The 144,179-nt window shown below is 41.3% G+C and overlaps 1 protein-coding gene across 1 annotated transcript; it reads left to right on the top strand.

Moving 5' to 3' along the window:
- The first annotated feature begins 64,113 nt into the window (after positions 1–64,113).
- On the top strand, positions 64,114–121,799 carry LOC126259410 (ankyrin repeat domain-containing protein 12-like). Its single transcript, XM_049956188.1, has 6 exons — positions 64,114–64,291; positions 72,194–72,399; positions 84,481–86,057; positions 90,280–90,492; positions 104,783–105,034; positions 121,311–121,799. The coding sequence occupies exons 3-6, from the start codon at positions 84,612–84,614 to the stop codon at positions 121,488–121,490; spliced, it is 2,091 nt and encodes a 696-aa protein (XP_049812145.1). The 5' UTR covers positions 64,114–64,291; positions 72,194–72,399; positions 84,481–84,611; the 3' UTR covers positions 121,491–121,799.
- The last annotated feature ends 22,380 nt before the right edge of the window (positions 121,800–144,179 follow it).

Here is a 144,179-nt window from a genome sequence, read left to right as displayed (position 1 = left end):
CGAACATCATTATGTTTTCCGCAAACAAAGTTGTATTTCACAAATGTTATTAATTGTCGTCATAATAAAATTATAAACAGCCGACCAGTTGCAATGGATAAAGAAATCTTTACCTAGGTTTCAACAAATTTAAATTTGTCTTCTTCAGAAGGTGGCAATTTTACATTAATATGGACTGATGTATCATCGCCACCTTCTGAAGAAGACAAATTTAAATTTGTTGAAACCTAGGTAAAGATTTCTTTATCCATTGCAACTGGTCGGCTGTTTATAATTTTATTACGTGGAACCGTTGCTGTTGTGCAGCTATGTTTAAAATACTGTCGTCATAATGTTAACCACGTATAGTTAAAGGAAGACGTAGAAACGATATTCCGAAACGAATACGTATAGCGTAAGTCAAACGTTCGAATTAGATTAGAGACCCCACGAACACAAATTCGCTGTGGCAGGTATGAAATATAAACTCCGTTACTCGCTCGTTACACTTGAAGGACAGATGTTGAATGGGCCGAAACGAGCCGCCGCATAACAGCGTAGTTGCCTGCTAACTTTGAAAGAAGGTAGATGCGGTCCCTAGCGCAACTTATAACATCGTCGGAAATCAGTGCGGACGGGAGAGCTTTGGTACACCCTGTTAAAAAAACGGAAAAATGGAGGCGGTACAATTGGAGAGCGATCCGCCTTCACCAACGTGCATAAGCAATTCATTAATAGTTTATATATATATATATATATATATATATATATATATATATATATATAATTTGAATTACAAAAAACTAATAATAAAAAAAATGCATGGCGCGAGATTCGATCCGGCGACCTTCGGATTACGAACCAGAGCGCTTACCGCTGCGCCACGACGCTGTGGAAAATCATTAATCGTAGAGAGTATTTCACCGCAACGATTTCTTTTAACTGTCGATTTTCTCGACAACGGCTGAGAAGTGCATCTTGGTGCTTTGCTACATTACACCTCTGGCCATGAGCTTTTATTATGCGCAGTATGAATCGAATCTGAATTTCACAATTGGCGGCCTCCCCTTGTAAGTACCAGTGTGTATTACGGCCTAATAGATCAACAACAGACCAGATATTTGTGTGGAGGCAAATACATGAAAAGGCATATGAGTGTAACATTGTACCTCATATACGTTGACTTCAAGCATGCCTTTGATAGTCTAGATAGGGAACAAATGGTAAATGATTTGGTGTCGCTTGGTATACCATCGAAGTATGTCTCACTTATTCAAGCAACATTGGCTGGTTCCAAGACTGCAGTGCGAATGGATGGAGGACTGGGCAACTGGTTTAGCATTAGTAAAGAAGTCAGACAAGGCGACGCACTCTCTACAATGCTTTTCAATCTGACTCACGAAGCAGCCATGCGGAAGCTTCCGATATCTGGTTACATAGGCACAAAGTCGTTTCAGATGTGCGCATATGCCGATGATGTAGCAATTATTAGTAGCAGACGGGTATCACTAGAGAGGACAATATGTGAGCTGAAAGAAGTCACAGGACCAAGAGGCCTTTCAGTAAATGAAATAACTTGGATAGATTATCAGCAAACGGTATTAGTTTTGAACATGTGCAGAACTTTGACTATTTGGGCTCTAATATTAATAGCACAAATTCCATGTAAACTGAAATAAAACTACGCACCCTAAGTGGTAATAGATGCTTCCACACGTTTGATAAATTGTTGGCCCCTAGGTTATTAAATAGGCAGGTGAAGCTGCATCTATATACGGTCATGATCGGGCCAGTTGTAACCAACGGATGCGAAACATGGACGCTAACGAGTGTTGATGAGCAACAGCTCAGGATTTTTGAACGTAGAGTGCTGAGTAAGATTTATGGGGCAGTTCAGGATAACAATGGTTTCTGGACATCTATAACGAATACTGAGCTGGACCGCCTCATACATGGAGCTGACATCGTATGTATTACAAAAAGTAGAAGAATAGCCTGGCTTGGGCATGTCCTCAGGATCGATACTGGAACAACTAAAAAGATTTTTGAATGGAGGCCAGCCGGAAGAAGACAGAGAGGAAGGCCACGAAAACGGTGGATAGATGATGTGGAAGAAGATACAAAATCTCTCAGAGTCCGAGGATGGCGGAGAACGGCGCTGGAGAGGGCAGAATGGGAGAAACTTGTCGATGGGGTTAAAACCCACACAGGGTTGCAATGCCGTGAGAAGATACAATTTACTCGCTGTGTCCGTAGAGATGTTGTGAGTAGCTGCACTACTGATTACCGTTAACTCTTACTATAAATTACATGAAGGAGAATTGGATTATATGAAATGACAAGACGACTTAAGTATAACTGTATAATAGATTTGCCCTTAACATTTAAATTACGATGTTCTTTTAACGTTACAATAGGTACGTGTGTCATTCCATTTAGAAGTTAAAAACCACAATAATGCATACAATTATTTTATAAATAGCTCAAAATAATTAGATAGAGGCAATTGTATCGCGACTATTACTGTTAACTTCGTATCAATTCTACTTCTATGTTACAAACTTCAAAACGCTAATCATTACAAAACCGGAGCGTGTACTTTGTATTATTTCTTAACACAAATCGCAACTACGCTTTCCACTTCACTTCTCACAGTAGTTCGTGGTCACTGGCCAAGTATATATTCTAACGTAAATTTCTTATCCAACAACGAAACAAAACTGCACAACCACGTTTGATAAATAAACGATTCGCTGCCATACAGCCAGACACCGCTGCTAACCAGCCAGGCGGCATAAATCGCATGCGATCCACCAGATTACCTGGGATTTCCATGCTACCAGCGATCAGCGGCCGATCGCTGCGATTTACCCACACACGTGCAATCTACGAAGCGATCGGTCCCTTAAAGGACTGCTGTTCTCAAAGACCGTCTGTAATCGAACGTTTTACCACAACGCCGCCTCTTTCGGTTCGTTCTTCCGATCGGAGCGTTTACATTCACAAGTAAATCCAGTGTGTCATGTAGGTATATTGTAGGTAGAGAAATATCTGGCTGAAACCTGAGAAGGTCACAAGTGCAGGCACGAGGAAAATTTGACGTTGCGCGGTCGTCGCTGTGGATTGTTTCCACATTCAAAGAGTAGAAATAAAATAAGTTGGTAAGTATTCTCTCCCAACGCACTATCACAAGTAAGACATTTCAAACTCATCACTTTATTCGAAAGGTCTTTCATACCAACCAGTGTACGTAATGCAGTGGACGAAAGAGCAAGTACCAGTATAAGTAATGCGACTTAGAGAAAACGATGTATGGCGATACGGGATGGCAGTGGCGGGGAAGGAGGGGATGGTAGGTAGTTCAAACAGAAGAGCCCTACTTGTAGGTCGAAAGTGAGGTGCTTAGAATATACAGTGTGCGAGAGAAATAGTGAGAATGAAGCGAGTGAATGAGAATGCAAGAAAAGCATACAAAGCGGAAAGCAAACTGCTGTCCATCCCATTGTTTGATGAACGCTTACTCCAAAACAAGATCAAAATTGTAGGAATTTTGGCCTCCTTCATTTAGTACTGTATGATACTTCTCGAAAAATACTGTGAGCTAAAACGGAAAGAAAACTGATTTTTTTGTCTTTTATGCAATTTGCTTATGCTTCTAGGGAAAATGCGAGCTGCAAAGCTGAAATTCGTAATGTGCACCCAAAAAATACATAAAAGAGAAAACTGACAGGTCGACACCAAAACTTTCCGCCGAGGTCTCTTTCAGTATTCCTTAACTTGAATCTGATTCTACGAGAGAGGGCAAAGTTTTACAATCTGGCTTGGCCCCATTGGAGAAAACTGATTCAGTGAGTTGGTTTTATGAAACAGAGATGGTGTAGCTGCCGTCTGGCGCATATAGCGTCGGAAAAGATAGCACTTCTTCGTTCATTTGGGCCTATTCTGTAATGGTTCATCTGCACTAGGCTGGACATTTATTTATTTCTTGCTTTTATAACTGACTACGCCGTCTTTTGATTCTAAGACAATACGTTCCATATTTATTTTAGTTTGACAGTGAATATATAATATTAAAATCCACAGCAACGTTTACAGAAAAGTGTAATAACGCAAGGAGGCAAGGAGAGAGAAGTAGACGTGAAAGAAAAAAATATAACAAGACCCTCTGTTTCTATTCTGTTGCCATGGTAATCATAACTCTTAGATTTGCCCAAGATTGGTGATCGTGCAGACCTCTACTTCCGTGTCCAGTAAACTACTTCCAAGTGATCATGCATTGCGTGGCAGCGCCGGAGGCTTCGCATTGCTATTTGGGTTCCTGTGTCTAAAATTTTGTGGCGTATTATTTAAATAATTTTACGTTTGAATCGAACTCTTTATAGTAGTAATTAGCCTTCTCATCAGTACCCCTTTCAGACTCATGATGATGATGATGATGATCATCATCATCATCTGAACTTATGTCTGATGATCTTTCCTCCTCATTGTTTCCTTGTACTTTTTCTTTTGGTGGTTCTGCTGCTGCTCTTCTCGTACATATGCATTCAGAACTTCTTTGATCTCTTTCCACTTGGTTACCTGGTATATTGACCCCATACTTCGGCATCAGCACCACTCAGTTCTCTATTGCGAAAATGGTGCTGCAGCGCTCCTCACACTTAATTGGCAGTAGAGTTAAGTAACGTCCTTCCTTCACTATCTTAACCAATCGTGTCTAAGTTCAAGTTATTCAGTTCGTTCCCTCATTCTGTTTGGTGTAAATTAAGTTAAACACTACGTATTCAGGCTATCTACTTCTCCTCAGTCGCAGAGTGTTATTGCCGTATGTATACTGCATATATGGACAGAGTAAGGTCCATCTGTAGTAGTGAAGTGCCCCATTCTCGTAGTCGGGGCATCTAGGAGCGATCATAGCTCTATTTGACTCATGGGAAAAAGTTATAGACACGTCTACGGCGGTCCTATCGTCCCATTCATGCTGCTGTCTATCAGTACACCAGGCTCAGAGTTGGATTTTATTATTGATGTTTACCCCTGTAATCGATTGCGTCCTCTCAAGTCTGCCTCGATTTAACCAGTAGCATGCGTTTCCGTATCGTACTTGAACATCGACGGGGCAGGAACCCAGTAATACCAGTGTAGACGTCCGCAGCTCGTGGTCGTGCGGTAGCGTTCTCGCTTCCCACGCCCGGGTTCGATTCCCGGTGGGGTCAGGGATTTTCTCTGCCTCGTGATGACTGGGTGTTGTGTGATGTCCTTAGGTTAGTTAGGTTTAAGTAGTTCTAAGTTCTAGGGGACTGATGACCATAGATGTTAAGTCCCATAGTGCTCAGAGCCATTTGAATTTGAACCAGTGTAGACTTGAGTGCTGTACCGAAGGCCTCAGTGAGCGTGCGGTGTACACTCCTCTGCACTTGTCTAAGAATGGATCCACAGGTTTCGAATCGTAATCGATACGCCCAGACAACGGCACACACAAACTTGTGCTTAATTTTAACTGCTAATTCTGTGGATAGCTTAATGTGTGTGTCATAAATTTCCTCCTCTCATTCAATTGGACACTCATGTATCTGCTGACCTTGGCCCGCCAGGAGAGCCGAGAGCGCTAATGCGCTGCTTTCTGGACTCGGGTAGACGCGCTGGCCCCGGGTCGGATCCGCCCGGCAGATTAACGACGAGGGCCAGTATGCCGGCCAGCCTGGATGTGGTTTTTAGGTGGCTTTCCACATCCCGCTAGGTGAATACCGGGCTGGTCCCCAAGTTCCGCTTCAGTTACACGACTCGCAGACATCTGAAAACGTTCGCACTATTTCATGCCTTGCACTAGATGCAGACAGCTGGGGTACACTACTTCTGTCCCGGGGAGTTCGAGGTGGCGGCAGGAAAGGCATCCGGCCACCCTCCGCAATTAACACTGCCAAATCAGTCATAACAAAGCCCACCCCGCGTCGGAGCGGGACAAAGGCCCGAGAAAGAAAGAAATATCTGCTAACCTTGCTGTGTGATACGAGTGTGTTATTGATTTTAACTGTGAAGTGACCGGTTGGTAGGGCATGTTCTGAGGCATCAAGGGATCACAAATTTAGCATTGGAGGGCAGCGTGGAGGGTAAAAATCGTAGAGGGAGACCAAGAGATGAATACACTAAGCAGATGCAGAAGGATATAGGTTGCAGTAAGTACTGGGAGATGAAGAAGACCACAACAACAACAACAACAACTGCTAGTTTATTATGTGAACACCACCGCCGTATATGTTAGAGAGCACCAACAGCTCTTTCTCCAGTTTTGCCCAAGAGTTTGCAGATATCACCACCAGGACTTCGTTTTCATCCCTCACTACCCCATAGACAGTGTTCTCCCCGTGAAAGAGAAACAGAAGGCGTTCATAATTAGGTCCCAGAAGATAGGACCCCACATAGATGCTTGCGGGCTGCCTTTTCTCATCTTAGTAACTTATTTTTGTTTCGTTTCGTGCCATTCAACAGTAACGTCAATTGCAAAAATCTGTTAAGCATATCTAGCTGAACTGCAGCATCACTAAAAGTATGTAGTAGTGCGCAGTTCCGGTGCCTTTATTATGAGTAATGCTTGGCAAAATTGATTAGTAGTTCTAAAGTCATGATCAAGTATTAGGCGTCATGAATACTGTTTCTGTAATCCACGATAAGCGCCTGGCGTTATTTTTTTTTTTCTACTTAACCGCACATTAATTCTTCCTCTCCACCATAGTGATGTCAGTTTTATTTGCTAGAGGGACTATGGGCCCAATGGTCCCTGAGACATTTGAACAATGCAAGCCATCAGACGTTGAATGCACCCTCAATGTCAATAATGATTGTCAATACTTCTGGAAGCAGACGATTTCAAGGGCCTTAATTGATTGCTTCGTCAATAGACCTGCTTTCCGGAAGTCGCGTGGGCACTGTCTTAGTTTCATGAGCTCAGTGTGGGTCTGTCACAGTATTACTTCGTTTGTCACTTTCCAACCATCGGGGATCCTTTCCTGTATGAAAGGCTCATTAATGAGATAGGTGAAATACGCCACTAAAAGCGACTCACGTCAGTCTTATTTACAGCTATGGGTCATATTCTTTACGGTCCTTTAATTTCTTTATCGCAGCAGCTACCTCCTTTTGTTATGCAAAAGGTGTTATCACATTTAGCTCGTTACAATTCTGCTCCAGTACTTCTCCGCGCCACACATGATCTTCATTGTCAGTGTTAGCGTCACGTCAGATAAAAGCGAGCCAAGCAGACACTCCGCTGAGTCCCTCCAAGTCAACATATTGCATTGTGAGGAGTACTGGCAAAAAGGATATGTCTTGGGACAGACTTCATCGTTGGGTAGTGGGAGCTGTTTGAAATTCCAGCGACTGAGGATTGATAAATGGATGTAATAGCGGAGTAGAATGTGGTGATTAGTGAATAGGATGCTGGGTACCATGATTTGCAGTTAATGTATTGGGTTCGAATGTGCTCCAAGAACACAAGAATGTGCGAGAAACGGATGAGTTGATATAGAGTGCGTGTCGGAGAAGATAGGCAGCTGCGGAAGGTGGACAGATGCCTCGGGGAAGTAGAGATCCGAGTAGTGTTAGCATATGTTAGGATGGAGCGGATGAAGAATTTACGGGTGAGGATAATGATAGATGTATGTAGATCGGAGGTGCGGCTTGTTACTAATTTTGGTCGGTTTTGGGGTTCGTGTTGGATGGGGAGGAGGTGTGTATATGCCGATAATGTTATGTCAAGGATTAGTGTGCCAATGCCTGCACTGTACATGGCGCAAATATACTTGCAGTGTGGTGAAATATGCAGGAACAGAGGTGGTTATTGTAATGGCGTACAGAACGGTGATGAAGGAAACAGACGTAAAATTTTTTTTCTCTATTTTTATTTAAGTTTTCCGCCAAGGGGTGTGCTGGCAGTGGATAAAATCGCTCTTCAGCCACAGGCTACACAACTTGGAAAGATGTTTTAAAATATATAAAAACAATAAATGATGATTTTTAAATATACGGCAGTGGACAATATTTACGACTTTTACAAAAAAAAACTGATGGCAATAAATTAAGTTCGTCAAAAAACTACACTGGTGGACAATATTGATGATTTTTATATCGCAGTTACACTGTACTCTCTCACTGTGGCTGATGCTGTTGTGTAATTGTGATGCTGGTGATGCATGAAAATGCTCTTGGACGTGACATAAGTGGGATGATGGATATGATTATAGGACCCTGTGAAAGCGAAGCTAGCGATTAAAAGTCAGCAAGGAGGAGGGAGAAAGATAAAGATGCCATGAGATTGAGCACTTAAACACACTTGCATGGTCATTTGCTTGTTATCTCTGGCAGCCTTTGAACTGTGCCATTTGATACTGTTTGACTGCTGTTTGTTGCACTTTTTTTCTCTTTCAGTATTCATTCCGGACTGATCTTGTACACTTACAATGACCTTGCGGTGTTTTAGACTCTGTTTACTACATGAACTTAGCTGTTACGAACCACTTGGAAATGCCTTTTGTTCACATGGCACCATTTCACTACATGTTGAGTGATAATGAATGTTTACTACTTATGCAGAATAGGACAGTAAAGTGATGATAAGGCCATTACTGATACTAAAACATGGTCTGCTGATGACACAGCAGTAGTCACTGAAAAAGAACATGTCTTGTGTCACTTGGCGTCATGTTTTTTATTTTGAAATTGAGATACCCAACTGCATTATTACAATGTATGACCAACCTAACTTTTGAATGTCACTCAAAAATGACCTTCTGATGGGTCATACCCCACACCTGAGAAGCTGAAACTGTGCAGTAATGAAAAAGGCATGTTGTTGTTGTCGTTGTTGTTGTGGTGGTCTTCAGTCCTGAGACTGGTTTGATGCAGCTCTCCATGCTACTCTATCCTGTGCAAGCTTCTTCATCTCCCAGTACCTACTGCAACCTACATCCTTCTGAATCTGCTTAGTGTATTGATCTCTTGGTCTCCCTCTACGATTTTTACCCTCCACGCTGCCCTCCAATGCTAAATTTGTGATCCCTTGATGCCTCAAAACATGTCCTACCAACCGATCCCTTCTTCTAGTCAAGTTGAGCCACAAACTTCTCTTCTCCCCAATCCTATTCAATACCTCCTCATTGCCGGCCGCGGTGGTCTAGCGGTTCTGGCGCTGCAGTCCGGATCCGCGGGACTGCTACGGTCGCAGGTTCGAATCCTGCTTCGGGCATGGGTGTGTGTGATGTCCTTAGGTTAGTTAGGTTTAAGTAGTTCTAAGTTCTAGGGGACTTATGACCTAAGATGTTGAGTCCCATAGTGCTCAGAGCCATTTGAATACCTCCTCATTAGTTACGTGATCTACCCACCTTATCTTCAGCATTCTTCTGTAGCACCACATTTCGAAAGCTTCTATTCTCTTCTTGTCCAAACTGTTTATCGTTCATGTTTCACTTCCATACATGGCTACACTCCATACAAATACTTTCAGAAACGACTTCCTGACACTTAAATCTATACTCGATGTTAACAAATTTCTCTTCTTCAGAAACGATTTCCTTGCCATTGCCAGTCTACATTTTATATCCTCTCTACTTCGACCATCATCAGTTATTTTGCTCCCTAAATAGCAAAACTCCTTTACTACTTTAAGTGTCTCATTTCCTAATCTAATCCCCTCAGCATCACCCGATTTAATTTGACTACATTCCATTATCCTCGTTTTGTTTTTGTTGATGTTCATCTTATATCCTCCTTTCAAGACACTGTCCATTCCGTTCAACTGCTCTTCCAAGTCCTTTGCTGTCTCTGACAGAATTACAATGTCATCGGCGAACCTCAAAGTTTTTACTTCTTCTCCATGAATTTTAATACCTACTCCGAATTTTTCTTTTGTTTCCTTTACTGCTTGTTCAATATACAGATTGAATAACATCGGGGAGAGGCTACAACCCTGTCTCACTCCCTTCCCAACCACTGCTTCCCTTTCATGCCCCTCGACTCTTATAACTGCCATCTGGTTTCTGTACAAATTGTAAATAGCCTTTCGCTCCCTGTATTTTACCCCTGCCACCTTCAGAATTTGAAAGAGAGTATTCCAGTTAACGTTGTCAAAAGCTTTCTCTAAGTCTACAAATGCTAGAAACGTAGGTTTGCCTTTCCTTAATCTTTCTTCTAAGATAAGTCGTAAGGTTAGTATTGTCTCACGTGTTCCAACATTTCTACGGAATCCAAACTGATCTTCCCCGAGGTCCGCTTCTACCAGTTTTTCCATTCGTCTGTAAAGAATTCGCGTTAGTATTTTGCAGCTGTGACTTATTAAACTGATAGTTCGGTAATTTTCACATCTGCCAACACCTGCTTTCTTTGGTATTGGAATTATTATATTCTTCTTGAAGTCTGTGGGTATTTCGCCTGTCTCATACATCTTGCTCACCAGATTGTAGAGTTTTGTCATGACTCGCTCTCCCAAGGCCATCAGTAGTTCTAATGGAATGTTGTCTACTCCCGGGGCCTTGTTTCGACTCAGGTCTTTCAGTGCTCTGTCAAACTCTTCACGCAGTATCTTATCTCCCATTTCATCTTCATCTACATCCTCTTCCATTTCCATAATACTGTCCTCAAGTACATCGCCCTTGTATAAACCCTCTATATACTCCTTCCACCTTTCTGCCTTCCCTTCTTTGCTTAGAACTGGGTTGCCATCTGAGCTCTTGATATTCATACAAGTGGTTCTCTTCTCTCGAAAGGTCTCTTTAATTTTCCTGTAGGCAGTATCTATCTTACCCCTAGTGAGACAAGCCTCTGCATCCTTACATATGTCTTCTAGCCGTGCCTGCTTAGCCATTTTGCACTTTCTGTCGATCTCATTTTTGAGACGTTTGTATTCCCTTTTGCCTGCTTCATTTACTGCATTTTTATATTTTCTCCTTTCATCAATTAAATTCAATATTTCTTCTGTTACCCAAGGATTTCTACTAGCCCTTGTCTTTTTACCTACTTGATCCTCTGCTGCCTTCACTACTTCATCCCTCAGAGCTACCCATTCTTCTTCTACTGTATTTCTTTCCCCCATTCCTGTCAATTGTTCCCTTATGCTCTCCCTGAAACTCTCTACAACCTCTGGTTTTTTCAGTTTATCCAGGTCCCATCTCCTTAAATTCCCACCTTTTTGCAGTTTCTTCAGTTTCAATCTGCAGTTCATAACCAATAGATTGTGGTCAGAATCCACATCTGCCCCTGGAAATGTCTTACAATTTAAAACCTGGTTCTTAAATCTCTGTCTTACCATTATATAATCTATCTGATACCTATTAGTATCTCCAGGATTCTTCCAGGTACACAACCTTCTTTTATGATTCTTGAACAAAGTGTTAGCTATGATTAAGTTATGCTCTGTGCAAAATTCTACAAGGCGGCTTCCTCTTTCATTTCTTCCCCCAATCCATATTCACCTACTATGTTTCCTTCTCTCCCTTTTCCTACTGACGAATTCCAGTCACCCATGACTATTAAATTTTCGTCTCCCTTCACTACCTGAATAATTTCTTTTATCTCGTCATACATTTCATCAATTTCTTCATCATCTGCAGAGCTAGTTGGCATATAAACTTGTACTACTGTAGTAGGCATGGGCTTTGTGTCTATCTTGGCCACAATAATGCGTTCACTATGCTGTTTGTAGTAGCTAACCCGCACTCCTATTTTTTTATTCATTATTAAACCTACTCCTGCATTACCCCTATTTGATTTTGTATTTATAACCCTGTAATCACCTGACCAAAAGTCTTGTTCCTCCTGCCACCGAACTTCACTAATTCCCACTATATCTAACTTTAACCTATCCATTTCCCTTTTTAAATTTTCTAACCTACCTGCCCGATTAAGGGATCTGACATTCCACGCTCCGATCCGTAGAATGCCAGTTTTCTTTCTCCTGATAACGACGTCCTCTTGAGTAGTCCCCGCCCGGAGATCCGAATGGGGGACTATTTTACCTCCGGAATATTTTACCCAAGAGGACGCCATCATCATTTAATCATACAGTAAAGCTGCATGTCCTCGGGAAAAATTACGGCTGTAGTTTCCCCTTGCTTTCAGCCGTTCGCAGTACCAGCACAGCAAGGCCGTTTTGGTTAATGTTACAAGGCCAGATCAGTCAATCATCCAGACTGTTGCCCCTGCAACTACTGAAAAGGCTGCTGCCCCTCATCAGGAACCACATGTTTGTCTGGCCTCTCAACAGATACCCCTCCGTTGTGGTTGCACCTACGGTACGGCCATCTGTATCGCTGAGGCACGCAAGCCTCCCCACCAACGGCAAGATCCATGGTTCATGGGGGAAGGAAAAAGGCATAATAAAAGAATATTTTAATCCAGACTAGTTTGGCAGATTATTGCCATTCAAAAAATTTCTGTGGACATGCTGAATGACTAAATGTTTAACTTGGATCAGAGGTGGAAAGGGGTGGAAAGCGGGGTATATCTCGGGATTGATTTTATCATTGGGGATTGAGAGTTGGTTGAAATTCCAGCGGAAGAGGGTGGATAATGAATTGAAGGTGCAGGGTAGGTGGTATATGTTTTAAACTGGAGCAGCAGTGTAACTGTATGGGTAATTAGCGGGTGGGATATTGGATGCCAGGATTGGGTTTTGTGACTAGTAAATTGGACCTGGAGGTACTCTAGAAAGAAAAAAAAAGGTGTGGGAAGTGGATGAATCGGTATAGAATTGAGCTGGTGAAGGTAGGCAGATGCGGAAGACGATGGAGTACATGTATTTCCGGAACTGCAAGGGACTTCTAGAGTTTAGGGGAAGCGGATATCAAGGCAGCGTTAGTGTAGGTGAAGATGGGGCAGATAAGCGATTTATGGGTGGGGCTAATAGTGGAAGGACGTAGATCCCATTTGCGGCCTGTTAGTAGTTTCTGTCGGTTTTGGGCTTTTTTGTTTGAAGATAAGGAGGCGAGCGTCCCATGTTAATTCTCTGTCGAGGATTAGTCCTAAATACTTTATGGTATTAGTCAGAGGGATAGGATGGTTGTAGACAGAGAGCTGGAAATGTGAACGATGGGTACGGCGAGCGGTGCGACCAAACATGATGACTTTTCTGTGGATTTTTCCACGTACTACTCCACTGGTAAAGGAGATTCGGGTGGCGTTGGTGGGAGGCATGGGGGAGTTGGAGTGTGTGGTGAGCGACTAGGTGGGTGATGTCGTCAGCATGTTGCTGGAGGGAGTGGTGGGAGAGGGGCGGCGGTTGGGAACGTCTGCAGCGTACAGGGTCAAAGAGCTTCGAGACACCATGGAGCGGTGTGAAATATGCAGGAACAGATGAGGTTGATGGTTGTAACACATGTGGGGTGATGGTGAAGGAAACAGATATAAAAGTCTTTTGACACATTTTATTTAGTGGTGGTTACAAAAGCGATAAAATACGTTGCATGTGTTACAATATTTCGTTGAAATGAGGAACATTAACGTGCTATCCAAAATTCCATTATTTCGTTATTAGACATATCATCGTTATTTCTTTTACAATTATAATATTATTCAAAATCGTAAAATATTGACGCAGAGTTGGATAATTTAGAATAGAGGGCGCTTCCTCTCCGACTGTTAGTCTGTTTACATCGTAGTCAGTCGGTCCTCGCAGGCGTCAGTAGCAGGACAGGTACACCGGAGCGACAGGCATGTTTTGCCTACCGGGTAACTTTACGTTGCAGGAGGTGACCGTATAAACTGAAATACACGTCCACGATGAATTCATTCCGTCCGTTGTGTAATTTATCCGGTTGCGTTATGTTTACTGTGTAAATTTGCAACGTCTCAGCTTTGTCCAAAATTTTTAGATTGTTATCGATGTTTGTAACGTTATGTTTTTCAGTTTGCAAGTCAAAACCCTACGTCTCTTTACTAGCAAATCTGTACACTTTGTAAACCTCAGAGTTTTTCTTATCGTTTGCCATGCATAATACTTCTCGTAGTTATCACATGTAATATTCTACACAACGGAGCTTATACATCTGTTCATAACTTTTATGCCGTATCAGTGACGAAATTTGAAATTTTATTTTAAACGGAACATTTTTTCGGGATAACCGTTCAATTTTATGTCTTGTGATTCTATTATATTTTATAGTACAGTGGCACGTTTTATCTTGTTATTAGTACTTTTGTGTTTTGTAGTTTTAGTTTATTAGTTATGTTTACTATGTGCGTATGAAAAATCATTAAAATCTGTTGAAATTTGTTTTACAGTTCGTAGCCTTTTCTCAAATTCCTTGTTGTTCAGCAGCAACCACAGAAGTTTATGTCGCATAGAGTAGATATACGCGTGTTTATAGAATTCGGGATGATTCGATGTGGCACTAATGATCGCAGTCAGACAAGTCGGCTTCTTGTATAAACTGAAAAATGTGTTCTTCGGTTCTCGAAATCGTAATGTGTAGGAAATTTTAAATTTTTCTACTTCAAAATATGCAATATAATTTATATTTGCACATTGTGCTCATGTTTTTTAACTGGTTCGTAGACTATCATCTCCTCTCTTGATAAAATACCGTGTCCCAGAAGCCTCTCCTCGATTACAAAATGCATAAGGCAGAAAAATGACACATACACACATCTTTTATCGTGAAGTACAGGTAACGTGTGTGTGTGTGTGTGTGTGTGTGTGTGTGTGTGTGTGTGTGTGTAATTTCGACGTCGTTGCCCGAAGGATATCTGGTATTGTTCCAGTTCCACCCAAGTGATGGTCAACATTCCTTGAGGGATGGATGTTGTGACGTCATAATTCTGCGCTGTAAAGCTGCGACGTTTTTCACTGGTGTTTGGTGAACCTGGTCCTTGACATAACCCTAAAAGAAGAAATCCAGTTGTGTGGTGATCGCGGAGGCCAGTTGATTGGACCATCAGGCCCGATCCATCTTCCCGGAAATGTTGTATGCAGATACACACGAACATCTAATCCTCAGTAAGGTGGTGTACCATCTTGTTGGAATATTGTCCGGAGTGTCCTGAATTTCTGACGGTGTCAAATACAGCGTGTTCTTGTACTCTCAGATCCTAGCATCGTGTCAGTTGATGACACTGTTCAAATGAAATGTGGCCGCCTTTGAAAAAGGGACACGTTTCAGATAGTCATCTTCCTCAGTCTCAACCATCATGGCAACAGCAGTCATAAGAAAGAAGTTGTTTGTATAGGACGCGGTGCACTGGTGTCTTCGCAATCTGCAACTCAGGTGTGGCTCTGCTGACTGACTTCTTTGGACTGACCACGAAGGAGTAATTTTAGTGTGATTACTGGCTTGCATTCTAAGAGGAATGGCGTACTTTTAGTTCGATTTCGAAGAGAAATGGCATAATTTTGGTGGAGTGTATTGCAGCAGATTAGAGCATGATATCCGGCCTCCGTTGGTTGGATCATCGTTTATTTCTTTTATATTATTGTGTGCATTTGGCGGTCTCCTAATCCTGTCAAAATCTAGCCCCACAATACAGTGAAACACACAGAGGGATAAAACAATATTATAAGCATTGTTGTGAAAGTTTTGGGACTGAATGGGCGATGCTGAATTATTTGACATCTAAAAATAAAGGAGACTGGAAGCGACGAGCATTTGCAAGGGGGCTTTCGGGAAATTTTATACTGGCGGAAGTATACCAGATGGCTAAGAGAGGAGATGACCATTAATGTTTCGTGTGATGGCTGCCTGCTTTGGGCGGCAGGACAGAATAGGGGGTGGGCTACAGGCGTCGGCATACGGACCGTGCTTTCGAACACCAACGCTGAGCATGTCGAGTTAAACTTGCTGCACAATGCTTACAAGGGAACCTCCCCGTCGCACCCCCCCCCCCCCCCCTCAGATTTAGTTATAGGTTGGCACAGTGGACAGGCCTTGAAAAGCTGAACACAGATCAATCGAGAAAGCAGGAAGAAGTTATGTGGAACTATGAAAAAATAAGCAAAATATACAAACTGAGTAGTCCATGCGCAAGATAGGCCACATCAAGGACAATTTGAGCTCAGGAGCGCCATCGTCCCGTGGTTAGCGTGAGCAACTGCGGAACGAGAGGTTCTTGGTTCAAGTCTTCCCTCGAATGAAAAGTTTAATTTTTTATTTTCAGTTTGTGACAAACTCTTATGTTTTAATCTCTTTTTTGGGAGTGCCACAAGAAAACCTAAATCAGGCAAGGTAGAAGAATCTTTTTGCCCATTCGCCAAGTGTACAAGTTAGGTGGGTCGACAACATATTCCTGTCATGTGACGCACATGCCGTCACTAGTGTCGTATAGAATATATCAGACGTGTATTCCTGTGGAGGAATCGGTTGACCTATGACCTTGCGATCAAATGTTTTCGGTTCCCATTGAAGAGGCACGTCCTTTCGTCTACTAATCGCACGATTTTGCGGTGCGGTCGCAAAACACAGACGCTAAACTTATTGCAGTGAACAGAGACGTCAATGAACGAACGGACAGATCATAACTTTGCGAAAATAAACAAAGTAAACTTTTCACTCGAGGGAAGACTTGAACCAAGGACCTCTCGTTCCGCAGCTGCTCACGCTAACCACGGGACCACGGCGCTTCAGAGCTCACACTGTCCTTGATGTTGCCTATCTTGCGCATAGACTACTCACTTTGTATATTTTGCTTACTTTTTTCATAGTTCCACACAACTTCTTCCTGTTTTCTCGATTGATCTGTGTTCAGTTTTTCAAGGCCCATCCACTGTGCCAACGTATAACTAAATCTGAGGGGGATGCGATGGGGAGGTTCCCTTGTTAGAAGCGATGCAACTGTGCATACGGTACGTGTAGACACGATCGCTTAAGTGTGGTGCATGGCGTGGTGTGGGTGTGTTGGCAGGTTGCAGGACAGGAGCCCATTTAGTGCTTAGTGTGACGCGTGTGTTCTGTCGGCAGGTGGTGCGGCTGCTGCTACAGCGCGGCGCTGACCCGTCGCTGCGCAACCGGCGCGGCAAGGCCGCCATGGACGTGGCCCAGCCGCACGTGCGCGCGCTGCTGCTGCAGGCCGGCCCGGCCGCAGGTAGGACGCACCTGCTGCTTACACAACTCCACGGATGTCCCACAGACGTGGTACTAAACCTCCTCTCTGCCCCCCTTCAGCTGCGCGCCCTAACCGGCCATGAAATCATCCCTCAAGAGGTGGCAACAACACACCGAGTTTCCCATTTATTTTGAGCCCCAAAAAAAGTTTATTACAGAAACAAAATTTAAAAGAATGTATAAAGCATAAGTTTAGCTATCAGAGGACATTACTCACCCAGGTTCCCTTTTGGGCAACTTACCAAGAGGGGCCACGAATTGGGATCACTCATATACTTCAAACATCGTACACTTTCAATTGTCCATTAGGACAACATAATGTGCAAGTAGTACGGGGTACCACTGGTGCGTTGCGACTCTGAACACGAGCTGACGGCGGTCATGTGGTTAGCGTTCAAGCCGCGTAATTCGGTGGATCGACTCCCGCTCATCTTTACTTTTAATTTATATTTATTTTCAACACTAGTCTTATCGACTAGGGCACTAGTCTATCGACAGGACATGTCAAATTGATTCCATACTTTTAGATTTCCAGAAGGCTTTCGACACCGTTCCTCACAAGCGTCATCTAACCAAACTGCGTGCTTAACTCAGTATCGCCTCAGTTGTGCGACTGGATTCGTGATTTCCTGTCAGAAAGGTCGCGGTTCGTAGTAATAGACGGAAAGTCATCGAGTAAGGCAGAAGTAATATCCGGCGTTGCCCAAAGAAGTGTTATAGGCCCTCTATTGTTCCTGATCTATATTAACGACATGGAAGACAATCTGAGTAGCCGTCTTAGATTGTTTGCAGATGATGCTGTCATTTACTGTCTTGTAAAGTCATCAGATGATCAAAACGACATGCAAAATGATTTAGATAAGATATCTGTATGGTGCGAAAAGTGGCAGTTGACCCTGAATAAGGAAAAGTGTGAAGTTACTCACATGAGTACTAAGAGAAATCAGCTAAATTCGATTACGCGATAAGTCACACAAATCTGAGGGCTGTAAATTCAACTAAATACTTAGGGATTACAATTAGAAATTGGAAGGATCACATAGATAATGTTGTGGGCAGAGCAAATCAAAGGCTGCGATTCATTGGAAGAACACTTAGAAGGTGCAACAGGTCTACCAAAGAGACTGCTTACACTACGCTCGTCCGCCCTATTCTAGAGTACTGCTGTGCGGTGTGGGATCCGCATCAGGTGGGCCTGACGGATGACATCGAAAAAGTACAAAGAAGGGCAGCTCGTTTTGTATTATCGCGAAATAGGGTAGATAGTGTCACAGACATGATTCGTGAATTGGAGTGGCAATTATTAAAACAAAGGCGGTTTTCGTTGCGACCGGACCTTCTCATGAAATTTCAATCACCAGTTTTCTCCTCCGATTGCGAAAACATTCTGTTGATACCCACCTACATAGGGAAAAATGATCATCACGAGAAATCAGGGCTCGCACAGAAAAATTTAAGTGCTCGTTTTCCTCGAGTGCCGTTCGAGAGTGGAACGGTAGAGAGACAGCATGAAGGTGGTTCATTGAACCCTCTGCCAGGCACTTTATTGTGAATAGCAGAGTAATCACGTAGATGTAGATCATCTCGTACATATTACATTTGTAAGGTAATATGATGAGAAGAAACGTGTATTTGCATGAACTTTTATTGAATTTCCAATGTTAATAGCTGTTTACTAATTACTATTGTTACAGCACACATTATCCAGCTTTTATTTCTAAACGGCAGTTAAAATCTTTAGAAAGCGCCTTCAAACTTGTTCATACGTGGTTGACAACGAAAGAGAAATTACTTCTCGTGAAGATGCTGTTAAAATAAATTCAAAGTCGTCCAACGCCAGTTTTCGGCAGCGATATTTTCGCAAATGTTGCGTTACGCATGCTGTGCATCCAAATTGTCGGAAGAAACAGAAATTTTTCAAAATGGCAAGGAGCCTTGATTTTCCTTCGAAACTCTGCACATTGGACGTATTAGAAGCCGTTTTAATTTATGTTCTCCGTGCCTTCGTGAAAAATATGATCCTGCAGCTTGTAATGTCGAAAGCACACCCGACTATTAATCGTACACTACCCTCATGTTCTGGCATATAGTAACTCATTGTGTTATTGAGTACAGTTACTTACACTTTTATTTATTGATGTCTGGTTTAGAGACATGTTCCTCGTCCTTGAAACCTGTGTCCGCAGAGTGAAGCGTTCAGGTGCAAATCAGTTCTACATCTACATTCATGCTCCGCAAGCCACCTGACGGTGTGTGGCGGAGGGTACCCTTAGTACCTCTATCGGTTCTCCCTTGTATTCCAGTCTCGTATCGTTCGTGGAAAGAAGGATTGTCGGTATGCTTCTGTGTGGGCTCTAATCTCTCTGATTTTATCCTCATGGTCTCTGCGCGAGATATACGTAGGAGGGAGCACTCTACTGCTTGGCTCTTCGGTGAAGGTATGATCTTTAAACTTTAACAAAAGCCCGTACCGAGTTCTCGGTACCTTACCCATTGCAGGTATAACTTATGGGTTTTCGGAAATCTGGATAGATATACAGTTTCAGTAAATCTTTATTCTTTTGGTCTTTTCCCTGTCGATAGTTATACAGTATTTTTTGTGAAAATAAAAAGTAGCAACCAACTAACATTGGAAATTCAATAACACTTCAAGCAAATACACGTGTCTTTTCATTATGTTACCTTTTAAAGGTAATGTGTCTGAAATAACAGTATTGAAAAAAATATGAACTAAAAAAAAAACATTCGCTGGACTAGATCCAGCTATCCTCCGATTACGGAGTATGAACGCTAAACACATGACCGCCGTCATCTCGTGCTCAGGGGCCGCTACGCACCTGTACGCGTGAAACTTTTCTTGTGATTTTCTCGAAATAGGTTAATCAATACGGGTTACTACTTGCACATTATGTTGTCCTAACGGACTGCTAATATCGTACAAAGTTTGACGCGGTAATGCGCTTCCTCTGGTGAAGACCTGTTCAGACACGTGCCCTAGTGTACAGTTAATGTAAACATAACATTATTAAAAACGTAACACAACATTGACTTTGACTCTCGTGCAGTAGCACAAAGTGCTGGTACTCGGGGTGACGTAACTCTTCCATTTGCTGGAGATGGAAGTAAACCAACTCATAGAAACTACTCACCGATCTTTCAGTCGAACGTCTTCACTTGAAGGTTTGCGTAAATACAATGATGCAATGAAGGGAGGTGGAAATGGTACTCATCTTTGGATAACGTGTCAGTTACCTTATTTATAATACGGATATATGTAGTACAGTACTGTAGCACTTTTAAATGATATGTCGCATACAGTGAAAGCAGTCCTTGATTAACCCTAGATTACTAAACCCTCGTAAAATTTACAATTGCAGATGGTACTAATTCGCGGTTCCCACCAGTCTAGTACTGTCTGCATGGGATGTAAAAACAGAAATTAAACAGTAATTAACTAGTGCGTAAACTATTTTGAATAAAATATAGAGTAGTAAAATTTACGATGGTTGGGTAACAATTAACATTCCCTCCCCGCTTTAGTGTTCTTGGGTTAAAAACTTCATCACCATCTTTCTTGTATTGTGGTTGAAGGTAGGCGTAAGGCTACTGAATTAGATGAATTCTAAGAGAGCGATGCCCTGATAAGAACCCGCATTCCTGGCCGATGTTTCATCGTCTTGTTGTGACGCTAAAACGAACATGACAATACGCACATTCAGCAAGTATACTGCTAGCCATTAAAATTGCAACATGATGAAGGCGACACGCAACAAACGTCAAATTAAGATGAAATGTGCTACAAGCTTGAATATACAAATGACTGGTAATTCATAGTAACTGCTCAAACTGCGAGGGGCGTTCAACGAATAATGCAACTCATTTCTTTCCGAGAGGAGTTTGGTTTTATTCAGGATTCCAATACATCTACATCATATTAGGCCTCTTCTCGGATGCCGGGCTTATGTGATGCCTTGCGTTTGAAGGAGAAGTTCGTTTGCATTTTTGTGGCGGCGTACATGCTGAATTCGTCTCTTCTATTTTCTGATGGTAGCACAGTACACTTCAGAGATGATCGTTGCACCGCGAGGAAGGACATTAAATAGAGTAACCACTTCAGACTCAGAAGCCCATCGCCACGACTTTACCGCCTGAGACTGCGGTTTTGAACTACTACTTTATAGGAGAAGTAGTAAGTAAGGATTGCCACTTTGTTTCACGTTCGAAGTAATGGACCCATGCTTCATCGGTTGTGGCGATCTACGACGAATAATTGCCACGATTAGCCTTGTAAAGCGCAAGCAGTTCCACCCCGGATGGTGTTCTGTTGCTGTTTATGGTCTTCTTCTAGGGAACTAGGAACCCATGCGGGCACACGTGTTTGAGTACAACTGGTGGACGAGTATGTGAGACCTACCAATAGAGACATCCTGCTGAGCAGCGAGGTGTTTAATTGTGATCCCTCGATCATCTCGAATCGGAAAGCACGCGGTAGATAGAACGGATTTGTGCGACCTTGTTTCCATGGTGACAGACGCCTCGCCCAACGAGTCACTGTCCTTTTGTTCACTGCCAGGTCTCCGTAGCCATCCTGCAAATGCCTGTGGATATCTGCGACGCTCTGGTTTTGCGTCAAAAGAAACTCAGTGACAGCTCTCTGCTTGGAACGCATGTCCGTTACAGATGCCATTTTGAAGGCTAAGTGTAGCGCCACCCCCTATTGAAACTTCATAAAACTATAGGGGCTGAGGCGGGATTTTTCCACTATGCCCCACAACAAATTCCACACTTTTCAACCGAAATTGGCCGAGAGAAGAAATGTTTTGCATTGCTTATTGAACGCCCCTCATAAGTGGAAGTAATGCCATCTTCATTCTGTACATAAGAAAAGATTACGCAGTGGGTTTCTGATTCAGAAATCTCGTTAGGGCGTTGTTTGTTAGTGAGAAAATCGTACAGTCCCTCGTGTAAAAATGACAAACGTTTACCAGCACAGTAACCGACTTGGAGAGCAGCAGGATCGTGCCCTATCGGGACTGCAATTTATAGTTCCGCGATATTGCTCCTCACGTTGATGGGTATCCTACGACTGACATGTTCATACGAAATCGATAGTGTCAGGAGTGAACGCCATGCAAGATTTCAACAACCCTACACCAATAGGGCCCGGAATTACACGCGTATTGCTCATTCGCCTGTGCAACATTGTACAGTCCCGTCACGTAGCCTGAGTTCGGGAATGAGCTCGTTTGCTACAAGACAGCACAGCCACAACGGACAGGTGTGCGCTGAAGCGGTGCGTCAGCTTTATGGCGCTTGTTAATGTTGCTTCCTGTAGATAAAAGTTGAACATTTGGACTCATTTGTGAGCTACACAGACGGAAATTAAAAATCGCATCACCTAAAAAATTATTAATGCAGAGAAATGAATTTTCTGGAATACATTTATCTAGGTAATATATTTAAGTGATCAACATTGCAAGATTACAGACCAATGTAAGCGCGAGGAAATCCATTGCAAATGTGCATCGCTGGTACAGTAACTACTGGTGTAAGAGCCAGAATGTTGAATGCAAGGATGCAAACGTACATGCATTGAGTTGTAGAGGTGCCGCACATCAGATTGTGGGCTGGAGTTCCTGGCCTGTTGTATTTAAAGGGACGTAATTCTGTTTGTGGGTGACCCTGGAGCTGTCGTCCGATGACGTCCCATATGTGCTCGATTGGAGACTGATCTGGTGATCGAATGGGCCAAGGCAACATGTCGACACCCCGTAGAGCCTGTTTGGTTACAACAGCGGTATGTGGGCGAACGTTGTCCTGTTGTAAAACACCCCCTGGAGTGCCGTTCGTGAATGGCAGCTCAACAGGTCGAATCAGGTGCTCCTGCTTTCATACGAAATCTCACCACAGACCACAGCTCCAGACGTGGTTCCAGTGTGACTAGGACGCAGACAGGTCGTTTGTAGACCCTTCTTTCAGGTCCTTATAACCAACACACAGCCATCGCTAGCACCGAGACAGAACCAGCTTTCCGCAGTAAACACAACAGATCTCCATCCTGCCCTCCAATGAGCTCTCGCTTGACACCATTGAAGTCCCAGGTGGCGGTCGTTTGTGGTCAGAGCAATGCACATACAGGACATCTGACTCGGTGCTGTCCTTGAAGTAACCGATTTGTAACAGTTGGTTGTGTCACTGTGGTGCCAAGTGCTGCTCAAATTGCTGCTGCAGATGCAGTACGATACGCCAGAGCCAACGCCGAATGCGTTGGTCTTCCCTCTCGGTAGTGTCAAATAGCCGTCCGGAGGGCGGTCTTCTTGCAACTGTACCTTCGCGTGTCCACCGCTGCCAGCAACCATATACGGTGGCTACACTCCTGCCAAGTCTTTCTGCAGTATCGTAGGAGGAACATCCAGCTCCTCGTAGCCCTAAATTACACGACCTCTTTCAAACTTGGTGGGATGTTGATAATAGCATATTTGTTCCCTTAAAAGCATTCTTGACTAATATGTTAATATTAGTTAACGCTTACGACCGTTACTGGATTTATTTAAAGCACATCTGATTTGCACCCTCAAAGTGACGTTACTAACGACACTCTTGTGCGACTGGCGCGAAATCAGAATAGACATCAGCTTTCAGATGTAGAAACATGCCAACCAACTTTCGTATATTTTGCACAACTCCTCCGTGGTGTTGCGATGTTTTCATCCGTCAGTGTATCTGAAAATTCAGTCGGTGGATCTCCTGACTGTGTGAACACACTGAGTCGATAATTCCCACCTAAACTGTTCTCCATCCGTTAAGCTAGCCAATTCAGTCAAGACCGTGTAATGTGTGTTAATTATTGGCTTGCATTGGATTCTTTATTGATAAGCGAGAGTGATGTAAGTTACTAAATTTGTGTAGTGGAGTGGCTTTGAGTTTCAAATCTCATTTTTTTTCAAATGAGACAAACTCTTTTTTTATTTATGTAAAATCCAATATAAATCAAGTATCGATATTTTATATCTGATACTTTGTCAGTTTCGATGCCACTCTGGGGATATGTCTAATATCGATACTTCCGAAAATTTTCTATCAGACCTATGAACCATTTTCCCCTTCACGTCAATACAATACAATTCGCTTCCCTTTCAACTCGAATCCTCCTCAAAATCCACCAGAACACACACTTTCCATCCTTGTTCCCATGAAAACCACATAAAACGGACCTACCGCCGGTCGTTGGCGATCGAGAAATTTTTGGTAATTAAGTTTCTGCAGTAATTCATCAAGAGAATGAATGCTGTTAAAATTTAAAATACGAAACAAAACTTGTGTATTCAACTCCTTACACTGCATTCACTAACACCATATACTATAGGAAAATTAGTATTGTGTGTTTAAAGAACATTGACTGATTAAATGATGTAAGTGAAGAAATTGCGGTCCTTCCTAGTTTGTTGCTTTGGGATGAGCTATCAGTCAAGAAGAAAATAGAGATATACGTAGTGTAACAATATCATTTCGCCCAGATTATGCAGCTGAGTGCAGGATAGCGCCAAGCTTTCTTGTAGTTAAAGCTGTGCGCCGAACCGGCACTACCTTTGGCGCGCTTAATTACAGTGCTCCGGGCTCCGACGCACAGTTCATCAGGTTTCATTTTCCACCCTAGCCAGTGTCACTATAGCTCTGTCCAGCAAAAATTTCTGTTACTGTGCCATCGTGATCGTTGCGAGAGATACTGTGCAATCAACCAACCCTCTTGTTGATTTGATGCAGTTCTCAGCAGTAAGATTGGTTTGATTCATTCCTGTCGTCCGCAACCTATCCTCTTCATTTCATCGTAAGTGCTGTATTTCACTCCGTCAACAATCTGCCTTATATACTCGTATATAGGTCTCCCCCAATATCTTTTTCCTTCCACCATTCAATTAGGTTTCAGCAGCTCATATCATAATACAAGGAGAGATGGCGCGGCACATTGGACTTACATTTGGTAGGCCGGCGGCTTGCGGTACCTCGTGAGTAGCGGCCGAGAAAATGCAGGATCGTTTTTTTTTTTCGTCTCTCTTCTCAGTGGTTTGCTGCTACCTGAAACGAGTTTATCTCCTGTACCAACCACGTCTCTGAGCAGCACTTGCACCCTCATGATGATGATGATGATGATGACGATGATGACGATGATGACGATGATGATGTCCCATACTCCGAGCAGCGTAGGGGACGATGCGGGAGACCCGGACCGGTGACTAGGCAAGGTCCTAGTGGAGGTGGTTTGCCATTGCCTTCCTCCGACCGTAATAGGGATGATGATGATGATGATGATGATGATGATGATGATGATGATGATGATGATGATGATGATAAAGACACAACAACACCCAGACATCTCGAGGCAGGGAAAATCCCTGACCCCGCCGGGAATCGAATCCGGGACCCCGTGCGCGGGAAGCGAGAACGCTACCGCAAGACCACGAGTTACCGACATTTTCATCCTACACCCTCAATTATCTGTTGGGTGTAATCCAACCCCTGTCTTTCCCTACGCTGTTTACATTGTCTCTAATATCATGGAGCTTATTCCCCGATGTCTTAAGATGTCCTATCACCCTGTCCCTTCTTTCTTGCCAGTGTTTCCGAATGTTTCTTGCCGATTCTGCGGAGAACCTCCTCATTCCTTCTCTTATCAGTCCTCCTAATTTTCAACATCTTTCTATACCACCATATCTCAAACGCATTGGTTCTCTTCTTTCCACTTCTCGCACAGTCCGCGATTAAGATCCTTATAATGCGTTCATTCTCAGAAATTCCTTTCTCAAATTGACTGTTTTTTGACACCAACAGAGCCCACGAAAGCCCTCTTTGTCTGTACTTCTCTGCTTTTTATATCGCCCTTGCTTTGTTCATCGTATGTCATTTTGCGCAACGTATTCGCTGATTGCGAGTTCTTTGACATCAACTGTATTAGGCAGACATTCAAGCTTATGTGATGGAACAGACATTGTAAAATAAGCTTGTAATGCTTGCCTAGACGGGCAACAATGTTGATCTCGACTCGTCGTAGTCTCATTCTCCCTATTGCGGGGATTTAAGTAATGTTGTGAGCATTGTGGCATATGGAGGTTTGGCTCGGTTCGGGGAACGTGCTCGGATAGAAGAAATGGTTATGGCGATTGCTTGCGATAAGCGGGAAATCAGAGTTCGAGTCGCGCTCTGCCACGAATATTTGTGTGTCACTAACAGTATATCTATGCGTAATACAACTGATGTCGAAGGATTCGCAGTCAGCGAATAAATTTCGTAATATTTAGTATGTCTGTGGATCGAAGTTGTCTGTTCCTTCTGACGTGCCCTGTAAAATATGCCTGTAATGTATTACTTTGTTTGCAAAGTAGCAGAATTCCTTAACTTCGTCTGCTCCCTTGTCTCCGATTTTGACAAGTTCATCACTAATAATCATTTCTGCTACTCCTCATTACATCTGTCTTTCTTCAGTTTACTCTCAATATAACGTAAGGACAATTTCCTTTGGAAAGGACACGACCAATTTCCTTCCACACTCCGACCTTGTGCACAGTCTCCAATGATCTCGTCGCCAACTTTACGTAGAACCCTAACATTTCTTCTTTATTTTCGCCTCTGGCAATATCTCCGCAACGAGAACGCGCTAAGAGGTTTTCCGCCCAATCACTTACTTAGTACTCTGTTCTGTACGCACGTAATATTTATACTACCCGAAGATAGTGTCGAGTCTTTCAAGACATCTTGAAACACAACACCAGCCTCACTATCTACTGCCCCCTACATACTGTGAACACAAAGAGCGAATTATCTGTCAAGCAAGCGATGTTATCGGAATCTAATTTCATACTAGCGGAAGAGTAGTTCGTTCGTTTCATTAAAGAGATACAGAGAGCTGTACTTAGCAAGGTCCAATTTGCAGCTATGTTTCTTGACATCTGTAAGGCTTTCCGTGCAGTTCCAAACTGCTATCCAGTGAAGAAAATATATGCTGTGGGATGTCATACGCCGGCCGGAGTGGCCGAGCGGTTCTAGGCGCTTCAGTCTGGAGCCGCGCGACCGCTACGGTCGCAGGTTCGAATCCTGCCTCGGGCATGGATGTGTGTGATGTCCTTAGGTTAGTTAGGTTTAATTAGTTCTAAGTTCTAGACGACTGATGACCTCAGAAGTTAAGTGGCATGGTGCTCAGAGCCGGCCCTCTATAGTTAGTGCTGAGCGACGCTGTAAAGAGTGACGCCAGCGGACAGTGGATGGCTGGAAACGAGTAATTTGAAGTGATGAATCACGCTATACCTAGTGGCAGTTCAGCGGAAGGGTTTGAGTTTGGCAAATGCCATCATGTGTAGTGCCAACAGTGAAGTACGGAGGAGGTTGTGTTACAATATGATTGTTTTTTTTTTTTTTTTCGTGGTTACGGAGTAGTTTTCTTATTACGCTTAAGAAAAGGCTAAATGCGGTATGACAACACAATTTACAGCATTGTATAATGTTTATAGTAGAGGAAAAGCTTGGAGACGACAGTTCTTTGTATCAGCGTGACAATGCACCCTGTTATAAAGCAGCTTTTTGTAGTGTGTGGGTAATAACGTTCCTGCAATTGGCTGACCTGCCTAGGATCCCCAACTGGCCACAACAGAACACCTTTGGGATGAGTTGGATCATCGATTTCGCTCCAGACCCATGTGTCCAACATCACTACCATCTGTGGTTTCGGCCCTGGAGGAAGAATGGGGCGCTGTTCCACCACAGGCATTCTGACACCTCACTGAGATAGTCCCCAGCAGAGTTCAAGCTGTCGTAAAGGCGGACGGCAGGTACGCCATACATTAATGTCCACTAATAGGTGTCCGGATACTTTTGTTCGGAGAGTGTATGTTATTCAAGGCAAATTATATTAACGTATGACGTCTGTCATTTCTGGTATAATAACCGAAGTTTGCCGTGAAATTCACCGCTATCTTTTGTGGTGGAATTTACTACCGATTATCAGCTTCTGTAACTGTCCGCAGAAGGCCTCTACGTGATCAGACTATGATCACGTTGATAATGGACTTTAATGATTTCCATGTAATATCCTTTGTTTATTTTTAAATTTTTTTTCTATCTCGGCTTATTTAATATCTGTGATATTGCTAGTTTTTATTTTCTTGTTAACAATAAAGCACACACTTGAATTACTTTTCAGCCATGCTCATTTGTAGTAAAATCTATGCCTTGATGTTTATTAAATTTGACTTCATTTTTTCGAACCCTGCTGTATCACATTTATTTCTCATAATATTGCTTTTCCAAATCTATTAACCTAAACGCAGATCCTACAGTTCCGCCTGTTATTAGTTAGTAAAAGATAACAGGAGCAGCTGGGACTCTAAGATCAGAGTTTTTACGTATTTAGCTAAAACTCGTGAAGCTTGGCGCGAGTGCTTCACTACGCCCGATGTTACTTTTCCCAGACTGGAATACCAACGTCCCAGGCACTCGCTCGTGGTAATGGGGTTGCGACATCCCTACCTTGCACCAAATGGCCCGCCAGGGAGAGAAGAGTTTCGCGAGAGTCGTGAATAGCGCTATATCACAGGAGAGCTCAGCAGTTTCAGGCAAAGGTATTTCTGAATCTCAGAGCCTGTCGTCAACACGAGCAGTTCGTGTGCTGATGAAGTTCCAACAGAGTCCTCAAAATGTTGTCAACATTTTGTAGTAAATCAGTCTTTGTGACACCCGTAATACATGTGGTCCAGAGGGTAGTAGACTTTTGCCCCACACACCATGCTGTCAGTAGTGTGGTTAGGTAAGCGTCCTTTCCACATTTCTTGTCCGTAAAGCGGTCTACCAAGATTCGTACAATGTGGTTGCTAACAGTTATACAACGTGAATATCTGAATTCGAGCCTGGGATTAGACTTGTCTGTTTTCTGTAAGGAGATGTAATTGAGGGTTGTATTGAGCGACGCCTAGGGCACTGAAGAATGTTCCTATAGGCCACCCAAACTGCGTGTTCTTAGTTTTCTGCGCCTTTCTTCAAGTAACTGCCAGCCGACCATTCACGTCGCTCTTATTTGTATACTTAGGTTGTCCTCCGAGAGTCCGACGTAATTTACAGATATTTTGCCGGCATTCTCTTTCGCAAAACAAAGTACAGTTTCCGAGTAGCATACGATAATTCAAGGCGTACCATTTGCATTGCCTACAATAGAATTTATGTGATCATTGCGCTTCGTTTCGCCAAGTATTTCTGCTCTTTGCAATTCTTATGACGCGACGGTCTCTAGCTGTGACTCCTAACTCGTTCATTTAAACATTTTAAGACGTACACAAGCTTTACAGGTTTCTACGTTAAGAGCGTTTTGCGACAGACGGATACTGTCTCGGAATTTAAATGGATATCTCAAATTGTATAAGATAACTCATCCTCATAAATAAACACGTCATACGCGAAAAAAGATCGAAGGCGATGGTACCAGCTCAGTTATTACTAATATAACGTGAACGACAGTAGTCTGCTACACGTACGTATGTCACAAAAGGTTTACTTTTGTGCATGACTCCCCAACCAGCCTATCAATAAACTTTTAATCCAACTACATGCCCGGTATGAACGCATTTTATTTAGTGGAAAACACTGTGAAACTGAATCAAACATTTTAGAAAGTATAGAAACAAAGAATACGAGTAGACCTGGTTACCTCTGTGCACGCCACTTAGAATAGCTTGTGTGAGGAGCACGAATTGTGTTTCGCGATATTTTCGGAATACTTGTCGGTTTTCTTGGAGACATTATCGCTGTACCTGAGGGGACGTGAGACAGAGGCGATACAGTTATCTGTAAAAGCTCCAACGCAGTTATTGTCGACCTCAACAGTATTATACCCGGGAATGAGGGTCCCTCGGTCGCCTTATCTTCACGTTTTATCGTGATATTTCACGAGGACACGCAAAACCACTTGATATTATATGCACAATTTTCTTGAAATCATAGATAATGCGATGCGTTTTCCTTAGTCGCCACTGTACTTGTTTATGTAATGTCACCGTTTGTTTTCAGTAAGGGCCGTGGAAGGGCAAGAGCAGTAATATCGGCTCGGGTAATATTATGGCTGTATGCTGCTTGGTATTGGCCGGGCATTTTTGTCATCAGCTGATTATCGGACGCTTTGCGGTTACTTACTTCTCGTCAGGCTTCTATTGGTCAGGAAGGGGAATCAAAAGTATCGGTACTCTAGTCCGGGTAATTGTATTTGCTTGTTTGTAATAGTACGACTTAGTTGTAAACACCTTTTGTTTCCCATCCAAGAACAAGAGTCAATTTTTAGGTGTGTGTGCGTGCGCGCGCAGTCGTTTTCGTGTTTCAGCATAACTTTGGATGCCCTGGAGCAACTACACTCCTGGAAATGGAAAAAAGAACACATTGACACCGGTGTGTCAGACCCACCATACTTGCTCCGGACACTGCGAGAGGGCTGTACAAGCAATCACGGCACAGCACGGCACGCACGGCACAGCGGACACACCAGGAACCGCGGTGTTGGCCGTCGAATGGCGCTAGCTGCGCAGCATTTGTGCACCGCCGCCGTCAGTGTCAGCCAGTTTGCCGTGGCATACGGAGCCCCATCGCAGTCTTTAACACTGGTAGCATGCCGCGACAGCGTGGACGTGAACCGTATGTGCAGTTGACGGACTTTGAGCGAGGGCGTATAGTGGGCATGCGGGAGGCCGGGTGGACGTACCGCCGAATTGCTCAACACGTGGGGCGTGAGGTCTCCACAGTACATCGATGTTGTCGCCAGTGGTCGGCGGAAGGTGCACGTGCCCGTCGACCTGGGACCGGACCGCAGCGACGCACGGATGCACGCCAAGACCGTAGGATCCTACGCAGTGCCGTAGGGGACCGCACCGCCACTTCCCAGCAAATTAGGGACACTGTTGCTCCTAGGGTATCGGCGAGGACCATTCGCAACCGTCTCCATGAAGCTGGGCTACGGTCCCGCACACCGTTAGGCCGTCTTCCGCTCACGCCCCAACATCGTGCAGCCCGCCTCCAGTGGTGTCGCGACAGGCGTGAATGGAGGGACGAATGGAGACGTGTCGTCTTCAGCGATGAGAGTCGCTTCTGCCTTGGTGCCAATGATGGTCGTATGCGTGTTTGGCGCCGTGCAGGTGAGCGCCACAATCAGGACTGCATACGACCGAGGCACACAGGGCCAACACCCGGCATCATGGTGTGGGGAGCGATCTCCTACACTGGCCGTACACCACTGGTGATCGTCGAGGGGACACTGAATAGTGCACGGTACATCCAAACCGTCATCGAACCCATCGTTCTACCATTCCTAGACCGGCAAGGGAACTTGCTGTTCCAACAGGACAATGCACGTCCGCATGTATCCCGTGCCACCCAACGTGCTCTAGAAGGTGTAAGTCAACTACCCTGGCCAGCAAGATCTCCGGATCTGTCCCCCATTGAGCATGTTTGGGACTGGATGAAGCGTCGTCTCACGCGGTCTGCACGTCCAGCACGAACGCTGGTCCAACTGAGGCGCCAGGTGGAAATGGCATGGCAAGCCGTTCCACAGGACTACATCCAGCATCTCTACGATCGTCTCCATAGGAGAATAGCAGCCTGCATTGCTGCGAAAGGTGGCTATACACTGTACTAGTGCCGACATTGTGCATGCTCTGTTGCCTGTGTCTATGTGCCTGTGGTTCTGTCAGTGTGATCATGTGATGTATCTGACCCCAGGAATGTGTCAATAAAGTTTCCCCTTCCTGGGACAATGAATTCACGGTGTTCTTATTTCAATTTCCAGGAGTGTAATTGCGCGCCATGCCACAGGCCAGAGAGCTATGCGTGCTTCTTCTTATTCCTCCCCTTTGCAACATAGCTTTCAGACTTAAGTCTCGAAAATGTTCTCGCTATTGTCGTTGTTATCACCATACAGAATTAGTAGACCGTACGGTGGATTTCGCCTCAGTCACCATCTGGTTATAACTCCCATTTCCTTACCCTGTCTCCTCAGTCTCTATATATAAATATAGCTCTACGTGTCTCTAAAGGACGATTAATATTTCTCAGTCCATAAATACAAAATGAAATATTTCTAAAACTTTTCAGAAGCTTCTGCACAGTACTTTTCGATCTGCCTTTGACTCGAATGCCAACGAGGCTGTAGCCAGTCATTCCAGCGACCCAAGAAACTTTCACTTCGACACTTGTATCCGTCTTTTGCGATTATTTGTGCGTGTCGCCCCTTTTGCACCACCGTCAAAGGTTTACTAAGAGCGTGTAATAGCCGGCAGTAAGTTTCACGTTTGGTTGAAATTGCACAAAGTTTACAGAGTTCCTATTCACCCCATTACTGCGCTCCTTGGGATTCTATCGGTTTCTTAACCCCATGTCCTCAGACAGTAACTCAAATGCGTACGAAGTTTGTTTAAAACTGCTCCGTTTGTCCGAGGGTTGCGCGATCGGAACATAGACATATTACCAAAGAAATTAACTGCGAGCATGCAACCAGCGTAATGTCCTGAGCTGCGAAGAAACGAGTGCTGTTGTTTCCTGTACAGTGATCAGTCGCTTGTGTCGCATAAAACAATAATACCAGAGTGTAGCTGGCTTGTGCCTAGTGTCTCATTCTACGAGATGTAGCTGCTACTGTGACCGGCTATGTTTGAGAAAAGATATGGAGTGTTTTAAGATTGAAGAAATTATGGAACTGGCAAAATTTGCAACAAACCCGCCATCGCACCTCCCGTGGCGTCTGGTGGACCATCTACCCTATCTCCATTTCTAGCTGCCTTAGTCACCCCTCTTTTACTCTATTTTAACTGCTTCTAGATGTGGTGTTAGCCCCCTCTTTCTACCGCACGCTGTTTTCCGTTTAAGGTATAGCACTCCAATGAATAGTGTGTGATGTTCGTGTGGGACTGCTGTAGGACGGATGGCGCCCGCCCATAACCCGCAGAACTCCTGGGGACACTCGCCTGGCGCGTAACCCCCCCCCCCCCCCCCTCCTGCCCTCCCACCCTCCTCAACCCGTACTGCACCAATTGAGTTAATTATTTCTCTCGCCTTGTTGTATTATTGTCGGTCCAGTACGTTTTGGCGTTTTCACTTCTGCTGTTACGAATCTCCCCACTGTAACCGCTGTCTTCGCCGTTAATCGGTCTGGGTGGGGGGAGATTATCTCGCCACAGATGAGCCGTGGGAGACGTCTCGTCTGCTCTGACCTACGCACCGGTCCAACCCATACGATTTCATTTCTCCTTAAATTATTTCTCAGCTCTGGGATCGATATCGCTTTCAGTACCTCGGTTTTACCTCTTCTACGTATTTTCACAATTAGATCAAATTTCTGACTGACTTCAATAACTCGAGATAAACTATCTCTTGACCGAGGGACTGATGACCTCCCTGTTTAGACTTTGAACTCCCAGCAACCAAACCCACCTTCGGCGTGTACATAAAACTACAATAATTCACTGGAGGCCACTGTAACGTGAATATACATAATTCACTGGAGAGCATTGCAACGTGTTCATACAAAGATGTGTTGCGATTATAATTTCCGGGTTCTAGCTCTCGCAGAAATGTACTGTTTGATCTGTTTTCTGATTTTACGCACATCACCAAGCGACATGGCGGGGTGGTACCAGGTGTACCGGTATGAAATGAGCGGCAAGATACAAATGTGTGGATAGAGAACATTTGTTGTGAACGAGCCTTAATTTTTTTTTGTTTGGTTTGTATGACATCTGTCAAAGATATTTAGTACGCATCAAGTCATGCAACAAAGAACATCATATGTTTTCATCGTGTTAACAACGTTGAATTTTGTACCAGAAGGTGATGATTTGCGGAAAGCATTAATTTTTTGTTTTCATTTGAAAAAAAGTGCTGCAGAGTCGCATCGAATGCTTGTCGAGGCATATGGTGCTCATGCTCTATCAGAAGCAACATGCAAAAGATGGTTTCAACGGTTCAGAAATAATGATTTTGATGTAAGAAATGAAGACCGTGGAAGACCACCATAAAAGTTGGAAGACGCCGAATTGCAAGCAATATTCGATGAAGATTATACTTTGAGTCAGAAGCAAATGGTAGCAATGCTAAATGTTGCACAACAAACAATTTCTGACCGTTTGAAAGCTATGGGAAAGATCCAAAAGTGTGGAAAACGGGTGCCACATGAATTGAATGAAAGACAGATGGGAACACCGAAAAACCATTTGTCAAATTTTGCTTCAAAGACATGAAAGAAAATCAGTTTTGCATCGAATGTTTACTGGCGATGAAAAATGGATTTGTTTTAAAAATTCTAAACGGGAAAAATTATGGGTTAATCCGGGACAACCATCAACATCGACTGCAAAACCAGATCGATTCGGCAAGAAGACAATGCTCTGTGTTGGGTTGGATCAGAAAGGTGTGGTGTATCATGAGCTTCTAAAACCCGGTGAAACTGTGAATACTAATCGCTTCAGACAACAAATGGTCAATTTGAACTATGCATTGATCGAAAAAAAGACCAGAATGGGCCAGAAGACATGGCAAAGTAATTTTTTTACACGGCAATGCACCTGCACACAAAGCAAAACTGGTTCAGGATACAATCAAAACACTTGGTTGGGAGCTGCTACCCCACCCGCCGTATTCACCAGACTTGGCCCCTTCCGACTACCGTTTGTTTTCATCATGGGACACGCATTGGCTGAGGAACACTTCGATTCCTACGAAGTAGTCGAAAATTGGGTGTCTGATTGGTTTGCTTCAAAAGACGAACGTTTCTATTGGCGTGGTGTCCACAAATTACCAGAAAGGTGGTCAAAACGTATAGAAAGCAATGGTCAGTACTTTGAATAAAATGTTTCTACTTTTCAATTCAAAATTAGTGTTTCATTTTCAAAAAAAAAAAAAAAAAACGCTCATTTCATACCGGTACACCTGGTAAGCTCGCATTCGGGAGGATCAATGTTCATATCCCAGTCTGGCCATTCAGATTTAGGATTTTCGTGGTTTCCCTATATCAGTTAAGACAAAAATGCCGGGATGTTTCGTTTGAACAGGACGCGGCCGAATTGCTTTTCCCAGGCCGAGCTTGTGCTCCGTCTCTAATGACCTTGTCGACGGGATGTTAAACCCTAACATTCCTTCTTCATTTATGCGTCACGTGAGGCGCGTGAGGAAACCGCAGCATTGCCGCGATTGCTTGCTATGTTGTCAAGCGACCGTGGCTGACCGTGGTGGGGCAGAATGCTTTCACGCATTTTCGACAATGGGATACAAGCATTAGTGGACAGTGTGGTTTTCCCAGGCTTGGGTCTCCCGTTAAGTTGACACTCCTTTACGAAAGGGTCCGATCTAGCCTTTGTTGTCAGAGGCTTAACTTAATGGTGTCAGTGGACGTCATTGTGCAAATGATGTTATCACGAAGTTCAGCCACGGGGCAGCACAAAGCACAGATGCATAAATGCGGAAGAGGGGGTAGCGCCAATAAGAATGTACGTATCCGAAGCTAAAGCTGGTCGTCTTGTAAACGGGGGACTGATTGGCTAAGACGCTAAATGAAAACTCTCGTGAATGCGGGAAGTGGCCTGTTTCCGCAGAGAGAAGCGGGAAGTTTTCGGTATACTGTGCGCACTGTGGAAGACAGTATTTCGACGTTCCTTCTGTGCTCGGAGGTTGGCGTGTAAAGGAAGTCAGCTGTGAAAGCTCATCTTCGTCCATTGGAGGTCTGGGCAAGTCACGGAGGCAGGAGCTACTTCACTGCGCGCCTTGCTGTTATGGATGTCGAAGGTAGGTGATACTGTATATTGCATTTTCTTCTGAGCTGTGAAGAAAGCTGTTTTGCTTCGGCACTTACGTGTGATCCATGAAAACTGTAAACGAATCAAAGCTGATTGTAAATGTTGTTCGGCGTATTTCCAGTTTTAATATCTCGTCTTCAGGTACCTGTCGAATTATGGAATGTGTATAAGTGAAATCTTAACTTTAAACATGTTAAAAGTTGAGACATAATTCAGTGTTACCTATATTACCGCAAGATATCGCATTATTTTAAGTTGTTAAAAGTAGCAGTTCTGGAATGTACTTACACTTACCGTATGGTAAAGACAATTCCACTGATTTAAATTAATGTGCTTGACCGTAGGCGACTTCAGATGTAACGAACAGTTTAAGTCAGACAGTACGGTTTCGTAATATTACTTGGGAATCGGTATCTGATACACCCATTTCCCCTTTATGTGGTGAGAAGTAGATCAAACTTTAACTGATATTAGCAATATCAGCGTAGTCCATTAGCAAATAAGTTGTATAAGTTTTTCACTGTTGACTGGTATTGTACAAGGATGGTGAGTTCAGACAAGTATTATAGGGGAAGCAGTATTTTCCAAGTGGTAGTATTTTCTCAAAGTGGACAGCAATTAGCAACAGTGACTAGACTTCTACCTACGATGACGCGGGGGGGGGGGGGGGGGGGTAGCGGACATTCCACAGGGCAATCAATGCGCACACACCGGTGTAGAACGGGAGTCCGCAAGCTGATAGGGGAGGAATGGGCAAACATTAGCGTGAATCGCAGCAGACAGAATTTATGGAGAAATGAGATTTTCTTAACTGTTATGCCTAGTCGAGGACTAAATTGATTGCTGGGTTTCCTTATTCCCCCGTCTCGCGCTGAAAAGGAGCGGCATTCAAATACCCATGCTTCCAAAATATCTTCTCCTTCCAAGTTTTCTTCTGCCGTTGTTTTACTAGACCTTCAGCATGGTTCTTAAGTAAATTTATAAGTCAGTTGTAATGTCATCCGTTGGATCTATTGCCCGAAGTTCCCATTCAGCTTCAAATAGGCAATTCTTTTCAACTTTTCTCGGCAAGAAAACACTGAGAACTCTTTTGGCCAGACTCGAATTGTTCATTCCGATAATGTGGTTATGAAATTTATCATCTTACCTAGTTCATTCTCATAATGTGGTTGTGAAATTTCAGTAATATTTCCCAGGAACTGTCGGAGATGGCCTCAGAATATTGGTATAATAAGTAGAACTTTCTTTTCGCCTATAATTCCGTGCATACTGCCTGACAAAAAAAGTGAAGCCCCTGGAAGACGTGGTCGAACACGCACACATAATCGGGCGGGTATGTAAGTGATTAGAGCTGTAATTCTCTGTGACAAGTTAAACGACCAGAGAGCATTAGTGTTGTTTGTGTTTAGTATTGTTCTCAGATCTGGTAGGGTACGTAAGGTGTGTTAACTGTGTTAACAGCACTTGGAAGAGTTTGAAAACAGCCTCATTGTTGGTCTCCATATGGACGGCTGCTCGAATCGTGCAATATCCAGATTTGTGGGGCATTCGGATGTGACAGTGCCATGATGTTGGAATGCAGGGGAACGAGAGGGCAGGCATACTCTTCGTCAAGGCTTTGGTTGCCTATGTCCGACCGCCACGAGGGTGGATAGCCGTATTGTGCAACAAACACATGATTACCTATTCACATCTACGCCTGCCTTCCAAGAACAAGTAACGACCTCCATTCTGTCTCATATCGCCCCACTGGTTGGACACAAGCGGCAGCCGAATTAGGGTATTACTATCCCACGCGTAAGCTGCCGGTAGCAGAACACAAACGGCTGTTTTTGGAGTGCTGCAGTGATTGGGAAGCACGATCTGCTGATGAATGGCGTTATCTTGTGTATAGCAATGGATCATGGTTCTTTATCCCCGTGGACCATCCTCAACGAGTATGGCAGCGTTCTAAGGAGTGGTGCCGCTCTTCCAAGGTTTTCGAGGGACACAGCGTCATGCTATGGGGAACCATCGAGTATGACTTAGTTATAGCTGGTAGTGCGTGAGGGAACTCAGATGGCGCAACGGTACGTCGTGAACATCCTGCGTCCGCACGTGTTTCCTCTCATGCGACAGTATCTCAGTCCCAATGCCAGTATCCAGTATATCAAGGACCAGTTACACTAGTTTTGAGGCAACTTGCCTCAGAAGAGAATACAACGGCTCTATGACTTCCTTCCCAACCGAGTCAGTGCATGTATCCACGCCAAAAGGAGTGAAACGTCATGCGGATAAGAGCGTTCACACAGCCGATTTCTTTACAAATTTGACTCCATATTGCAATCACTAAAATAACATCATATATCATCTCAACCCGTGAAGTTTCATTTCGTTACCTCCTCCCGTTCGTGGTGCTTACGTTTTATGTCAGGAGGTGTATATATTTTCTACAGAAATTTGATTTTATCCATACAGGATGAGAGGTCGTGGTTGTGAATATAAATGTTAAAAAATATATCGGCTCAGCCACTTGTTTATAGTGTAAAACACTAAGATTGACGCGTTTCGGAAGTGAAGCCTCCATCATCAGAATAATAAAAGGTAAAAGAACCTGTTAAAACTCGCTAAAATGGAACATGCGCCAGGCACAATAAAATTGATAAAACGCGTTTCAGTGTTGTGTTTGGCTACGTGGTGTGTGGTATGAACGAAGACGCACGGGCGGTTTACGACGATAGAGGAGAGAGCCATGTGGTTAGATGTTGAACACCATAGGCGATACCATTTTAGAGGTTTTTTTTATATTTTGACGACTACGTGGAGATGCACCTTGGAAGACACGGCTGCAACAAGGGAAGTAGCCACGATGTTTTAATTTTATTATCAATTTTATTGTGCCTGGTGCATGTTCCATTTTAGCGAGTTTTAACAGGTTCTTTTACTTTTTATTATTCTGATGATGGAGGCTTGACTTCCGAAACGCGTCAATCTTAGTGTTTTACACTATAAACAAGTAGTTGAGCCGATATATTTTCTAACATTTCTAAAGAACAGTTTAAGAGTAAAGCTGGTAAACACGACGGTATTAATATTGTCTCTGCAATTTTTTCTCCTTCTGGTTATATGCCTCTTTCGCGTAAAAATGTGCCTGTGAAAGATATTACTTCCTGACACTGTCACGTAACCCTGACACGATAACAGTGAGACAATGCGAACAAACGCAAGTGTAAAAGTAACCTCGGCGAGAACAAGCGAACATCAGTCATGTCATGGCGAAGACACAAGCTGTAGTGGTCACGTGGCCGTCCACGTAATGTTTGAAACTGAATTCGACGAGGAAAGGCGTTCCCTTCTGCCGGCGATTACGCTGCCATTTAAATTTCCAGCCGACACACCTCTGCGTGATGCTATGTTCCGTGTGTATCAAGGTGGAGGGTCCGTAACATATTTATGGCGATAATCGTTCCTTACTTAACTTGGTGTGTGCCAACATTTACTTGTGATCTTAATCGTTCTTATGAGTTCCTTAAACGATAAACGACTGATATGTCAGCAACTTTACATTCGCTTCTTTGCGGAATCACGGAAGTTTCTTCCTGTTAAGCACATTCGTTCACAACGCTCTTCCCCTCCTGACACGGTAAGTTACAGGGTTTGTCCACTGTCTTCCCTTAGAGGGGGGTAGATTCCAAAAGTGAGATGCACACAGTTAAACAGCTCTCGTACAGTGTTCTGGCTGTGCGGATTAGGCTAGATGGATCGATGAATAGCTCGCACGGAAGGCTCTTAGAAAAAGCTCCTACTGTATCCAGCTACCTTCAGAGAGTTATCAAAAATCTGTACCAGCGACGGCTGAAACCTACGTTCATTGCTCGATCTCGCATGGGATAAAGTTTTGGGGCAATTTAGCTCGGCACAAATAATGTTGTTAACCGAAATGTGAGTCATCCGGCGGATACGAGGCCGGACGTCTTTTAAGCCATTATTTGAAGAGCTGGCGGTTCTCGTACTGGCTTACAAGTGAATTTACACAAATGACTTCCGCCTGACAGCATACACTTCAAAAGGAACAGCACCAACTGTACACTGAACGCAGGACAGAGGAGTTACCTGTACACTGCGAGCAAAAGTTACTGTTGTGAAAAGTTTGCAGCTCATTATAAGAGAAGGTTCCGTAAAATTGCACAGAAGTTAATGGTAACAGTGGCAAGCCGTTCGAATTCACGTCGAAGAATTATCTTCTGATAAACATGTTTCCGCAGAAATACATTATATTATGTTGTTGTTGTCTTCAGTCCAGAGACTGGTTTGATGCAGCTCTCCAGGCTACTCTAACCTGTGCAAGCTTCTTCATCTCCCAGTACCTACTGCAACCTACATCCTTCTGAATCTGCATAGTGTATTCATCTCTTGGTCTCCGTCTACAATTTTTACCCTCCACGCTTCCCTCCAGTACTAAACTTGATGCCTCAGACCATGTCCTACCAACCGATCTCTTCTTCTAGTCAAGGTGTGCCACAAATTTCTCTTCTCCCTAATTCTTTTCAGTACCACCTCATTAGTTATGTAATCTACCCATGTAATCTTCAGCATTCTTCTGTAGCACCACATTTCGAAAGCTTCTATTCTCTTCTTGTCTACACTACTTATCGTCCACGTCTCACTTCCATACATGGCCACACTCCATACAATACTTTCAGAAACGACTTCCTGACACATCTATACTCGATGTTAACAAATTTCTCTTCTTCAGAAACGCTTTCCTTGCCATTGCCAGTCTACATTTTATATCCTCTCTACTTCGACCATCATCAGTTACTTTGCTCCCTAAGTAGCAAAACTCATTTACTACTTCAAGCATCTCTTCTTCTAGCATCTTCCCTCAGCATCACCCGATTTAATTCGACTACATTCCATTATCCTCGTTTTGCTTTTGTTGATGTTCATCTTATATCCTCCTTTCAAGACACTGTCCATTCCGTTCAGCTCCTCTTGTAGGTCCTTTGCTGTCTCTGACAGAATTACAATGTCATCGGCGAACCAAAAAGTTTTTTTTCCTTCTCCATGGATTTTAATTCCTACTCCGAATGTTTCTTTTGTTTCCTTTACTACTTCCTCAATATACAGATTGAATAACATAGGGGATAGGCTACAACCTTGTCCAACTCCATTCCCAACTACTGCTTCCCTTTCATGCCCCTCGACTCTTTTAACTACCATCTGGTTTCTGTACAAATTGTAAATAATCTTTAGCTCCCTGTATTAAACCCCTGCCACCTTCTGAATTTGAAAGAGAGTATTCCAGTCAACATTGTCAAAAGCTTTCTCTAAGTCTACAAATGCTAGAAACGTAGGTTTGCCTTTCCTTAATCTTTTTTCTAAGATAAGCCTTTGGGTCAGTGTTGCCTCACCTGTTCCAACATTTCTACGGAATCCAAACTGATCTTCCCCGAGGTCCGCTTCTACCAGTTTTTCCATTCGTCTGTAAAGAATTCGTGTTAGTATTTTGCAGCCGTGGCTTATTAAACTGTTAGGTAATTTTCACATCTGTCAACACCTGCTTTCGTTGGGATTGGAATTATTATATTCTTCTTGAAGTATGAGGGTATCTCGCCTGTCTCATACATGTTGCTCGCCAGATGGTTGAGTTTTGTCAGGGCTGGCTCTCCCAAGGCTGTCAGTAGTTCTAATGGAATGTTGTCTACTCCCGGGGCCTTGTTTCGGCTCAGGTATTTCAGTACCCTGCCAAACTCTTCACGCAGTCTCATATCTCCCATTTCATCTTCATCCTCTTCTATTTCAATAATATTGTCCTTAAGTACATCACACTTGTACAGACCCGCTATATACTCCTTCCACATTTCTGCTTTCCCCTCTTTGCTTAGAACTGGACTTCCATCTGAGCTCTTGATATTCATTCAAGTGGTTCTCTTTTCTCCAAAAGTCTCTTTAATTCACCTGTAGTATACAGAGAAGTTGCAGCATTAGAAAATTGTAGCGAAATGCAGGAAGATCTGCAGCGGATAGGCACTTGGTGCAGGGAGTGGCAACTGACACTTAACATAGATAAATGTAATGTATTGCGAATACATAGAAAGAAGGATCCTTTATTGTATGATTATATGATAGCGGAACAAGTACTGGTAGCAGTTACTTCTGTAAAATATCTGGGAGTATGCGTACGGAACGATTTGAAGTGGAATGATCACATAAAATTAATTGTTGGTAAGGCGGGTACCAGGTTGAGATTCATTGGGACAGTCCTTAGAAAATGTAGTCCATCAACAAAGGAGGTGGCTTACAAAACACTCGTTCGACCTATATCAGAGTATTGCTCGTCAGTGTGGGATCCGTACCAGATCGGGTTGACGGAGGAGATAGAGAAGATCCAAAGAAGAGCGGCGCGTTTCGTCACAGGGTTATTTGGTAACCGTGATAGCGTTACGGAGATGTTTAGCAAACTCAAGTGGCAGACTCTGCAAGAGAGGCGCTATGCATCGCGGTGTAGCTTGCTCGCCAGGTTTCGAGAGGGTGCGTTTCTGGATGAAGTATCGAATATATTGCTTCCCTCTATTTATACCTCCCGAGGAGATCACGAATGTAAAATTAGAGAGATTCATGCGCGCACGGAGGCTTTCAGACAGTCGTTTTTCCCGCGAACCGTACGCGACTGGAACAGAAAAGGGAGGTAATGACAGTGGCACGTAAAGTGCCCTCCGCCACACACCGTTGGGTGGCTTGCGGAGTATAAATGTAGATGTAGGTAGTATCTATCTTGCCCCTAGTGAGATAAGCCTCTACATCCTTACATTTGTCCTCTAGCCATCTCAGCTTAGCCATTTTGCGCTTCCTGTCGATCTCATTTGTGAGACGTTTCTATTCCTTTTTACCTGCTTCATTTACTACATTTTTATATTTTCTCCTTTCATCAATAAAATTCAATATTTCTTCTGTTACCCAAGGATTTCTACTAGCCTTCGTCTTTTTGCCTACTTGATCCTGTGCTGCCTTCACTACTTCATCCCTCACAGCTATCCATTCTTCTTCTACTGTATTTCTTTCCCCCATTCCTCTAAATCGTTCCCTAATGCTCTCCCTGAAACTCTGTTCAACCTCTGGTGTAGTCAGTTTATCCCGGTCCCATCTCCTTAAATTCCCACCTTTTTGCAGTTTCTTCAGTTTTAATCTACAGTTCATAACCAATAGATTGTGGTCAGAGTCCACATCTGCCGCTGTAAATGTCTTACAATTTAAAACCTGGTTCCTAAATCTCTGTCTTACCATTATATGATCTGTCTGAAACCTTCGAGTATCTCCAGGCCTCTTCCATGTATACAACCTTCTTTCATGATTCTTGAACCAATTGTTAGCTATGATTAAGTTATGCTCTGTGCAAAGTTCTACCAGGCGGCTTCCTCTTTGATTTCTTACCCCCATTCCATATTCACCTACTACGTTTCCTTCTCTTTTTTTCCATATTATCGAATTCCAGCCACCCATGACTATTAAATTTTCGTCTCCCTTCACTATCTGAATAATTTCTTTTATGTCATCATACAGTTCATCAATCTCTTCATCTGCGGAGCTAGTTGGCATATAAACTTGTACTACTGTAGTAGGCGTTGGCTTCGTGTTTATCTTGGCCACAATAATGCGTTCAATATGCTGTTTGTAGTAGATTACCCGCACTCCTATTTTTTTGAATTCATTATTATATCTGCTCCTGTATTACCCCTATTTGATTTTGTATTCATAACCCTGTATTCACCTGACCAAAAGTCTTGTTCCTCCTGCCACCGAACTTCACTAATTCCCACTATATCTAACTTTAACCTATCCTCTGGAACCGCAAGACCGCTACGGTCGCAGGTTCGAATCCTGCCTCGGGCATGGATGTTTGTGATGTCCTTAGGTTAGTTAGGTTTAACTAGTTCTAAGTTCTAGGGGACTAATGACCTCAGCAGTTGAGTCCCATAGTGCTCAGAGCCATTTGAACCATTTAACCTATCCATTTCCCTTTTTAAATTTTCTAACATACCTGCCCGATTAAGGGATCTGACATTTCACGCTCCGATCCGTAGAACGCAAGTTTTCTTTCTCCTGATAACGATGTCCTCCTGAGTAGTTCCCGCCCGGAGATCCGAATGGGGGACTATTTTACCTCCGGAATATTTTACCCAAGAGGACGCCATCATCATTTAACCATACAGTAAAGCTGCATGCCCTCAGGAAAAATTATGGCTGTAGTTTCCCCTTGCTTTCAGCCGTTCGCAGTACCAGCATAGCAAGGCCGTTTTGGTTAGTGTTACAAGGCCAGATCAGTCAATCATCCAGATTGTTGCCCCTGCAACTACTGAAAAGGCTACTGGCCATTTTCAGGAAGCACACGTTTGTCTGGCCTCTCAACAGATACCCCTCCGTTGTGGTTGCGCCTACGGTACGGCTATCTGTATCGCTGAGGCACGCAAGCCTGCCCACCAGCAAGGTCCATTGTTCATGGGGGATTCATATTATATTACGAGAATATAATTTACAGAAATGAACTGACTAGCAGACGATACTATTGATTTATAATTTTTTAGTTTCGCTTATGTCTGTTTAGTAATTACAAAATCACTAAACTAAAGTAAAAACTGCGGAATGCTGTAAATACAAAGTGTTAACCTTGTAATTTGGTTTTCCGCAAATCATTGCCAGTAAATGCTAGGCTAATTTCTCGTGTCTGGCTATGACCGATTACTGCTCTGCATGTTACTGCTATTTGTAAAATTTAGTAAATTCTTTTGCTGTTTGTTTGTTATTATTTTCATTGCATATTTCTTTCTTTATTTTTCTGATTTTCTAAAAGTACGTTTTGAATTTGTTACGGCGTGCTCTACAACATTGTTTCGTTGACACAGTGGTGAAGTTAAACACACACTAAATAAACGACTGAATCAACTCGATCGTAATGAGAAAATTGTTTAGTTTAGTAGCCACAGAGCGTAGCTGCTTGAAATGAAATGGATGCTGTCTCGTGCGCAGTTTGCCACGCATTTAGGCTGAATGTTTGTTATTCGTATTGCGTATTTCATCAATATTGGGGGCCACTCAGTCACCAGGTTATGGATGTAATAAAGTAAAAAACACACGCATAAGTTTTGGTGTTCTAAATACGGTGCCATGCAACTATAACATAACCAGTAAACCTCAGATTCCTTAAATAATCGAACTCCCATGTGTAAAACAGCTGCAAACGTCTGATTACTTCACAAGTGAGTTAATGCGTTATGCCTTTAGACATGCAAGCGAGAAAAAGTTTCGTAAAGGTTCGAAATTTAAGCTTCAAGTTTGTTAGAAGCCGCTAAGTGTCCTCATTATCAAACACTATGAATATAAACTGGGTAATTTGCGCTCCATTTTAAGCAAAAGCCAGTTTTTCGTGCATCTCAATGTTTATGACATATCTTCTGAACTACGTCTCGCACAGTGATACAATTTTATCGATACATTCAGCGATATACACTCGTGCTCATAAATGAAGGATAATTGCAGAATGTGGTGCCACACAACGTGGCACTTCACAAAATTGGCGCTAATAGCATAGGCACAAAGAGAACACACACGACACAGATCTGTAATTCCACGGCACTGGTGATAAGTTGAGAAAATCGTCCCGAAACACATGTGCTACAAAACGCCACTGTTTCCTACGCATGTACCCTGACATCAATATGGGATATGATCACCATGCACACGTACACAGGCCGCACAACGGATTGGCATACTCTGGATCAGGAGGTCGAGCAGCTGCTGGGTTATAGCCTCCCATTCTTGCACCAGTGCCTGTCGGAGCTCCTGAAGCGTCCTAGGGGTTTGAAGACGTGCATCGATACGTCGACCGAGAGCATCCCAGACGTGCTCGATGGGGTTTATGTCTGGAGAACAGGCAGACGACTCCATTCGCCTGATATCTTCTGTTTCAAGTTATTCCTCCATGATGGCAGCTGGGTGGGGCCGTGCGTTATCATCCATCAGGAGGAATGTGGGATCCACTGCACCCCTGAACAAGCGGACATAGTGGTGCAAAATGACGTCCCGATACACCTGACCTGTTATAGTTCCTCTGTCAGACATGCAGGGGTGTAAGTGCACCAATCATATTCCCACACCACACCATCAAACCACGACCTCCATACAGGTCCCTTTCAAGGACATTAAGGGGTTGGTATCTGGTTCCTGGTTCCCGCCAGATGAAAACCCGGCGAGAATCACTGTTCCGACTATACCTGGACTCGTCCGTGAACATAACCTGGGACCACTGTTCCAATGACCATGTACTGTGTTCTTGACACCAGGCTTTACGGGCTCTCTTCTGACCAGGGGTCAGTGAAGTGCACCTGAGGGCGAATAAACCGCGTCTGTTCAGTTGTCTGTAGACTGTGTGTCAGCGAGAGAAAGAGTTTCATAATGGCTTGAAATTATTTTTTTTAAATTTTTGTTGAAAGTAGCTAAGTGCTCTCATTCTCAGATAATGGATGATGAAGTCCGCATATTTGCGCGCCGTCAGTTACTCTGCCTCAACACACACACACAGTTTATACTGTATAGCTACTGCTCTCGCAGTTCCCCGTCTCCCTTATCACAACCACTTACTTACAAGATCGTAGGGCCCCCACGCATGAGCGAGGGATCACTGGCGATATTGCCAGCAGTCGGTCGCTAGCTTCGACACGTACACACGCACGAGCAATTTATCAAGTAATTTCAGCCAGTATTATGAACGCCACTACACCGAGGAGTTCTGCTGTGGAAAATGAACTGTTATGTTTAGCAGCAGTGGCAGTTGATCTCTCTATCCCCACGAATGCTGGCAAAAAATGAATGTAAACAACGGGAATTGTTTAATAAATCACGTGTTTTAAGGCTTCTTTTGGGAACTCTACAGAAAACATTATAGCTCATAATGATGTCAAGTGTGATACGTGCATGTTTTCAGTGTACTAATACAATTTTCATTTATTAGTCCTTAATTTCTCTTTCATTTATTAGTCCTCAATTTCTCTTTCATACATTAGTCCTGTAATTTAACTGTAAATATTTACACAATGGGTTTGCAGTCTCAATTTGTTTATAGAAATGTTGTCAACAGCATGAGTGCTGATTTCCATAACTCTTGTTGTGTGTCCTGTGAAGGTGAGGTAGACTGTATGAAATGTCAAGGTACTAACGTATAGCTGTCGAGAATAGGTTTGCCATAATTATTTAAATTAAAATATCTACTCAATACCACAATACGTAACTCTTTTTGAAGACAACTGCAATGTCTAGCCGCCCAGAGTGGTCGCGCGGTTGGAGGCGCCATGTCACTGACTGCGCGGCCCCTCCCGCTGGAGGTTCGAGTCCTCCCACGGACGTGTGTGTGTGTGTGTGTGTGTGTGTGTGTGTGTGTGTGTGTGTGTGTGTTGTTCGTAGCATAAGTTAGTTTAAGTAGTGTGTAAGTCTAGGAGCCGATGACCTCTGCAGTTTGGTCCCTTAAGAATTCACACACATTTGAACATTTTTTTGTAATGTCTATAGTTCATAAATAACTCAAAATCACGGTACGGAGCCCAGTACATTTCGACTATTACTGTTACCTCCCTATGAATTTCTATATCTTCAGCACGAGTGTAAAAACATTAATCATCTGAGGACGTTGGGCCGGCCGGTGTGGCCGTGCGGTTCTAGGCGCTGCAGTCTGGAGCCGAGCGACCGCTACGGTCGCAGGTTCGAATCCTGCCTCGGGCATGGATGTGTGTGATGTCCTTAGGTTAGTTAGGTTTAATTAGTTCTAAGTTCTAGGCCACTGATGACCTCAGATGTTAAGTCCCATAGTGCTCGGAGCCATTTGAGGACGTCATTGTGTTTATATTTGTATTCCTTCGTAATATAAGTGGCAACTTTAGCTTCAGATTTACTTCTCAGAGTGGTTAGTGTTCCCTAAATAACTATAACTTTAACGTAAAGTGTGCAAAGCGAAATGAAACAAAACTACACAAACGGGTCACAGCCCTGCAGCCATATTTTCACACATTGCATGCGATTCATCTGATTGAGGGGATTCCAAGCGATAAGCGATAGATTGCTGCGATCTGCTATCTGTACACACAACGTCGTCTTTCCTCCAGTTATTCCTATTTGGGTTTACGAAGCATCTCCGTAACAATCGCGTGTTTATCGAACCTAGAGGTAACAAATATAGCAGCAAGCATCTGAATAGCTTCAATGTCTTTCTTTAATCAGACCCGGTGGGGATTCCAAACACTCAAGCAGCACTCAGGAACAGGTTGTATCATCGTCCTATATGCGGTCTCATTTACAGGTAAACCTTTCCTAAAATTCTCCCACTAAACCTAAGTCGACCATTTTCCTTCCCTGCCATCTACATGGATACTCTGCAAATCACATTCAGGTGCCTGGCAGAGGATCCATCGAACCACCTTCACAATTTTCTATTATTCCAATCTCGTATAGCGTGCGGAAAGAACGAACACCTATATCTTTCCGTACGACCTCTGATTTCCTTATTTTATCGTGGTGATCGTTTCTCCCTATATAGATCGGCGTCAACAAAATATTTTCATTCGGAGGAGAAAGTTGGTGATTGGAATTTCGTGAGAAGATTCCTCCGCAAAGAAAAACGCCTTTGTTTTAATGATGCCCGTCCCAAATCCTGTATAATTTCAGTTACACACTCTCCTCTATTTCGCGGTAATACAAAACATGCTGCCCTTCTTTGAACTTTTTCGATGTACTCAGTCACTCCCATCTGGTAAGGATCCCACACCGCGCAGCAGTATTCTAAAAGAGGACGGACAAGCGTAGTGTAGGCGGTCTCTTTAGTAGTTCTGTTACATTTTCTAAGTGTCCTGCCAATAAAGCGCAGTCTTTGCTTAGCCTTCCCCACAACATTTTCTGTGTGTTCCTTCCAATTTAAGTCGTTCGTAATTATAATAATTCTTCTGCTACCAGTCACGCTTTTTTTTATTTTACTTTTCACTCGACGCGTTTCGGGAAATGATTCCCATTTTCAAGTGCCTTTTTTGTGTTTGGTATGCCATTTCGGTGTGATGTTGTCGATGTGTCAGTCTGCTGCATTTCGTTGACTTTACTGCAATATATAAGAAATACGCGATTTTTTAGTTGGTTGTCGATCTTTTTGTGAAGTAATGGCGAAATTTAGAAGAATTTGTACTTATGGTCGATTTGTGCAGAGTCTCACACACACCAAACATCATACACAACTTGTTGTACACTTTACACATAGAAAATATCTTACATAAACAAAATAGTTACAAAGATGTTCCTTCAAGTAGTCAACATGGATAATATTATAAGTCTTCCTTTGTACAAAGGTTATTTATCTTAACAGTTTGGATCATAATTTTTCTAATATTGATTTTATAATTGTGCTTATTTCTGTATGTTACTACTTTTATTTTAATTATACCATCGAAACATCTGAAGAAATTCACTGATTCACTTTCAAGATTTTCGTTTAATATTTTATCTTCGTATTTTCTGTAATGTGAATATATTTCCTGTTCCTCTAGCAAATCCATTTTATGTTCTTTATTTAGTCGGAGCACTTTTACGTTTTGCTCTATTTTTCCAAATGGGTGCCCTGTATTATGTATGTGCTACTATGGCTGATGTAGTGTGTCTGTTGTGTGTGTAGGCTTTAATGTGCTCTGTCTACCTGGTGTTGAAATTTCGGCCTGTTTGTTCTAGGTAGATCATGGAGCATTCCTGGCATGTTACCTTGTATATTCTAGAGTCTGAATATGGACATGATTACACTTTATATTATGTATTAGTTTTTTTGTAGTTTATTAATGTAGAAAACAAATTTTTACTTTGTGATTTTTGAAAATATTTGCAATCTTCTGTGATACATTGCTGATGTATGAGATATGAGATATACATTTGTTTTTCTCTTTTTATTCTGTGGTGCAGTTTGCACCTGGGTCTTTCTTAATTTTGTCTAGGATTCTGTCAACCATGGAAGCATTGTAACCATTGGCAACTGCAATCTTTTTCACTGTGTTTATTTCTTGTTGCATGTTTTCTTGGTTCAGTGGTATTTTAGTTGCCCTGTGTAGCATTGACCTGTATGCTTCCTGTTTATTTATAAACAAATCTGCTGTTTTCACAGTCACAGGCTTTCAGAATCATTTATAATGGATCAAATCAGATTGTTCGTAATAGTAATTCCTAGGTATTTAGTTGAATTTACGGCCTTTACATTTGACTGATTTGTCACGTAACCGAAGTTTAAGGGATTCCTTTTAGCACTCATGTGGATGAACTCACACTTTTGGTTATTTAGGGTCAATTGCCAATTTTCACACCACAGAGATATCTTTTCTAAATCGTTTTGGAATTTTTGATCTTCTGATGACTTTACTAGTCGATAAACGGCAGCGTCATCTGCAAACAACCTAAGACGGCTGCTCAGAGTGTCTCCCAAATCGTTTATATACGTAAGGAACAGCAAAGGGCCTATAAAACTACCTTGGGAAACGCCAGAAATCACTTCTGTTTTACTCGATGACTTCCCGTCAATTACTACGAGCTGTGGCCCCACTGACAGAAAATCACCAATCCAGTCACATAACTGTGACGATATTCCATTAGCATGCAATTTCACAACAAGCCGCTTGTGTGGTACAGTGTCAAAAGCCTTCGGAAAACCCAGAAATACGGAATCCATTTGAAATCCTTGTCAACAGTACTCAACACTTCGTGTGAGTCAAGAGCTAGTTGTGTTTCACAAGAACGATGTTTTCTAAATCCGTGTTGACTGTGTGTCAATAGACCGTTTTCTTAGAGGTAATTCCTAATGTTCGAACACAACATATGTTCCAAAATCCTGCTGCATATTGTCATTAATTAAATGAGCCTGTAATTTTGTGGATTACTCCTACTACCTTTCTTGAACATTGGTGTGACTTTCCAGTCTTTGGGTACGGATGTTTCGTCGAGCAAACGATTGTATATGATTGTTGAGTATGGAGCTATTGTATCAGCATACGCCGGCCGTTGTGGCCGAGCGGTTCTAGGCGCTTCAGTCTGGAACCGCGCGACCGCTACGGCCGCCGGTTCGAATCCTGTTCTTAGGTTAGTTAGGTTTAAGTAGTTCTAAGTTCTAGGAGACTGATGACCTCAGATGTTAAGTCCCATAGTGCTCAGAGCCATTTGAACCATATCAGCATACTCTGAAAGGAACGTAATTGGTATACAGTCTGGACCAGAAGACTTGCTTTCATTAAATGATTTAAGTTGCTTCACTACTCAGAGGATATCTACTTCTACGTTACTCATGTTGGCAGCTATTCTCGATTCGAATATTGGAATATTTCCTTCTTCTTTTGTGAAGGCATTTCGGAAGGCTGTGTTTAGTAATTCCGCTTCGGCAGCACTGTCATCGATAGTATCTTCATTGCTATCGCGCAGGGAAGGCATTGATTGTGTCTTGCCGCTAGCATACTTTACATACGACCAGAATCTCTTAGGATTTTCTGCGAGGTTTAGAGACAAAGTTTCGTTGTGGAAACTATTATAAGCATCTCGCATTGAAGTCCGCGCTAAATTTCGAGTTTCTGTAAAAGATCGCCAATCTTGGGGATTTTGCGTCTCTTTAAAATTGGCATATTTTTTTCGTTGTTTCTGCCACAGTGTTCTGACCCGTTTTTTGTACCAAGGAGGATCAGCTCCGTCGTTTGTTGCATTTCATATCACTTTGCAACGTTACGCACAGGTATTTAATGAACTTAACCGTGTCAAGTTGCACACTACTAACATTGTGTTCGAACATTACAGGATTGTTTTTTCTTCTCACCTGCATTAACCCGCATTTTTCTACATTTGGAGCTAGCTGTCATTCATCACACCAAATAGAAATTCTGTCTGCCATGCTTTATCCTTCCACTGTCACTCAGTGACGATACTTTCCCGTATACTACAACAGACGCTGCTGACCCTATCGGTCAGATCAGTCTACATCTACATTCTTCGAAATCCACCGTACGGCATTTGGTGGAGGGTTCCCTGTACCATACCCAGACACTTCTTTTCCTGTTCCACTAGCAAATAGAGCAATGGAAAAGCGACTGCCTGTATGCCTCTGTGGGAGACCTAATTTCTCGTATCTTGTCTTCGTGGTCCTTACGCACTATGTGTGTTTGAGGCAGTCAGCTTCAAATACGGGTTCTCTAAAGTTTCTCAATAGTGTTCTCGAAAAGAATGTCGCTGTCCCTGCAGGGATTCCCATTTGAGTTCCCAAAGCATCTACGTTCGAACTTACCGGTAACAAATCTAGCAGCACACCTCTGAATTGCATCGGTGTTTTCCTTCAATCCGACGTGGTATCCCAAACACTCGAGTAGAACTCAAGAATAGGTCGCGCAAGGGACTGGATGAAATCCTTAGACCCACTTAGCGATTTTACATAGGACCAAAATTTTCTCGGGTTCTATGCCAGATCTTTAGCTAAAGTTTGACGGTCGTATTAGATGTACGCTTCGCACAAAAATCTTTTCTCAGACGCACGAATCTCTACTAACCTTTGGTTGTCGTAATTTGCGCGTTCTTTTTTGAACCGAGAGTGCAACAACCTCTGCTGCGTCAACATTTTCCGAATCTCTTCATTAAAGCGTGGTGGATCTTTTCCGCCCTTAATCCACTTACTAGGCACATAATTCTCCAGACCACAATTTACAGGCTGTTTAGTGGCCGAGCGGTTCTAGGCGCCTCAGTCTGGAATCGTGCGACCGCTACGGTCACAGGTTCGAATCCTGCCTCGGGCAGGGATGTGTGTGATGTCCTTAGGTTAGTTAGGTTTAAGTAGTTCTAAGTTCTAGGGGACTGATGACCTTAGAAGTTAAGTCCCATAGTGCTCAGAGCCATTTGAACCATTATAGTCTGCTTAAACTTCGCCCATAGTTCCTCTACGTCCATCTTACTGGAACTAAGTGATGTCAATTCACTGTCTAACTGAGATGCTAATAGCGGTTTATCTGCTCTTTCTAGCAGAAACACTCTCCTACCCTTCTTAACTGTTTTATTATTTTTCGTAACCATTGTTGCTATAATGACATCAAGATCGCCATTCGCCGTTTCTATATTGACGCTGTCGATAAGGTCCGGCTTATTTGCAGCTACAAGGTCTAAGACATTTCCCTTGCCTATGGGCTTCGGAACTAGCTGCTCAAGACAATTTTCAATAAACATGTTCAAAAGTACATCTCACGACTGTCTGTCGGTACCCCCTGCAGTGAATCCATGGACATCCCAGTCTATATTCGGTAGGTTTAATTCGCCTCTCACTACTATTGCATGATCTGGGTATTTACACGCTACTGACCGTAGACTTTCTTTGAATGACTGTAGAACTGTCACAGCAGAATCGGGTGGCCGCTAAGATCATCCAACAATTAGCTTGGCTCCACTTAGTCCTGTTATACGCGACCAGATAACTTCACTGTCACACTCAGCTTCGATCTCAATAGACACAATATTTTTGTCAACTGCAATGAACACCCCCCCCCCCCCCCCTCTCGTATAATCTCTAATCTGTCTTTCCCATATACGTTCCATGAATCGCTAAATATCTCAAGTAGTGTTTCAGCCAGCTCTCGATCCCAAGAATAATTTAAGCGCGAGAGATTTCCTAGAGGACAGTGCATTGGGAATCTTTGTTACGAATACTTCGACAATTTACGGATAAAATTTTGACAGTTGAAGTGTCTTTACTCTCTGCGCGGTCTGACTTCCCTTGCTGCTTGTCGACTGGCGGGTGTTCATCAGAGTACCTGAAACTACCGCCTAGCCTAAAAAACCCTCATGCACGCTCCATAAGTACTGTGCTACCCGAGCAGTTGCTTCCTTTATGCAGTACTCCCCTGACCTGTCAAGGGGAATCCTACAAATGCCCAACCGACAACGCAGGTCTAGAAATTTGCAACCAAGACTGTCACAGAATCAACGAATCCTTTGGTTCGGACCCTCCACTCGGCTTCACACCAAAGGACCCCGATCAACTTTGGGAACAATGCTGCAGATGGGGAGCTCTGCTTGCACCCTACACGCGAGCCACTGCTAGCAGTTGACTGCACCCTGCACGCACGATAGCCGCAGGCAAGGCTGCCTCCACATCTCTGATGAACACCCGCCGTCGAGGACAACGTACTGGGTTCTGTTACTTAAAAAGATCACAGGTCCTAGCGATGGGTCTTTGTGAGCCCCTGAGTGATAAAATAAGGCGTACAGAAAGCATTTGTGAAGCTACTGCGAATAGAACGGGAAGAGCATAAATACTGCATTAACCCGACGATACAATGAGGCTTTTCCCCAAATTCGTCATTCGAAAAGTAAGTTGCAGAACGTTAAATCACGAATGTTTGTTTTATGTTAAATGCATACTCTGTAATTGTTACATTAGCATTTGACTTTTAGTACGATAACATGATTAACAAATCATTGGCTACATATGGGTGAGAGGCAGGAAGGAACTTAAGTGTCATGGAAAGTACTCCAGATAGATACGTTTAACGAACGGCAGTTGTCCATTTAAAATGATGGGGGTTGTAAACAGAGAATTCTTTATGAATTAGAGCAGCGTGTCCGTGACGAGGTTGATACTTATACGACCATAATTATATTGAATTCTCTTCTTTGCCTGGTTTAAGCAACGCCGCCACTTTTGCCTTGCGCCAGATCTTCGGGATTATTATCCTAGCAACACAAGTGTTCAGCATTTGCAGAATCCAGTTGATAGTTATAGGGTTGCTCTGATATCATGTTACCCAAACCTAGTACTTTATTACTTTTCATCTGATGAATAGAAGTCCTCAGTTTTTCATATGTGAGTGGAGTGCCAAGATGATTATTCTCGTTTTCACATCGTTCGATTTTTGTTAATTCTTTTCTTTTTGTGGTTTTGCCATTGAAGATCAGTTGGTGTGTTATTTGTTCAAGGGTTGCTGGCATCAAGGGTGAAACTTAAGGATTACCGTTAAGGTTTCTCAATAATTTTGTTGACTACTACGTTTCGTACCAAAACATTCGAGGACATTACGCCACTTTTCTATTCTTGATGTTGATATGCGTGGGATAAGTTGTTCTCCTGTTTGTATTGTCTCTTCTGAGAATAGATCGTTTTAGAAAAAGGTTCATACATCTTATGGAGTAATTTTAAGTCTGTATCAAGACCAGGTAAGTACACAGTTCTACATTCTCTTGAAATGTGTTTACGGGAGATACTCTTTACTAGCTCCTCAAAATCTCCATAATGTTCCGGATCAGGACTGATTTTTATGACTACATTATCCAAGATTTGAGAAAATTGATCCAACAGAGCTTTTTCGAAGCTGAAACATCTTCTGGATACAACTTTTTCTGGTTTAACAACTACTTCTACAGTACATATAAGAGGTCAGTGTTGTGTTCTAGGAAATGGTTTTGCCATGTGCTTTTTGATTTAGTGAGCAGTATGTTCAGATGGAAAAATGTTATCCGGGTTGAAACCACTCCTCCATCGTCTGCTGTTAAACAAATAGGACAATTTTGGACCATGTATTAATTTTAAACAAATGCATTCAGCTCAGTCTACTAGGTTTTTGCCGTTTATGTGTCTCCCTATATCCCAAAGAAATACCATGACACTTAGTCACCCACGACCAGCTTTGTTAGCCGAGATTCAAAATTGCAAGTTTCTGTAAATATGTATAGCATATTTGGTGGCTTGTAGACAGATGTAATAGTGCTAGGTTGAATTTCTACTGTTAGGATATGACGTCTACTCAGTTCATATTTGCAGACACTATATCACTGTCCTATTTTGTGAAAATTGCACATCCATATTCTTCATTCGGTCTCTCTAAGGCAAGCTTCCTTCCAGTCACCCACGGACGATGGTCCTTTCGTGCTTCGTGCGTTTCTTGTACTAGTAATGTATCAGAGTTATGCTTCTTGCAAATGTCAGATAGTAATGCTTCATTCTTTCCTAAAATACATCCACTATTAATGGAGAATGTTGCTAGTGCTGGCATTGACAAATGCCGTTTTAACTGCACTGTTGTAAGTTCTTTGGTGGTGTTTGATTTAGCCGTTGGGGTTGCCCTCAGTGTTGCTTATATCCAAAAGAACAGACACCACATATACAAAACGTCATTCTTCGTGCGGCAGTTTTACTGCAGAAACATCGAAAATGTAAGTGGAAAAACTTTTTTGCTTTCATCATTTTATGAGGGTCGTCAGCGAGAAAAAGTTTCATAAAAGTTTGGAATTGAGTGTGATGTTGATTGCAAGTCTCTAAGTGCTTTCTTTCTCAAATACCAGATGACTAAAGAGTATAGGTATTCGCTTTTACACCCCCACCTCACCAATTTGTTTGGTAGGTGGTTCTTAACTCTACAGCGGTTCTTTCCAGACAGGTGATATGTGTACCAAGTTTGTTTGAAATCGATCCAGTGGTTTAGGAGATGCAGAACAAACATATGTACGTACGTACGTACGTACGTACGTACGTACGTACGTACGTACGTACGTACGTACGTACGTACGTACGTACGTATGTACGGACATCCATTTTTATAATACCTATGGAGTTTCGCTGACCGTGTACTTAAAGGATGATTACTGAAAGACTGCAACATGTTGAGAACAGTTTATGCACACACTTGATTGTAATAGGCATATTATTTACTCGTTTTTGGTTGGTTTTTATAGTTAAAGGCATCATACTGACATTCGTGATATTTTCTTTAGATCTATAAAAATGATTTCATGGAAGTGACATAGTTCCACGATAGATGAAGTTCTGGCTTATCGTGTAATGAACTGCTGGGAAGAGGTTGCAGAAGAGCACGTAGAACATTCAGAATTTGGAGAAGCCTCTGATGCAGATAGTGTAGCTACTATTTCTACAGTTTCCAATACTACTGGCAGTCTGGGTAACACAGCGTCGAGTGGACCAATAGGTGAATATATCTCGTACACACATCTAGTATAGATGCAGCGGGTGGGGTAGACTGTTTGCTTGTGTTTGAAAAAGCGTTTCTCTGGCACTGAAGTGGCTGCAATTGTGAATTTATATGCATAGTCTCAGACTGGTTGTGAACCCAAGCCCTTTGCGAAATATATTCCTCCCAAGGATATATGTATACTAACAGAAGTTGACATTGCTAATTTCCTGCAGATTTTTCAATCTTTATCAGCACGGATTTTATGCTCCTGATATTTATGACCCCAATAACTCATGCCGGACTTAACATATTGTGTTGGTGTAAGCTGTCGCCAGCACTCCGATCGACAAAGAGGCTGCGAGAAGATCGATAGTAGGCATCGGAGCAAGCGAGCCTATCAGAAAAGAGGCCAAAGAAAACCTTACAAGAAACCAGCCACCAACGCCCTCTCGACTACCAGTATTTAGATCGCCGCTGCGGACCGGAGGGCCCTGTCAGTCACCCATTGAGTCACAGAGTCGAGTCATCAGTAACAGCCCAGTTACAGAGTGAGTCATCAGTCGCAAGAGCAATCGGAGTCTCAGTCTGAGGCAGCACATAGCCACCATAGTAGTGTACATATCGGACTTGTACTTCAACAGCAGAGCTTGTACCACAACACCTGGAGTTAAGGAGCATCCTGTTTATGTTAATAAAAACCCCTGTTAATACACGCGTGCAGTTGTGTCATAGAAAGACACCGGCCACCAAACAACATCCTCTCCTTGCATCCGTTGGTATAAGCCTACAGTGTCAACGAGACGACAGAAAATGTACAATAAAACTTCGTAACCATATCACTTCTGATCTGGAAGGAAGCACTGGGGGGGGGGGGAGGTAAAGACGACCTGGCTCCCATATATGTGGGGGGGGGGGGGGTTGAGGGGGTTGATAACGCCTGATATCTGACCTGCCTTGCACGTTCGACGTGTTCTGCAGGTATATTCTCTCAGCAAGGGTGACAGGATACAAATTTCAGAATATCTCAGCAGTCAGCATCAAATATTCGGCGATGAGGACGAAGATGTGGAGAACAAATGGAAAAAATTCAAAGGCATCGTTCAATATACCCTAGACAAGTATGTTCCGAGTAAGGTTTTAAGGGATGGGAAAGATCCACTACGGTTTAAGAGCCGCTTTAGAAAAGCGCTACTAAACAAGGAGCACTTCGTCTCAGATTCAAGAGAAGTAAAAACCTAGCTGACAAACAAAAGCTGAACGAAGTGGAAATGAGCGTATGGAGAGCAATGAGAGAAGCGTTCAGTGAGTTTGAAAGTAAGACGTTGTCAACCGACCTGAGTAAAAACCCTAAGAGACTTTGGTTGTATGTAAAATCAGTAAGTGGGTCAAAATCATCTATTCATTCTCTCAGCGACCACACCGTCACCGAAATGGAAGATAACAGAGAGAAGGCCGAAATACTGAACTCGGTCTTCCGAAGTTGTTTCACCGCAGAAGATCGTAACAGTGTCCCTCCTTTCAATCGTGCGAATGTCGAAATAGCAGATATTGAGATAACCGATTACGGGATTGAAAAGCAGCTACAATCGCTGAGTAGTGGCAAGGCTTCAAGACCAGATGAGATACTTGTAAGATTCTATCAAGATTATGCGAAAGAATTTGCTCCCCTTCTACCAGAAATTTATCGTAGATCGCTTGAGCAACGAGAGGTACCAAACGACTGGAAAAAAGCGCAGGTCATTCCCGTTTTTAAGGAAGGCAGTGAGACAGATCCACACAATTATAGACCTATATCGTTGACGTCAATCTGTTGTAGAATTATGGAACATTTTTTATGCTCAAGAATTATTATTATTGGAAAATGAACATCTCTATAAAATCGACATGGATTCCGCATACAGAGATCTTGCGAAAGTCAGCTCGCTCTGTTCCTCCATGAGATCCACGGCACAGTGGACAACGGCGCTCAGGTTGAATGCCGTGTTCCTTGATTTCAGTAAGGCATTTGACACCGCTCCTCATTGCCGTTTCATGAAAAAAATACGAGCTTACGGAGTACCGTAGCAGAACTGCGATTGGATTCAAGAGTTTCTTGCAGACAGAACTCAACACGTCGCTCTTAACGGAACTAAATCGACAGATGTAAAAGTAATATCCGGTGCACCACAGGGAAGTGTGATAGGACCGTTGCTGTTTACAATACATATGAATGATCTAGTAGAAAGTGTCGGATGTTCTTTAAGGCTATTCGTAGATGATGCAGTTGTTTATATCTGGGATCCCTATCAGGTAGGCCTGATAGAGGAGATAGAGAGGTTCCAACGAAGAGCGGCGCGTTTCGTCACGGGATCGTTTAGCGGGCGAGAGAGCGTTACGGAGATGCTAACAAACTCCACTGGCAAACGTTACAAGAGAGGCGTTGTGCATTACAGAGAGATTTACTGTTGAAATTTCGGGGTAGTACTTTTCAGGAGGAATCAGACAATATGTTACTTCCCCCCACATACATCTCGCGTAATGACGACGAGGAGAAAATTCGAGAAATTAGAGCCAATACAGAGGCTTACCGATTAATCATTCTTCCCACGCACTATTCGCGGGTGGAACAGGGTTGGAGGGAACAGATAGTGGTACCGAAAGTACCCTCCGCCACACACAATTATTAGGTGGCTGAGTACGTTGTAGATGTACAGGAATACGTGCGGTGGGACATTATCAGAAAGATAGGGGAGGAAGAAATGAGTAGTGAGAGGGCGAAGGCGAAGGCTGAGAGAGAGAGAGAGAGAGAGAGAGAGAGAGAGAGAGAGAGAGGGGGGGGGGGATGCGATGACAAAGGAGAGGGAGGAGGTATGAACAGAGAGAGGTTGGAGGAAGAGATCGACTAATACAAGACTGGAATAAATAAATGCCCAAGCAGTACCGGGTTTTGAGCAGTTTTATTGGCTACAGTTCCCAAAGAGTACGTATTGACATGTATTTCATTGTAATGGTGGATAAGGGTTAAAGTTCAACATTAACAATAACGTTTCGATTGGAACGAAAAGACCTCTGCAGAACCTTATAAGGCAGCATGCGTTACCTAATAATATGTTCCAAAACACCGCGCATAAAAACTGGATTCTTCCATGGCTTATACCTCAGGCTCCCTTGGTGATAAGTGTTTTGGATAGCCCTTAGGCTAAGGACCATTTCTATAACCAACGGAAGGGTTGTCTTAGTATCACTATCCTACAGTATATGACCAAAGTATGAATATTACACACCTCTTCCTGCTTACGCAAATGCAGCAAATCGTTTGGTTCCTTTTGCATTAGATATGATCTACAGTGGGCCTTCCAAGACGCTTATGGTGGCTTCGTTAGTTCATTGGCGGTTCCGTGGAAACCCCCAACAAAGTTTCGTTTACAGTTTTTTTCGTACCAAAATCGAGCCGCGTATTCCAAGACGGCTATGCACAGCAGATGGCTGAAGCTTTTACGATTTATTCCTAAGATGCCGATCTCGAACAACCTTGACAGTTTTAGTGATATATTTATCCGTTTCCGACCCTACATGTAAAAAAAAAAAAAAAAAAAAAGCGCCGCGTAAATTCCGGCGAGACGAAATCTAAATGATAAATAACAGCAGCAAATTGCTCAACTTTTGACTTTATATTGTCGATCTCTAAGTGTTTATGTAGAAGTGCAACCTTCCAGTTTTCAACGTTTATCCGTTATCGAGAAACACCACCAAAACTTGGTTTTATTGTACCAAAATCGAGCTGCAGATTCCAAGACAGCTACGCCTAGCAAATGGTTGTAATTTTTGCGGTATGTTACTAATATCCTGATTTCGAACAACGTTGAAAATTTTCTTGATGCTTTAGCCGTTTCCGTAATTCAGATGTTCAAATTTACCCTACTGATTTACATAAAATACGTACGTAATATTCGGTGTGAGAAGAAAGCGTAGTTAACAAAGCGACGTAGCACGGAGAAATATGTAGCAAAGTGTCTCCGTGATCGTCAGGATTCTGGGAACCCTTGTAGTACTGAAGCACATGCAGAAGCTCTGTGTACGTAAAATCCAGCCCGACGTGTAAAGTTTTGCGTTATTTCAGTTTCACCTAAGTAAACTATCAAAATTTTAGCAACCTGTAAAGTTCTTTTTCTATTAGTGACATGCCCTGCCGTGGCAGGAAAAAGAAGGGAATCAGCAGAAAAATCTTCTACAAGCACAAAAAAGGCGAATACGCTAATTTTTAAAAGACTGACTGGAAAGTGGGGTACCAGTTGCATTATACTAAATTCCTCAGCACCTTTAAAAATTTTCCCCTTTTTTTATGCTGGACAGGAGGAGACGCACTAGTTGTGGTATAGAAAGAACGAAGGAAACTATGGCAGTATGAGAGAAAAAGAGGAATACAGTGGCACTAGAAAATACTTGACAGTGACAGAACAATACTAGGAAAAGAGTGAATGAGATGGTGCTAGTGGGAGAGGAATAAAGAGAAAGTGGAAGTGGGTGAGAACCAGTGATAATGAGAGAGAGAGAGAGAGAGAGAGAGAGAGAGAGAGAGAGAGAGAGAGAGTGAATGACAATGAGGAAGAAGAGAGATAGTGAGAAGAGACAGCGGCAATAGGAAGGAAAGAGTGAGATATTAGCAGTAAGAGGGAGCAAGTGACAGTAACAGGGCACAGTAGTAGTAGGACAGAACGACGGGGACAGTGGCCGTGACACAGGGACACAAAGCGATGAGTTGGACTGAATGAGTGGGAATGGGCAAGTGGGAGTGGGTGGGTGTGAGTGACTTGTGGGTGTGATCGAGTTACAGTTACGGGAACTTGTGGAACTGAGCGCGAGTAAGTCCACATGCCCAGATTTTTGGGGATCTTTTTAAAGGTGCTGATGCAGGTAGAATGAGTTAGCTGGTACCCCACTTTTCAGTCAGCGTTTTAAACAGGAGCATATTCGCCTTTCCATGCTCCGATAGTAACATTTTTCCGCTGGTATTCATGTCCGATAAAACAGAGTAAATGAGTAACAGACCAGTGGAATGTTACCAGCTATTTGTAAATGAAATAACGATTGGTATTCAAATGCAGTGACAGTCGACTTGAAAAGGGCGAGCTGCCAATCTTTTTTTGAATTCTTTTATCTGTATGTCAACAGTTGCCACAGCAAATGTATCGCATCCCCCTATTTAAACATAATTCTTGAGCAGACAGCAAGCAGTCACTTTTTTGCTCGAGTTGTCATTTATTTAGCCATTAGTTTTCCAGCCGCAGATGGCGGCTAATTAAATATGACAACTGCACTTTTTCAATCCTCTACGTGTTGTAATGTCTATAAATGTCACTCGAGTATGAACTGGCTGATGCGTCGTTAATACCTGCATCGTTAAAAGACATTTCGTCATCCTAACCAGTCTGTAGCAGATATTTGTCAGAATAAGAGTACTTCGGTAATTCAGATATAGTTCCTTTTCTAACCACCACTACTTTTCAAGAATTGTGTAACGTTTAATTAGGAGTTAAACCTCTTTTAGTTGTTTACCTTCGTCGAGCCACAAAATATTTTTCACGTCAGAAGACAAATATTCTGAAGCTTTATGAAGCGGAAAATCTGAAGCAAATGTAGCTCTCGAAAGTTTAACGTAGTCCTTGAAAAACGGACTTTTAGCTTCCGCAAGCGATGGATATATATGCAGTTACGTGCTCTACTGAAGAAGTGATTGTTTCTGGAATTTCCGGGGCTTCAGTGATCCTGGAAAGTAATTTGCGTCTGCGTAGGTCAACTAAACTAAAGAGATCACATACCGAGTCAATTTATCATTGGAAGATAATTCAGCAGCTGTTATTCAATTGAACCTAGAAATACGCCGCAATCATCCACAAATGCTTTTGGAAAGTCTTAATTACCATGCTCTAACTGCTACTCGATTACTGCCACTTATGATGGTGGTGGTGGTAGAAGTCTCCAAATGATTAAAAAGCAAATGTGTGTATATACTTATGTTAATTACCGGAATATACAGGAAATAAATCAGGTATGCAAACTTAACGCCTGCGCCATTCTTTGATTGCCCGATCTCTGTGAAAACATGTGTAGCCCGAAGTAGTGAATAACACACACTTTTTTATCATGAATGTAAACTTAGCTTTTTTTCCACCATACTTCACACGCTGTCACTTGGGGGCTAATAAGTAATGTTCTGGTGTAATTCAAACACATTTGTCTGTAGAATATTTTAATCAAAACTATGGATACTGCGGCAGCAGGTTGTTAAACGAGAAAAAAACGATTGTAGTAATTACTTATCGTGAAGCAGACGCACGACACTGTGTATGCTGTTACAAAAAAAAAAAAAAAAAATTGTGTGGTATGCGAGGGCTGTTAGCTGTTACCATTTGCTTTCAGGCTTTGAATGTTTCCATAAAAAATGATACACTACTGTCTGTGGATCAAGTATGAGCTGTATCTCATTCACTTTCTGACATCATATGTATAGCACGTATATTACATTTTTAGCTGACTTTAGCCATTTTGTATAAAAAAGTACCGCTAAAAGCACAAACATTTCTAAGCTGCACTGCCACAGGAAATTCGCCAGACATAGACGCTCTAAGAAATTCATTGAGGTTTTGAAACAACTTAGGAACGACAGAAAACTAATAAAATGACGATGTCCCTAAGAAATGTATATGTAGCCATCTGAAGATGGGCGTATCTGTTCGGAGTAGATTAAACAATAGAACAAGAGTTTTAAAAACATTTGCGGGTGGATATAATTTCTTTCAATCTACGAAGATATTCAATAGCATTGTCGATCACGTCGTACTGACTAAACGCACATCCACGACTGAGAAGGTTAGCATCGACCGGCGCCTACGAGCGTCCTGTTGGGTAGAAGGGAGCAGGACGCGCTGCTACTGGTCGGAGAGGACCAATCAGGGACGGCAGCGGACGCAGTGCGGCAGCGCAGTGGCGAGCTGTGGAAGGGCGGGGCGGTGCGGAGGAGCGGCCGCGACTGCGATGTGGCGGGAGACCAGAGCGGCAGCCCGGACTGGTCCGGTTCTGTCCTGTCCTCAGGAGGCGGCGAGGCTGCCGTGGCAGGCGAACAGGCGGGCGCGGGCCAGGGCGACACCAGTGCCCCCTGTGAGATGCGCAGGACACCGCCGCAGCAGCCGGCGGGCGGCGCCACCGGACAGGGCGGCGGCTCCGCGCAGGTGGCGGCGGCGGCCGGGGGCGGCGGGGGTGGGGCAGCGGCAGGAGGAGGAGGAGGCGGCGGCGGCAGGGCGCCCGCCGAGGGTGGCAAGGCGGCGGGAGGGGCGGCCGGCGCTGCCAGCGGAGGCGGCACCAGGGTGACGCTGCGCCTGCACCCGGTGAAGGCGCGCGGCGACGACAAGCGCCGCGGGGGCGGCGCCGCAGCATCTCAGGAGGCGTCAGAGGCCGCGGCCCAGTCGTCCGGAGCAAACAGGTGGAATTGCCCTTCATTTTCTGCTGTACAGTAGGTTTTCGTTGGCCATTTTGCCACCAAAAACTGTTGGATTAATCAACCGAGTAACAACGTCTTACAGTAACTTTACTGTGTGTAATTTATTTTTCATATATAACAGGGTGGCATTCTTGGGCAGACTTGTGGACTGACCATACAGTATACACTGAGGTGACAGAAGTCGTGGGTTACCTCCTTGTATCACGTAGGACCTCCTTTTGCCCAGTGTAGTGTAGCAACTTCACGTGGCACAGACTCGACAAGTCGTTCGAAGTACCCTGCAGGAATATTGAGCCGTGCTGCCTCTATAGCAGAATTTTGTACACAAACTGACCTCCCGATTATCTATCATAAATATTTGACAGGCGATGAAATAATTTACTCGGATTGCCCAGAATGGTCTCCAAAGCACTCAAACCAATCACAGACAGTTGTGGCCTATTGACATGGCACATTGTCTTCCGTAAAAACTCTATTGTTGTTTAGAAACATGACATCCATGAATGGCTGCAAATGGTCTCCAAGTAACCGAACATCACGATTTGCAGTCTACGATTGGTTTTCTTCTAAACACAGCCTACACCATTATCGAGTCACCGGCAGTGTGCACAGCGCCTTGTTAACGACTTGATTCCGTGGCTTCGTAGGGTCAGCACCACTCTCAGACCTGTCATCAGCTCATACCAACTGAAATCGGGAGTCATCTGATCATACCACAGTCATTTAGGGGCCAACCGATACGGTCACAAGCCCAGGAGAGGCTATGGAGGTGATGCTGTGCTTTTAGCAAAGGCACTCGCATCCTTCGTCTGCTGCCATAGCCCATTGACATCAAATTTCACCGCACTGTCCTAACGGATACATTCATTGTACGTCCCACAGCGACTTTTGTGATTATTTCACACAGTGTTGCTTGTCTGTTAGCACTGAGAGCACTATGCAAAGCTTATAGCTTCTCTCAACTCTGGCAATACACTGTTAAAGTGAAAAATTTAAAATTGCACCATGGTTTGGAGTCACTGTTACATTGTATCTCCTATAATGGCTGGATAGGTCTGTTCAAATTTTAGAGGAATTCAAGGCATACCATGACCTATAGGGCCATGCTTAGTAAAGCACTATCATGTCAAACCAACCGTTGCATTGATGACAATTTATCTTAATGTATCTTAAACAATATCTGTTGCTGGAAATAACTTCCATTGTCAAGTTAGTGCTCAATTACATCTTATATAGGATAGTTGACACACTCTGTATTAGCTTCTGTATCAAAGAACACCTCAGTTCTTCTAGCAAACCCATTTTATGACCTGTATTTAATTCTTGGAGTGCTTTCGAATTTTATCTTAAGTTTCCAAATGAAGTCCTGTATTGTGTATGTGTGTAAGCATTGATTTGTTTAGAATATGTGGCACAGGATTCCTCATCTTTATGTTCTCGGTGAGACATAAAACATTTTACAGGTTTGCACATATCCAAATAGATCGTGATCTAATTTACATTCAGTATTACCTTCTGATGCAGTTGCTTGGATGTATAAATTCTGTTACCTTGCATATTATGTAGAATTTTATAATGTTTTGTGATATGCTGCTGATGTGTGGGATGATAGCTATGCACATGTGCACGCGTGCGCTCTCTCTCTCTCTCTCTCTCTCTCTCTCTCTCTCTCTCTCTCACACACACACACACACACACACACACACACACACACACACACATATATGCACTGCTGGATAAAGTATGCCCTAACTTTTTAATGTGTCAAAGTCCTTACCTATATGCACCTTTCGGTCCTTCATGTTTTCTGTCACAAACCCATCTTCCATTAGGTAAACTTTTTGTCCTTTCCACAGTCCCATCCAGATGATCCTGACTCCCCCCCCCCCCCCCCCCTTACACACACACACACACACACACACACACACACACACACACACACACACACACACACACAATTGTTTCTTTTTCCAGGTTTTGCTACACAGATATTGAAAATGTTGCTTAAATTAACTATATTATTGAAAAATATTGCATGCATCAAATTAAGTGCATCATTGGACTAAGCAAATAACAAGCAGCATAAACATTCCCAAAAAAATTGGAAACAAAACAAAATCTATATCTTATTGTTATTGGCTACTAATATATATGGGTTTTATTATGATGCTTGTCAATCATGCCATATGGACATGTCCGAATGCAGAAATGAGATACCTTAAAAGTGTGGTGGGCTCTACCTCTAATGTGTGTGCGTGGTGAGCATGGGGCTGCAGGCTATTGCAGCACCTACTTCCTTTCCTGTACCAATGAGAACTTGGGAGCAGCAAAATACTGGCTGGAGGGGCAAGTGCATTCCATAACTCCTCCACTTTTCAAGTTTGCTTTCTCCATGGTCACACCTTACCTTGGTTCTCACTCAGCAAAAATCAGAAGGTTTTGGTTAAATAGCATATTTGCTTCAGCGTGCACTTGTCTACCTTTAAGATCCTGCAATACCATTGTGAAATAGCAGCAATAACTCTGTTGTTGAACATAAATGAGCTGTGTACATGGCAGCTGTGTGAACTTAACTCACACATAAATAGTGTTATTTATAGATGTCCTCTTCGCAGTAACAGTTTCTTTATGTTCACACTTGGACAAAATGACAATTGCAGGGCAAGGAAAAAGGCTTCTTGTCATAGGCAGTGTAGAAGAACTCACCTACTTCTTTTGGTGACCATCAGGGACCACTCTTTCGTGTGTGTGTGTGTGTGTGTGTGTGGCGAGCATGGGGCCCTCAAGCTATTGCAGCACCTGCTTCCACCTTTCACCTCAGACTACTCTTCTTACTCTCACTGCCTTTCCCATTGTCACAGCCTTTGATGTTGACCCTGCAATTCCATAGGTTCTGCTTTCCTTTCTTGGAATAAGCATTTATTTAGTTTACATCACCTTTCAGCGGAGGTAATTTTTCATTCCCTTGTGGGTCTTTTTTTCTTAATTTTTTCTCTAGTGCCAACTGATTGGGGAAGAACACCTTAAATATAGTGTACTACATAAATCATCTGTGCCAAATATCTGCATAGGCCCTTATATGCATTTCAAAGCAAATGCAGCAGCCAATCTGATTCAGTCGAGCTGTTACCTACTCTTTCGATTATGCCCCTTAACAATGCAAGGATCACACTGATGACGATGCTGATAATGTTAACTCCCCACTTGTTGAGGACTAGATGTCAGTTTTCCTGGGGGACTAGGATTACCAGCAATGGCCATCATGTCAGAAGGCCTTTGCTGCTGTGGCTGGACAGTGCCTATGTGGATAGCCCTTGATTGGAGTAGGTGGCATCTGGGCAGAAGTTTCGTACATGGTACATAACACATTACACAAAAACAATGGCTGTTCTGATCTGTCAGTCTTGTGAACAGGTCTAGACATTCAGTGCTGAAAAGAAAAGTAGATGAACGTAAACTTATTTACTGCCGCCTGCCATATACTAGGGCACAAAAAATATGAGCGCCTACAGTCTGTTATATGACCAATTATGTGAAAGTTACAACCATCCCCCCTACTAGCTAAATTTTTTCCAAACAAATTCTCTAACCACTCTCCTCTACTGTGGTTACCACAGCACTATCTTTGGGAACCATTTCCCACACCTGATCAGAGATGCAGCTTCCTCCTCTGGCATCTACAAGTGCGAGTGTTCCAACCAGGAATGTTCTCCTCAGAAACTCACAAATCAGAGGCCTGATGGCAGTGGATGGCTTGAATGGCTGTGTGTCCCAGGGCTGCCCATACTTCATCCATTGCCATGCTCATCATGGATAAGCCCTTGAAAGACTTGGTCAACAAAGGCTGTGGAGGATGATGATGATGATGATGATGATGATGATGATGAAGAATTGGGAGAAGGTTACTCTGATGACCCTGGAGACACCAGATCACCCTACACAGTCTGATTCTGAACAAATGCTCATTGATGTGACAAGCAGCCAACCTTGGGTGTGACTGGCCCTCCTGTATCCTTCAAACCTAACATTGAGACCCATAATGTTATCAACATGATCAGTATGGATATTACTGTCACTTGCCAGAAATACACATTGTTTCCTCATCTTCTGCAATTAGAGTTGCCCTAAACAAGCACATTTCACTGATGACCATTCCCCAAACACCCCGTGGTTATCGTGTATTCTGTCAGAACTGTGCTGGCCCTGGGAGGCCATAAATTGGTTCACACAGATGTTGTTAATGTGGAAACCCCTTTGTACCACATTGGAAGCAACAGCAATTCGGATACAAACGACCTCAGCAGTCATCATTTGCAGTGTTTATCTATCTTCATGCAGGCCACTTAGATTGAGTTGACCACCGTATTCCAACAACCCTCCCCTTTCCTCGTACTTTGGGACTTCAGTGCCCACCATGCCCTGTGGATAAGTACCACTTCATCTGACTGGGGCTTTCTAATTTACCAGATTCCTACCAACCATGATTTCATCCACTTCAGTGCCACCCATGGGACCCTTTCAGCTACCGACCTAGTGACCTTTTCCCCTAGTCTCGTGGCTTTGCTACATTGGTCACTACATGGCAGTCTTGGTGACAGTGACTGCTTTCCAGTGATTCTGACACTTCCTTGCCACAACCACATGGACAGACTACTACACTGGGTGCTTCAAAGAGTCAGTTGGCAGTTGTATCCTCTGCTGTTACCTTCACCGCCCCATCTGATTGCATCGAAGAGGTGTGCAAGACGTCTCCAACGTGATTACCCATGGTTCTGGAACCGTTATTCCCCTTTCTGGAGGTTCCCTCTATTGTTGGCCAGTACTACGCTGATCCAAAAACATTGCAACAGCTGTTTAAGATCACCATAGAGCCCTGCAACATTTCAAATGACATCCTTCACAGACCAATCTTATTACTTTTAAATGATTTTGTGCTAAGGCATGCTATGTAATCAAATGAAGTAAAGAAGGAATGCTGGGAGTGGCATATCTCCTCCCTGAGAATGCATGTCTCTTCATCCCAAATGTGGGCTGGGTTCCGTAGTCTTCAGGACTGCCAAAGATCCACAACCATGCCAGGTCTCTTCCTTTGGGATGGTTTTGTGTACTGATACTTACTGATACGTATTTCTTGCTGAACACGTTGCAACGCTCTTTGTGACAGCATCAGCATCTTCTTATTACACAACCTTCTGGATGCGTAGGGGATGAATTTAAGACATCCCCTCTCCCCCATCCCTTGGCATGCGAAATCATATAATGCAGTGTGACTAGGAATTTCTTGCGGCTCTTGCCTTGTCTCACAATATGGCTCTGGCCCTGATTCCATTCACTGTCAGATGAAAACAACATCCAATTGTTACTCATTGGCTCCATCTCCTCAAGGTCTTCAACCATATTTGGCTTGATGGTGTCTTCCTTTTGTAGTGATGAGATAGTGTTATTGTTCCAATCCTTAAGCCAGGCAAAACCCCAACATCCAATGACAGTTACCAGCAGAGTAGCCTCACCAATGTGCTCTGCAAATTGCTTGAAGGAATGGTTGCTCACTGTTTACGCTGGGTACTTGAATCTCAGGGCCTTTTGTCTTCCATCAGTGTGGTTTCCTGGAGAGACAATCCACAACCGGCCATCTGGTTAGTATGAAAATGGCACTCCAATAGGCTTTTTTTTTTCTAAAAAAAAAACATCAAACTTCAGTGCAATATTTTTTTCATCTGCAACAAGCCATACAACACTGCCTGGCAGCATTACATTTTACTTAATACCAATTTTTATTCATCAGTGTTAATCCCACCAGTTGTTCTGGGTTGGAATTCGTACTTCATTCAGCTGTCATCAGGACCATGAGAACAATGTCCTGCCGGGTTTTGTGCTTAGTATCAAACTCTTTGTCATCACCAGCAATGGATTGATGACCTCTTTCTGGCCACCTGTCACATTGCGTTTCACCAGCAATGGATTGGTGACCTCTTTCTGGCCACCTGTCACACTGCGTTGTATGTCAATGACCTTTGCATTTGGTGCAGCTCCCAATCTGTATCATCGGCTGAACATCAGCTCCAAGGCACCATCAGACAAGCTTCTGCTTGGAGCTCGTGGTTTCCAGTTCTCTCCTGCAAAAATGCAGGTCATGGATTTTTGTCATTGTACCATGGTTCGTCGTCATCCAGAACTCTACTTAGGTAGCCAGCCCTTGGATGTTGTTGCACAGTCCCAGTTGTTGCACAGTCCCAACAGCACTTGGACACTGTTCAAGAGTCCCAGTTTTATTTTCATTTGAATGAAGTTTGTTCAGTTTCACAAAAGTATTTGAATTCAGTTTTGCTGCATCTATTTGCATTTTTAGGTTCCAGTATGGTATGCTTTGATTAATAATGCATAATATAAGCTGTATTATAATATGTAAAGGTGGAAAGATTGTTTTTCACCAAATAAGAGAGCACTGAACAGTTGGCAGGCACATGGAAGAGGTAGTGTAACCCCTCCCATCCCCTCCCAACACTGAGTGACTGTCGTCCCAGTTCCAGGGCAGCCCTTCACCCCATTTCCCTGTTAGGCATTCACCTGTGTCAGTTTTTGTTTCTTATTCTGGAACTCGGTATATACTGATCTTGCACTTAGGTGCGCCCCCCCCCCCTCCCCAGTGACCCTCTTGGTTGGCATTCCAAGTGACTGCAACTAATTGTGATACATCCTGTATAGAAACCATACAGTTATGGCACCTCTAGGCCCCCTCTCAGCTCAGTGCACCAAGTGATGGCATGTGTAGCTTGGCCCTTAAGCCAGGGCTGCCCATTTCTGCCAGTTGGGATGTCAGCAGTGATCTCAAATGGCATGGGTGGTGAGAAATGCATTTAGAATCAAGAGAGGGGGAAATGAGACAGGTCGAGGTTAGAAAAGATCACTGTGCGAGTTTGTTCAAGAACAGAATCCCTGCTAGTCCATGATAGTTTGCAGACGTGTTGTAATGCACATACATTGCTCAAAACAAATTGGGATTTGTGCACTGCTCAAATGGTGTGTTTGAGCACCCATGTAGTGAGGAGCACTGTGAGTGGCGTGAGCTTTTCATTCCTCTGTTGTGTGCAACAGCAGTCACTCTTTAATGGATGGGCAAATGTAGCAAATATCATTTCTGTATGCAAAAGTTAGAAAACTTTGCAAAAGTCTGCTATTTAGACAGGATGTGTGTAATGTATGTACATGCTGTGAGTCGCATACTGCCTCACACCAAAGTCTGTGCAAGCTGCTAATATCATTATATCATACCAATTTACATCTGTCAGGTTCAGTGTGAGCTCACAAACTGTCAGTGCCTGCCAGATAACAATCATGAAATGGAAAACAGTCAAAAAATTTATCTTATTACATCTCATTTAATAGATCTGATTTGCAAACTTGGAAGCTGTCTACTATTTGGACATTACAAACTGTTTGATTACAACTTGGTTGTGGTTCCGCATACTGTACTACATACTGGCAGCAAACAACCCATAAGTTAACATTACTTCAACTGAAGTTATTGATTTTTAAATAACAGATATCATCAAGCATCGTCTGTCTAGTATATGTAAGAGACCCCACTGTGTAGTGGTTGATATGCTGATGTAATAATCTAAACAGTAAGTTTCATTTCAACATAAAATTGTTGATTTTTCTTTCCCTTCTGAAAGGCTTGATTTTCTTGTCCAAATACTGAGTGAGTTGGCACCTACTATAAATGGATAGTTTGTGTTCATGTCGGATCCTCTCTTTCTTACTTTTCCCAAAGATACATGTGTCTGGCATCATTATGGAGTTATTTGATCTTGGTATTTTGCTGGTAAATGCACCATCGTTCAGCTGTAACAATGTACACTATTTGCTCCACCCTTTTTGCAGGCCAGGGGCAACAGAAGAAGCGGCAGAGCCGGAGAGTGGCAGCTCATGTCCAAGCTCTGCAGATGTTGAAGGTGGCAGTCGGGAGGAAGGTGTTACAGGTGCTGGCAATGCCAGTGTCGCAGGAGAGACGGGCAGTGCCACTCTGGATGATGCTGTCTCTTCTTCTGTTGCACTCAAGAGAACTCATGACCCTGACACAGTCCCTGGTAAGTTCTTCGTGTTGTGGATGATTTTTTCCTGTTTCTGTTGTAGACATGTCAAGCGTGGAAGGTGGCAGTAGATACAAATCTGTTTACCTGTTACATGTGGTATACTAATTGCCTGTCACAGATGGGACACTAGATGCCCTGATGCCATGTTTGTAGTTACTGAGTAGATGTAATTGAACTGCATCACATTTTAAAATGGGTTTTGAAGTGGATTTTCCACATTTTCTGAGACTGCTAGCAAGGGTTTCTTTTCCCATTTTAGTGCTCTGGCATCAACATGTGTAACTCACTATGGTATGAAAATTGCTCTGTATGGAGTTCAGAGTGGAGCCTCATAGGCCTCGGGGATATCTAGGAAATGTGGAATTTATGTTACAAATAATTGACTTTTACAACCAATAGTATATGTATTGGAAATATCACTTAGGAATGTAACAGGTATTGGTAAATTACCTATTGAGGCAGCTTTGGACCTGAAATTGCTGGAATATATAATGCCGTACATAGTAAGCTCTTGGTGAAAGTGATTTCTGAGGCAACAGTGGCAGAAACACCTAGCAGAAAACATGAAATGTTTTAGTACTCTGTTGCTGATACTGAGAAATTTTGTGACCAGAGCTGAAATGCAGGAATATTACATATGAGCTTTAAATAACAACTTGAGTGTCTTACGAAGTTTTTGAGAAAGTACATTAGGTTAATTTATATACAGCCAAAATAGTAAAACACTTTTGGCATTCACTCGCTTAAAGGCTGTTTGTGGGAAAAACGGAGTAAATTCACAGTATTAGTCATTGTCAGTGTCCATGTAATGTCTGCTTCCATTATTGTAATTGTTAGCAGCTCTTTTGTAGAAATGAGATGACTATTTATCCTGATCATTGAACAAATATTGTGCAATGAACTTTGTCCAAATTTAACTACAAACTATTAACAATATCAGAGAATCAATTCTTCAGTTTCTCTTGGCATATTTTGTTGATTGAACAGTCCTTGGTTGTACTGTTGGCTTATAATGTCCACAGAATTTCGGCAACCAGACAAGTCGCCATCATCAGCTGTGCTGAAAGGTTGATAGAAAGAGCTGTTGGGGGCATGTGGCCGACTTACATCCCCCTCCCCCTCTTTCCATGAGCTCTTCCTATGACATCAGCGGCCCAGAGGTGATGGCATGGGTGTCTGTGGTAGTGTAGGTGTAAATACTCAATCCACCCTGATTGCCAGATTGATTCCATGAGTGTCTTCTTAGACTTGCTGAGATTATAGCTGCAGTTCTGGTTGATGAGATTGTCCCTGGTGTGAAACTTGATGGTCTCTCTAACAGCACTGCCCCAGTATTTCAAAGTCTGCGCTAAAATCCTGGTATGTTCGTATTCCATTACATGATTCTCGGACAAACAATGCTGTGGGACTGATGACCTGGGATATATTAGTTGAATGTGCTGCTGGCATGGATCATCAATGGTGTGCACTATTTTTCCAATGTATGTCTTGCCACATTGGCATGAAATCGGATATTTCGCGGCCTTCCACAAACTGAGGTCATCTTTCACACTCCCCAATAAAGCCCATATTTTATTGGGCAGGCAATTTTTTCCAAAATTGCATTGGTGTACGGTATGAAGGCAATGGTTACCTCTTCCTCCATGACTTTTTCCATCTCCACAGTTTGTACTGCTGTGGTGGAGCAGTGTGTGCTCCTAATTTGCCATTTTGAGTAACCGCTTTTTCGGTATACAGTTATTATGTGTTCCAGTTCCTGGAGCAGACACACTGCATCTGAGATGGTGTGTGCCCTATGTTCTAGTGTTTTTAGTACCCCATTCCTCTGCACAGGGTGGTGGCAGATGTCAGCATGCAAATACAGGTCAGTGTGTATTTTCTTCTCTGATACACACCATGGCCAAGGGTGCCATCAGCTCTTCTCTTGACCATGATGTCTAGAAATGGTAGTATTCCTTCTGCTTCAGTCTCCACTATAAATTATATGTTGGAATGGATGGAGTTTAGATGTGCAAGGAAGTTCCTTCTATGGGGCTAGATGATGAATGTGTCATCCATGTGGATGAAGTCAGGCCTTCTTCCTTGGAAATGCTCCATACATAAATTAACAGCGACAGACAGGAATGGGCTGCCCATTGTGACTCCCTCCAATTGTTCATAGTATTCTACATTAAATAGAAAATACATGGAGTTTAGGATATGGAAAGGCCCACAGTCTTCACATAAAATTTCTGACCTGTCAGTTCTAGTTACCCCCATAGAATGACTCTGGTACACTGATGAATAACAAAAACATCAACAACACTCAGCAGGATATGAGTCCTTCAGCCCAAAGTTGTTGAGGCATTTCACAAAAGTCACAAATTTGGGGGTGCGATGCAGGCATTTTACTCATATATGGGCTTAGTATTTCTATCAGGTATTTTGCCAGCAAATATTTTGGAGCCCAGTGTTGCTAACAGTGGGGTGTAATGGCACCCCATCATTGTGGAGGTTAGAGAGTTCATAAAGTCTTCAGGCTGAAGGACTCGGGTATTCTATTGGGCTTTGGCATTTTTTCATTATACACCAGGTTGCATCTATGAGAGTCATATCATCTACATCAATACTCTGCAAGCCACTGATGGTGTGTGGCGAAGGGTACTTGTTGTACTGTGAACTGGTCCCCCTTTCCCTGTTCCATTTGCGAATGGTGCGAGGGAAGAATGACTGTCAGTGCTTCTGTATGAGCTAATACAATAATTTCTCAAATTTTCTTGTTGTGGTCATATTGTGAAATATAGTGGGAGGAAATAATATACTGTCCGACTCTGCCTGGAAAGTACTCTCCTGAAATTTAAATAGTAAAGCTCTTTGTGACACACAACACCTCTCTTGTAGCATCTGCCACTGGAATTTGTTGAGCATTTCTGTGTGGGTCTCGTGCAGATTGTATGACAAAACGTGCCACTCTTTATTGAATTCTCTCTCTCTTTTCTATCAGTCTTACCTTGTTGTTGTTGTTGTTGTTGTTGTTGTTGTTGTTGTTGCAGTCTTCAGTCCTGAGACTGGTTTGATGCAGCTCTCCATGCTACTCTATCCTGTGCAAGCTTCTTCATCTCCCAGTACCTACTGCAGCCTACATCCTTCTGAATCTGCTTAGTGTATTCATCTCTTGGTCTCCCTCTACGATTTTTACCCTCCACTACTAAATTGGTGATCCCTCAATGTCTCAGAAAATGTCCTACCAACCGATCCCTTGTTCTAGTCAAGTTGTGCCACAAGCTCCTCTTCTCCCCAATTCTATTCAATACTGCCTCATTAGGTATGTGATCTACCCATCTAATCTTCAGTATTCTTCTGTAGCACCACATTTCGAAAGCTTCTATTCTATTCTCTTCTCTTACCTGGTAATAGTCCCAAATTGATGAACACTACTCAAGAACTAGTTGAACAAGTGCCTTGTAAGCTACTTCTTTTGTGCATGAATTAAGTTTCCTTCAGATTCTTCGTAGGAATCTCTGTCTGTCATCTGCTCTCCCTACTATTTGTTTCATGTGGTCTTTCCTCTTAAGTTAATTTCAGATAGATACTCCTAGTATTTTATGGTAATTACTGTTTCCAGCAATTTGTCATCAACAGTATAGTTGCACAGTAGTGGATTTCTTTTCCTGTTTGTGCACATATGTTACATTTCTTTTATGTTCAATGTCAACTGCCAGTACATGCACTAATCCTTTGTTGGTCCTTCTGCAAATCATTACTGTCTTCTGATATTGTTACCTTCTTAAAGACAGCTGCATTATCTGCAAACAGGCTTAAAGAGCTTCTGACACATTCTACTAGGTCATTCATACACATTGTAAGTAGTAACAGTCCTATCACACGTCCTTGGGGGACAGTGTCAAATGCTGTCATGAAGTTGAGGAACACGGCATCAACCTGAGTGCCGAAGTCTGCAGCACTGTGGTTCTCATGGAGGAACAGAGTGAGCTAAGTTTTACAAGATCTCGATTTGCAGGATCTATGTTGATATTTATAGAGGAGATTTTCTTTCTCAAGAGATGTAGTAACACATAAGCATGTGGTAGTGCTTTCAGCAAGGGTGTCTGTAGCTGAGATCGGCTAGCTGGAATTCAATGCACTGAGTACAACATAACTATTATGACATCACTGCATTTATTATCGTACTTGAGCATAGGGTGGGGAGGGGGTGAGAAGAGATGATGGAAGGTGGTGGAGGAATAGTCTTCTGGGAGATGTTGTTGTGCTGTGAAGTTATTCAACATGCAACAGCAATAAATATCATTTGTCCCTTGCAGAAGCAATTCATACTCATCTGCCTATTTGCAGGAGGGGTTCGATTCCTGTATTTTGAAAATAGTGGATTTACTATCTATCGTTATCTCCTACCTTCTGCAGTTACTCAACACAAGAAGGTCATATTCGTAAGAGCATAACAAAAGTGTTTATTGATGCCATTAGCAATGGGAACATACTTGAAATTGGTCTACCAGAACAGTGTTCCTTACACAGGGTGGCCAAAATAAAACTGGCCCAGAAAATATTTACAACAAGATTGGTGGAGGAGTGTCCCTTGTTGATGAACTTCAAAAAGGATGCTGAAACAGGCCCTCATTGATGTCGATGCAGCACTGTGCTCGATGTATCAGACTCAGAGACAAGCACAGCAGCTCTGCCTGGGGGATAGAAGCAACAGTGTTTCCAGTGTTCCACTGTAGCTCTTCCAGGGTGTGAGGATTGTCTGAGTACATCTGGCCTTCAATTTGCCCCACAGGTAAAAATCACATGGAGAGAGATCAGGTAATCGAGTTGACCAGGAGGTTGCAGTGCCTCTGCTGATTGTTATTACCTCCCTGAAAACCACATGCACTCGTGACATCATCTTCAAGATGCTGTTTTCTGTTACTCCGACTTGCTGAAAATTTCCATTCATTATTTGTGAGTTGATCCACATATGGATTATATTGTTTCTGGACATAGTAGTTAGCATTAACAGTTTGATGAAAGAATCATGTTGTGACGTTGACACGAGACGCTGTGCATCAGACACTAATCTTGAGATTATACAATGGCTCTTCAGCATTCGAGGGGATTTCCTGATGCACAGTGATACATGTTCTGTGAGTGCACATATCATGACAGACTAAGCAAGGCCTCATCTGAAGAAACGGAAACATTCAGCTCACAGTCTCATGGTTAGTATTGCTGACTCTTGATCATGAGGCCTGGAGTCAGTTTCCAGCTGGGCCACAATGGTGTGTGTGTGTGTGTGTGTGTGTGTGTGTGTGTGTGTGTGTGTGTGTGTGTGTGTGTGTTTTAGTCCTCGTCACCTTTCATTATCATTTACCCACAACTCACTGAGGAGGTGCTAAATAAGGAGACTTGCACCAGGCAGTCAAACATCTCAGATCAGGTCTCCTGGTCAATAATGGCAAAATCACAGTTCATTTCATTCAGAAACCATGGGCTGAACTCAACTAGTGAAAGTTCTTTTGGATATTTTAACTCGTGCACAACAGTGAGTTTTGGAAGACTACAGATTCAGGTTCTTTCCGATAATGTCTCAGCACGATGATCTATTGATTCTCACTTGCTCAGATAAATGGCACTGAGATTTCATGGGACATTTTTCTAGGCTTTTGTTGACTCGAGCAATGTTTTCTGGTCATAGAACTCTATCAGACAGTTACAGTTTTTATTCATTATAGAGCCTGTTTCACACCATTTTGCTACTCACATCATTTTGCTACTAAGTTTCATAATGGAGACTTTGCTGGAGTTTTTGCCAAAACACTTCCTGGCTTCAACTCTTGTGGAAACAATTCTGCACCTATTTTCCACAAACTGTGCTGCACATAACACTCAACAATGAATACATGGTGTTTTCATCATGAGTGTATTTTATGTTGCATTCAACTGGTCACTAAATATGTTTACTCCTCTCACTTACTCAAACGTAATGACACAGTGAATCAAAATCACTGTATTTGGCGTTTTCTACAATGGGCACTTCTCCTGTTTGTTAACAAGGGTCAATTACATGTCAGTACTATAAATATTTTTCAGGGCACTTTCATTTCTCCAACATTGGCACATATCTAGGGGCAAGAGCTGTCTTAAAATTAAATGGAATAATACTAAATTGAACCATACACACATCTACAGACAATGTAGAAAGACCATATTGCTCTTATACAGTTTGTCACACCGATGACTAATTCTACGAGGGGCAAACCACAATTGAGAGGATGTAGTATGCTGCAAGGAAAGCAATGATGAGATGGGCCCATTTCATGGAGGAGTGGCAGCATTGATTGAGATAGACCGAGAGCAACTGCCTACTGATATTTTAAATCTTTATTTGGTACACACAAAAATGTTATGGAGAAAAAAAACATTAGAATTCTTAAATTAGATGTATATTGTTGTATGAACAATTTTACTTGCATTTGGGGTTTTATAAAATTTATTTTTTTCAAATGTAAGCAACATTACCTGTAAAAGGTACACGAGTGGTACAATATCAGACACCACAATGTTGTTCCTGTGGCTGGAAAAGGAGTTGCATTTGCTCTACATCATGTGAAATGTCTGAAATCGATTCCTCTTTGGAACAAAGTATAGAACAGTTCCACATTTCACAGTTGAAAATTCCTGAACGGAAAGCCGACATCTCCCCTTTAGCCAATAGCTCGGCCAGTGACTAAGACTGTCACATCATACATCATTTACTGGCATAGGAGCTGCTGTTTTGTTCTTCTTGTCAACTGGTTGTGCCTTTGTGAGGGTTTCTCTACCCAGAAAACAAGATTTCATTTGCAATGTCACCTCGGATCTGCTTCAACAACATTTGCTCCCTTTTGTTTCTTGGCAATATAGAAGACATGAATTCACAACACACAGATTTAAAGAGAGTCCAAATAGAAGAAGATACCATCATTTCACTTCAGTTCAGTTAGTACTCCTGCCATGTCCATTCTCCCCATGTGCTTGTTGTACTGCTGCACAGTGGTGGGGCAACCCACATCTGTCTTTCTTCTCATTCAAATTCCATTTCTTTAAAGTATCCAGAATCACAGTGCTTTTGGTACTCAAAAGAGCCATAACCACACTTATGGATTGTTTTCTCGTCTTCTTAAGTGCAGCTTTTCAACTTTTTTTCTAAGTATGCCAGCTGAGTCCATATTAAACTGTTTCAAATTAATGATTAGGTCCAGAGTACAGAAAAAATTATCAAAATATACTCTACACTTCAAATCATTAAGTGTATTTCTACACAAAGATATTAGAGCCCGACCACAAATTCCAAATGAATTCCTCTCTTGTGTAACCTCTGGCAGAATTCCTTTGCCTGTATAAGGGATAAAATCACAGACAATGCCTGACACACTAGTATGTACAAATATATTGAAACACCATTTATAGGGATTACTTTGAGTATATTGACACACAGGTTACCAGGCCTTGCACCATCATAAGAAACCATCATCTCACCAATAGACTGTTCAGTTTCTTGTTGTTGATGGCATATTTGTACGACAGAACCTGGAACTGGTCTGATCTTGAATGGTCTGTCGTTACTGTTTGTTGGTGGCTCATTGTTTCCAAAATGTATATGCCCATGAAGTTTCTTGAAATCTTTGAAGCTCATAAATGCTTGAAATTTTGTCGAGGTTGGTTCACTCTGCCCAGTAATCTGTGGAAGAAGGCATACTTACAATATTCATATAAATGAGTATACCAATGAACTACTCCACCTCACTCTTTTGTTGACAGATACATTCGTCATCTTCAAAACACAGGATCATTGCTAAGGAATTTTCTGAAACACTGGAGTAGGGTATGTGCAAAAGAACTGTCCCATACACAAGGAACATAACTATAACACTGTACTGACTTAGTTTATCCACCTGAATGCCTTTCCTGTCTTTCCAGTGGTGGCTCAATTTTACTTATATAAATTGAACTGTTTAAAAATATGTAAGTTTTATAATTAATCTTTTAACATTGTCAAGAGTAAAAGAAAATGGGAAAAAAAGAATGATGGTAGCAGTGTGAATTGAACCTGAGTCAAAGAATTGCCAGTCGGTGCACCTAACCACTGGGCTACCAAACTGATACATGAAATGCTGCTCAAAATCCCTCTGCTTCATGTGCAAATCTTTAGAGAGCATTTTACATTTTCCTACGGCCCACTAAGGTGAAATAGGCCAGGAATTTGAACGGGCATCTACCTACTTCTACTCACATGGTTTGAGCCAAATCAGTAAGCCTTATGCCATATTCTCGTGTTGTTAGATTTACATTTGGAGTGGATCTACCTTACTCTTTTAAATATTGTATTCTCCTCCAAAGATCTACTGGAAAAGGACCTCTTTACCAGATCATCTACAGAAAACACTTTCATACTAAATTTCCTCATATACCCACTGTTTTTACCACCGTCTATAGACTTATGACCTATAAGGTTAGTAACTGTAACTAAATTGAACTATTTAAATATATTTAAATTTTGTAATTAATAGCTTAATATTGTGAGGAATTTAAATGATGGTAGCAGCACCAATCACACCTGAGCCAATGAATTGCCAGTCAGTGTACATGACCATTCTGCCACAGCACTATTACATCAACTGCTCCTCAAAAATCCCTCACACTCTACAATTGCACAATATCTTACACACAAGTTTGAAGAAAACTGCTAACCTCTGCAATTGCACTATATCAAGCACACAGTTTTGAAAAAGACTACTAACTTGATGCAGTGAGCACTCATATTTCTGGAAGGGATGATGTCACATCAGAGCATGCATTGTCAAAAACAAACAGCTGCATCCCTTCTTTCTATAGATCATAGTGTAGCTGGCCATCATTTGAGCACTCGACAATGGTCTGTAGTTATCGTGAAGACAATGCTACAAAACATGTTTTCGTCTATTTTATTTGCATGCCAGTACACATTCCATGAGAAATGGGATAATTCTGGTGCGATATTTCCAGTGTGCTGTAGCGCATAAGCACAAAATAATTGGCTGTAATCCTTTATTGTGAACAGTCTCTGGCTGATATTTCGGGTATTCGTCACTGCTGTAGACAAAAATATCGTCCTCTGGATCGCTGCCACCACCGCAACCAGAGAGATGAGGATCTTCAGACAGTCAAGTAATGCTTGATCTTTTATTCCTTCCATAAAATGTGTTTGCTTCCATCTCGAATATCCTGTAAATGAGTAAACATAATAGTACTAGAAACATTACACATGTTTACAAAGTTCTTTGTAGGGGCAATGTTGCCTACAGGCAACACCTTTTTCACACTTCATATTTATAAACATCAGGTAAGAATCCATTAAGACATTTGTATTGTAACACACTTTCAAGGCTTTCTCTTTCTTTTTACTTCTAGGTTTTATTGTACAAGATAAAACAGCACCGCAAAATAAAAACAAACTGCTGCTACTCCAGTAAACAATGTTCACCTAACCTAGCACGCCATCTGCCAAAAGTGTACACTATTCATAAACTTTTCTCCAGAGAGAAAAGAATATCGCTCGATCAGAGAATTTCAATGATTATTTAAGCATCATTGCCCATCCAAGGATGAAACTTGAAAAATGTCACCAAAGACAATGTGCAATTTTGCCATTGCTTTCAGAGCAACAGTGCCCAATAGAAGGTTATGGGGGGAGTTACAGCTTTGCAGTTCAAATGTGTTCTTCAAACAGCTCTCTCACCATCTGGGTCAGGATACCAACTCAAGTAAGGGTTACATGAAGGAACTACTACTGACTTTTGCCTTGGACGAGCTAAAGGCAAGCATCTCCTGCAGCTGGCAAGACATTGCCACATGTGCTGAAAGCAGCAGATGTGCCTTGTGCAATGTACGCTTTATGCTGGGCTGTTGGGGAAACCTGGTATCCCTGTGCTTAATGACCACAGCTGGTACCCTTTTGCTCTTACCGAGATATTTAAGCAGCTGTATTGCACACAGCAGCATACTTACTTAAATTTAGTTAAATAAATGTGTGATCAACATTGTGATTAATGAGATGAAAGTACACTTGTATGAAATGACTAAATGTTCTAGTTTACAATTATTACATTTAATAGATGATTAAAGATTGGTACCCCAAGGATAATAAATTTTTAGTTAATTATTTTACATGAGCAGATTTGTTATGTCAACCGTTCATTCTTCCAGTTGACAAATATGAACAGTCTATCAGTAGCTTGTCCATGGACAGGAAGCAGTTGAAGGGCTCAGTTCTCTGCATTAGCACTATTTCAGTAGCATGTTTTTGTGGAAGCGAGTGACAGGTTGTTAGACATATTTTCTCCCACTGATAATGAGTTACAGCCGAAGGTCCTTGCCTCTTCTGCTTGAGCAGCAGCCCCACTCCCATCTCACACCCCCAGAGGACAAAGAAGGGACTGATGGTTGAAAGAAACTTGAACCTTAGGCATGGAATCAGCAGCATATGATCCTGAAGTTGGCAATGGCATCTGTTGCATGAGGTCTGGAACCATTCTGTGGTATTTCTGGAGGTGGTGAAGACAAGTAGCCACTTACAGGATTTCAGCACAGCTGTTCATTTGCTGCATTGTTCCAAGGACTGATTGTATTTCTCTGTTCTGGAGCCAAGTAAACCAGAAGCTTGTCGGTACTGTGTTGATTTTGGCTACAGGTGCCTCAGTGTGCACAACAGACTGAAGACTTATATAATGACCCTGTATGGATCAAGTATGTGCTATGCACTAAAAATGGCACTTGAGTGACAGAATGTATGTGAAATGCATTTTTTAAATGTTGGATGAAATTCTTAAGACCACTGACAAATTCCAAAACTAACTTCTTTCCAGTAATCCTCAAATAATACTAGGAACCTAGTTAAAACACAAAGCAGGGAGTAGGGAAATTTTCGACAACAAAAGGAAGTAATATTGTAAAATAGATTAGACTGCCTACATGGTAGGCTATTTGTAGCAAAACTTAGGAATACTAAATCTAGCAAAGCCCAAAACAAATCTGAATGTGAACTTACAGAGACAATAATAATCAGTGGCCATGGACTCTGATTAATAATCATATGTTTCTACAGCCACTAGATTCAGACACAATGGTTGTAGAATTATCCAAAGACAACCTGAATTTGATAGCAGTAAAATATCCCAACCATACAGTAAGAGAAGGGAGCCACTTTAGTTACTGACCAAGAAAACTAGAAGGAAGGTCAGTGTATATGGTCGTTGTGCACACAGCACTCCATGGAGTCATCAATCGACCAAGAAAAGTATGCATATGAAACTTCCTGGCAGATAAAAACTGTGTGCCGGCCCGAGACTCGAACTCGGGGCCTTTGCCTTTCACAGGCAACTACCAACTGAGCACACACTGTTGCAGAGTGAAAATTTAATTATGGAAACATTGCATATATTTTTCTGGTAGGGGATAAGCAGTCTCTTGAAGTAATGATGAATGCATTATCAGCCAGCTGCAACAAATAGCTACAGCTTATGAATGAAATAAACATTTTAGACCTCATGGTTACAAACAGATCTGATCTTTCTGAGACTGATCACAGAGCTATAGATTAGCAACCATTATGCTATCGTTACTAATGACAAGACACTTGTTGCAATATTAAAAATAGTTCTGATTTCCCACCATTCACACTACATACATACAGTGCCATATTCTAGATATTTTGTTTCAGACGCTTTTCTGAATTTGGTGTCCATATTTGGTATTGGAAAGCTCTATTATTGTAGAACATTTTCTTAACGTATGCTAGTATACTTTTGATGCTTGTCTTGCTTCAGAAATCTCATCTAATCCACTGTCTCTTTTGCAATTTTGATGTTTCATAAGTCACTACTCTTTTACCTCCCACTCTTGTCTGCATTTTACACTGTAAATATTTTAATAAGAATAGGCTACCACTCACTTAAATGGAGGGGGCATCAGGCACATCAAATATAATAACCAACTGAGTCTTTTAAGTTTCTCTAATGATCAAATGTATCAGTCATATGTAATGTTGGTACTATTACACTTTTTCTTTTCCTTTTATAGGCGATATTGAAGAGGAAGACAATCGAAGAAAGAAGAGGAAAGATGGTGAGGGCAAAGTGCGCACAACAAGTGCTACTTTGGCAAGCAAAGGTATTAAGGCAGGAACTACCACAGTGGGTGGTACTAGCCAAATGGGCTGCACACCAATGGCAGGAACCGGGGCATCGATAACTCCAGAGGAAGAGTCTGAACGCTCTCCCAAGGTACCACCACTGAAGATTGTAATTCCTGCAGCCAGCACTGCAGACCAGGACCCAGGGGGTGCGCGTGGTAAAGTGGGTGTGCCACGGCAGGCACTGCCATACGTTGTGGCATCACAAGATGGTGCCGGCAGTAGTGGCAGCAGTGCTAATGCTGAGGATGCTATCAGTTCAGAGCAGTCACAGGTGCCGTCCTCTGGTGAGCAGGCCTGTACATCGACTGGCACCTCTGAGGAAGGAGTACGACCACAACGTGTGTTGCGTTCTTCCAATCGTTCTACCTCAAATGCATCATCGCCTGCTCCCAGTGGATCCTCGCCGCACCAGCCGCAACGTCAGTCTCCTCCTCCTATAACTACTTCAGACACACTCGAATCTTCATCCGGATCTGTGTCTGCAGGAATGACACTGACTTCAACATCAACAACTGTGTCACCACCGGAAAGCAGTGGTGCTCCCATTACAAGTTCCATTCTGACATCTGGTGGGGCGGTGTCAGAGCAGACAGATCGTGGCAGTAGTCCACTGTTAAATTCACAACAGCAACAACAACAGCCACAGCAACAAGAGCAGTCACAGAAGGAGGCACAGCAACAACCATCATTGCAGTCACCTCAACAGCTGCCATCGCAGCAGCAGCAGCAGCAGACATCTCCAGAACAGCTGCAACAGTCACAGCAGCAGCAGCCACCCCAGCTGCAACACATACAGCAATCTCAGCAACAGCAGCAACAACCGCAGCCACAGCAGCAGCAGCAGCAACAACAGCAGCAGCCACAACAACAATTACAGCCACAGCAGCAGCAACAACAGCCACAGCAGCAGCAGCAGCAACAACAACAACAACAACAACAACAGCAGCAGCAGCAGCAGCAGCCACAGCCGCAGTCACAGCCACAGGCACAGGCACAGCAACAATCATTGACACCACAGCAACAGCAGCAACAACAACAGCAACAGCAGCAACAGGCACAGCCATCAACGACACAGCAGCAACCACAACAACAGCAACAACAAATTCATACACAACAGACAACAACTCATCAAGAAGCTGGCTCAAATATGCCATCTTCAGTGACACAGTCAGCACCATCTTCCAGTTCAGTAGAACTGCATCCACGAAAACGCAAGATGAAGCAGAATCGTGATGCTTCCATGGCTAGCAGCAGTTCTGGAGCTGGTGTTACACCAGTAGCAGTGAGCAGCTCTAGTGGGGTGGCAGTAGGACAGGGCTCCAACTTGCAGGTGACAACTGCCGCACAGGCGTCCTCTGCTGGTTCAGATGCTTCGGACTCTGGTGGTGCTGCTCCTGACGTTCATCCACATGACCAACCTATCACCAACTGTTACCAGTTATTCCTCAATATCCGAAAACAGGTTTGTCCTATTGTTGGTTAAGTATTTACTCTGCAGAGTAATACACATATATTAGCATTCTGTAACAATGGGCAACAACAAGTTTTTAATTTTTGTGAGCATGTTCTCTGTATGTGTGATTGGTCCTTTCACTCTGTAAAGAAGGAAAAGCAAATGACATAATGGTATTAGTTTACTGTTACAGGCAGGGCATAAATTTCTTAAGGTTGTTTATTTTTTCTACTTTACATTAAAAGTTTAACTTGAGTGCCTGTCTTAGGATCATCAATAGAGTCATTCTTCACCAACAGTTACAAGATAGAAACATCACAGAGTGAAAAAGAAATTCAAATGACCTAATATTTAGAAAACAAACTGCTGGTTTTTTGTATGTTTTAAATTTTTTCATAAAACATAGCTGATTAAAATGCAAATGATTGTGTATCATATACTTTGAGAGTTGGTATCCATTTTATTTTGTCTGGGGGATATTAGGACTCCTGCTTTAACGCACCAAGTTAACATGAACAGTACACACACAGGTGTTTTTATAAATATATCCCACAAGTGTCTACAGCAATACATTTGGTAGAGTTTAAGGAAATACAGCATTTATGCACTTTCTGCATAAAAATTAGACAGTGTTAAAAGTTAAACAAAACAAGAAAATTTTAAGATATAAAATGTTGCTATGTTTTAGTGGTTTTGCCATTTGTGCTTTGAATGCAAACGCAAATCCAGACCATATTCCTTAAATCTTACTTCAGTGTAGGACAAAAGGAACCAATAATATATAATGTGATTCCATGAAAATGACAGATACTTTCAGGTATGATGGAGAAGGATAAATGTATCGGCGAACACAATCATTCGCCTGCAGGGGAACAGCAACTGCTAGTAATTAAAATTTTAGAACGGTCACAAGTTGCATGTAACTTTTTATTTAATTTTACATTTCACTTGGCCAACATGATTAGAGTGATTACCTTAAGAGCTATGAGTAGTTGTTCAACTTTTGCTATAGTAAAATATGTCTGCTCTACTGAACAAGTACTTATAGCTCTTAACATGTGAATTTTAGACCCCATATTCATTGGACAATTTTTTCTTGTTTTGCTCCATACTACCTCCTCCCAAAATAAGGAAAGCAAAGAGTTTGCAGTAGAAGAGATCCACTGTAAGAAGTATTAGAACAGTTTCAATTTGGTTGTTCCGGACCGAGGTCCCTTGGCTCAAACTGATACATTTACCCATCTCCGTCATTCGTGAAAGCCTTTAATGTCTTTGTGGAATCATCTTGTATAGGGTCAACCAGGTAACAAAAATTAGTTGACTGATGTATCTATCTGTTTTTTGTACTAGTAACTACTCTTTTGTGTGTTGTTCTGAATCATTTATTTAAACAATCATGACTACATACCATGAGCACTTGCACAAATCAATGACAATCAAATTTTAAATATGTGATAATATCCAGAGCTAGCAGCAGTGTCTTAGAGGCAGTGGAATTTTTCAACAGTAGACTTGATAGGATTGGATGTATGAGAAACTGTTTGCACGATATTCTTCTCAGTGTACATCATACATTTTGCTGATTGAAGTGTCTCACTAGAGGTTGCGGTGGGGGTTCATCTTCATGCTCTATCCTCCTGTGTCCTCTTCTTCATCACTTTCAACATTACTTTCTTGCATGCTTTTGATTATTTCTTCATCTGTTAAAGTTTAGTCCATATCACAGTTTTCCTCATTCAGCCACTTAATAACATCACCATCAGCATCAATTTCTTCTCCTCCTGGAAGGTTGTGGAACATGTCAGTGTACAAAGTAACTGATGATTCCGAGCTGACTGGCTCATCACTGTCACTCACTACTGGATACAACTTGGCTTCAATGGATGACCACAATTTTCTCCAGCTCTTCATTATGGTAGCGCTCTCCACTTTATCCCATGCTTCGGCTGCTTGGAAAACATCATCATTTATGTTAATTGCTTTCCATGCCTTCAGAGTCATTTTCACTTTCATTCAGCAGGGAGATGAGAAGTGAATGTTGATAATGACGTTTAATTGACTCCAAAATTCCCTGGTACATGGGCTGAATTAGGGCTGTCACATTGGGTGGGAGAAAGAGTGCTTGTACATGTATACCATCGGACTTTAGAGAAACATCTGAAGGATGACTGGGAGGTGGTGGTGGTTAGTGTTTAACGTCCCGTCGACAACGAGGTCATTAGAGACGGAGCGTAAGCTCGGGTTAAGGAAGGATTGGGAAGGAAATCGGCCGTGCCCTTTCAAAGGAACCATCCCGGCATTTGCCTGAAACGATTTAGGGAAATCACGGAAAACCTAAATCAGGATGGCCGGAGACGGGATTGAACCGTCGTCCTCCCGAATGCGAGTCCAGTGTGCTAACCACTGCGCCACCTCGCTCGGTGGATGACTGGGAGCATTGTCAGTTGTAAGGATAGCTTTCAGTGGAAGCTTTTTCTTCTTTAGTTATTTTCTCACTGATGGTACAGACGTTTCATGGAACCACCGAGAGAATGTTTGTCTGTCCATCCACGCTTTCTTCTGAGCACAATGTGTTGAAAAACAACATGGATGTTGGGATTTTCCAATCGCCATAAGTGGTAGTTTATGACTCCCATTTGCATTACAACACGCCATTAATGTTACATGCTGTTTCTGTTGCTTGTAACCACGAGCTTTTTTCTCGTTCTTGGCAGCTAATGTTTCTGAGGGAAGCATCTTGTAAAAGAGTCCTGTTTCATCAGCATTATACAAGGCATCAGCAGTTAAATCTTCTTCCTCTATTATCTTCCATATCCTGCTTACAAACTCATCAGCATCCTTATCGGTAGCTGAGCAAGTTTCCCTGGTGACTGTCAGCTGCCGAATGGCATGTCGTTTTTTCCAATTTGATAGCCAACCTTTGCTCACTGCAAACAAGTTACTACCACTAAGTTGTTTGTTAAATGCAGCTGCTTTTTTCTTTATAATCAGGGCACCAACTGGAATTTCTTTACTGCGTTGTTGTACGAACCATCTATAAACAGCTACGTCCAGTTCTTCATTCTCACTCTTTTGCATAACCTTCCATTTTCCTAAGTCACTATCCATTTGTGTTGTACTGTCGAATAACATCTTTCTTTTTGATGTCATAAATAGTTGCTCATCCAACATTGAACTCAGCAGCAATGGCTTTCTGCGAAGAACCTCGATTTAACTTACCTAAAATTTCGAGTTTCTGCATGAGGTCTAACGTGACGTGTTTTCTTTTAGAAGACATGATTCTGAACTGTAAAGAAAGCTACAATTTCAAATACAGTATATAAAGCATTGTTTAACTAAGCACTGTTGTGCACGATAATTCATTGTGCATGTGTTTTTGGATGTGCGCCAGATTACTGAGAGGTCGGACTACTGAGGGCCGGATTAGCAGGAGTCTAGTGTATAACGCTTCTGACCATAATGGTATTTCAGTCAAACTACTGAAATCTAGTGCTGATCTAATAGAGCACCCTTGTTACCTTTATGATCAGTTCTACATGTTTGACAAGAGTTCCTGGTATGTCTTGTTATTTTGCTAGAAATTTGGAATAGTAGGACATCTTGGGGGATTTGATGAAAATGTCTATTATCAAACAATGGGAAATCCAGGACGGAATAACAACAGTATTATGAAAAGGAAAGATTGCTACTCACCATGTAGATGAGATACTGGGTCACAGACAGACACGACAAAAAGACTGCCAGAAATGTAGAGCTTTTGGCCAAAAGGCCTTTTTCATAAGTAGGAGAACACACGTTCATCCACACAAGCTCTCTGGCCACTGATGCTGGTCTATGTCGTCAGAGACTATGGTCATGTATATGTAAGTTTTGTGTGCATGAATGTGTGTATGTTGTCTATTTTTGAAAAAGGCCTTTTGGCTGAGAACGCAATATGTATGGCAATCTTTTTGTTGCATCTGTCTGAAATTCAACATCTCCTCTATATGGTGAGTAGCAATCCTTCATTTTCATAATATTGTCATTGAACCTTATTAAAAGCTAAAGTTTAAGGGTGACCAGGATCGTTTTTAATTTTTGTGAAAGTCTTGCTAAATGTGTTAAGAGTTTTTATGTGTAGTCACAAATTTATACAAAAATCTTGTGTTTACTTCTTAAGTGTGAAAAATGATTAAATTTGTTTATTTGCATTGCATCTGAGATACTTTTAATTACATTTTGTCAAATCTAGATTGAGAGGAGAAGAAAAGGTCTCTTTCCGGTGCAGCCAAAACCACCTCAGGGTTTCAAGGACTATCTTATGAATCGTTGTACTTATCTATTGGCTGGTAATGCGTCATCTCGAATGTCAGTTCCAATGGCAAATCCACCCCAGAGTCTCAACCCTGCTATGAAGGATCTTTTTGTTGAACAAGAAAAGGAAAGGCACCGCTTGCGTATGCAGGTATGTTTGTGTTTAATCCTTTTGAATAATTTTTCCACTACCCTTAGCTACAGAGTGTGCGATTGCGTGTCTGTGTGTGCAAATGAGTGTACTTTTACTAGAAAAGCAGCAAGAGCTCAAAAGCTTGTGTATAGTGTTTCCTGTTATATGTTTATAAGTTCCCCACATCAGTCCACTGCATGTGAGTGATTGCCATTCCCTGATTTCACATATAAATCCATTCAGGAATTTTATTTTCTTACTCTTGTGGCTCTTTCTAGTTGAAATCATGTAAATTGCTTGTGTATTGTATGTCTTAAGTATAACTAACTTGCGTAGCTTACTGTGATGAGCATATTGTAACTGTGTGTGTATAGTGGGGGAGGGGGAGGGTGCCATGCATGTGTGTGTTGTTGATGAGAGAATGGAAACCAAGTGCTAGCCCATAGTCCACTTCTCTTGAATACCACCAAGGAGACCACTGTGCTAAATGTTCTCATCTGAAGAATGGATCATCTTCAACAGTGTCGTATGACCTTGTGCCATGAGACCCTGCAGAGAGGTTTTGAATTTACCTCAGTTGATCAGTGCAAATTATGTCAGGAATTTTATACAAATTATGTCAGGAATTTTATACCCCCACCTCTCATCCTCTTGTTGATTGAATATTGGTGATGAAAATGTTTGCATCACTGGTTTTCAAACTGATTATCTACATGTTGAGTGCTATTGCCCAATCATGTGTTACCAAGTTGGTTATCGACATTAGGTGTCAGAACCCCAACAAATAGGACTGTAATACATTGCATTTGTCTTCTCATTTGGAAAAATTTGTTCTATATAGAGCAAAAGTATGTTTTAAGAGTTTTCGTGTGATAAGAAATTACTGCGTTAGCGTCAGATTATGGATAAATAAGATGGAGACAGTGGTGATATGATACAGTTCTGCAGAGCACAAAAGATTCTATCATTTTTTACAAGCTGAAAATTTTGTTTTAATCATTGTGAATGGAGGACAGTGACAAATGGTTAATATATGTGGAAATTACAGTCTATCTTTGGGCAGATCACAAAAGTTCAATAATTACAGCTTGGTGCAGGATGATTATGTTAAAGAATTTCTTTGCCTGTTCATGTTTTCCAACAAAACTGATGCATGTTTGGTGTAGGTGTGTTGAATTGTTAAGAAATTCTCTGTTTGAGCCTCTCCAACCAAATACATTTATCAGATAAGGAATAGATATAGTGAACTACAGTAATCTTGAATGTGGAGGAAAACAACCTTATAAAGTGAAAGGCGGCAACAAACAGGTTGAAGTCTTAACAATTGGTGAGAATATTACTTGAGGGAGATAGGCAGCTGTATGTCTTAAAATGTTAAAAGATGATTTTGCTTTCTTAAAAATGCCTCTGCAACTATTTCAGAAACATATGTATAAATATTGTGCTTGTAGTTAGGTTTATTGCTATTCCCTGCATCAAGAACTGAATACCTATATGTACCTTAAAAAGAAGCATAGTATTCTTAAGCACAGTTACATGGCAGGCAGGAAGTGAGAGACTAGATGTAACTACATGTTCCATTATGATGTCCATATGACATGGAAGCTTCTGGCAGAATGTACTTATCTTTTGAGGTGAAGATATATAAACAAATCCATGGCATGGCCACGAGCACCCACATGGTGCCCTCTTATGCCAATCTGTTTACAAGCCATCTAGAGGAAACATTCCTTGCCTCCCAAAACCCCAAACCCTTTGTCTCTTTCTGGTTCATTGACAATATCTTCATGATCTGGACCCAGGGCCAAGACACCCAGTCCTCAATTCTCCACAGCCCCAACACTTTCTCTCTCACCTGCTCAGCATGCCTGGACATTGACCTCCACCTCTCTGATGATTCTACCCATAATTTTGTTCATATCAATCCCACTAACCATCAACAGTACCTGCCCAGGGGTGGCACATATGCAGTGATGAGAATGCCCTCGCCCAGTGTGCTGAAGGTCTTGTTGAGATTTTCAGACAGGCAGTATCCCCCTAACCTAGTCCACAAGCAGACAGCAGCCTCAGATACCTGTAATCCTCCCATCACCACCAATAACCAGCTGAAAAGTACTTCTTACTCATCACATAATGCCACACCAGACTAGAGCAACTGAACCAGGGCTTCAGGTGTCTGTCATCATGCTTGGAAGTCCTTAGCACCCATCCTAAAATGGTATTCTACTACGTACTCGGCCTACACAATATCGTAGTCCGTACCTGTGCTACACTTGCTCCCACCCCCTTGCCACATGGTCACATCCATGTGGAAGGCCCATGTGTGCAAGACATGTCAGATTCACCATCCAGCACATCCTACTCTTGTCTCATCACAGGCTGATCCTATTCCATCAGAGGCTCGGCCATGTGTGAAAGCAGCTATGTCATACAGCAGCTGTGCTGTAGTTTTTGCACAGCATTTTATGTGAGAATGACCTTGAACAAACTGTCCACATGAATGAATGGCCACTGCTAAACTGTTGCCAAAAGCAGGCTGGACCAACCAGTGGTACATCATACGCTGAGCGCAACACGCTTGATTTCAGTGGCTACTTTAAAACTGGTTCTATCTCGATCCTCCCCTTCACCTCGCAGAGGGCTCACAACTCTTTCATGAGTACACATGTGGTGGGTGTGGAGCCTCAAGCTACTATAGCATTTACTTCCTTTTTTGTGCTGCAATCTATCATCTCTGACTGTTCTACTACTTTTATTCTGTAACTCATGGTAACAGACTTTTATGTTAAACCAGCTATTTCTTTAGGTTCTCCTTTCTTTCATTTACATCTTTATCCATTTACATTGTCAAATTTTTCAGCTGAAGTAATTTTTTGTCCCCTTTTGGGTTTAACTTAACTTTTTTCTTTTTTCCTATCATGTGGATCAAATAGAGAAGGGCACCTTAAAATAGCATCAACCAATGTCAAAGTCCCTCTACACAAAATAACTACATACTTAAATATGTGCTTACCAACCAACCCTGGAGCTAGCCCCGTGTGGTGTAGTTGTTACGTACCCTTTCAGTAAAGCCCCCTGAAAACACAGGAATCACACTTCGAATGCCAGAGCTGCTAGCTCCTCATGCATCCCAAGGAGTAGTTGCCCTTCATCTTGGGGTACCAACATTCCTAGCAACAGCCATTGTGACAGATGTTCTTCACTGCAGCTGGATAGCACCTTTGGGCAGAGCCCTTAATAGGAGTAGGTGGCCTCAGGGCGGATGTTTTGCACATGAAATGCATCAGACTAAAACAATGTAATGGCCATACTGACCTGGCTGTCTCAACAGATATAAATATTACAGTGTGGACAGCTGCAATCCAATTGCTTTGCCTACCCTGGCTGCTCTATGGAAAGAGGGACAGGCCAGAAGACTGGTAATAAATAAATAAATAAATAAAACCAATTTATCCAGTAGCTGGTGTGTACTTGTGAAGGAAATGTCCACCAAGGAAAAATTAAAGTTGTGATGTATAGGGTGACATGGAACATTACATCCCACTGCTCATGAGATGTTTTTGATGCTTATGTTTCTGATACATTGCCACCCCACACCATGACAGACCCAAAATGTGGAAACTGTGGAAGATTACTTCACAAAGGTCATCCTTGTGGTTCAACAGCATTTGCATGTGATTTGTATAGAAAACCATCCCCGCAATTCATGTTTGCCCAGTAATTCAAAAATGAAGAGGTGGACCATCTGTCATATACTGAGTCAAGGGAAAAATATGAACACCTGCATCGTGTTGACATTATAACAAATTATCCACAGGTCACAGTTGTCACCCCACCTACCTCAACTTTAACAAAACTGCTATAGACTGAGAATGTGCAACCAAAATAAAAAACTTGGCTTCCATTCTTAAAGAGCCAGCAGAAGCCTCATAGCAGAAGGCATCTGATATCCCTCTGACAGCACAGGAGAGGAAGACCCACTCTACAACTACTTCATCTCAAGATATAACTGATGTAAAATCCGATACTAGGCACTGGTTTAAAAAGACTGATGTACAGCCAAATACTAGTCAGTGGTTAAGAGGTACCAAACTGTGAAAAAACGCAGAAGAAACAGCAAAAAAAAAGAAACTGGAGGAAAAGGACAGGAAAAGAAGGGAGTAAAGAACCAGTTTATCAGTTCTGGTGGAATCGGAACTCTCCTTGACAGCAGAAGAATCTATGGACACTATGCCAACCACACAGGAGACACTGGAAAACGCTGCTGATAAACATCTTTGGTGATCACACTGACAACTTTTCAACAATTTTGTAGTGGAATTGCCATGGTTACTCTCACTAGCTGAAATAAATCCAACACTTAATCACAGACTTTCCCACAGTATGTAATAGCAATACAAGAATCGAAACTTATAGAAGACTATCTTCCTAATAATAGAGGAAATAACAAATATCGCAAAATAGAAAAAAAAAACCTGGAATGAGCATATGGAGATGTATGAACACTAGTAAACTAAACACTTTCACTGGACTAATATGTATAAACCCTATATTTAAAGCAATAGCCATTAGAATACAATTGAGCATAGTGATGAAAATCTGTAACAACTATATTCCTCCTGACTGAGATATTGCGTACAGAGAGATGGAAGATATACACTCCTGGAAATTGAAATAAGAACACCGTGAATTCATTGTCCCAGGAAGGGGAAACTTTATTGACACATTCCTGGGGTCAGATACATCACATGATCACACTGACAGAACCACAGGCACATAGACACAGGCAACAGAGCATGCACAATGTCGGCACTAGTACAGTGTATATCCACCTTTCGCAGCAATGCAGGCTGCTATTCTCCCATGGAGACGATCGTAGAGATGCTGGATGTAGTCCTGTGGAATGGCTTGCCATGCCATTTCCACCTGGTGCCTCAGTTGGACCAGCGTTCGTGCTGGACGTGCAGACCGCGTGAGACGACGCTTCATCCAGTCCCAAACATGCTCAATGGGGGACAGATCCGGAGATCTTGCTGGCCAGGGTAGTTGACTTACACCTTCTAGAGCACGTTGGGTGGCACGGGATACATGCGGACGTGCGTTGTCCTGTTGGAACAGCAAGTTCCCTTGCCGGTCTAGGAATGGTAGAACGATGGGTTCGATGACGGTTTGGATGTACCGTGCACTATTCAGTGTCCCCTCGATGATCACCAGTGGTGTACGGCCAGTGTAGGAGATCGCTCCCCACACCATGATGCTGGGTGTTGGCCCTGTGTGCCTCGGTCGTATGCAGTCCTGATTGTGGCGCTCACCTGCACGGCGCCAAACACGCATACGACCATCATTGGCACCAAGGCAGAAGCGACTCTCATCGCTGAAGACGACACGTCTCCATTCGTCCCTCCATTCACGCCTGTCGCGACACCACTGGAGCCGGGCTGCACGATGTTGGGGCGTGAGCGGAAGACGGCCTAACGGTGTGCGGGACCGTAGCCCAGCTTCATGGAGACGGTTGCGAATGGTCCTCGCCGATACCCCAGGAGCAACAGTGTCCCTAATTTGCTGGGAAGTGGCGGTGCGGTCCCCTAAGGCACTGCGTAGGATCCTACGGTCTTGGCGTGCATCCGTGCGTCGCTGCGGTCCGGTCCCAGGTCGACGGGCACGTGCACCTTCCGCCGACCACTGGCGACAACATCGATGTACTGTGGAGACCTCACGCCCCACTTGTTGAGCAATTCGGCGGTACGTCCACCCGGCCTCCCGCATGCCCACTATACGCCCTCGCTCAAAGTCCGTCAACTACACATACGGTTCACGTCCACGCTGTCGCGGCATGCTCCCAGTGTTAAAGACTGCGATGCAGCTCCGTATGCCACGGCAAACTGGCTGACACTGACGGCGGCGGTGCACAAATGCTGCGCAGCTAGCGCCATTCGACGGCCAACACCGCGGTTCCTGGTGTGTCCGCTGTGCCGTGCGTGTGATCATTGCTTGTACAGCCCTCTCGCAGTGTCCGGAGCAAGTATGGTGGGTCTGACACACCGGTGTCAATGTGTTCTTTTTTCCATTTCCAGGAGTGTAATTAAACAGTTGTCTGTGTCTTTCATTTTACTAGCAGATTTCAGTGCTCTTAGTCACATAATAAGAATTAGATGATAACTAGTAGAGGACAACTACTAAAGATTTTTTTAAAGTCCACCCTTCTGATTGAGGTTTCAGGGACTTCAGCCATTCACTAATGTAATAAAATAGAACACTACAGCCATCCTTACAATGTTATTTATTATATGGTTGACAATTTCTGTGCTTCAGTACACCATCTTCAGGCTTTAACTGATGCTGAGGGGGTTCACTCGAATCGTATGCAGGATTCATCAGTGGCCAACATCTGTGAACACGATGATTGGCAACACAACATCGTTGTTACAGGTAGTCTGTGAAAACCAGTTCGTAGATGTGATTAGAGTTAACCCCCTCAGCATTAGTTAAGGCCTGAAAATGGTTTACTGAAGTGCTGAACGTGGTAGCCATGTAATAAATAATATAACAACATTGTAAGAACAGCAGAAGGTATTCCATTTCATTACATAACTACTAAAGAGATTATTCTCAGTTTTTAATATCTGCCTAATAAATTCAAGAGCCCCCAACACGTTTCAGCACCAAGTGTGGTTCCTGCTCTGCAATAGATTTGACAGTCTGCAGTCCTAACCTTACACCTACAATCCAGTGGAATGTTCATGACTGCCTTTGTGACACTGATTGTGTACCATTTTGGTCAGTGCAAAGAGCCAATAGGAACTTTAATACTGCTAAAGTCACCCGTCACAGTAATACAGAGAAGATCAATCAAGTAGTGGAAGATGCAACAGAAACTATCATCCAAGCTGTAAACACTATCATACCATTTTCTTCAGGACCTCTGCCTTCAGAGAACAGTGGAGGGCTCTTATTACTACATAGGCCCCACCCCTCTACCGAAAATTTAATTTTATTCAAGAGATCAAAGGTAAAAACACATTACTTAGTGAAACAAAGGATGAAAGAATGTTGGGAATGATGTTTCTTCTATAACAGCACGTGTCCTGACTTCACAGTGTGGTCCAAATTACAGCAGATTAGCGAACTTCAATACAGTAATAAGACCTCAGCGAATCCTTGACAGGGGGAAATTAACATCAGTTCCTCTGACAGTACCGAACTTCTAGCAATATATTATGCAGAAATGTTGGCCCCCACAAATTACCATTCTAGTTTCACTCAACATCACCTTTTAAAAGAACATAGTAATATTTCTTTAACTTAACAAACCTGGTGTCCTACAATGCCTTCTTTACAGCCTGGGAAATAAATAAAGCTTTAAAACAATATAGAGATATGTCTGCAGTACCAGATAACATCAGTAATCAAATGCTACATCATCTTAGTAAAAATAGTAAAAAGTCTAGTCTAAAATTTTTTAACATGATGATACGGCAAGACATGGAATCCCTTGCAACCGAGAGAGAGTATCACAATACCTATAGCAAAACCAGGGAAAGATAAAAAGAAAAAGTCATAGGTTGATCAACTTAACATAACACTTGGATAAACTGTAAGAAAAGATGGTTAATGTGAATATTTGTTGGTGTTTGGAATCTAGAAATCTTCTTTCCTCATTCCAGTGTGAATTCTAAATATTTTGAACTACCAGCAATCATATCATGCTGGAGTTTGCATTTAGAGAGGTCTTTGTGCAGTATTGACATTTGACTGCAGTATTTTCTGATTTACACAAGGTGGCAGCATCATATTTTATCAATCTGCACAAGTGAAGTTTTCATTAATATTTGCCTGCCTTCATACAAAACTTTTTATCATTTAGCCTATATACAGTCAGTGTGGACATGATCCTCAGTAACCGCTATGTGCAGGAAAATGGAGACCCACAGAGATCTGTTTTAAATGTCACAGTTTTGCAATTGCAATAAATGATGTAGTAGATGCAGTTGGACATAGTCACACCAGCATTATATGTTGATGATCTTTGTTTATATTATAGCTCTGTATTTTTAAGAACAGCAGAATGTGAACCACAGACAGCTATATAGAAGACACAAAAATGGATGCAAAACCATTGATACCATTTCTTGCTAGTTAAAGCATGCATCATGCATTTTTGTGCACTACGGACTACACATCCTCATCCGGAATTATACCGTGAAATCCAACTTCTGGAAGTAGTGGACAGTGCCATTTTCTAGGACTCCTACTTTCTTTTTTCCAAATAAATTTACATGGTCACTGCACATAAAACACATAAAGACTTAATGAATGAAGAAATTAAATACTCTCTGTGTCCTCGGCAACAGTTCCTGGGGAGACGAATTGAAGTTTTATTAGTGTTTTATAAAGGGCTTATTTTATCGCATTTAGGATTATGGAAGTATTGTTCATAGGTCAGTAGCACCATCCATCCTAGATATATTAGACCCTGCCCACCACACTGGAATCATTTCATAAATGGAGCTTTCAAAATTAATCCAGTTGATAGCCTTCTTGTAGGAGTTGGAATACCACCCCTGGAAACATTATTTAATTTGCACTCACAATTAATCATATGCCAAACCACCTGTGTAATCCCATTTTGTTTCACAATCCAATTACTCATGAACTGCCTTAGAACAAGGCAACCAACACCAGTGCACCTGGAAGACCTCTGCTGAGAATCCCCTGAGAACTTCAACTTCCTCTGATTACCTGTGTGCAATACTCAAATCGCAAATTGCTCCATGGTATTTCCTCCTATCTGTAGTAAGGAAGAACCTACCATGGGATACCAGAGACAATATAACTCTAATGCTGTATTGCTGTGCCTTTTATTCAGCCATTCAAGGGTATCCATATTTTAATCTCCTTTCACTGACGGATCCAAAGATAATGAACTAGCCGGCTATGCATACATACAAAATTGTAATCGAAAATGTCCTCTATAAAAAGAATGTGGTATTCATACCACAGAGTTAATAGCAATACATAGAGCACTACAAAAAATATAACTACATCAGTGCATTGAAAACCATAAATGAGAGCTTTTCAAAACATCCATTGGTCTCTGGATGCTGAGTCATATGAGCTTTACAGGTAATGAGCTGCCTGAAAAAATTAGTCAGGAAACAATGGGGATGGAAACACTTGAAGTAGATAATCCAAGTGCTGACTTAAGGACACACAATCCGTGACACATCCTGAAGAAAAGGGAAGACATATGACAAGATAGTACATGCTCCAATAAACCAGGACAATCAAAAGTGTGCTTGTATATGCTGTCTAATCTTGAACAAGGTCCTTTTAGCCAAAAGCTTAATTGTTTGACAGTCCCCCATTGTGTGTATCTGCAAATCATCACCTCCACTATATAGTGATCAGCAATCCATCCTTTTCATATAGTGGTGATGCTAAGTTGCAAATAGGTGAAACAAAAAGGGTATCAAACATGTAAGCTTTCAGCCAGAAGCCCCGTCACCATAAACAGACAACATACATCACCAACTTTGACCTCAGTATGTGAAAATATTTTGTTGGCACCCAACTACTTAGGGAGAAATGATCATCATAGCAAAATAAGAGAAATCCTTTGGCTTATTCTGATAAAGTTATAAAAAAAGTTGACAAATAATCACAATATTTGTATAATAAGACCTTGGCATATATGACAAATAGGTCAGGTGGAAAGATTCTAATAACCACACAAGTGAATTAATTCTAATTGTGAAGTGCACAGTGATTATTGTGATGTTAACTAAAAAGCAGATAGTACTCCAGGAGGGAATAAATACATTGCATCTGTGGTCAGAGTTCAAAGCAGGCTGTTCATTGAATTAAAAATGCAAGTCTTTAAAGTGAGCTTGAAGTGATTCAGATTTTATGAAATGACTTTAATTTCTCTGTGTATCATCTCATGGTTGCAAATCATTTTACCATAGTATTGCAGGTGGATACTGCTCCAGTATCAGTCATCAGTGGCACTAACAATCTTGTCCAATAACAATGTCAGATCAGCCCAAAATTTCTCTAAATCTCTCGATACGTGAGCTCTGATGGCAGCAGGCCATCAGTGGACAAGTCTGAAATGAAGTCCAGGATGAAGCTCAAGATGAAATCTAAAATAAAGTGATTCCTGATTGAATGTTTTCAAAAAGGAAAACTTGCATTGCTGCATTTCTTACTGTGTTCAGATTGGCTGGGCTTTGGATCTTCCAAGTGCCAACTGGTAAAATTGCTCCTTAGAACACACTGGTCCCCTTACATGGGCTATACACTGAACTTATCTGTATAACCTCTTATTTATTTACTTTAGTTAACCCATGTTATTTTCATATCACATAAACATTTGGTTTTTGTGAAATCAAACAAGGCTAGCAGTTTCTCATGCCTTCACAGACCCATAAACTGTGTGTCTCCTTTCCATTTTCAAGATGTTTATCTGTGGCATCCAGTGCTTTACGGAGATAAACTCAGCTTCCTACTTTTGTGCACAAAAGTGCCTTCTGCTAAAACTGTTCCTTTTCTTTTCACTGTCCTGGGTTGTAAAACATTTTTCAGCAGGGGCTTGCATCACAGGAGATCCTATCTATGTTCATTCATGATGCTTTGGATGCCCCAATGCAGCAATACAAAGAGCTGTTACCTGAGGGCTATTGACCTGCACCTTCCTCAGGTAACCTTCAATGAAATGGCTCTGTGCGCGGTGGCCTACTTTCACTCCTTTGGCAGCCTGTGTGCTTCTGCACCATCCAGAATGCTTTCCATACTCTCGCGTATACAAGGCATGCAAATTCAAACCAAGAGTAACTGAAGAGTAAGGTTACATTAGTCAGCTGCCAACAGTCACTAGTACTGAGAGTCATCCATATTACTTGGTGTCAATTAAATAGTGTGATCAAGTGGGTCTTTCATTATGAATTTACATACATTGTGTGACTGTTACTGGAAGAATGGTCACATTAACAATAGCAGTATTGCATGTTTACAGTTTTTCCATATAAGATACACAAGCTTAGAGATCTTGTCCCTTGACACTCTAACCAACTGCTTTAAAGAGGGGAAATTCTAAAAAATTTTACTCTCTTTTTCCTGAAACATATTTATTTCAGGAAGTTATACCTATTGAATAGAGTGTTTGTTTACTTTCTAAAATTTTTAAAAATACTTAACAAATAAATGTCTGTATAGTAGTATTCAGTGAGCTTTGGGATAAACCATAATACTTGTACCTGTACAGTTCTTATATTTATCTTATGCACAACGTTGTTCTTTGTAGGATTTCTTGAAGAAAGACAGCAAACACAAAGTACATTACAGATTTTACAATAACACTGTTTCTTTGCTCACATATTTCACCTGAACGGCCCTTATGTTGAAGCAAGTATTGACATACATTGTTACGATCCTTGTTTATGTGCCTATTTATTACTCAGTCTCTCCTCTGTGTGGTATACGGCAATTGATTATCATTACTCTTTCTGTTGTTTTAGTTTTTCCATGTGCTACATTTAGCATTGGTGTAGTGAAAAGGGAGAGTTATTAAAACACACATTACATTCATTTAACACTCCATTAGAAAGGTGGACCCTACACCATCAACACAAAGGTGGGGTGCAGTACACCCCAATGCCTACAATGATGCTGTCTCTCTAATTTTCCATGTAAGATCTCTACCACTTTGTTGTTTTATGTTTCTTTCTTTTTCACACTTTATTATAGCTTCAGAACATTTTAAAATGAACAAATTCGGTTTCTTGATAACATGTTACAACGAACACATTAGCATTTGCTTAATAAATTCAACATACAATTAATGCCCAACTTCTATATTTGTGCCTGTTTTCATTTTCACAATGGTCTTGGAGTCATTTGGCAGGTGCATCAGGTACAGGGACACAGTCGGGACACATGAAAGTCGCATGTTCAGTGAGATAAATGTACTTGACCACAGGCTTTGCATATGTAATTCGTCTTTCTGTCCTTCTTGTGGCCGCATAGCCCACACCTGGAATTCTTCTTCATCTTTTTTGGCAAGGAGGTGTCACGGCTTGGCTGCTGGAACTAGGAACGAATTCTTCGAGGTGCTACTCCAGCAGTTTTGGAAGGCACCCTGAATTCCTCCTGGTGCTTGTAAATATGACCTCGAAGAAGGGCAAGGGTGAGGGTTTTGAGGAACTGTGGACATATAAGGGTTGACCAAGGCAAGTTGCAGTTTGGATCACTTGTGCATTGATTCCAGCGATGTTGAGTAGCGAGAAGAAGATCCTGGGTGGCAATCTTCTGCACAATCATCTCACGTCGAAAGTTCCACACAACTGATCAATGGTGTTGATATCATCTTTGGTATTATTGCAGTAGGTAATCACCTCAGGTTGCTTCTTGTCCCCAATCAATTCATGTGTATTATGATCATGGTGAAAGGGGGAGAGAAGAATCACAAACTTTTATTTTTTTCGTTTTTCAGTAACGAGGTGATCTGGTTACTGAAACCGAACATGCTGCTGCAGACTGGGCAGCCAGTGTCTCAGTGAATGCCTTAGGCATTTCTTGTTTCGTTTTCCTAACCATTCCAGCTAGGGTCATCTTGTGCTTGCATAGGAGTGTAATGGGCATTGGAATGCTGGTTTACCAGTTGTCCATTGTTAGATCTCGACTCAATCCAGATATGTTGGTTATGAGGCATTCAATCACATCAGATGGGGACTTCGTCTTGTGGAGAGCTGAATCAGGTTGCTTTCTGACATACACCTGCGTGCAAGAGGTGCACATGGCAAAGATCTTGATGACTTATTTGGCCGGCTTTGTCGGGATGTATTGAATGAAAGAGCATAGGCCATGGAAACTCGCCATTTTCTTGTTGATCATAATGTTGCTACTGAGTATGTAACTGTTTTGGGAGTTCTTGTTGAACTGGTTGAAGACTTCACAGAGTTTATACTGCCTGAGATCATCAAACCTGAGACAGTGCATGAGGAATCTGACTCGAGTCATGGTATCGTCAGGGGGAAGACCTCAACACCAGTTCCATCGGTGGCCCAGAAGCTTTCCAGCTTCATTCACCCAGCTCTGAGTTCCCCCATTAGGTAGAGAAGCCTGAGGAGAGCCATGACCTCAGGTTTGTCCATCTTCCTGTACAGGCTATCTGTCGTGGTTTTGTAGTCTTTGGAACATATCTTCTTGTTGATGCAGTTAATGATGATCTGGACAATCTCTAGTGTAATGAAAAGACCAAGGGCTTCCTCAGAAGCCTTTGCATTCCTTGCATTTCTCATTAGTCCAGGAACTTCTTGGATGATATTCTGAGGTTCTAACCTTCCACATGCCTGGAGGATTCTTCATCCACCTGGTGACACCATCCTTTCCGAGGTAGAAGTTGTCCCATTTGATATGATCCTCTAGATTCTTGGCTTCCTCCTACTCCTCTCCTCCACGTTTTGCAGTAGCTTCTACAGTCTAGTGCTTTCCCAACCATACAATGACATGTAAAATATAATGTAATATGCATTGTAATATATTATAATCAAATAATTATAATGCAAGAGTTGCCCAGTTATAAAACAATTGTTATTTACATTGAAAAGTACAAGATTATTGTGTCACCAATGTATTGTGATATAGTGTTAAGGGCCTACAAAGCATCTGTCACTACCTAGGGTGTAGCAGTACTGAAAATCCAGGCAACAATTATGGAAAGCTGGGGTGCAGTAAACCCAAACAGAGAGAACAAAGATGTTTACTGTCAAGTTATAGCACACGAATGAGGAAAATGCATTGAGCGCACTTGGGTAAATGCCATTGACAGCTATTCAGAACCTCAGCAGTGCCCATGCCTCCATCTCGACGTTATACATGAAAGTATGGCCGGTGAGGTCTACTGTGCCCCGGCTTTCTACTGTAGGGTTAAGTTCTGTTATTTGGTAGTAGGCTGCTAGTGCACCAATTTCCACTGAGGTTGCTGCGGAACAGTCAGGAAAAGTAGGTGTAGTAATACTGTTAAAAGCACCGCGCAGAGAGAGAGAGAGAGAGAGAGAGAGAGAGAGAGAGAGAGAGAGAGTCTACCTGTCTTTCTATTCAAGCACTAAAGACAAAATACATTTTTGATTCACATTTCTCCTCTTTTGCATTTCCAGTCTGTAAATAGTTTATATACTAGCTGAACTTAATATTTGTTTTTACATGACTACATATGTGGAATAAACATCAATTTATGGCACCTTTCTTGTATTTAACTGTTTTTTCAGCCATCATCAGATTTCCCAACATACCTGATTTTCTGTTGCAGCATGTTATAGAAAAGGAGAAGCTAGTACTTTCAGTTGAGCAAGAAATTCTGCGTGTACATGGACGGGCTGCACGTGCCTTAGCAAATCAATCCTTGCCATTCTCTGTCTGCACTATTCTCAAGGATGAAGAAGTCTACAATGTCATCACACCTGAACAGGAGGAGAAGGATCGCAATGCACGCTCACGCTACAATGGACGTCTTTTCCTCAGTTGGTTGCAAGATGTTGATGATAAATGGGAGAAAATAAAGGTCAGTTGCTTGATAAATCAATTTTTGACTGTTTAAAAAAATATCAACTACACATGTTCTTAAACTATGCAGATGAATGTGTAGCATAAATTTTAAGGCAACTGGTAATATAATATAATTGTCCTGATTTGCTTTTGTGACTAGGAGATTGATTTCTTATGGTTCTAATATACTTATCTAGTAACCTGAATCAGGTAGAAGAATTCTGGTACAGATACACTTCTTTTGCTGAATTATCTAATTTCTTTGCATTTCATAAGAGGAAGTAGTTTTTGTTAAACCTGTCTGCAGATGTATGGCACAATCCTGTTAAGGAATGACTGTCTTGCAGTATCTGATCTAGTTAAAACTGCAGTTGTTTTAGTAAAAATTCACATTGTATGTGTACGGTTGGCTTGTTTGTTTGCTCAGAAAAGACAGTATGTCACAATAGATCTCATTCCCTGTCCCACTTCCATCCCTGGCACACACCAAGTACTTGTACTAAATTTTATCCAGTTGCCACAGACCTGTGTCTGGAGCTGATTCAAAACAAAGATATACATAATCTGAAAACGGCCTTATTAGTGTATGGTATACTCTTACTCCAATGTCTGCAGCTCCTTCAAGAGCCATTCTGAGCTGAAACTGTGCCTCTGGCACAGAACTGCTAAAGATCCCTCCCCTCCCACTCCTTCTTTCCATTAGTAGTAGCAGTAGTAGTAGTAGTAGTAGTAGTAGTAGTTGTTGGTAGTAGTAGTTGTAGTTGTAGTGGTCTTCAGTCCAGAGACTGGTTTGATGCATCTCTCCATGCTACTCTATCCTGTGCAAGCTTCTTCACCTCTCAGTACCTACTGCAACCTACATTCTTCTGAATCTGCTTAGCGTGTTCATCTCTTGGTCTCCCTCTGCGATTTTACCCTCCACGCTGCTCTCCAATGCTAAATTGGTGATCCCTTGATGCCTCAGAACATGTCCTACCAACCGGTCCCTTCTTCTAGTCAAGTTGTACCACAAATTTCTCTTTTCCCCAATTCTATTCAATACCTCCTCATTAGTTATGTGATCTACCCCTCTGATCTTCAGCATTCTTCTGTAGCACCACATTTCGAAAGCTTCTATTCTCTTCTTGTCTAAACTATGTATCGTCCACGTTTCACTTCCATACATGGGTACACTCCATACAAATACTTTCAGAAATGACTTCCTCACACTTAAATCAATACTCGATGTTAACAAATTTCTCTTCTTCAGAAATGCTTTCCTTGCTATTGCCATTCTACATTTTATATCCTCTCTACGTCACATTTTATATCCTCTCTACGTCGATGATCATCAGTCATTTTGCTTCCCAAATAGCAAAACTCATTTACTTCTTCAAGTGTCTCATTTACTAATCTAATTCCCTCAGCATCACCCGACTTAATTCGACTACATTCCATTATCCTCGTTTTGCTTTTGTTGATGTTCATCATATATCTTCCTTTCAAGACACTGTCCATTCTGTTCAACTGCTCTTCCAAGTCCTTTGCTGTCTCTGACAGAATTACAATGTCATGAATGAACCTCAAAGTTTTTATTTCTTTTCCATGGATTTTAATACCTACTCAAAATTTTTCTTTTGTTTCCTTTACTGTTTGCTCAATATACAGATTGAATAACATTGGGGAGAGGCTACAATCCTGTCTCACTTCCTTCCCAACCACTGCTTCCCTTTCATGCCCCTCGACTCTTATAACTGCCATCTGGTTTCTGTACAAATTGTAAATAGCCTTTCGCTCCCTGTATTTTACCCCTGCCACCTTCAGAATTTGAAAGAGAGTATTCCAGTCAACATTGTCAAAAGCTTTCTCTAAGTCTACAAATGCTAGAAACGTAGGTTTGCCTTTCCTTAATCTTTCTTCTAAGATAAGTCGTAAAGTCAGTATTGCCTCACGTGTTCCAATATTGCTATGGAATCCAAACTGATCTTCCCCGATGTCGGCTTCTACCAGTTTTTCCATTCGTCTATAAGGAATTCGTGTTAGTATTTTGCAGCTGTGACTTATTAAACTGATAGTTCGGAAATTTTCACATCTCTCAACACCTGTTTTCTTTGGGATTGGAATCATTATATTCTTCTTGAAGTCTGAGGGTATTTCGCCTGTCTCATACATTTTGCTCACCAGGTGGTAGAGTTTTGTCAGGACTGGCTCTCCCAAGGCTGTCAGTAGTTCTAATGGAATGTTGTCTACTCCCGGGGCCTTGTTTCGACTCAGGTCTTTCAGTGCTCTGTCAAACTCTTCACGCAGAATCGTATCTCCCATTTCATCTTCATCTACATTCTCTTCCATTTCTATAATATTGTCCTCAAGTACATCGCCCTTGTATAGACCCTCTATATACTCCTTCTACCTTTCTGCTTTCCCTTCTTTGCTTGGAACTGGATTTCCATCTGAGCTCTTGATATTCATACAAGTGGTTCTCTTTTCTCCAAAGGTCTCTTAAATTTTCCTGTAGGCAGTATCTATCTTACCCCCTAGTGAGATAAGCCTCTACATCCTTACATTTGTCTTCTAGCCATCCCTGCTTAGCCATTTTGCACTTCCTGTCGATCTCATTTTTGAGACGTTTGTATTCCTTTTTCCCTGTTTCAATTACTGCATTTTTATATTTTCTCTTCTCATCAAATAAATTCAATATATCTTCTGTTACCCAAGGATTTCTACTAGCCCTCGTCTTTTTACCTATTTGATCCTCTGCTGCCTTCACTATTTCATCTCTCTCAGCTACCCATTCTTCTTCTACTGTATTTCTTTCCCCCATTCCTGTCAATTGTTCCCTAATGCTCTCCCTGAAACTCTCTACAACCTCTGGTTCTGTCAATTTATCCAGGCCCCATCTCCTTAAATTCCCACCTTTTTGCAGTTTCTTCAGTTTTAATGTACAGTTCATAACCAATAGATTGTGGTCATGAGTCCTCATCTGCCCCTGGAAATGTCTTACAATTTAAAACCTGGTTCCTAAATCTCTGTCTTACCATTATATAATATATCTGAAACCTTCCAGTATCTCTAGGCCTCTTCCATGTATACAACCTTCTTTCATGATTCTTGAACCAAGTGTTAGCTATGATTAAGTTATGCTCTGTCCAAAATTCTATCAGGCGGCTTCCTCTTTCATTTCTTACCCCCATTCCATATTCACCTACTACATTTCCTTCTCTTCCTTTTCCTACTATCAAATTCCAGTCACCTATGACTATTAAATTTTTGTCTCCCTTCACTATCTGAATAATTCCTTTTATCTCATCATACATTTCATCAATCTCTTCATCTGCGGATCTAGTTGGCTTATAAACTTGTACTACTGTGGTAGGTGTGGGCTTCGTGTCTATCTTGGCCATAATAATGCGTTCACTATGCTGTTTGTAGTAGCTTACCCGCACTCCTATTTTTTATTCATTATTAAACTTACTCCTGAATTACCCCTGTTTGATTTTGTATTTATAACCCTGTATTCACTTGACCAGAAGTCTTGTTCCTCGTGCCATAGAACTTCACTAATTCCCGCTATACCTAACTTTAACCTATCCATTTCCCTTTTAAAATTTTCTAACCTACCTGCCCGATTAAGGGATCTGACATTCCAGGCTCTGATCCATAGAACGGCAGTTTTCTTTCTCCTGATAATGACATCCTCCTGAGTAGTCCCCACCCGTAGATCCAAATGGGGGACTATTTTACCTCCGGAATATTTTACCCAAGAGGAAGCCATCATCATTTAACCATACAGTAAAGTTCCATGCCCTCAGGAAAAATTATGGCTGTAGTTTCCCCTTGCTTTCAACCGTTCGCACTACCAGCACAAGAAGGCCGTTTTGGTTAGTGTTACAAGGCCAGATCAGTCAATCATCCAGACTGTTGCCCCTGCAACTACTGAAAAGACTACTGCCCATTTTACCGAGCGAGGTGGCGCAGTGGTTAGACACTGGACTCGCATTCGGGAGGACGACGGTTCAATCCCGCGTCCGGCCATCCAGATTTAGGTTTTCCGTGATTTCCCTAAATCACTCCAGGTAAATGCCGGGATGGTTCCTCTGAAAGGGCACGGCCGACTTCCTTCCCCATCCTTCCCTAATCCGATGAGACCGATGACCACGCTGTCTGGTCTCCTTCCCCAAACCAACCAACCAACCAACCTACCCCATTTTCAGGAACCACACGTTTGTCTGGCCTCTCAACAGATATTCTTCAGTTGTGGTTGCACCTACGGTACGGCTATCTGTATCGCTGAGGCACACAGGCCTCCCCACCAACGGCAAGGTCCATGGTTCATGGGGGTTAAGTAGGTTTAATAAAATTGAGGCAGGCATGAAAACTAATATTTAAATGAACTTTTTTGATGAAAAATATTACACACAACTCTTATCATTGTAGTGAATAAATAAAAAAATCCTTATCTTACTGTTAATGACACTTATGCACATTGGTTTCAGGGTGATGTTTTCTCGAAGTATACATCAGTTTCCAGGCATTGGGTTTTGGTAGAATTTTACTATGCATTTCCTTGCCTTGAGGCAAAGTCATTAATTATGTCATAGGCATCAAGTCAAACTGCTGTGTCGTGTTCTATAAATGAAATTACTAAATTTGACAATCTGCTTTCACCCCTACTCAGTCTTAAGTAGTTTTTTTTTTTTATCACATTTAATTCAGCTGCACATTTCTCGTACTTTGAAGCACTCTGGCTCAGTCTTACACCATTTTTGACAGAAGCTTCCAGTTGTATAGCATACTTGCTTCATGAACTGCTCACCGATCTTTGAGATCCTGAAACAGCAAGAAATTTAGTAACTAGAACTCCATTGTCAGACGTGTGAGCTCTGTAGGCAGCAGCTCAATTAACCAAGCACACTGTTGCTGCAGAAACCGTGTTCAGTCTTAGTTGTTTCTGTATGATGCAATGTGGATGAAATGACACTGCAAATATGAGACTGTGACAGCAGTGTGTGTTTATGGCTGTGAGCAGAGAGAGAATCTGCTTCTTGTAGGCAGAAGATTGGATAGTGAGTTGTGGGAGACCTCGAGAGAACTAATGTAACTCTTCTGGTTAATTCTTCAACTGCCTTTTTCTTGTTTTCCGATTACTTTTTGGGTCGCACTCTATGCCTGTGCCCTTGGCGGAATGTACCTTGCCACCCTCTTGATATGGCCCTGGCTGCACCCCAACTTACATTGATTAATTCACACAATGTATTGACAGAATTCTGTCAGTTTATGGCACCTTCTTAGATATGTGATATCCATTGGGCCTGGACAGAGATCCTGTCTGTCGTAAGTGGCATACTGGGGGCTTTCTGGGTGACAAATTGAAATCATTCTACTTCATATCTGTGTAGTAATGACATCTTTTAGTAAAATTCAGCATTTAAGCATTTAAAATATATGCACATACTTACAAGTAAAGTACAGTTGGGAGAAAAAAAGCTTCACAAGTAAAGTGATTTGTATAGGTTCAGTGATTGTGCACATGACCCGCACAGTGCTCCCACTGTACCTGAAGAAACAAAGCCCACATTTACAAGACATCAAGGTGTTGTGGCTCAAGTTCTTAGTTATAAGCTATTCACATATTTTGTAAAGTACAGTTATCAGTTTTTTAAATGGAGTATACTGCTTGTCAGTTACAACAACATTAACTTTTTTAAGAAAGCCAGAAATGACACTCCAATATTTTTCTGGTGATTACCTGTCATTTTTTCAGTTTTCATATCACATTCACAAAAGTAACATTTTAAAGCTCTTGAGTGAAGTGTTGGAAGCTGTTTACAACGCCCAAATGACTCATGTAAATGCTGGTATTTTCACTCTTGTACCCCACATCAGTAAGACTTTGTTCCCAGAAAAAAATGCAGAACAGATTGTTTTCAAATGGGCTTTTGTTTACAAAAATTAGCTTGTAGTAATTTCTTTTCACTTTAAGGTGGTTTCTAATATTCCTTCTGTGTGGTACGGGAGACTCCCATCAGGTCACAGATGACGAAGAAACATTTTACTGTTTGCCCAAATCAAGTTTTGAATAAAAAATTGGCAAACAAGTGCTAAAAAGTCAGTCACCTGAACACACTAGAGACTGTTGTACCAAATTGTCTTCTTTCTTGTTAGAGCAAATTAAACTAGTCAGTACTAAGCAGAATGACCAAAATATTATTTTGACCTGTGTTCACTTGTTTTTCTGATTCATTACCTGGTAATACCTGAGAAAGTAGGAGACTTTCTTTTCTGAGTTTCATAACAAATGCAGCATGTGAAAATAAAAAACATCCATGTATCCTGACTGCTCGAATCTCATGATCCTTGTGTGTAAATATGTATGCCAGAAGCAAGTTTTTAAAATCATGTACACTGTGTGATAAAAATTATCCGGACACCCCCAAAAACATAAGTTTTTCATATTAGGTGCATTGTGCTGCCACTTACTGCCAGGTACTCCATATCAGCAACCTCAGTAGTCATTAGACATCGTGAGAGAGCAGAAGGGGCACCCCATGGAACTCACGGACTTCGAACGTGGTCAGGTGATTGGGTGTCACTTGTCAGATGTCTGTATGCGAGATTTCTACTCTCCTAAACATCCCTAGGTCCACTGTTTCTGGTGTGATAGTGAAGTGGAAACGTGAAGGGACACATACAGCACAAAAGCGTATAGGCCGACCTCGTCTGTTGACTGACAGAGACTGCCAACAGATGAAGAGGGTCTTCATGTGTAATAGACAGACATCTATCCAGACCATCACTTAGGAATTCCAAACTGCATCAGTATCCACTGCAAGTATTATGACAGTTAGGCAGGAGGTGAGAAAACTTTGATTTCATGGTTGAGTGGCTGCTCATAAGCCACACATCACACTGGTAAATGCCAAACGATGCCTCACTTGGTGTAAGGAGCGTAAACATTCCACGATTGATCAGTGGAAAAACATTGTGTGGAGTGACGAATTGCAGTACTCAATCTGGTGATCCGATGGCAGGGTGTGGGTATGGCGAATGCCCGATGAATGTCATCTGCCAACAGTAAAATTCGGAGGCAGTGTGGTGTTATGGTGTGGTCGTGGTTTTCATGGCCGGGGCTTGCAACCCTTGTTTTGCGTGGAACTATCACAGCATAGGCCTACACTGATGTTTTAAGCACCTTCGTGCTTCCCACTGATGAAGAGCAATTCGGGGATGGCAATTGCATCTTTCAACATGATCGAGCACATGTTCATAATGCACAGCCTGTGGCAGAATGGTTACACAACAGTAACATCCCTGTAATGGACTGGCCTGCACAGAGTCCTGACCTGAATCCTATAGAACACCTTTGGGATGTTTTGGAACCTGACTTCATGCCAGGCCTCACTGACCGACATTGATACCTCTCCTCAGTGCAGCACTCCATGAAGAATGGATTGCCATTCCCCAAGAAACCTTTCAGCTCCTTAATGAACGTATGCCTGCAAGAGTGGAAGCTGTTATGAAGCCTAAGGGTGGGCCAAAACCGTACTGAATTCCAGCATTACTGATGGAGGATGCCACGAACTTGTATGTCATTTTCAGCCAGGTGTCCGGATACTTTTGATCACATAGTGTATGTTACTAGTTTATATCAATTTCATGGTAGTTTTTCATTTGAAGGATGATGCCTTTTTTTTTCTTCCAAACTGCAGTTTATTAGGGCACACTCTAAAACAAAAGTGACTCCACAGCAAGTGGCATGATGGATTATATGGTAGTGGTGCCATATGCTGCCCTTTCCACTTGCTCCAGTCAGAATCCAGCGACAGTGTTTCCAGTATGGCACCAGCTGGAATTACTCGTATGGACATTCATGTTGTCATCCAGGTTATGGCATTAGAACTGAGCCAAAGATCCACTAAGAAGAAGAGATAGTACAAATGTTGGATCTGGAAGTGGATTTTACACGGAAATAACATGGTGGCTTCAAAAGAACTTACAACCAAAGTAGCACTCAAAAACAAAGACCCATCCATGACCCACTTTTAAATAAAAGAAACCAATTAGGGTACTTGTAGAGCAGTGATTTGAGCTCTATTAAAAAAAATTGATACTGGCATTAGAGGTGCAGTCCTGCCTCATGTGAAGCCAGAAGTAACACTCCAATATTTTTCTGGTGATTACCTGTCATTTTTCCAGTTTTCATATTACATTCACAGAAGTAAAATTTTAGAGCTTTTGTGTGAAGTGTTAGAAGCTGTTTACAATGCCCCAAAGACTTTTAAATGCTGGTGTTTCCACTCTTGTACCCCACATCGGGTAAATAAGATGAAATATTACAGTTATTCTAGATGGAATTTTGGAATTATGCTTCATGGAAGTGTACTAAAAGGCTCTAATATAGTTGGCGAATTCCTTTATTAAAAGCTGTATTCTAGCTGAAATTATATGGCCACATGCAACTGTGTTACTTCCTTTCTCAAATCCACAGGGCAAGTGTTTAATAGCACTGAAATAGCTAGTACTAGAATCTGACTACACTACCGGTATTGCATTAATTTTCACAATCTTTAGCATTAAGTGAGCTGTTTGAAACTCCAAATAACTTTTACTAATTACTCAATAATACTTGCTTTCTCACGAATGAATCTTATCCATGCATCATATGTTAGAAACATCAGCTCGTAGCTGCAGTGGCAAAGCCTTTAACTACTGGCAACCTTGAATGTTGAAAGTTGATATTATGTTCTTGTTAAAATAATCATCATCTTGTCATGGTTCAAGGCACATACCATTTAAACTAAAAGCATACAAGTACTATGTTGTCAGAGTTGCTTGGTACTCACCATACATAATGAAATCATACTCCACACCATTTAGTTGTCACGATAGCTGTGCATTTATCGTTCAAGTTTAAATGAGCAGTTTTTTGTGTTGTCTTAAGAACAGTAATAGCATTATTTTTAATTGTACTATTTCACTTTTAATTTACAGAAAATGCAGAATTTTTTTTTCTAAATTTGCATAAAAGAAAGTAACAAGTTTTTATGCTCCATTTTATTTACAACTATACAGTTTTTACGTAAGGTTCAGAAATCAACATTTTTGGGAACCAGATGGCGCACTCAGATAAGATTAGTTGAGCTGGTTGTTGTAGGTGTTGTGAATGCTTCTTGTTTTAGCATGTGCAATTCATAAGTCACAACCAGGGATGTTTTCCCACACACCATTCACAAATTCAAGCAATGCTTGATATCTTAATCATCTGTCTCTGCAGCACTGTGCACTCTTCATACCTTTCACTAAATTGTACAAATGGTTTGCTAACAACCATCTGTCAGCCATATTTTGGTACTGTGAAACTCTCAAATGGCAAAATTACTAACACAAAATCCAAAATTTTGCAAAGGTGCATTGAGCGACAAGCTGGCAGTCAAATGATGCTAATCAGTAGTGGGGGAAGAAAGTGGTGTTAAAGCAACTTAAACTTTTGTGGCATGGCTGAAAGTGGTGTCGCTGAAGTGTTCGCCATTTGAGTGACATCACTTTTGTTGCCTGTGGAAACACGGGATAACGTTGTATTGTTCACTGAACAAATTCATCACACATTGTCAACCCATCATTTTTTTCAATGAACAGTCCTACAAAACTAAAAATGACTATCACTCGAGAATATATTATCTGTGTGTGAATAATAAACTTTCACTTCTTCACAATTTCAACTTTCTGATATTTACCTCCCACACTGTAAGATTACAAAGACACATAATGACTGGCTAATACTTATCCACACATTTTGTGTGTGTGTGTGTTCTTTTTTTCTTTCTTTTTTTTTTCTTTTTTTTTCTTTTCTTTTCTTTCTTTTTTTTTCTTTTTTTTTGGGGGGGGGGGGAGGGGAGGGCACAGGTGGTTCCCTCTTATCCCATCATTTTGGCTTTCTTTCTCCAACCTTTCCCAACCTAGAAACTCATTGTTCCATAAGTTAAGAATAATTTATTCATATTTAAAAGTACATCAGCAGTACTAAAATTTTTGCCTCTTGAATAAGCTCTGACCAAAATTCTGTCTCTTAGTAGCTTTATTTTTCTTGTGAATCTTGAACACTTTTCACAGTTACAAACTTCTAGATTTTATTTAATAATCACCATCAGCCACTTCTGGGTAAAGGTATGCTCTAGACTTTTCCACACCTTAAAATCTTCAGCTAAAGCATCCTTGTTTATCTTTCACACTTTCTTATTTCATTTATCTACCTCCCATTAGGTAATATCATCACTCTTACCATATCACGTGGAAAACAGTAAAATATTTCCTCAGTTCACCTACCATCCATTCATGTTGCTACATCTTCCGTTCATCTCCATTTCATTTTCATTACAGTTGTAGCTATGTCTTCCATTCTTAACTGCTACCAGATTCATTTGCTTGCTGTATTGTCTCTCCTAGTAATTATTAACCTGCACCTCTCCGTGGCTCACTGAGTTATCCTCAGTTTTTGATTGACAGAATTATGATAGAAAAGATTGTTTGCTACTTACTATATAATGGAGATCTTGAGTCACAGACAGTTGCAACAAAAAGATTGCTAAACAAATGCTTTTGCCTTCTTCTGAAGTATACAAAATACACGCGCACCCACCCACCCACCCACCCACCCACCCACCCACACACACACACACACACACACACACACACACACACACACACACAACCACACCTTCGGGCCACCGAGGCCAGACTGTGAGTAACTGCCTTGGCTGCAAGAGCTCTAGTCGTGTGTGTGTGTGTGTGTGTGTGTGTGTGTGAGTTGTGTTCGCGTAAATGTGCATTGTCTGCTTCAGAAGAAGGCCAGTTGGCTGAAAGCTTTTGTGTAGCATTGTTGTGCCTGTCTGCAACTCAACATCTCCACTATTTGGTGAGTAGAAATCTTTCATAATACTGTCATTATTCCATCCTTCCATACTTCAATTTTTGATTGCCTATAGTATTAAAAGTCCGTGCCCCACTGACTTACGTCAAAACTAGCAACACACTGATACTAAACTCTCATTCTGAGACATGCCACAATCTTTAATTTGAAAAATGTGCATAGTGTACCAAAAGCACATCAGGCCATTTTTACTGTTGTTTCTTTTCTAAACCATTCACTCCTTATCTCCAACAATATTATGAAAAGGAAAGTTGTTATCATATAGCAGAGGTGTGGAGTCACAGACAGCCACAACAAAAAGACTGTCATAAATTAGCTTTTGGCCTGTATGGCGTGCGCGCCCACACACACACACACACACACACACACACACACACACACACACACACACACTCTCTCCCGCAAATGCAACTCACACATGTGACAGATTTCCATTGTTTACTCTTTATCTCCTCTTGTAAATAGAAATATTTTTCAACTGGTTCTATACCTTCATTGTTAATTTTTAGATTTGACATGGAAATCAACCTCACAACCACAGAAAGAGCAGCAATCACCCACTTGGAAACTGATCCAGACCTTATTATAACCCTATCTGCTGATAAACACTCCACCACTGTGTTTATGAACTATGGAGATTATCTGGCAGAGAATCTGTGCCAACTGTCAAATACATAGACATATAAGTCCTGCCACAGTGACACCATTCCAGAAATCCAGCAGAATTTTCAGACTTTCCTCAGATCCTTAGGTACATCCCAGAGATTTTCCACTGAGTCTCTCTCTCTCTCTCTCTCTCTCTCTCTCTCTCTCTCTTGTTATGGTTACTGTGCCCCCACAAAGAGACACTCTGATCTTGTGGACCAACACCTTCAGGCTGTTACCTGTAACCTACACTCCTGTATAACATACACCAACCATTTTCTTCGATGACTCTCTCCGCAGTTCGTGTTCCTTTACCACCCAGTACCCTGATAATCACTGTTAATATCACATCCTTGTACACTAGCATCCCCAAGGTCTGTGGCCAAACACTATCTTTCCCAACACCTGACTGACTTTATACCTACAAACTCCTTCCTGGTCACCATGAATGACTAAATCCTCACCCACAATTACTTATCCTTTTACAATACTGCTTAAATCAAATCTGTGGTACAGCAAAAGACACCGGCATGGTATTGGCTTATGCTGAGATATTCATGGGCTACCAAGAGGAATACTTCATAATCTTCATGATCTGGTCTGAGGGCGAGGACACCCTTTCCACATTCCTCTGGAACCTCAGCACCTCTCACACTCATTACACATTGTCCTCCTCATTTCAACAAGCCACCTTCCTCAATGTTGATTTGATTTCCACCTCAAGGATGGCTGCATTGGTACCTCCATTCAAATCAAACGTACCAACCACCATCAGTACTTCCACTTTGACAGCTGCCACCCATTTCACCCCAAGAAGCCCCTTCCATACAGCCTAGCCACCTGTGGCTGTCACATCTGTTGTGATGAGCAGTAGTTCTACAAATATGCCAGTGGCCTCACTGAGGCATTCACAGACTAAAATTGCCCTCACTATCTTGTCCAGAAATTGATCTCCAGGCCTTGTCTATCCAGTTACCTTCCCTCCCCAACATAGCCACTGTTGCACAAAGGAGCACTTCTCTTGTGACTCAGTAACACACAGGAGTGAAGCAAATAAATCACAAACTTTTGATGCTGCATCTAGCAGCCCTATCCTGTCCCCAACATGTCCCTGCTCACTTCCACAGGCAGCACTAGCATTGCTAACAAAAATGGCGAGACCGAAACAGTACCCAAGGAAGAGTAGGCCTATGCCTGAACCCATAAAAAACCCATAAAAAAGAGTGTCCATGTATAATGCACTTGAATATAAATGGTCTCAGTGCCGACTTTTCAAACAAAAATCATAAACATGACGATTTGCAAATTATTCTTTCAGAATTTAAAATATTAAAGTTATCTGCCTCAATGAACATTGGCTTACATGTGGTAATATTAAAATACTTAATAAAAATGAAAATTTCGAATTAGCTAACAGTTTTTGTAGATGAGAGAAATCACATGGAGGTTCTTGCATACTTACTCATTCTGACATGAAATATGAAGTAAGGAACGATTTTAATCATTTGAATAAAGAATGTATATTTGAAAGCTGTTGCATCGAGTTAAGGGACCTAAATGTCTTAGTAGTTTCTATTTACAGAGTACCAGACAAAACTACAATTGAAGCTTTCCTGCTCAAATTTAAGTGCCTTCTTGAAAATCTTAATAAAGAAAAAAGGAAAAATATTATAATAGCTGCTGATTTCAATATTAATATCATAGCTGACAGCAATGATGTGTCCAAATTCAATGACTTAATAAAAAACTTTGGCTTCAAAGCAAACTTCATGCAACCCACTAGAATAAATGCACAGTCAGCGACCTGTATTGATAATATTTTAACAAATTATGTGTTTGAAGATGTTAATAAATTTTGCTTGGATTTAGGAATCTCTGACCACTCCGCATTATTCATTGAACTACCAAAACACTATAAAGAAATTTAATGTAACAAAAGCTACATGAAAAGGAACTTCATTGAAAAAAACCTAACTATATTTAGTAATAAGTTAAGAGAGGTTGAATGGTCTTATGACAGCTGTATCTCAAGTAGTACTAACTTTAATAACAAATTTCTTAGTAGCTTTCTTGAAATATTTAATGAAACTTTTCCACTTAAAGCCAAATGTAACAGAACGACTATGAAGATTAAATGGATAACTCAGGGTATAAAAATTTCTAGTGCCAGAAAGAGGCAACTACATAATGAACTGAAACATAACAAAAACAGACATTTTGCTGTGTATGTGAAACATTATAAAGCAATATTAAAAAAAGTTGTAAAGGCAGCAAAACAAATGGCAAACAATAGGTTTATTTTACAACATAATAGTAAGACAAAGGCAGTGTGGTCTGTTGTCAAGTCAGAGTTAGGTGTTAAAGTCAGTAGTAATGAGATAACTAAGATTAAAGTAGATGATAATGTTGTTGTAAACCCAGCTCAAATATCAGAGTGTTTAAATGAATTCTTCATAAATGTAGCAAAGTCAGAAGTTGATGTAGCAGGATATCAGAGTAAAGTAAATCCCTTTGGACTCGACCAAGAAGTTGAGTATCTCACAGATTTAAAAAAAGTCACAATAAAGGATGTGAAAAATGTTATATTGTCATTAAAAAATAAAAATTCTAATGGATGGGATGGGGCACCAAGTAAAGTGGATGGGGCACCAAGTAAAGTGATTAAAGCAGTATCTGACATAATAGCACCCCCGCTAGCTAAAATAATCAACCAATCTTTTGAACAGGGGTGCTTTCCTGATGTGTTAAAATATGCCGAAATGAGACCTCTGTTCAAGGAAGGGTCGAGGGAAGAGATGGGAAACTATTGCCCTATTTCTATTCTCCCAATCCTGTCAAAAGTGTTTGAGAAAGTAGCTACAAATCAGATCAAAAATTTTATCGTAAAAAATATTACTGTAAGTAACCAATTTGGATTTCAACAAGGAAAAAACACACTGGATGCAGTAAATAACTTTATTGAGAAGATATGCAAATCATTGGATCAGAGGAGTAAAGTCGCAGGTATCTTCTGTGATCTTTCAAAAGCATTTGACTCGGTGAACCATGACTTGCTTATCTACAAATTAAACAAATATGGGATTAAGGACAAAGCTCTGAAATGGCTCACATCATACTTGCACAACAGAAAGCAAAGCGTAGGTGTCACATCAAATGCAGTGAATTATTATTCTAAATGGAGTACAGTATCACAAGGTGTGCCTCAAGGCTCCATTTTGGGGCCAATCCTGTTCCTATTCTATGTAAATGACTTGCCCATAAATATAAATTCCCCGTCAGTTCTGTTTACGGATGACACTTCTGTTTTAATTGAAGATGAGGCAGAAAAAATTCAGAGCTCCATTGTGAGCACAATGGGTACTCTAGAAAACTGGTTCCAGTTAAATTGCTTGAAACTGAACATTGCAAAAACCAATATGGTACATTTCAAAACCAAACATTTGAAATGTGTGGATCTTAAAATACATCATCACAATCATCCTATGGAAGAAGTTAACACAGTCAAATTCCTGGGACTAAATGTGGACAACAACTTAAACTGGAGTACACATATTGAGTTCCTATCAAATAAACTAAGCAACTTTGCATTTGCAATGCAAATACTAGCAAACTCTACTGACATGAGTACACAAAAAATAGCATATCATAGTTATTTTGAATCTGTCATAAGGTATGGTATCATTTTTTTGGGGAAATTCAAGTAGTGTATCTCGGATACTGAAACTGCAAAAGAAAATTATAAGATACATGTGTAGTGAACAACAAACAGTCTTGTTGCCCATTATTTCGGAACCTGCAAATCCTAACAGTTCCCTCCACATACCTTTATGAAATTATAATCTTTGTACACAGCAGACAAAAATTATTTGAGGAGAATCATTTTAACCACACGTACAACACAAGAAATAAAAATAATTTCATTTTACCCACACACCATTTGAAATTATATGCACAAACTCCACAGTATATGGGGATGACAATATATAACAAGCGAATGGGCAAAAATATATTTAATATGAAGCCAGAGAGTCTAAAAATAAGGCTACAGCAGATTCTGTGGGATAAATGCTACTATTTAGTAGAAGAATTCATAAAGGATGACATGATAATTTGAGCAAGGGGTAGTTAATTGTTGGTCTTTTATTGTATGTGTAGCAAAATTGTATTATTGTTATGGTACCATTTGTTAAAATCAGGTGTTGTATGTATATGGTAAAACTTTACCAAAATTTTGACGTGTCTCCTGTACCTAAATCAAATGATTTAGATTATGTACATTACGAGACTAATAAACCACAATTCACAATTCTCCTCACCCTATCTTCCTATCACTCCCCATCCCTCTCCCTACCCCAAACCTCTTCCATATCCCCACTATCTATCCCAGCTAGACTGCTGCTCACCTCATGTGCAATTGCAGTTAGGCTTTAGAGTGCAGGCAGGACAGTGTTTGTGTTCATTCTAGTTCTGATGTGATGGAGGAGGTAGTTGGAAAGCTGAATATTTCTAGCATTCTTTTCCTTTTTCTTCATTGTGCCTGTGTGCATCTTAATGTTTCATCTGTGTAGTGAGTTGCAATCTGTCCTTTCCATAAAGAAAGAATTGATTTGCCTAAGCAGGTGTGTGTGTGTGTGTGTGTGTGTGTGTGTGTGTGTGTGTGCGTGTGTGTGTTTTCAGAATGGGTGCTGAACTTCATGCTACACCTATTACAGTGAAGAGAGAAACATTTTTCTGTTGTTCACAGGAGGCAATGTTACAGCGGCACCGAATTGAGGCAGGAGCACTACATGCAGTTCAGTGTATGGACTGGGAATGGAAAATGAAAGAGCTGAGTTTGTGTGAATATAAGGCCCGGCCCAGTATTGATGAAAGCCATGTGCCAATGGTGTTGGTTAATGATGATTTTGACCTCTTGCCAGCCTGAGTGCGTATTCCATTTAAGTTGCAAGCTTGCATCTCAAATAGGCTATATTACAGAAATGTAAAAAGGAAGATGTGGCAACAAAACTGTGAAAGATCTCCTAGCATCACATGTAAGCTACATACTATCAGTGTGATACTTCATTACTTCTTTTGATTGGTAGTTGCTGTTCTCTTAGCGAGTGTACTTGGGAATGCTGTTTGTTGGTGCAAAATTAATTTTTCTGTGCATCTTTGTATTTGTACATATGAGAAATGTAAAATAAAGATACTATTTTTAAAATGTCTGTTAATAAATAGCATTCTAATGAAACACTCCAATTTTGTAAATTATTTTGTAAGACGTACATTTTATGTAAAAATTTATAAGTAACTTTCCCAGTAATTGGTTTGGGGAAAAAAAATAAACATTAAAGTCTACAGTAAAAGTATTAAAATATTTATCAAACCATAACTCCCACTATGACAGTACACTAAAGTAACAAAAGTCATGGGATACCTCCTAATATAGTCAGACCTCCTTTCGCCTGGCGTCTGATGTGTCTAGCTCCAACTACCATTCCGCATTCAAAGTCTGTTAATTACCGTTGAGCGGTTAGTTACTGTTGTGTGGCCAAATCACACCAGAAATCTTTTCACGACTGGCTGGGTACAAATAACAGCTCCACCAATGCATTGCCCTTTTATATCTTGTGTAGGCGACGCTACCGCCATATGTAAATGGGCATATTGCTACCCCCACATCTTTGGTTGTCTCACTATATTAGGTCAATCAGTAAGCCAACCACAAGGTTTGATATGTCAAACTATTGTGGTGGTGTCAGTGTAACCTATTAAGGCAGCAATGATGCACCTTGTTACCTGACATCAAGAACATGCCATGTGTCGTCTGTTGTTTGTAAATAACAATTGCAACAGTATAAACCTAATTAGATGCTGAGAGAAAGATAATAATGATAGATATTAAAACGGTTTATAATTCCATCAACTGTGAGCGCTATTTAACATACCAACAGAAATGACAGTTGATGAAAAAAATTCTAGATGAGAGCAATCTCGACATGTCCACTGCCACTTGCTCAGTGATGGGTGCTTTCACCACAAAGCCAGGCCTGGCACATGGTACGAGGCCCTGCTGTGGCTGCCACTGGCCACACAGCATCAGGTGTGTGGTGCTGATTTGGTCACTGGCGGCCATACGCCAGTCAGCTTGTTAAATAGCACCAAATCCAGAATTTCTCTACACCCTTTGAAATCGTAACAGGAGTTTGACTGGGAGATGGTCTCTCTCAACTCTTTTTCAAATGCACATTACAAGAAATAATACAAGAAATTAAACTCCGGAAGCCCTGGAAACATTTAAGAATCGAGACTAAGAGGAATAGTGTGGAAAAAGATTTTTATTTTTGCAGGTAATATAGCCATGATAGAATGTTTGAAAGATCAGCATAACAAATTAATGTACTGAAAGATGTAGCACAAGAAAACTGCAAATACTTTATTTCCAAAATATAGGGAAATACAATGCATTTAAAAAATCAGATTACAATTTCTTGATAGTTGACACTTAAGGTGTTGGAGCCGGTTTCCTCCACCTGAGCACTCAGTATCAAGCCCGAACCATTTGCCATGGCCAGACTGCCACAACAATTGATCAGTTCACTTCAAGTCCATGTCCGGCTTTCTTTATTGATGTCTTTGAATTCCAAATCATGTGTCTGGCACTTTTATTTCGTGTATAATCATGCACAATAGCCGCACCCAAACAATTCTCTCTCTCTCTCTCTCTCTCTCTCTCTCTCTCTCTCTCTCTCTCTCACACACACACACACACACACACACACACACACACACTACCCACGTTTCCTACTCAGCACTAACCAAACACTACTGGATAATTCCACACAAGGCACAATTCAGCGTAACTTCAAATCTTGTCAAACATCAGGAAATTTTTTTTATTTCTAAATCTAATCAAAAGATTATTATTTTTATTCAGTTAATTGGTTTGAATGTATTTCTTTATTTCTAATACCGTATTTACTCGAATCTAAGCCGCACTTTTTTTCCGTTTTTTTTTTAAATCCAAAAAACCGCCTGCGGCTTAGAATCGAGTGCAAAGTAAGCGGAAGTTCTGAAAAATGTTAGTAGGTGCCACCACAAATAACTTCTGCCGTCTAATATATGTAGCGCTACACAGGCATGCTTTGCAGGCACAAAGAAAGATACTGGCGCCAAAACCTCTGCGTCAGTAAGTAAATTTAAAAAAAGGTGGAAGACGAGCTTTTTTTCTCCGCCCCAAGTTTCGACCACTGCATTTTCATACATTATCCAATGAAGTAAATACAAATTCCGTATTTTTCATCTTCGAATGTAGCAGCATTTCAATGGTCCGACTGGCAAGAGTGTTTGGGATGTTTGTCAATACGGCCAACTCTACATTCTGAATTTTTTCCTACCTGTGAGAAGAGATGGTTGCTAATAGGAAATTTTATGAATCACATGCAGTATTCTCTTCACGATAAGAAAATTACGAATATAAACATTTTGCCATGTATTCTTTCGTGTTTGCTGCTATGTCATTTAAATCCTGTCTGCCTAATAAACTACGAAACAACAGCAAACGCGGAAGAATATACGTATCGTGTCATGTTTATATTCGTATTATTCTTATGCCTAATAGTGATACAGTCAGAAATGAAGCACGGCAATTGACTGGATTTTTAAATTTAAGATGACTAATTTCTGTGCAGAATGTAATGTACTAAAGAGGCGTCTGCAAAGGTTTTCTAACGGAGAAAAATTTTTCGTTAAACTCTTGTTCAGAACATCTTCTATCATACGCAGTCTACTATTTGGTTCTTGTTGACCAATATCAAAGAAAGCAGCAGTGTAAGTAACAACAAATAGCAGTTCTTGCCAGTGTCTCGCTAATGAGACTGTTCCTCTCCTTTTTTTCTTTTTTAAATTGTAAGCGGTGGTAGCGTGCACAGAAGCAAGCCATTCCGCGAGCGGCAACAGGCCGTAAACACTCATTATCAGAATGCGACAAACAATGCATAACACACTATAGTAATGCATTTTCAGCTTAGAGTGACGTAAACACCTATAACAAAGAGAACGGCACTTATCAGATCAAAGAAAAATAAGCAATGAATTCAAACTAGACGAAGCATGTGAAAAAGGAAGGGTACCCGTATAAATACGGACGGAGCGCCTGACGCATAGCAATGGCTACCTGGCAAAGCTTAACTGCTAAGCTTACGACTCGAACCAAACTACTGTATCTGTACCGTCATTCATTCGACCTAAATTGTGTCTCATATTACAATGGACCAACTTTGTTTCGATTTGGAGGTGGGGCCTAAAACTTTTCTCTCCCCTTTAATTTCGAATCTCAAATTTCAGGTGCGGCTCAGATTCGGGAAATCTTTTTTTCCTTGTTTTCGAGTCTCATTGGTGTGGCTTAGATTCGAGTAAATACGGTACTTCGCTGCACCATTTTCACCATTGGTCTTATTTTTCTTCCTATCATTCTTTTTTCATTTGGAATCTCCTTTTGTTGCACATAATCCGCACCCAACTTACATCAAGGACTGTACATTGGTTGGTAAGTGGCAGCTTGTGTAGTCAGTGTGAGTATAGTTTCAGGTAAGCAATGACAGCAAGATATTACTTTCCTTTTAGCACTGAAACTGAATGTTTTTTTTTTTTTTTTTTTTTTTTTTTTTTTTTTTTTTTTTTGTCTTGAGTTTGCTTGTAGAGGTTCTCTTTAATCGCTGAAATTTTAGTTCTGACACAGATTGTTGACTGATGTTTTCTCAGATACATTGCACATCACGAGGTTGTGGTTAAGACAAGACACAAATTTAAATTAGGGGGTACGAAATGCATCATCGGCCACAGTTATTCATTGGTCACCTAAAATCAGCTGTTGACAGAGCGTCTGCCTTTTCTGTCATACCTTTCAGCGGCCACTTCTAACATTGCTCCACATTACACAACAACAGCACTTATGAAGTGACCCAGCATATTTATGTGTCATCTGTAACCCAGCAGTAGCAGGCAGCCGATGTGGCAGCAATTTAGTAGCAAGGGACATATATCAACCATCAAGTAATTTTAATCAAACTATAGTGGACTTATAAAAAAGTGTAAACTAGCTATAAAGATCCACTTCACTTGGTCATGTTTGGTATTGGTTTTCTGAATTTGAAGAAAATGTGCAACTAATCATCTCACCTGTATTGCATCTAATTTATTCAAAGTATATTGCTACAAACTACATTTGGTGTTGTGCTTTTGGATGCAAAAATGAATAAGTTTTATGTTGGTCCAATATGCAATGTATAGTTGTTTGCCTGAAAAACAAGATTTAAATTAACTCAACAACAATGGAATGTTTGCCCTTTTGCTTCATTGATGGTCATACTGTACTCTAACATTACCGGGAACGAGCCTTTTAAAGTTGAATCTAAGTTATTTCAAATATGTGGAGTCTGTGGTATGAATACTGACTTGCTTTTATAATGTTTAGAACATTTTTTGCAAGGACACTGAGTGAATGTAGGAAATGTGCTGGGGGAGTTTATGCTTTTGTCTTTATTAATCATTGTATCAGTGGATTCGAGTATTATTTCCATCCTCGTGTTGATTTTTTATTGAACCAAGTTTTTTTTTTTTTTTTTTTTTGCTGTTCTCACTCATAACCATTCTTTGTTCATGTAATTTACCTCTGTCTCTTTTAAATGAGTTGTTCCTTTATGTTTACAATTCATGGGTTATGATGATTTTGCCAGAGTTCAGGTCAGTGTGATACGTGCTTGTGTCCAAGTTGTGCTGTAGAAATTTCTAAAACATTTGAAAATAATCGTAAGAACTCAAGAATGTTACAGAACAATCTCAAACTTTCTCTTGAAAAATATATTGGTGCAAAAGGGAGATGTGATGCCTGTGATCACCATGATGAGAGTGATCTTGAAATGTAGGGTTAGTATGTAGATATATTCCTCTCTGCCTACACCATGTCTGTCTGTCTCTCTATTCACCTTCATTTACTGTCACCTTCTCAGAAGTCGCTTGTTCTGATAATTAGTCTCTGTCATGAAAAGGCCACATAGAGGCTGGGAGACTCTGAGAGGGAACAGTCAGTCTGCTCTGTTAGTTCACTCTACATTATGGAAATAACAAGGAGCCACTTCCAAAATTGCTAATAGAGTTCTCAATAATGAAGTGCAAGTAGTAACTAATATCACATAATCCTCTGCTTTCATTCATGACCAGACAGCAATGTTGCTAAACCTCCATCATTTCATGGAGATGGATTTTCTCCACATAGTGACACATACAAGAGTTTCTAGAACATAATTAATGTTTTCCAACTGTTACATCTGCAGAACAACTGAATGAAGCCACAGCAGAATAACAGAAGTGTAGTGTTTTCAAAGATTTCAATAGATAAGAGGGTTAAAATCTGAACCCTGATTACAGCTGACTGCAAATTATTTATCAGTATAGTGAGCACAATCCTTCAAGTACTGGTGTTCCACTGGCAAATTTTGCTTCACTGGGGGAAAGCTGAAAAAAATTCCACGTCCAACTCAATCATATAAGCACTTATAATCAATGTTCAGTCTTGGTCACAAATTTCTTCAAGCACCCTATACAGTTTCATGAAAAAATTCAAGTGAGGAACCTTTAACAAAGATTCTAATGATGGTGATAGCCAAAATGCATACAATTATGTTAAGTGCTTAAACAAATTTGTGATATAGACCAAACTTGTAAACCCAGAAGGGAAGAACTCCACAGTGAAAAGAGTGGGGGAGGGGGCAGGGGTGAGTGCTTGCAGAAGAGATAGACGAACTGTTCATAGAGCAGATGATACAAATTATGACAAAGATGATAAATGTAATACAGACTTTCTGCTAGGAGAGGGAGGGGGGGTTCAGACTGACACTACAGCATATGAAAGCTGCTATTAGCACCACAGTTGTTGGTAAGCAAGTAGTGGCTAGCACAACTACCTTAAGCCAGCTACAGCATTTTCTGCTCTCTCTCTCTCTCTCTCTCTCTCTCTCTCTCTCTCTCTCTCTCTCTGTGTGTGTGTGTGTGTGTGTGTGTGTGTGTGTGTGTGCGTGTGTGTGTGCGTGCGCGCGCGCGCCATATTAATAAACAATGAGATTTGTAGCTAATACCATCGTAATACCACATAGAAGGAAACGGGAGCTCTTTCATAATATAGAGCCACGACAGATTTGCAGAACTTCATTACATACAATTGCTAAAACCCTGCACGTAATACCTCAATAAGCACTACAGTACCAGGCTGCCAGTGCGCTGCACTTTGAATATTCTGCCAATAGCATCTGCACGGGTCGGACGCCTGTGGTTGCCCATATGACTTGTGCACACGGTGTAGCATCCACTGCACTACCTACTGGAGCCCTCCTCTTTATAAACACAGTGCAGCTGGCACTCGCTTTCATACTGTGTTCACACTTATTGTCAGCATCTCCTTGTATCAGTATCTGGACTTTCTCTGTTTATGTTCTTAAATGTTGTTTGCTTGTATGTGGAAGAAGGTTAAAATTTGCTTCGTTATGGACGTACTGTCGTTTGTGTCTTACAGTATGTTACAACTGGTGATGAGTGTGGTGTTCACTTCTGCGGGGTCAGTCTATTTGGTTGTTCCTTTGGTTCTTCTGTCCATGGAGGCAGGGCTCCAATCTTTCGTTGAACACCAGCAGGTTCTTGCAGTTGGTATCATGAACTTGTCGGCTACATTGAATATGCAGGCTTCCAGATTGTCAGCATAGTCTCCACCCTTTCCTCCTTATGATGACTCAGCCAAAGACAGGGAGGCTTACAAGAAGTGGCTTTGGTAACACGCCCTCACTTTTGGTGTCACTTTGTTCCTTGCTTGGATTTCTCCTCGTATCTACCAGTTGTTCTGCTAGTTAGCCCCACTCCAGGAACCTATGTCACTTTTGTTCAACAAAATGTGTAAGTTGTCAAATTATCACCGTAAATGCATGTATGTCATAGCAGTATGTGTTAGACTTCTATCCTTATCGTAAACAGCCCCACTGGTCCTACTGGGCTTGGGTGGCCAAACTCCATGGCCTCAGCTGCAAATGTCAGTTTGTTACAAATGTTCATCATAATTCCCGTGCTGATTCTATGGTCCATAATGCATCATTTGTTTGTCTCCTGATAAGGATCACTACAGTGTGAGAATTCATCTTTGGCTGAAGTGTTAAATACTGCTCAATCTTTCGAGCTGTTGGTGATCAGAATGAGACTGAGGCTCGGTGTGACATCACCATGGTGGTTCCTGTTCCTGGTCATTGGATGTCAGTCAGTTTTCGTCGGGGGGAGATGACATATGACATTGCAGCCATACATATGTGGTCCCTGCACCGCATTGGACAGCAACATGCCAAATAACCACCTCCAAAGCAACCAAAGTGATGGCAGCATTCTGTGCTCCCATCTTGCCCATAGTGCTTCATATAACGTGATGGCTGTGTGCCCTAAGCAATGGATGAATTCAACAACTATATGAAAAATGGGTGTATATTATCTGTGTGTTGTTCCCAGCCCCCTTCTGCAGACACGGACATGGATATTAATTTTCTCCAGTGATTAGGAACCATGACAAACTGTTTATTGAAGTGTGAGTGATTGACAAAGTTCTCAGACTACAAGTGGACACAGGTACAGCCATGTCTTTACTGATCTCCCAAACTTAGGTGGATTTGGGATCTCTGGCAGGCATTGCTTCTGGTTACTCAACATTTGGTGAGTTACAACAAGAAGTGTACTCCAAGTTGGGGGTTAATTTACAGTTACCACTCTGTATAAACCTGTGGTTTGTTCTTTGACTTTTTTTTTTGTAATGAATGATTCTGGCATTGTGGATTTATTTGGTTTGGATGCTTTCAATACTTTTGGTTTTTCCATTTCGGGTATGGTGCACCACGTTTCTGAGCAGGTCTCTTACCATCAGTTAGATTCTCTTTGTTCCGAGTTCCCGTTTCTTTTCTTGGATGGATTAGGCAGTGCCACTTTTACTGCAGGTTGAAATGCAACTTGACCTAGTGACACTTTTTTCAGTCATCCATTGTGTATTTGGTGTCCGAGGTTTCTTGGGATGGTGAGCCTTTACGTCATCACATCACCACGGTCATAGCTCCGCCTCACCCTACAAATGTCAAAGGATTTCAAACATTTTTGAGTAAAAATTGCTTTCCATCATATATTTACGCCTGGTGCAGCCACATTGGCCCATCCCCTCAATGGGTTGCCCCACAAGAACATTCCTCTCTGGTGGTCGCTGGTCTGTGAGTGCACATTCACACTTTTGAAATCAAAATTACATTCTGCTCCTTGTTTGGCTACCTTCTATCCTGGCTGCCATCTGGTTTGGCTATGGATGTCTCTCAGTATGGACCTGAACCATTCTCACACATCAATATGAGGATGGTTACAAACATCCAGTATCTTTTGTATCAAAAATGCTCAACTCCACTCAGCAGCACTACTCCAAAGTTGAAAAGGAAGCACTCACTATTATCTATACCCTCTAAAAGTTTCATGTGTTCTTGTATAGCTCAAATGTCCACTTCATTGTTTAGCCCTTCTGATTTGTTGCCTGACAAAGCAGCACATCACCTCCAGCAATGGGCATTGTTTCTGCTTCACTACAACTCTGAAATACATTTTCAGCCTACTGTGCAGCATGCCAATGCCAGTGTGGTGTCCTGGCTTCCAGTGGGGTCATATCCCACTTTTTCTCAGGACGAACTCCTCTGTTTTCACTTAGATGTTGGGGCATAACTTACAATGGAAGGGTTTCGTTATTCTGAGCTCCCTGATCGCAGCAGCTGTTGCTGCCATCCAGTTTTGCATCAAGTTGTTTACATTGTTCAGCATGGTTGGCTGGACAGGGCTTCTGATCCTCTGTGTAACTATTTTACCCTCAATCACTGCCTCTTGGTATTTGATGGTGTTGTCCTTTTAGCTAGCAATATCTCCATAGCCAACACCATAGCATCTGTGGGAATGTGTCCATGTTGATTTCATGGGACACTTCCTAAATTCTTACTGTTTGTTGGTTGTTAATGATTTCTCAAAGTTTTCATATGTTATCCACTGTACTTTGATGTCAGCAGCAGTTATTATTCAGGCCCTCATTCAAATTTTTTCTATTGAAGGATTTCCTTACATGCTTGAGATGGATAATGGTCCACAATTTGTGTCTCAGGCCTTCTACAATTTTTACACCCATCAAGGCATTTGCCACGCCTGTTCCTTCTATTCATTCCCAATCTAGTGCTGAGACAGAACGTCTCGTCTGCATGTTCAAGATCCAAATGGGGAAGTTCATTGTGGATTCCTCCACAGTTGATGCCTTGACAAGCTTCTTGACTTCCTACAGGTTTACGCTGGTGCATGGTTGGAGTCTTGCTGAAATGCTCCATGATCACCTGCCATGCACCCTCTTGCATCTGCTCATGCCATCCCACCAATGCCTATTGATGTGGTTCATTGCTGACTCCACAGTCTGGGGTCAGGAGTTCAGCCACGAACCAAAGTGGATTCTGGTCACGGCCCACCACAGCTTCTGAGGCTGCCATCTCAGTATGGTGTGCTCCAGTGATGGGCTGATGGTGCTTCACCACGACCAGCTGCATAGTCACACCAAGGCGAGGGCCGTGGATCTGTAGGCTCTGCCTCCTCCCTTAAGTATCTCTCCCAGCTTCACGTAGTGTCCCTGCTGCAGGGGACTCACCCTTCTTGTAGATGTTGCTGCCCCCTGCCTCTCCTCGGGGGTCCAACACCCTGATGCTCATTGCCGCACTTTCTCAAGATGCTTCGCTGCCACTGGAGATGTTGGGTCCTTCAATACTGTCATATGCAACAAAGCGGCCACCCACTTCACCGATGAATTGCCCTTTCCCCAAGGGGTGGGGTGCCATAACCCTGTATGTAATACTCGAACACGTACCACAACATCAGGCCACCAGCGCACAACACTTCAAATGTGCCACTAATGGCATCTGCATGGGCCGGCCACCAGAGGCTGCCTGTGGTGGGCCACGTCTTGTGCACACAGCACAGCATCTGTCTTGTCATCTACTGGAGCCCTCCTCTTCATAAGTGCAGTGCAGTCAGCACCTGCTGTCATATTGTGTTCATACTTACTGCCAGCAACTGCCTGTATCATCATTCCTATGTTCTCAACTGTCGTTTGGATGTATTTGGAAGAAGAATAAACTTTGATTCATTGCAATTGTGCTGTTGTCTGTGTCTTACAGTATGATATAATAATATCGCAAAGAACTTAATGTCATTAGACAGGGTAAAGCCATGTATTACAAGAGAATAGGAAGCTTCCAGAACAAAATAAAAATTACATGGGATATTGTAGAAAAAAACCCTCAGGCAGAAAGTATGTGCTCAACATACAACAGTTTATTCTGGGAGGATAAAACTGTTAGTGATGCAGCAGAAATGTGAAATACATGAAATAAGTACTTCGTGTCAACAGTTGACACAGGAAAAATACAGACAGCTTTTAAAAAGAGTGTGTGTGTGTGTGTGTGTGTGTGTGTGTGTGTGTCATCAAATGGCATAAAACATATGAATTACTGTGGGTAGACAAAATACAATGAAAAGGCTCATAAGGAACAGCACTAGACTTGCTGGAGTAACAATATGGTGTCGTCGTTCACCATAGATGCCTTCTCACACACACACAGAGAAGGATTCAGTATTAGCTTCAGTTTTGCTCTTCTTCATATATAATGTCATCACCTTAGTACATCTAGATAACTTAAAATAGCTACTATTGAAATAAATACATTTGAAAATTTCTCAGAATTTTAAAGCTTCACTGTACATAAAGTGTTTGAAATAATTCTGATCTCATATGCTTATTTATTTTGAAAAGGCCAGTATTTTTTGGTTTGTTCTCATTTTCCTTTCAAAACTGACTGTTTTTTAGTTAAAAACGAGATATCTACTTGTTACCCTGGTCCAGGTGACAAGTTACCTACTTGTGATCTCCAAAATTTATAAAAAAAAATACATAATAATGTTGGTATATGCAAGAACTGTTTTAATCATGAACTACAGAGTCAAACCTTCTGAAATACACTGTTATTTATTCACTTTTTCATTTTAAAACAAACCAAAAGATTTCAAAAACAAATCTCATTGTCAGAAGTCATTCACTGCATCATCAAATAATTCAGATCCTTCTGGATCACCTTGATGTGGTACATTTTCGTAAAAGTTCTGACAAAGTGACTTTCTTTACATGTAGCACCTCTTATCTATTTCACTTGTGTTTCTGGATGTTCTTTCCTTTATCGTTGTATCCATAACACCTTTACAGATTCCAAGTGTGTTCTAAAACTTTTGTCTTACAGACCTGGATTTGTTCTGCTCTTCATGGCAAGCAGAAGATAACAGTGAAGTTTTTTTATGAATTTGTTTATGTGCTAGTCTGTTTAAACATCTTGTCTGTATTATTGTGAATAAAGCCTCTTTTTCTCTCATGTCTCTAATTTTATAATATCTTTCAAAAATGTTCATTCTTTCTGCATGTGTAAACTTTTTATAACACTTCTTTTTGCAGTTGTTCCAACATGGATCTTCCATGCATATTCCTGAAACACAGACTTTCCAGGATGAAATGCAGGATTCTTCAGACTGCCATCTGATTTTGGAAACATATATAACCCATTGTTCTGGATGTTTTAATTTTTTTCTAGGGTTGCTTGTTCTTGCATGTGTACCTTCCATGCCTCCTAAATTGTTTTTTAAACAGTTTCACATCAGTAATAGTGTCTTCAGTTGCTCTTTCCAAAGGTTCTTGTTCTACTTTGTTAGCATCAGCTGGCTTTAAATGCTTCATTATGCATGTGCAAGAATTATTACCACTTCCTCTTCTTTCTGACTCTTTACGTGATTCATCCTCTCATGATGGTTGGTATTGTGAAATAGGAGCGAGATTGGATGGTGAATCTGAATGAAGGTTGTCATCACTGGCAAGCAAAGTAGAAGGAAAAGTAGCTGATTTGGGGTTCTCTCAGAATGTGCAAAGAATAGTAACATGATTTTTTAGTATATTGTCTCTTTCTACATGTAAAACATTCTGTACTATACAGCTTAGCAAACATTACAAGAAATTGAAAATATAATTTTTAATGTTTCCACTTAGTGTCTATGGAAAATAAAGAGTCACAATATGATCTCAAAACTAGTGCACTTCAGAAGAACATTGTAATACATACTGTCATAACACTAACTTCTGTGCGACAGCTTCTACCACTTTTTTCCTCTGGAAATCGTACATGTGATTCCTTCACTCTTTACAGCATAAGTTGGACAAAAGCTAAGGAATGGGAGGAAAGCAATGCTCACCAAACATTTTTGACAATGTAGACACTATTACTGAGCATGTGCTACATAAACATCTCAATACTGTATGCTGGTTAAGTAATTCAAGATATCTACTTCTAGCATTATAGTTCTCATAAGTGGCTGTTCATATTAAGGCACAGCTGGGTAACCCAGAAGTATATCCTCATTTAGCACTTACCTATTTGTTGAAATGTGGATTGTGGCAGGCAATTGTAGCACAGAACAGGGTACATCATGAAGGCGAGAGTCATAAAACAAACTGCAAAAACTCGAGTTAACTAGTTGTTGTACAAGGTGGTGATATCCCAATGACAACACACTGCTTCCTGGTTGTGTCTGCCATTATTCTAGCAACATTCACCATATTCTGTTGTACCAAAATTGTGTTTATTAACTTCGAGAATACCTAGTGTCCACATAATTGTATTATAGGAACATATTCAGCGAAAGTAATGATACGGTATTGGCTGTTACAGTCTACAATTATAAATTTTGATTCTGGCATCCTTCTTCATCTTATTACATGACATTCTGTTTACTGTACCAAGTGTTTTCAAAATGTTACATCTTAGTTCTGTACCTTGATCTTTATTGTAACTAAGATCTGCTCCTAAGCAGAAATTATATATTCTATGGGTTTTCTGTTGATAATTATCTTTGAATGCACTGGATATTTTCCCTGAAATGCCATTACTCTAGTTTTAAGTACTGAAATTTCTAATTTTTTTCAAATCTCTACGTAGATCTTTTTTGTAGGACTGTAAGATCATCTGCAAACATTTACTGCTTTATACTGATTTATTTTTATCCTGATGCTTACTTCTGTTTTCCATTCTTTAATGATATTGTCAGGGTAAATGTTGAAATGAGCTCATTAAAGAGCTTAATTCACAGATTATGCAGATGATTTAGTCATACCAAAACTTGGTACATTTGGAAGTGCTGTTAAAATCCTGGCGCAATGCACTTTGTTGTACAGTTCACAAAGAGGCATATACAGGTCATGTACTGGAAACTGAAGTTCTTCAGCAAAATTCTACCAATAGAGGGGTTAGTGTAATACCAAGGGACAGACCTGAATATGAAACTAACATAAAGAATATATATTCCAAGGCAAAAGGTGCTCATATGTGCACTAAAAGTTCCTGTGGAAAAAATGGGGTCTTAGTCCCAAGATCACGCACTGGATTTACACCTCTAATAAGACCTATGATAATTTATGGGGCGGCAGAATGGTGGAATAAAGTTAAAAGAAAGTGGCTGCTTCGGAGCTCGAGATGGTACAGAGATTGGCCTGCCAAGCCATAATGGTTGGAATTAGCAGCATTCCTACTGCTGGGATAAGAACCGAAAATCTTCGGGATTTCCAGAATCCCATCCTAGTATGATGAAGATGGTAAACATAGGAAAGGTGGTAAAATGCCAGCTGACTATACAGTAAATTCTATCTACTTCACCAAACCTTTCTATGTAACCACAGGAACAGGGAGCAGTGGAAGAAAGAACCATGATACCGTTCAGGTGGTGTAGACTGGTTTGCCGGAAGGTCAAAAAACAGACGAAGGTCCTGAGCCCAGAATCTACAATGTGCAGCCTCAACTCTAAGGAAACTGCCAACTCCATTCCAGGCAGAGATATTCGGTATTGGAGTATGGGCAGAGGAGACTACACAGGTGTTACAAGGGTTGCAGCACCTGCACTCACTCAAAAAATCAAGCGGCTCTCAAATTTTTATCAGCCCCTGCAACAACATTAAAGACCATTGCACAATGCCATAAAACACTTGAACCTAGGGGAAAGCAACAGGGCAAATCTGTTGTGGGTCTCTGAACACTCAGGAATTAGTGGTAACAAACAAGCTGATAGACTGGACAAGACAGGAATGATGACTCCAGGTGTTTTTGACTACAAACTCTCTGAACCATCGATATGGGAATGGTAAAATCTAAACTATATTACTGGATCAGGAGATGGCATGTGGGATATTGGGTTAAAACCCAGAAACAAAAATTTGGCAAGCTAATGATGTCGAAACCATGTTTTAAGAGAAGTTCTGTAATCTTAGGCTTAAACGGGAGACAAATTAAACTTGTAGTAGATCAAATGATTGACCATGGAAACTTCATGAGACATCTGCACATGATAAGTATACAAAGAGAAGCCTCCCTAAAAGCACTCTTTGCTATATGGGGGATGAAATCTCACTATGTAATCTTCCAACATGAAGCACTGGAGGCTGTGTAGGTACATGGTGAAAGACCCCCAGATATGGTAAAGTTAAAATTTATTAAAAATTGAAACAGTGGTAACGATATAATCAAAGACTGACTATAAGCATCGGCAAAGACATCAGTTATGAATGCGCAGTAAAGTGCAGACAAATGACCAGAAAACGTCATTCACTTTTTTGTACATGATTTTGTTTCACTCGTCTTTTGTATCGTGTGTTTCTGAATAAGAGAAGACTTAATAACAGTATTAAGTATTTTTATTGAAGTGAAATAGAACCAAGTTAAGAATAATTCATTCATATTTTATATCATCTTGAGACACACTGGTGTTGCCTGGAGTCTGCTGCCAGCATCTACAATTGAAGTGGAGGAAAAGAAGTCCATGGTCACGTTTTTGTAAAATTAACAGAAGGAGAAGTTTTCAGAAGACAAGATATACAATTAAAATATATATAGTGATGGTCCTTCAAGAACAAACTGTGAACAGAGTAAATAAAAAGAATGTAAAAATCTTGCTGGGAGATTTCAATGCTCAGTTGGGAAAAGAAAGGTAATATAAAGATATAATTGGAAAATGGAGTCCACATAAATTTACGAACAAAAATGGTCAAAGACTTGTAGAACTCTGCAGAGAACACAAACTTATATCTAAATCAACATACTTTAAGAGAAAGCCAAGTAAACTTAAAACATGGAAACATCCAGACTGGAGGAAGGGGGAGTGACAGCTAGACCACGTCTGTATGGACAAAAATTTTCATACGGAGATCCACAATGTTAAAGTACGAGAGGAGTAGACACAGGCTCAGACCATTATATAGTTTAAATTAAAATCAAATCCACTACGTTAAAGAGGAGGACCATAAAAACTAATAAAATAAAAAGGAGGTTGGCCCACATCAGCTAATTAAAAATAATAAATACCAACAAATAACACAAACCATCAAATTAACAGATGATCTAGAACAACTAGTGCCTAATCTTAAAAAAGAAGCACAGAATCTAGCTCCCTTGAACCCACGAAGAAAACGTGCATGGCGGTCATCAGAACGTGACAAATTCCATGAAGACAGACATCAAGCATGGTTAAAGTTTCAAACACATAAAACTGAAGAAAATGCCATCAACCTAAAAAATGAAAGAAAAAAAGTCACACAAAATATTAGAAGAATCAAGAGAGGATTCCATAAAGATATTATAAACTCTATAGAATCTGATTTGATCCATTATAAATGGTTTTTGAAAGCCTGTGACTGTAGAAACAATAGGTTTGTTTATAAATAAATAAATCCTCTGCTACCAGTCACGATTTTTTTTTTATTTTACTATTCACACGACACCCATTTGGAAAAATAGAGCAAAATGTCAAAGTATTCCACTGACTAAATAAAGGACATAAAATGGATTTGCTTGAAGAACTGGAGATATATTCATATCACAGAAAATATGAAGATAAAATATTAAATGAAAAACTTGAAAGGGAATCAGTGAATTTCTTCAGATGTTTCGATAATATACTGAAATAAAAACATAGAAATAAACACAATTGTAAAATCAATATAAGTAATTTATGAGCCAAATTGTTAAGATAAATAACCTCTGTTCAAAAGCATATCATAATCTGTGGAAGACCTATAATGTTATCTCTGTGAACTACCTGTAAGAAGATCTTTGTAACAGTTTTGTTTATATAAGATATTTTCGATGTGTAAAGTGTACAACAAGTTGTGTGTCATGTTAAGTGTGTGTGAGACTCTACACAAATGGACCATTAGAAAACTGTAAGTACAAATTCTTCTAAATTTTAGCCACTAACCTCACAAAAAGAATTGATACCCAACTAAAAAATCATGTGTTTATTATATATTACAGTAAAAGTCAACAAAATGAAGCAGACTCACACACACTGACAACATCAGAACAAATGGCTTAATACACACAAAAAACGCACTTGAAAATGGGGATTATTTCTCAAAATGCGTCGTGCGAATAGTAAAATAAAGAAAAATCGTGACTGGTAGCAGAAGATTTATTTATTTATAAACAAACCTATTAACTCTATAGAAGGTAATTATCATAAAGCCAACTCCAGGGACTACTATAAAATCTTTGGGAAACAACTACAACAATATGAGGCTCCTACACTAATACTGAAAGATGAAGATGGAAGAATGACACACAGTAACAAGGAAAATGCAGAAATCATGGCAAAAGCATTTAACAAACTTCTGAATTGCGAGAAACCTGAAGTACGCCTACAAATCAACATAAATCCCCCAATAAAAACCAAACCTAACAAACTAGACCCTCCAACTTTCCAAGAAGCAGAAAAAATTCTTAAAGAACAAAAAAATTATAAGGCATTTGGAGAAGATCAGGTTTTTGTTGAAATGTGGAAATATGCAAGTGACACAGTCAAGACCTCCTTACACATGGCTCTAACAAAAATCTGGGTAACAGAACGATTCCCCAAACATTGGACCACAGTTATCATCCACCAACTACACAAAAAGGGAGATAAGAGCAACCCAGACAACTACAGAGGAATCTCTCTCCTAGATAGCACATACAAAATTCTATCCAAGATCCTATATAAAAGAATCAAGGAGCAATTAGAACAGGAGTTAGGGGAATATCAGGGAGGTTTCAGACCATGGAGTATCTGTTTGGAGCAGATAATCAGTTTAAAATTGATTATGGCATACTACAAGAAACGGAACAAACCTCTGACAATAACATTTGTAGATTTTAAGAAGGCATATGACTGTCTCCACAGACCTTCAGTATTAAAAATTTTAAGAAATCTAGGATTCCATCCAAATACAAAATTGTTAAGGCTTTCGTGGCCACTTGTTGACAAACTGCCTATTGGCTTCTGTCTCGGGTTCTTCGGCCGACGTTCATGTAATGATTTTTCTGACGTTTCGCCAGCACGAGTGGCTGGCATTGTCAAAGCTTCACCCTCCATTGCCGGTGGTGAACTGGAGGCGAGCTCGCGGCCGCAGGCTATATGTACCTGGCGCGCCAACAGCCCTCGGACGTTGGCGCGCCAGGTACATATAGCCTGCGGCCGCGAGCTCGCCTCCAGTTCACCACCGGCAATGGAGGGTGAAGCTTTGACAATGCCAGCCACTCGTGCTGGCGAAACGTCAGAAAAATCATTACATGAACGTCGGCCGAAGAACCCGAGACAGAAGCCAATAGGCAGATTCCATCCAAAACTAATTAAAATAATACAACTCACTCTAACCAGTGAAGTTTAGAGGAGAAATTTCGGAACCATTCCTCATAAAAACAGGTTTAAGACAAGGTGACTGCCTATCACCATTACTGTTCAACTGTGCACTGGAATACATAATGAGAGAATGGTACAAGGACAATCCAAAGATGATAAGAATTGGAAGTGCAAAAGATGATATTAGCCTAAACTGCTTGGGATTCGCTGATGATCTTGCTCTCCTAGCCAACATTGTTCAAGAGGCCAGGCAACAAGTGAAATCACTACAAGAAATAGCAGAGAAAGTAGACCTTAGAATATCATTTGAAAAAACGGAGATTATGCTAACTGATCCACCGCTTGTAAACAAAATTACAATAGGAGAATAGGAAACCAAAATTGTTGATAAATTTCAATATTTAGGCGAAATAATAACATACAATCTAAATGAGAAGCCATCATGGCAGAATAGAATAAAAAAGCTGAACTACGCAAATTACATTACCAAAACTACATACAGCAAAAAAAGCCTATCTATAGATGCAAAATTAAAACACTATAAAACAGTTACACAACCAGAAATAACGTATGCAGCTGAAACTATCTTCAAAACGAGTAATACAGCCGAAATTGACAGAATACTAAAAACAGAAAGAAGAATAATAAGGACATGTATAAATAAACAGTATAAAATAAATGAACATTGGAGAATAGCATCAAATGAAACAGTATATAAGAAAATAGAACCAGTCATGAGCACGATCAGGAAGAAACGCATCTCATTCTTTGGACATCTGATGAGAAATCAAGAAAACAGAATTAGTAAAAAAATTATACAAAAATTGTGGAATAGCAAGAGTGACATTAAATGGATCACAGAAATTAAGGAAGATATAAAAGAACTCCAAATTACAGTAGATGACCTAAAAAACAAGACAGAGAAAACCAGAATACTGCAAGACCCACAAACCAGACTACAAATGAAAATCAATAAAAGGAGAACAGGAAGAGTTGTCTCAGATGAAGAAAGAAAGAAAATATCTGAAAGAATGAAGAAATATTGGGCAGACAGAAGAGCAAAACACCTTTCATATAAGAATAGACTCTAATAATTATATTACCTACATATCATATTAAGTTATTGTTGAGCCAAATTGTATCCCTGTGTAACAACTTGTTTAAAACTTTGCATTTTTGACTAAAGTGGTCCAATGAAGGCCATAAAATAAATAATAATAATAATAAATAAATAATAGTGATGGACACAAAAAAAAAAAACAATGCAAGGTAAAGTGAATTAACAATAGCACAATTTCGTACACGCAGAACATTTAATAATAATGCAATTGTCTTATATTCTCTTGTCATTGCAAGTAAAAGGACAATCACCAATCAATTTCTTCCATTCTTTTTTTTAATTTTTATTATAACACAACTGGTGATTGTGACAGGACTTCAGGACATTGGTTGTAAGTAGGGTTTGTTAACTATTGCTATAGTAAGAAATTTCTATGACATGGTTATTAGTCATAAAAACTAATTGTCTGTAGTTTCTGTTTGCATGAATCACAATGGGGAGCAAGTAAAGCAGAAAGGCAAAAATTGAGGAGAAATGTTGGAAAGAAATAAGAGTTGGTCTCGGGTTACATAAAATTTTCCATAGTAAGCTGTTTTGTTCGGCGCAGCAAAGGTATGACGGCTATGCAAGTTGCTTGCACAGTTACACCTGGTAGCGCCTCTTTTGATGTAGATAGAAACCTTTTCCTCATTGTTTCCTTCCTTGAATTTTATTTTGGAAACTTAACAGGAATTTTTCAGTGTGATAACGTGTTGTCACTAAAACATAAAGAATTGCAACACAATAGTTTGCATGTCATAGTAGATGTAAAACAGACTTTGATGTCACATAAATTACAATTATCAAGTGTATTAATTAGCATATGATTTTTTTCCATTTTTTTGTGAAATTTTTATTTCTGCATATTCATGCCACATGGCAGAAAATTATTGATAACAATAGTGAAAACGCAATCAGCCAAGATGCGTAGAATTGTGCGATCGAACAATTGTAGTTCAGTTGCCATGCATGCCTACCACAGAAAGTTTATGTAGGTCAGAGGTGAGTGTTGCAGGTGTGATTAATGGTAGTGATGCTCCACAGCAGAATAATCTTGACAACAATGTTTACAACTGATGAGACAATGTCACGCATCTCACAGAGCAATATACCGCTCATGAATGAAACATTTGAGAGCGATACAAATATGAATCTAGATGACACATTACAAACACCAATTGTTCACAACACAAACATTAACTTGGAAAGTACAGCTGACAGCAACAACAGCAGTATAACTGATGCACTGCTATGGCAGTAATTACCTAACGTAAACATGAAATTAGATAATACGAACCTCAGTTTCAGTGATATGAAAAAAGATATGAATACCAAAATTGATAATTTCACACAAGATATGAACACGGTAAAACAGCAACAAAACACTGTTCCACAAGGTCTAAATACAATGAAACACGAAAAAAAGCAAGCATTCAAGGATATGCAAGAAACGGTCTCACTGAAAAACTTCACACTGAAATCGACGAAAAATTGAATGATATGAAAAAGCAAGTAAAGCACGAAGTACTTTCTGAAGTTAACAGAAACATTATGAAGTTAAAACAGAAGGTAGATTCTTTTAACAACCATCATGATCTAGTAGAGCAACAGATAAAGAAAATCACAGGCGCGAACACAAACATTGAAGCCACACAGAACTAGTTATGTTCGACAGTACGAAAGGTAACCACTGTCGTTAACAAACTAAACAAAGACTATGAAGGTGTACCTCTAGATGTAGAAGAGCTTACTTTAAGGGTAGCAACATTAGAAGTTGACTCAGCATGTGCTAAGAAGGAGAGAGAAAATCAATGAAAATCTAAGTGATACCATTATTCAAGCTGAAGCAGGTACATTAGATAAGAGTAATACAATTGCAGAGAAGTTGGTAACTGATTGTAAGTTATACACAGATGTAGTACAAAAAGCTATCCAGAAAAAAGAAAACGGAATAGTGAACAAGGTAAACATTAACCTACAAGCCGCAGAAGGTAGGATCCATGATCTTTTAGAAGAAATATATGCATGTAAATAATACACAGGCTGCAGTGAACAAACCACAACCTGTCGGTGTTTCTTCACAAATTGTCACGAGTCCTACAGCAGATACCGGTGACAGTTGTAGATTGCAAAATGGAAACGTACCCACAACTCCAACACCTGCGCAATTACCAACTGGAGTTACAGGTAACTTCAATAACAACATAAATATGACAGAAAATGCCACGTGTTTAACAACTATTTTTGCAGACAAAGGTTTGCTGAAGGTATAGCCACACCCACTTGGTTATAACATATCCGGCTGATTGAATAGGTACTTCAAAGATTTGCAGAATACAGAGTAACAGCCAATTTAAAAAAGTCTCTTTTTGGTAAGGAGCAAGTCAAATTTTTAGGACATGTTAGAACAAGGTATTTATTATTTTCAGCCATAGTGGCTATGTTTGTGAACCATGACTGTGTGGGATAATTATTTATTTCTAAATAAGAATAAATAAGAACAAGGTATATTACCTGATAAAAAAAAACCTGATGCCTTACACAATTGTCCAGCTCCAAGGAATAAAAAAACAACTTAAAGCTTATTTAGGACTAGCATCCTTTTTTCATAAATTTGTACCGCAGCACCTGATGAACAGTGATGCATTACTCAACTTGCTATGAAAAAATAGGTAAGTGTCGGGAGGACTTTAATAACATTAAGCAGGTACTAGCCAATACAAACATTCTTAGCCACCCTGACATGACCAAGGATTTTTGTCTATGCACACATGCCTCATCTCAGGGGCTGGGGGCATGCTTGTTCCAGATCCAAGAAGAAGAAGAAGAAGAAGAAGAAGAAGGTAAAGAAGTACCCAAGGTTATTAGTTTTGCTAGTCGAACATTATCAGAAGCAGAAATATCTTACTCTGTGTCAGAATTGGAAAATTTAGCTGTAATATGAGCATTTAAAAAGTACAAATATTTTTTTGTCGGGTAAGAGTACCAAATTATACTGTGATCATCAGTCACTGTCATTTCTTTTAATATGTAAACTATTGCACCATAGATTAGCTGGGTGGTGTCTATATTTACAAGAATTCAATTTTGAGATCATTTATATTAAAGGAAGTCAAAAATGTTATTGCAGATGCCTTGTCCAGGGTATGAAAAGGTTTAGATGAATTTAGTGAATTAACAGAGCAAGATGCAGAAACCAAGTCATTATTAATGCAACATATATCACAACAGTCTGATTACCATAAGTTTTGTAAGCAAATGAAAATTATACAACAGCAAGATAGTAGATGGAGTAAAGCTGCGCAAAACCTTAAGCAAGATGAAGGTGGAAAGGTAAGTAAACGGTATCGGGAGCACAAGGGCATTTTGTTTCATAGGAAACATGAAAAATCTGATCAATTGTGTGTATTTGTATTCTTGAAGATTATATCAATGAATTTAGAAGACACACACATGAAGTATGAGGACATTATGGAGTAGGCAGATGTACTAAAAAAATTGAAAACTTTGTTATTTTCCGAATTTGAGAAGGTGAGTCCTACAGGTATTAAGAAAGTGTGCAACATGTCAAAAATCAAAACAGTTCAGTGTGTCAAAATATACTGAGCTACACCCAGTACTCACAAAAAAAACCTCTAGACATAGTACCCCTGGACATAGCTGGTCCATATCCAAGAAGTAAAGGAGGCGTAA

This window comes from Schistocerca nitens, chromosome 5, assembly GCF_023898315.1.
Source record: "Schistocerca nitens isolate TAMUIC-IGC-003100 chromosome 5, iqSchNite1.1, whole genome shotgun sequence".
NCBI lineage: Eukaryota > Metazoa > Arthropoda > Insecta > Orthoptera > Acrididae > Schistocerca > Schistocerca nitens.
The sequence above is the reverse complement of the archived record's forward strand: the minus strand, read 5'-3'. Positions and strand labels throughout refer to the sequence as shown.

What these genes read in the sequence shown, in the direction of transcription:
- LOC126259410 (XM_049956188.1), top strand. Translation starts at nt 84,612, where the DNA reads ATGGGCTGCACACCAATGGCAGGAACCGGGGCATCGATAACTCCAGAG. An exon ending in TCCTCAATATCCGAAAACAG is followed by an intron (nt 86,058 to 90,279) that starts GTTTGTCCTATT and finishes TGTCAAATCTAG; the next exon opens with ATTGAGAGGAGAAGAAAAGG. An exon ending in ATAAATGGGAGAAAATAAAG is followed by an intron (nt 105,035 to 121,310) that starts GTCAGTTGCTTG and finishes TGTTGTTCACAG; the next exon opens with GAGGCAATGTTACAGCGGCA.